Below are 144,179 nucleotides of genomic sequence, written 5' to 3'. Positions count from 1 at the left end.
AAAAAAATTTGAATATATTCAAAGCACAATCTCTGACCACAATGGAATACAAATAGAAGTCAATAATTTTTGATTTGTAACTCCACTATTTACTTCCTACATGATAAAAAATACACAAACTCTAATGACAAATCAGTGGTTTTGGACTCAATGTAAAATATGTAATTTTTGACAAGAACTATATAAAGGTGGGGGAATGGAGGAGTATAGGAACATAGTTTACATGTCCTATTGAAGTTAAGTCAGTATCAAAGAAAAACAAGATTGTTATGGATTTAAGAGGTTAATTTTAAGCCCCACAGTAAACACAAAGAAATTATTAGCAAATACGACCATGGAGATGAAAAGTAGAGCATGGGTTACGAGAAGTGGGGGAAGGGGCAATGGGGAGTTAAGAAATGAGCGTAGGGTTGCTGTTTGAGATGAAGGGAAATTTCTAGTAATGGGTGGTGGGAAAGAGCATTACAACATTCTGAATGTGATTAATCCCACTAATGGAATGCTAGGGAGGGGGTGGAATGGGAAGATTTAGGCTGTATATGTGTTTCCACAAGTGAAAAAAAAAAGTCTAAATTGACAATGACAATTACATGCCAAGGATGATCCTAGATGGAATCTGAGGATGGAGGAGAGGAGGCTCAAAGGGACACAGTTGGGACATAAGAAAAAAAAAGAAAATATAGAATGTAAGCTTTGTATCAGTGTTGAATTTCTTGAACTTCTTAGCTGCGCTTAAAGGGATTGCATAAAACAATGTTCTTGTTCATGGGAATTGTATATGTGAATTATATTGTTTGTTCAAGGAGTGTGCAGCTTGCTCTCATATGTTCAGAAGACAGAGCAATAAATGATGGATGATAGATAGGGAGGGAGGGAGGGAGGGAGGGAGGGAAAGAGAAATGGCAGTGTGACAGCATGTTAAAGTTGGTGGATCGGGGTATTGGGGGAGGGAGGTCAGGGTATGCTGGAGTTCTGTGTGTGGGGTTTGTATTGTTTTTGCAACTGTTCCTATAACTTTGAATTTATTTCAAAATAAAATTTAAAAAAAAACAATGGCTAGAACTTTATCTTCATCTTACTTGATGACTTGGTCACTGTAGTGGTTTGGAGTTGTGTACCCCAGAAAACATGTTCTTAATGGTGAACCATTCCTTTGGGTGTGAACCCACTGCAAATAGGACCTTTTGATGAGGTTTCTTCAGTGAAGGTGAGGCCCTACTGAATCAGGATGGATTTTAATCCTGTTTGAGCAGCCTTATGATGAAGGCCACAGAAAGAAAAGCCACAGAGAGCATCCAGAAACCAGAAGTCAACAGAAACTAGAGGAGAAAAGAGAATCCAATGCCATGTGCATTTCCATGTGATGGAAAAGCCAAGGCACCCCAAAGATTGCCAGCCATCCAAAAGTTACTGGCTCTCAGGAAAGCAAGCCTTCTAGCCTCTGAAAACTGTGAACCGGTAAATTCCTGTGTTAAGGCAACCCATTATATGGCATTTGTTTTAGCAGCCAAGAAAGTAAAACAGCTGCACTTGGCATTTCAGCCATTCCTTATGTGAAACATTCCCCTGATTTGCTTTATATGGTGTCACTCTCTAGTGTTTCTTTTCCTAAATGGGGGGCCAGATCTGCTCCTCTGTCTGACTTCTTCTATATCTTTCTGACTCTTTCAGAATATAATGAACTTATGATGACAAATGTATTTTAGATAGCTACCTTTTAACAGAGAAGCTTATTCTGGTTACATGGTTTTATATAGACTTTTCCACTAAGTGATGTATTGGAAACTTTTTCTGTACCTTTATATATTCATATATGTCATTTTAATGGTGGCTTAGCATGCCAATGTAAAAATACACCATCATTTACCTACCTCATTTGGAGATCTTTAGATTGGATGTTCTTTTTAAAAATGTAGTGATGCTATGACAGTAATAGCAGAAAAAAAAGAAAAGTCATTATTTCCTCTTCTACCACACACGCGCGCACACACACACACACACACACACCTGTGAACTACTTTGGAAAAATATACACCAAGATATTTATAATTAATGTTTTTGGGTGAAAAACTTGGAGATTTTATTTTTAAAGTAAAATAAAAAACTAAGAAGTATTTTATGTTACTGGCTGTCTTTAAAGAACCACAGAAGCAAATCACGCTTATTGAGGGATGGGATAGATACTAGAAAGAGAGAAACTACAGATGTGACAGAATGGGGCAATGTCCCATCAATCAAATGTTCAGGAGTGGCACTGATGGATACTTACACATGTATGCATATTGTAGAAAGTCCATATGCAAAATTGTAGAAAGTCCATATGCAAAATTGATGGACACTTAAACATGCAAGCATATTGTAGAAAGTCTATATGCAAATACATATACAAAATGAATACATAAACACTCTGTTAAGTAAGCCTCATTTTAGCACTAAATATTGAGTTCTTGAAAGATGATATAGTAGGATATTGTTTATTCAGTATCATGGATAACTGAAGGTACATTAGAGGGAATGGGTAAAATGTGATTTAATGATATACTATATTATATATTATAAATATATCATAAGTTCTGCTACTACTACCACTACTACTTCCACTAAGATTGTTGAATCTTAAAATGTGCTGCGCTGAAAATTTTTATATGGATTACCTCCTTCAGTCTACACAATAACCCTATGAGGTGAATACTGGTATTACCCAGTATTATCCACATATTATAAGTGAGGAAACTGGCTCATTAATTTTCCAAAAGTCACACAGCTATTAAGTAGCTAGATTTGAGCCTAATCAATCTGATTCCAGAGCCCATGATCTTAAAATCTATAAATACAACTATATTACTTAATTTATCTTTTGTTATGTAACCAGTATTCAATACTGTCCTACAAAGTACTTTGAAAAATCAGAAAGTTTGGAAGTTTAATCACAAACTTCAATGTCTGGTCACCCTAATACTGATAGTTTAAAGCTCAGGTGATTCTCCTGTAGGCTAGGATTGGGGTTAAATCCTAAGGGGACCCCAGCACCTGAAGATGCAGAGCCTCAATCTGCCCCATCTTGTATAAAATGAGTGCCTGGTTGATGTTCCAACCTGGTTACACAAAATAGGGCTTAATTCTCTCCCTACCTGGAAACACGCAGGCTCCCATGATACATGGTAACTTTAAATCCCAAAGCAATCAAGGTGGAAGGCCTAGGTGAACCAGCCCAAATTTATTTTATAAGAACCAGGAGTTCCCAAATTGTGAAGGGACTTGCCCAGGGTCTCCCTTGAGTCATTGGTAGGATTAGGGGGCAAGAAGGACCCAGTGCCCAAGGCTGCAGTGTCCCCAGTGCAACTTGCTTCCCAGAGAGTAACCTTAGAAGAGCCACATTTCTCTTCTGACAAGACACTCGTCATTAAGCCCAGAGCAAATGCTTTTGCAAAGCTTCTGCTTGTCCCAAATTAAAACCTGACTATGCCCCCTTTGCCTTTCACCTTGATAAAAGACAGAGACTAGGAAATGTGGGGTAAGAAAAATGGCCTGGGGGAAGTATGTTTTTATTTTTAATAACTCTAATTAATTGATTATGATTAGAAAAGTAATTCATATCTAGGGAAGAATGCTTAGAAACTACAGAAGAAAAAAAGGCACTCAGAAGAAATTGAAAGTCAACTATAATCCTACCACAAAATGATAGAAACTTGCCCTTGTAAATCTTTCTGGTTCCTTATGTATTCGTATACAATAACATATAATAATCTTTTCCTAGCTAGCTAACTTTTTCTAGGTGTTTTTTAACAGAATAAATGAGTTTATTATTACAGTTTCATAACTGTATATAGACTTTTTTACTAACTTATTTCTTTGCAACTTTTTCCTATATCTTCAAATATTCATATAAATAATATTAATGATTGTTAGTTACCCCTTGCAGGAATACACCATTATATACTTAACCAATTTTGGAACCTTTAGATTGTTGGCTTTAAAAAATACAAGCAATGCTGCGAAGCATTTCTTAGTAAAATAATTTGTGAGTATATCTATGGTAGTTTCCTGGGAGAAGGCATTAGATTAAATGATAGAGATGTTTTTAAGTCCACTGACACATATTAACAAATTGCTTTCCAAAAAGATTGCACCAATTTACAGTCCTATCAAAAATATATTCCAGAGTTCACAGAGTGTATTATCACTGGGGGGGGGGGGGGGGGGGGGACAACAACAACCCAAAAAACTTGGCTAATACACGAATACATTTTTATCTTTAAATTTTTATATCTTAGGTTCTTAGCAAAGACTGATATTTAAAGCACATTTATTGATCTTATTTCCTCATTGTGGCATATGTACATATATTTCAAACATTTTTTTAATAATTGTTCTTATTGTTATGTAGGAGCTCTTTATATAGTGAGGTTAGTAACTACATCCTCAAATTAAGTTTCAAAATTTTCTCAGTTCATTATTTACTTGTTCTTTGGTTAGAGGCATTGTTTCAGTTTGTGTATTTATTTGGGAGTGGGAAGAGAGAGATGGAAACATTTTTTCCAAAACATATATTTGCAGTATGGAAATTCAAAGTTCCTATGCTGACAGGAAGCATCGTTGTACAGAAAGGGTTTCCACAGAACAGCTCGTCTGGCATTTGGTACCTTCTCTTCACCGCTATCCTTGTCAAGCAGGCACACCTGTTTCACAGCCAGTTCCCACTGCCCAGTATTTAAGGAGGTGGGAGTTCTTGCAGGCAACACAATACATTTACAGGATAGCTGCCCATAAAGTCTCATTCAAGATGCTTAGTGAGAGAGAATTTGGCAGAAATAGAAAATTGCAACTATATTGTCTAAGCTGTTCAAGAAATAGCCAATCAAGTCTTGATTAACAAGCATTTCCCACATCATTTATGTTCCCCTCTCTGCAGTTTACCGCTGAAAACTCTAATACATGGTCCCAGAAGAAATACCACTTTCTCTGGTTGTGAAATCACTTTGTCTTTCGTCCAGCGCTGTCTTCTGGGCCACACAGACAGCAGCCAAGTTGGAAAAGGGAGTAAAAGGAATGTTAGGCTTACAAAGCAAATAAGACAAAGAAAAAAACACAGCTATCTTTAAATTTCTTGGACATTCTTTTTCTTATATCCAGAGCTACCAGTTTGTCCCACTCACAACTCAAGAGTAGCATCAATATGAGCTAGTCAAGAAGAAAGACTGGTGGGAAATTTGCATCTTTAAGGTTAAGATGGAACCCACTCCTTTATAACAGTGTTTCTCAACCTTTTTCATTATCATCCCCCTGAGGAGCCCTTTTAGAACTTTTTCCCTAATTGTCCCTCTAATGAAATTTTAATACCACAGACAACAGTATATACAGACATCAGCATATCAGTATATTGTATGTATATCTGTATTTTATACATTCAAAGAGTAAAATTTTTTCAACCCTCAAGAACCAATTTTCACCTCTGTGAGGACAAAATTATTCCCATGAGAATTACAAGGGGTTCCGGTTTGCTAATGCTACCATTTTGCAAAACACAAGAAATGGATTGGCTTTTATAAAGGGGGGTTATTTGGTTCTAAAGTTACAGTCTTAAGGCCATAAAGTGTCCAAGATAAGGCATCAACAACAGAGTACCTTCACTGAAGGATGGCCAATGGCATCCAGAAAACCTCTGTTAGCTGGGAAGGCACATGACTGGTGTCTGCTTGCTCCCAGGTTGTATTTCAAAATGGCATTCTCCAAAATGTTGCTCTTGGGGCATTTGTCCTTTCTTAGCTTCTCCGGAGCAAGTCTGCTTTCAACGCTGTCTCCAAAATGTCTGTCTCAGCTGCAGCTCTTCTCCAAAATGTCACTCTTAGCTGCTCTCTAAAATGTCACTCACAGCTGCTCTGCATCTGGGTCTGTGTGGCTCTTTTTAAAGTACTCGAGTGATTCAATAAAGACCCACCCTGAATGGGTGGGGCAACACCGCCATAGAATAATCCAATGAAAGGTCTTGCCCATGGTTAATTGAGTCACATCTCCATGGAAACACTGAACCAATAGGTTCCAACCTGATCAACACTAATAAGTCTTCCCCACAAGATTGCATCAAAGATAATGGCATTTTGGGTGACATAATACATCCAAACTGGCACACAAGGCTTTCCCTAAGCAGCTCTTACTCATCTTTAAAAATCACAGAAACAGAAGGGATCTTATGACTCTGTTAATCAAATCATTCTTACTCATGTATGTGCTGTGGAATCATCCAGGAAGATTCTTTCTTTTAAAATGCAAAAGTCAGGGCTGCACCCAAGATGTACTACTAAATCAGACTCTCTGTGCCTAGAGCCTGGGTAAATATTAGTTTAAATGTAGGGTGATTTAAATGCATGAGCTATATTTTGAATCACTTATCGAGTCCAATCTTTAATAATTTTTAAATAGCTTATGTTTCTTGAATGCTAATGATGTTCCAGGCCCTGTCCTAATACTTACTCTCATGGATTTTTCAAAGTAACCCTGTAATTTAGGTGCTACCACTATTATTCTTTTACGGATGAGGAAATTGAGGCACTAGATGAGACACACATCTAGTCCAGACAATCTGAAGTCACAAGCTTCATTCTCCATCATCCAATTCACATGGCTACACAATCATCTTTATACAAGAATCATTTATGGAGGCATGAAATTCTTATTTTTAAAAAAAGCCACAGAAAAAATCTATCCATCTTTTTTTCTGGATAAAATCATGTTTTACAAGAAAAAGTATGGGATTTAGAATCACGTGAAATTCTGGTTGTAATTTTAGATCCTCAAAATCTCCATCTGAAAAGTGGACCTAATGTCACTTTGTATATAAGGCTATTTTGAGGATAAAATGAGATGATAAATAGAAAAGTCCTAGCCTAGTAAGCGTATAGCAGGTGGCCAATAAATAATAGTTATTTTCCCCTTTATTCTTTTTCTTTCTCTGCTTTAACATGTCTAAAGACAATAAGTTCACTATCTGCATAATGATCCAATTAGAGTGGAGTAACTTTCATTTGTGATCAAGGCAGAGTCTACAGTAGTTCCCAAAAATATGTCATTCCCAACTAGTGAGCATTCTTCATAGATGCACAAAGTGTGACCAATGTGTGTAGTTTATTTTTGCAAAAACTGAGCAGTCACATTATTAGGGTGATGATTTGTGCAACTATGAAAATTTAGCAGTGTACAACACACCATGAATAGGAGGTAAGAGATGAGCTTAACATCAAGTTGAAGCAAATAATGTATAGAGAGAGAGAGAGAAAGAAATATAGAAATATATATAATATAATATATATATATAATATATATATATCCTTGAAAGAATGTTGCTCTTTGAGAAAGGAAGATAAGAGAATGCTATCGGGGCAGTCAACAGTTCTTATCAAGAAGTAGCAGATTATAAGAGTGATCTGGCAGGCAAGGCTGTGAAAACTCTGAGATGCTTTCATAGATACTTGGTCACAGGTCGGTTTCCCAAGAATTCTTCAGGTGGAGATGTGTGTGCAGGAAATTGGAGAATGTTCTCAGGCTCACCACCCATGAGGGGAAAAGGGCAGTAGCATTGGGAAGCAGGAGGAACTGAACTGTGATAATCACAACAAAATCTTCAGCTGATTCCCACAGGGCAGGAGCTGAACCTGGGTGAGGCAGCTCAGAGAATTGCTGAGGGCAATTACCAGAGAGTGGCTCAGCTGAGAGCTGACAGCTGCCAACAATTCCAGCTACTGGGAGAAGGAATGCCTCGGTCCTGACGGGGAGAGGGCACCTGGGAAGATGGCGGATGCCCAAAGCTAGCTGTCTTAGACTCCTAGGGCTGCCCTAATGAAGTAGCACAAACCGGGTGGCTGTAAACAGCAGAAACTGCTGTAGCTTCCATGACAGTTCACTTCTTTGGGCTGCTGGGACCCATTTGCTTTGTATAGTAAATTCTGGGAACAGCTCCTTCAGGATTCTGGCTGATCTCTTAGGAAGGAGTCAGGGTCACAAAGTCCATGGTAATGAATAGTTATTTATCCCTAGGACTGTTCTTGTGACTCACGATTTCCTTATTAACATCCTGATTTCATTTTAATCCTGAATATATCCTGTGTACAAAAAAAAAAAAAAAAACTCTAATTTATCTGTACAAGGAGAAGAACAAAGAACAAAAAACATATAAGAATAGGGAGAGATAACAGAAAGAGAAGACAAATAGGGTCCAGAGAGAATGCATCTGCTTTCAAGGTTTCTCTGCCAAATAAAGGAGGTGAGGCACAAGTTCAGGAAAGAACATAGAGAAGGCCAGTGCAGAGGACAAAGGAGGTCTCCGAGGAGGGCAAGGATGGCAGTGGTCCAGGAGGAGCTAATGGGTGTCAAGAGGTATGAAGTAGAGATGGGGAGGGGAGAGGGAGAGGGCACAGGTGTAAGGTCGGGTTTCTTATACATGGGAGATTGTAAATCAAATGACTAGTTATAAATAATTGAATTGTTTCCCCCAGAAGATAAGTTCAAGTCCTTAACCTTGGTCCCATGAATATGTCTTTATTCAGAAAGAGGATATTTGATGAAATTATTAGTTAAGATGAACCAAGTTGGATCAGGGTGGGTCCTTATAAGAAGGGGAAATGTGGATCCAGACAGAGAAAGAAGATGGCCAGTGATGGAGGCAGAGATCCAGTCATGCCACGAGCCACTGCCAGAACCCTACCGACATCGGAGGCTGCATGGCCCTGCCAACATCTGCTCAGACTTCTGCCTCCAGAGCTGTGAGACAGTAAGTGCCTGTTGTTTTAAGCCACCCAGTTCATGCTTCTTTGTTAGGACGGCCCAGGAAACTAAGACAACTAAGTTTGAGCATCTGCACATCTTTTGCCTGTAATCTGAACTGACACAGAGAGAAGAGTTGTTATTAGTAAGGGAAACGGAGTTAGCCCAGTGGATTAACAGAAGGGAGATTTCTCTAGTAGATGGGATGGGAACCTTGTTGGCCTTTATTGTCTGTGATCCCTTCTCTTTCTAGACTAAGTCTTAAGACCAGCACTGGCAAGGTGTTTCCTGATCTGCAATTTTGATCAATCTATACACTGATCATTGATTTTATGCCTACTCTATTGCTCACACATGGACTATTTCTGAGAAGCAGAGGAAAAATTAAAGTCATGGTCTGTAGTCGTTGAAGCTTAACATAGAGATTTCAGTACTTGAAGCAGCAGCAGGACACGATCCACACTGAAGAACAGGTACAGAACAGAAATTCCACTAGCTCAGCATTGGTCAGAACCCCTGGGGAAGGCGTTGGCCGGCAGGTGGGCTATGACGGTTAGGGGGGATGTGGACAGATGAAGAGGAGTGCGGAGATCCTTCTCAAAGCAGGAGAGAGCACGAGTGAAAACTTAGTCTGTGAAGGGAAGTGGAATGTGCAGAGAAGCTTCTGCTCTAATTATCTGAGCCCTTCAGCCATTTCTCTTTTCACTACACTCTGACAGCGCTTAAGCTCTGTTATTTATACTTCTCCTGTTTATATCCTATTTTGGTAACTAGACTGCTAACATTTTAGAGGCATGAGGTAAAGTTTTCACTGATTTGTATCACTAGAGCCTAACCCAATGCCCTTAAAATGATGGACTCCTAGAATTTGGCAGCAGGAGGCTTTAAAAATCTCTTCCAAAGCCGCCGGTAGTTTTTCTCCTTTCCTGATACAGATGAAAAATAACTAATTGCTCTGATGAAACTGGAGCATCCAAACATATCTAGTTTGTAATAAATATACTTGTCACAGTTTATCTTCAATCATTCCCTTCTCCAAGCCCCGCAGAGAAGGGGTAAAGGAAACAGGAAGGCAAGGGTGGTGGGAACTTTTCCTGGGTAGTGTAGTCCTCTTGGCTACAAGTCTGTGCAGTTACTGAGTTCAGGTGGCACTTGGGGCCTCTGCCTCCTGTCTGTGGAGCAGACAGGAGACTTTCTTGAGCAACAGGCTCAAGGTGACTGTACGCGCTGCTTGGAGCAAACATCCCTTCTGTGACAGACTCAGGGAGAAGACAGGGGGCCTCATCTGTCATCCCCAGATGGCAACTCCCCAACATTCATCAGTGAGCAAGTAGCAAATAATCACACCAAATACCTGCTTTTACAAACAAACAATCTGAGTATTTCACACTTCTGGCACACACTTCAAATTCAAGCTCAGCAAACTCATCAACAGAGGTTATAACATCATCTATCTCAGAGGTTGGCAAACTTCTTCTGTAAAGTGCCAGATAGTAAGGATGTCTGCCTCGGGGGGCCATATGGTCTCTCTGTTGCCACTACTCAACTCTGCTGCTGGAGAGCGGAAGCAGCCATAGGCAATGGGTAAGTGAATGGTGACCGTGTTCCATTAAAAGTTATTTACAAAAGCAAGTGGTGGGCTGCATTTGGCCTGAGGACTGTAGTTCGTCAAACCCTTCCTTAGACAGAAAGAAAGTGTAGAAGGAAGGGGCTGAAACAAGCTGGCCACAAGATCCTTGCCAACTTGCTGATGACCCTGTGTCAGAGCTCACAGATGAGCAAAAGAGGCAAAATTCACTGATGACCAGAACCCATGCAAATAACAATGGTTATAAGTGGTGACTTTCTGACCACAAAAAAGAGCTTCCAGTATTCACATATTGAAAATAGAAAATGCCACCTGCCCCCATATCTCTCTCTATCAAATCGGCATGTGGAGGATTCATGCCCATTACATGGGATGCCATCTGTGGGTTAATTGGCATGCCCTAATGAAGCACGGAAAATTAAATCTAACAGCCACTCAGAATGGGTTCGCTCATAAACAGCAAGATACTATTTCTTATGTTCCTGGGGAGGGTCACCTTGGTCAGCCCATATATCATCATGTAAAATTATTATTCCTGTCCCATAATTCAGTAAAATGAATGTCAATATGTTTGAGAAATGCAAGTTGACATTATGCTGAAGAAAAGGTGCCCATTGTCTTACCTGCTGGTATAATCTCAAAAGAAGCAATTGATTACAGACTTCTCCCACTCAAATCTCTGAGCACCCATCTGGTTCTCTATAAATATTAAATGACTAAATGATTTGCTGCTTCAGACTGAAAAGTCTTCCTGTTAAAGGAAAGCACAGTTCCCATTCAACAAGGCAAATCCAACTTCCCATCATCAAGATGGTTCCCCTTTCCTGGCCTTGTAAGGGTCATAAAATGTACAATACAGGCTTTAGCTTGTTTTCATTTGCACTCAGAGAAGCAACCTTGGAAAAATATTTCACCTGAAATTCTGTTTTAAGTCGCTATTAATTAACCCCGAATGGCAATGGAATTCAAGGGAGTGGTGGATTGCCCGGGGGTACCCTGCCACCAAATGGGGCCAATATTATGAACAATATTCTGATGAATGGCTTGGGAAATATCAATGGTCAGATTAGCTGTTCATGTCATGCTGACACATGTACTTCATCTGCAGCCACAGTAGTAACCAAATGTTGGTTGCTGCTATGAAAAGTAAATATAATCATGACCATCAGAGATGTTATTCTTGATGAAATCATATGCTCTAATCAGTGTACTTTTTGCCCTACAGTTGGGTGACATCAGAGAATAATGTGAAAGAGGAAAGGCTGATTTCAGCATCATCCACTCCCACTTTCTTTGGCAGGAAAGGAAAAGAATGGTACTTTAGAAATGAGCTTTCCAGCATACTGCTTCTTCTACTCCCTTCTTTTCCTTTCTCACCAGAGAAAGGGTTCCCTTAGTCCCTTGCTAATGCTACATGTCCTGTGGAGTGGGACAAGAAGCCAACCAGGCTCTTCTTTGGTGCCCTCAATTCAGCACTGGACCAGGCTGGATCAGTAAACCCTGCATCCTCCAGCTTTTCGTCCTGTGACAGAGAAGGACCACCTTGAGCCTCTCTGTTCTAAGCAGTGTCCTCCAACCCAGTTGTGTCCTTGATAAAGCTGGTATTTTGGTTCCTGAAGGACTCATCTACCTATTTCTCAATTTGCATAAACCTAGAAAGAAGAAGGGGTAGGAACAAAGGTTCTCTAAATTTTCCACACTCGTATGTCGGTTACGGAAAACTATAGAGTGTTTGCATTTAAACAGGACTGTGATGCCAGCCGTAGCTCAGTGGCAGCATCTTTAAAGGAGGCATTTTGCATAGCATCGATAGACCAGTGGACAAAGTCCCCAAGACCAGGGGACCTCCTCAATGCACCACAAATCCAGAAAATCAATTATTATCCACCTTTCTCCACTCCAAACCTTTATTTTCACATTGAGCCTACTACCAAGTACCATAGCTGTTTCTTAAGAATACAGGCTTTGGAGCCAGTCTGCCTTGGTATGGAGCACTGTTTGGATGTTTATTAGCCATGCAAACATGGGCAAATTTAATCTTCTGTGCCTCTGTTTCCTCATCCACAAAATGGGGATAATAATTTTACCTACCTCATAGGGATTTTGCAAGGTTTAAATGAACTAGTAACTGGAGAAATGCTTAAAATACTGCCTTTCAGATAATAAATTCATAAAATAATTCTTCAAATAATCAATTTCAGAAAAAATAATTAATAAATAAATAAAATCTTACTATTAATATTATCATCTTTTAATCTTTCCTTAACCCCTCTTATCTTTACTCTATACATTAGTATTTTTCTCCTACTTTCCCTCATGTGTTTCCCTCATGTGTTTCCATTCTTACTACAAATATAAATTGTGTTTTGTTTTCCTTTTTTTTCTCCTTGGATTGTGTCCTGTGGGTTTTGGGCACAGTTGACATACACAATTCAATTCACAGTACACAGTCAGTGATGTAGAGCAGATTAGCTGGACAGTGTACTGAATTTTTGGAAACACTTAGAAAATTAAAGATAATTTCTCCTACTGGAATTCATTCAAAACAGCTAGGGAAACTGCTTCTTGACATCTTTATTGACTGTCAGTGGCCAGGGCCTTGATTTTATGTCTCCTCTAAATGACAACATCTCTTGTTTCCCAGTTGTCTGCAGGCACGAGGAGAAGGAAAGCCAGGCTCCCAGAAAGACAGTTTGGGCCTGAAAAGCTGTATAATTAGACATTTCCATGATTACTGTCAATGAAAAATGTGATTTGGGACGCTGTGCAGTACAGGATTAACTTAGCAGGTGTGGGGTACTCAAACACTGTACAATCCAATGGAAAAACAGGTCCTTGACAGTCTCCTGGGAGACAACCTCTGAGCCTTTGCAACATCTCTCCTGATAAGTGTCTTTGTATATCTGAGATTTGAGCAACACCAGATAGTTTATGCTAACAATGTGCAATAATGCAATTTTTGGTGAATGCTCGTTTCCATATATCTGTGCTTTGGGCCACACTGTATCAATTTGACCTCTGGGGAGCTCGAGGCCAAGGAGCTAAGGTCAGTTACACGGATGCTACAAGTCTGCAAGACTAACCCACAGTAACAACCAGAAACCAAGGCTCGGGCGAGCCTCCCTGGCTGGCCACACTTCACGCATGTTGTCACACATCATTGCTGGGAGAATTAAGTGCTGTCCATGAGACCACTGGGAGAGGACAACTGGAAGCTTGTGCCTGGTCTTCCCAAGCTCTACCCTATGTGCCTTTTTCCTTTGCTGATTTTTAATATCTATTCTTCTCCCACAATAAATCATAACTGTGTGTAAATAAAATCCCTAAAGCTGATCCATATTCAAAAGGTTTCCTTTTCAAGGTCTAGTCCAAGACTCTGGACTTTGCAGTTTCTACTGATGGTGAAACATTGCCATGCTATCCCATCAATAAATGTTTATAAGCACCTGATATGAGCAGACACTGGGAAGCTAGTGGTGAGAAGGACAAACAAGGTCCCCCACACCCAGGGAGCTTACCCTATAATGACAGTGAGACAAAATAAATAAATATTAAATAAATGTTGCATTAACTTCAGATGGTCTTAAAGGTTATAAGGATGATAAGCAAGGGGACGAGTTAGAGAATGTTTAGGTGGAGATTGCATCATATATGCTGTGGTAATGGAAGGTCTCTCTGAGAGGGTGACATTAGGGCTGAGGCTAAATGAAAAGAATCCATCTTCAGAAACTCTGGGGAAGTTGCTTCCAGTTGGAGATTTCTTCACATGCAAAGACCCTGAGGTGAGAATGAACTTGGCATATGAAAGGCACTGAAGGATGGCTGGCTAGGGAAGATCAAAGGGTTCAGCCAGGAAGAGATCCAGAGGACTTGCAGAGCTAGTGGGAAACAATCTCCAAGTTTTAAGCAGGGGAGTAGCCTGATCTGAATCATGATCTTAAAATTTTAACATAATCCCTGTGGTTGATGAGACTAACACCATACTAGATTTGGAAGGGGATTAAGAGATTCATTAGCCCCATATTCCTCATTTTAAGGATGAGAGATTAGAAACACAGAAGGAAGAAGAGACTTGCCCAAAGTCTCCAATGATGTTAAGAAAATTCCCAGATCCTGGGATCTCTTCACCTCTAGGGTCTAAGAGGCTGCCTATTGCACCCAAGTCCTCAACATGGCACGGGTTACAGAGGAAGAGACTAGAACTCATCCTAGGCTGTCAGCTAGCATGTCTGTCCTAATCTTGCTCTTCTACTCCATTTCTCTCCTCCATGTCCTGTGCTCATGAAAACACCCAGATCTGTGCCTAGGATATCATTCTCTAAGACACCAGACTGGAGGTGCTAGAGATGCAGAAATGCAGGAAATAGTCCATTCTCAATTCCACACAGCATTTGGTCTCTCCTGGGTCCCAAAAGGAAACTGCTTGAGTCCAGGGTCCAGAGTGTCCCCCTCCCCCATTAAAACAGTGACTGCACTGTCTCCTCTAACCCAGAGACCAAAGCTAGACCAAGGGAATAGGGGCAGCGGGGAGGAGGGGATGCACCGTTCCTTTCCCTCTGCTACCTACCCTCTCTCTTCCATCCCTCCTAGAGGAGCCCACAATACGCTTTTTATGTGTATTGTGTGTGTGTATGTGTGTATATAACAAACCAAAAGCCATGCATTCCAATTCATGCAAGTAGGTGCCCTGATCCCAGCTGGGTCTCCCTGCTAAATGAGAGCTAAGGGAAGCCAGGCTGCCCAGACTGAAGTTGCTGACCCTTCCCAAAGGCTTCCCTGCTGAAGCTGAAGTGAAAATCGGCTTTATAGGAAGGTGTTATCCCTGCAAAGGGCAGCCATGTATTTCTCTGTGATGTCAGCAACACCATTACTGCCCAGAGAACGTTGAACAAGGGGATTTACTGCTTAAAAGGCTCCTCAATAAGTCATTGACCTCAGTAGAGGTGCATTTCCATAATTTATAGGGGAAGTGATCAATCACTAGAAAATACTAGTCCTGTCTATTAAAGTAAGCTGTTGGCCTCCTGCTGGCCCCTGCCATGCAACTGGAGGGTCTGGGCCAAGGGCATCTGGCACGGCCTCTCTCTGCCATGAAGAGACAGGAGTTTTGTCAACGAGGCCCGAAAAAGAGCTGGGGTTTGGAAAATGCATTCAAATAGGGGGATGTAGAAAGAGGGGAGAGGTCTGTACTTCATCAGGTCTGTCTTAATGGTGATGGGGAAGCATGCATGAATTGATGGTCTTATATCTGTGGCCAGAGTAGGATTTGGAGATTTAAAGCTGTGGTCAAACTATAAAGGTATGTCTCCTTTAGAGATATACAATCAGCACTTTGGTTATCTAATCCTCTTGCAGAATAAGAGGAAGGAGTAGAAGGGATACTGAAGTAAAACAGGAGAGCAAGTGAAGAATAGAAAGTACCAAAGAAGAAAGGAAAGAGTTAAGTATTTACTAATCAAAGAACCAAAAGGTAGATAAAGGAATGTGTAATCTAGAATCACAACGTAGCTGCGATTGCTTTGCAGTCCAGCTTAAATGGCCCAAACCAAATATTCTTATTTTCAAATGATCAGGAGCTCTCAGAGATACCTGTTTTCTGTCTCCTGTAATTACGAAAACGGAAAAGCCCAGATGCTGTCGCAGTCTGTCACACTGGCCTGAGCTCCTGCTGGTTTTTCTGGCCACACACAGGCAGCCTTGGGGCTGCTGCTTCCTGACCCTGGGGTTCCATCAGGAAGCTCCTTGCCCAGGGAGGCTTTGACCAACAGGAGCAATTGGGAGATGTTCTGCTCTCCTGCTCCCTCCAAGCCATTGTTCTGAGGGCCTCTCTGGACCTAAAGTGTGAAGTGGCCCCCCAACATTTTTGTCTCTTTCTTTCACTCCAGACTCTCCTAGGAGAAAGCATCACCCTTTCCCCAATTTGCTCACAAAGACTTCCTTTACACCAAGACAGCAGTGCAATTCCCTTCCCTTTGTGTTTTCACATTTTAATTAGCATCAGTCTAAAAGAGAGAATTGCTAAGAGAGGACTTTGAGTTAATGGCTGGCCTTAAAAGTAGACTGAGTCTTCCGAGATTCTCTGAACCCCAGTGCAATCACTCTTGATCTGCCTATAAGACCCTGAAGGATCTGATCTCTGACTTACATCTTACTACTTGTGACATTCCTCCTTCCCCTCAAACTTGCCATCCTCCCGTCAACCACAGGGCCTTTGCACATGCTCTTCTTTCTATCTGGAACTCTCTTCTGCTGCTCTTCACATAGTTAAAGCCAAGTTAGCCTTTACCTCTCAATGCAAATTTCACACCCTTCAGGGAAGTCTTCCTGGATGCCCTACTAGAGGCTCCCCCAGCACCAGGCACCACTCCTCAACAGCACTTGTTCTAGGACCCTCAGGTCAGCACAAGCTTACCTGTTTCCAGCTACCTAAAGAGGAGCAAGTGGCTGGAATACAGTGGGAAGGAGTGATGAGTAAATCAGAGAGGCAAACAGGCAAGATTAATTGGGGCTCTGAAAGCCTAATTCAGAATTTTAATTTAAGCACAATCAGAAAACACTGGAGAGTTCTAAGTTGGAGCGACATGATCTGATCTATACTGTAAATGATTACTCCAGATACCGTGTGGCTCTGGAAAGAGGTAGGGGCAACCTTAGAAGCAGGGAGACCAGTTGGAAGGCTATTGCGGTACTCGAGTTATCAGTGTACTGAGGCAGGGTTAGAATTAGTGTGCTGGTGGGCTAATGAGCAAAGGGCAAATTCCAGAGAGCACTTAGGCCGCAAGTAGAAAGATATCTCTGAGGAAAATGGCAGTGAACAACCCCTGGTGGCAGTAAACAGCACCTGGCACCTGAGGGAGTTATCTGCAATCAGGCTTCAGCAAAGGAGGAAGAGGGAGAAAGCAATAAAATAACTAGTAAAAAACTACAAAAGAAACAGGAAAACTATAAAAGCACACCCTTCCCACAGTGTTGTGTGCCTCTTGTCTCCTGCCTCTTTCCTCTTGTGAGAGCGTCTGCATGTTCTTCTCACGTGCATACTAAATAAATTTTCTACCTGCTCTCTTAATTTGTGCCGTGCCCTTGAATTCTTTCTCACGCCTAGCCAGAACCTAGAAATTCAAATCCGGCAATAATACTAAGGGTATTTGGGGGAGGTACAGAAGAATAGAAGGATTCAGTGTACTTTGGGGAAGAAGAGACCACATAAAGTACTGATAAATTGAATGTAGTATTTGAGGGAAAGAGAAAAACTGGTTTAGGGCTTGAGTAACTGTAAATGGCAGCATTATTTATTGATATGAAGATTGGGGGAGAAGTAGGTGAGGGAGGGAGGTCAATATTGTTTTGATAAGTTAATTTGAGATCCATCTTAGATATCCAAGTGGAAATGTCAAGAAAGCAGATGGAATTGCTAGGAAAGGTCTGTTTTAATTTGCTAATGCTGCCAGAATGCAAAACAACAGAGACAGATTGGCTTTTATAAAACAGGTTTATTTGGTTACACAGTTACAGTCTTAAGGCCATAAAGTGTCCAAGGTAACACATCAGCAATCGGGTACCTTCACTGGAGGATGGCCAATGGTGTCCGGAAAACCTCTGTTAGCTGGGAAGGCACGTGGTTGGCATCTGCTCCAAGTTCTGGTTTCAAAATGGCTTTCTCTCAGGACATTCCTCTCTAGGCTGCAGTTCCTCAAAAATGTCACTCTTAATTGCACTTGGGTATTTGTCCTCTCTTAGCTTCTCCGGAGCAAGAGTCTGCTTTCAACAGCTGTCTTCAAACTGTCTCTCATCTGCAGCTCCTGTGCTTTCTTCAAAGTGTCGCTTTTGGCTGTAGCTCCTCTTCAAATGTTCACTCTCAGCGGCACTGAGTTCCCTCTGTCTGTCAGCTCATTTATATGGCTCCAGTGACTCAACTTAGACCCCCCCTGAAATGGGTGGAGCAACACCTCCATGGAAATTATCCAATCAGAGTCATCACCCACAACTGGGTGGGGCACATCTGCAAAGAAACACTCAAAGAAATCTAATCAACACTGATAACGTCTGCCCACACAAGATTACATCAAAGATAATGGCGTTTGGGGGACACAATACATTCAAACTGGCACAGGTCAAAGCAGGAAAAAAGATATTGGGCAATTATTGACCTGTGGATAGCGTTAACCAGTGTTGGGGTGCCACATGAGGACAATGGGGGGACGTTTGCAAATGGGGAACATAATGAACCATAGAACCTAACTAGGTAAGAAGGGAAAGAAGGATAAGAGAGAAGTGAGAACTGGGAAAAGTAATAGGGCTTGAAGGTAATGATGATGAGGTTGTGTGATTGCTAAAGTGGAAGGTCTACAGTAAGATGATAGAAGGAGAGGACATAGTGGGTGGAAGTGGATTTAAGGAGGCAAGGACCTCCACTTAAGACCCATCTAGGACCTCCACTTAAGACCCATCTAGTTAGGCTAGATTACATATCCCAAACCCCAATCCTTTGCTATGCTGGAGGTATTTTCCTGATCAAAAATGTCTTCCGTCCTTTTTAGGCACCAATCAATCCATGGATGTTGCCACACCCACAGTGACTTTAAAACAGCTTGAGATGCTTGTGGGCAGCTCAACACCACCATTAAATGGATATTGTGAACATCTTCCCAACTTGCTTCCTGCTTGCTGTTGCTCTGCTTGAATCCTGACCTTGCTAAACTCTACTTAGCTCTTATACTCTTTGCTTGAGTCTAGATTCTTGGCTGCATTCTCCACACACAGTCTTACCTCCCACTCTGGATTCTCTTGGTTGAAAATCACTGCTCCAACCCCCCTGGCCAAGGTGGCATACAGCTGTCTCTGCCTGGTTCCCCATGAAGTGAGAGGATTAGAAAGACACCCACATCTTCCCTCAAGATCCCCTCCTTCACTAACAGACCCATCTCCATGCTGATGAGCCCTCCCATTATCTCTCTATGCTTCATAATATGTGCCCGTCCATTTTGTGAACATGTTCCATCTGGCATGCTTTAATTGTCTGTAGGAATGTTATTGTGCTCCTTCTTCCCTTTTTTATTTTTAATAACTTTGTAAGGATTTGATCTAAATCATTTTGTCACTCATTTTTTATATGGCATTTGGTTATTATTTCGAACTTCATGGCTCTAGAGCTCCCTCTTCTGTCGTTTTTGTGAAGTGTTCACAACATGTCTCCCTTTCTGAAATTCTGACCTCTGTTCCCCTCCCTTTATCTGAACTTTCTTTTTCATTTGTCTCTGTTGACTCCATGCTGCTCACTTGGATCTTATTACCAGAACTTTCTACTCACTGTGGCGCTATGTCTTAGAAGTGAGTTGTGCCTGGTTAATTTTGAGAATTACTTGCACTCAGGACCAGCAGAGTCTGCAAAACTCCTCCCAGTTTCAGCAATGGTTCTCAGGTTGGCCCTCTGAGAACCTCTGAGGCTTCCACTGAATACCTGTCTGCTTGTTTGGCGATCGTGGCATCCCTGGGAGGCTCCACAGCTTTCCTTTGCATCCTCCACCACAGTTGCTGACGCCATTCGGGTCTTGTATTGGTGATTTGTCCTTACCTGGGGTTCCCCAGGGATATCTTGTCAACTAGTTTTGTTTTGTTGTAGATGTTGACCACAGCTTTTTGGGGATTCAGTTTTGTTTGTTTGTTTTCTGTCTAGTTGCTCTGTTTAATTTTATAGAAGTACTTGCAGAGACTTAAAAACTGTGCCACCACCCCTATCTTTTCAGATCCCCAAGGTTATCAATTTAAGCATTTAACAACTCTCTGAGGTACTTATCTTTATTATACCCATTTTATAGATGAGGAAACTAAAACTTAGAGAGGTTAAGCAAATTTCCCATGGTCAAGCATTATAAGTGATAAAAACCAGATACAAAATCCAAGTACTCTGCTGTGAAGTGCACACAGCCATTTGCATGCATGCCTCCGTGGGTCATTATCACTTAGCTGGGTTAATCAGAATGAGGAGTAGAAATTGAACAAATGGAGAATAAGGAGAAACCTGTTCTAGGTTGAGAGAATGGGATAGACAAAGGCCTTGAGGCTTCTTGCTTTTGAGGACTTGAGAGGCCAGTGTGGCTGGAGCCTTAAGATACATGGGGAAATCCCAAGATAAAGAATAAGAAATAGACCCGAGAAGATAATTCAGGACATTGCAGGCCATGGAAGGGATTTTGAATTTTATCCATGAAAGGGATTTAGATTTTTTATATGCAATGTAAAGCCATCAAAAGACTGTAAGATGTATGCAACATTCCAACTTGGAAGAGAGATCGGTTTGCTCTACTTCCAAGGACTAAAGCAGGTATCTTTGGCTCTGAGGAATGACTTGACCACAGAGGGGATGGATGAATGGCATGTACAGTGCATTCGTGGCCCAGGAGACAGTGAACCAAGGGAGGCACAAAGACGGTACCAGGCAGAGAGAGCCAAGAGAACGGAGGCTGGAGAGCTAGACTACTGGGGGCCAGACCAAGAAGGGCCCTGGACAGTCCTTGCTCAGGGGGCTCCTGGGAGCAGGGCCCTTTCTTCACATCAGTTCCTGGGAGAGAGTGGTGATGAAGACAGGGAGCCTGGGGCATAATCAGAAACTAAAGAGAGCGGCTGCCTTAGATTGAATAGAGCAGCATGTTTTTTCAGGCGGCTGCAACCCCTTTTACAGTTTTCCAGGCTCTGCATTAGAAGATCAGCCACATTCAAGACATTTTGGGCAGTAATGACTCCCCTTCCTTACTATTCATATCAATTGCCTTTTGTTATAGTCACTGAAGCTTTGTGAGCTGTCTTTGTGATGTCTTCAATACAATGTAATATTCGGCATTTTTCCTATTCTCAAACTGCAGAAAAAATATCAAGGAAACTGGGGAAAGGATGATGCCTGTGACTCAGGTACTATTTTTATCTACATCACATGGAATGAAGTTCCTTAAGTTCTAGGGAACTATTTTTCTGGGATTTAACATATCCAGTAAATATATAGCAGAGCCAACTTTCCAAACCTTACTGACCGTTTAACTTCTAGAGCTGCTCTAGGTTTCCATTTTAAGCTCTGTCTTCTTATTCTAAGTTTGGAATCATAAGGAATTATATGTGGAAAGGCTACTGGATGACGGAAGGGAGGGCAGGGCGCGCTACTCAGCTAAGGGGCAGCATCCAGGGAGAAGCACAGGTGTGAGCCATTAGCAGCCCCACCTGCAGCCCCTGGGGGGTGAGTCACCGGCCCGGTCAAGGGAGTCTGGCCTGGTCACCAACAGCATCTCCCATATGGGACCACGTCTCTGATATTTCTCACCACAAGACTGTCTGGCTAAATGAATCTACTGCTTTCCCTTGCTTCCTCCATCACAGTTGCTGATGCCTTTCAAAAGCGTCACCCTAATCTTTTCAGAAGTGTTAACGAAGAGTGTGTCTCTTATTTGCTCTGAGACTGTGACTTAATGCAGGTCTCCGGGTTTGCTCTGTCCTAAGGCTGTGGTTTAATGGTCACACCTTTGAAATGGTTAGAAGCAGTTTTGTCTTCCAAACCTAATAGTCTTTTCCATTTTACTTGCCTTGTGGAATAGAATTGCACATGGGAGCCCTATAAGAGGAGACTCCTTTTCATAGAGGAAAACAAAGGATATCACTTCATGACTTTCCAATTTCTAATGACCTTTATATTAGTCATATCCAGATCCTCCACTGGACTAGAACAGTTCCACTCCTCTCCAAGCCTTTGAAGTTTGTGTGTCATGTCTTTGTAGAATTATGCAGGAAAGGGCTTTAGAATGGGTTCATTTAATGTTATCCTTTTATTTTACCTGGAGAAACAGCAACCACAAAAACTAAAATGATGGTGCAAGGTCATTCTGCTAGGTAACAGCAAAGAAAAGATTAAAATATACGCCAGTCTATCATCCACTCTGTTGATCTATCTCACAGCTGAAATTGAAGATAAAACAATTTTCTTTTGTTGCAGGTTGGCTTCCTGCTCAATTTTTAGTTACAGAAAGGGGGAAAGAATCAGACTTATTTTCTCACTTCATCCAAGTGGGATTATGCACCAAAGTTTAATTCAGAAGGTAAAGGAACAGGCATGATTATGAATATATTTCAGAGAGTAACAAAAACACAACAATTCCACAGAGCTGAAATATCCTTAAAAAGCCATAATCTTTGAAGAGTCCACCCAGTTTCCAGTGAGGAAATACAAGAGCCCTCCCAGACTAACCAGAGCCCCCCATGCAAGAACACTTAGCAGCTCACCAACAACATAACCCAGAAGCAAGACTAATGACAGCACAGACACAAATAAAGCTTGGCCACCTGCAGCATCAATATCCAGCGTTTGTGCCAACAACTGAAGCATTCTTTGAGCATCAATAGAAGAAAAAGTAAAGAAAATCCTATCATTCTACTTGATTTCAAGAGAGGCATGTGCTGGTTTCTTTTACGTTCTACCAGAAGATGTCAGCAACAAGCAGTCAGGTACGAAAATTTGCAGCTGTTCAGTTGAGAGTTCAGCATTAGGACCAAACAATATCAGGAAAGATTGACAGCATGGGCCTGGTGATTTCTACATGTGCAACTTGGATGCAGAACAAGGCTATTTTCAAAGGTAGATCAACAGAGTGGGGACTCCATGCACTACGCGTGGAGGTGGCCCAGAGAGTGGCAGAAGATGGAACAGGTCTCCTTGATCTAACTGGAGAGATAAAGCAGCTTCACCCTAAAGATATTGGCCACCAGAAGCATCAAAACCTCAGTGTCATGGAATGCAATAGGCAGTGACAGTAGGAGTCCGTCTGAGGAGAGACCCCTGAGGGGTAGAGGTTGTCTTAGCTCTCCAAGGCTGCTATAACACAGATCACATGGCAGGTTGGCTTATTAAACAACAGGAATTTATTGTCTCATGGTTTTGGAGGCTGGAAGTCCAACATCAAGGTATTAACAGGCCATGCTTTCTCCCACAGTTGGTACCATTCCGGCAATCCTCTGTCACATGGTGATCTCTCTCTCTTTGTGACTGCTCTTCTGATTTCCAATGACTTCTGTCTTCTAATGACTTCTAGCTTCTTTTGACTGCATCCAAATTTCCTCCACCTTATAAATACTCCAGTCATGTGGATTAAGGCCCACCCTGATTCAATTTGGCCTCATTTAAACAGGATTTTCAAAGATCCTCTTCACAAGTGAGTCCACATCTTAACTAAAAATAACATCTTCAAAGGTTCTATTTGAAAGTGACTTCACACTGACAGAAATGCAGATTAAGACTTGAACATGTCTTTGGTGGAGTACATGATTCAATCCCCAACGGGGGGAAGGAGGACTTCCCATAGGAGGTGAGTCTGGATTCTGTTCACCCAGTCTCCATGGGCCCAGTCTGAGCACTCCCCTCCCTCATGATCACCTCCTCTTGGGCCCTTCAATCTTGGCAGTTCAGCTGGGACCATTGTAGTATCATCTGATGCTGACCTATTACAGTTTCTCCTCAGGACTTTTAGAAAAGTTGTGAACCTGAGCTCCTGCTTCTGTTTTGCCTGCTTGGGCCTCCAAGGTGGGCCTAGGCTTTGTGGGGGAAACTCCACCAGCTCAACCTTCACGTGATGAGGATGGCTATCATGGCACTATGTATTCACTTACTAGACCTCTTGTTCTAGTTTGCTAATGCTGCCAGAATGCAAAACACCAGAAATGGATCGGCTTTTATAAAGGGGGTTTATTTGGTTACAAAGTTACAGTCTTAAGGCCATAAAGTGTCCAGGGTAAGTCATTAACAATCAGGTACCTTCACTGGAGGATGGCCAATGGTGTCCAGAAAACTTCTGTTAGCTGGGAAGGCATGTGGCTGGTGTCTGCTCCAAGGTTCTGGTTTCAAAATGGCTTTCTCCCAGGACATTCCTCTCTAGGCTGCAGTTCCTCAAAAATATCACTCTTAGTTGCTCTTGGAGCATTTGTTCCCTCTTACTTTCTCCAGAGCAAAAGTCTGCTTTCAAAGTCCGTCTCCAAAATGTCTCAGTAAGCCAAAGCACCTCTCTCAGTTCCAGTGCATTCTTCAAAGTGTCCCTCTTGGCTGTGGCTCCTCTTCAAAATGTCACTCTCAGCTGCACTGAGTTCCTTCTGTTTGTCAGCTCATTTATATGGCTCCACTGATCAAGGCCCACCCTGAATGGGTTGAGCCATGCCTCCATGGAAATATCTCATCAGAATTATCACCTACAGTTGGGTGGAGCACACTTCCATGCAAACAACCTAATCCAAACGTTCCAACTTAATCCCCACTAATATGTCTGCCCCACAAAATTGCATCAAAGAATATGGCTTTCTCTGGGGGACATAATACATTCAAACTGGCACACCTCTCATGGCCTTAACACTGTCCACTCCCATTTCCCCAAATTTTCATGACCCTTTTCCCTAACAGTGACTCTGGAATGGTCTCCTTTCTCCCAAAATTACAAACTCACTCAAATGTTATACTGATGTCTGCAACCTCTGGACTCTCTGTTTACCAGTTCACTTTATCTTGTCTTTGAATGATACAATAATGTTGGATAATGTTGGATAATTTTGAATGTTTGATAATTTTTGCTAATCATTCACTCTTCTAATACACATTTAACTTAAATTTAACTATCCCAGTGAGCTACCCACTATAAAAGAAATATAAAAAGCTTCTCTAAGAGCCTCTTAGTTTTCCCAAGACATAATGCTATGGCTTTTATCCTTAAGTATTGTTGTAAGCATTATTTAACAGTGCCCTGGCTGCTGTGAAAAAACAAAGATGTGTTCCCTTCTCAGTGAGTTAACAATTTAAATTAGAAATATATATACACATATATAAATATATACATATATATATACACATTCAAATATATGCATGCATATATATTTATATTCTAAGTCAGGGATAGCACAAAAGGAAAGGAGACAAAATGCTCAGGAGATGAGTAATTATTTTGCAGAAATATTTTGGCTGTGTGGAGGGGTTTGTGTTTCTAATCACATGTTTAATAAACCCAGGAACTCATTCAAAGTTACTTGTGAGACCCTTGGAACATTGCTTTGATGCCCTAAATTGGCAGCAAAGCAGCTTCTAGTTAGAAAAAGGCCTCTTTTTACCTAATTTAGGCAGTAGGTATCAGTTGTTCTAATCATTCTGAGCAGCAATTCACAGGTCTCTGGATCCTGGCAGTCACTCTCTGGCCATTCCCAAAGGGGTCACACCTGTCTATTAACTGCTAGCTGTGTCTGCCCCTGGGCCGTAATGCACACAGCCCTTTATCCAACAGAAAGGAGTGAAGGTTCCAGTGTGTACAATGCACTAGCAGGCCTGGGGATACAGTGGTGAGCAGGACAAACAAGGTCTCTGTCCTCATGGCACTTCCAGTCCATGGAGTGGACATATTACATGTGTACCCGTGTGATTACGTGCTCACCCGGAACCCCCTCTTCTTTCCCTATTTAACCCCTACTCACTTCCCATCAACCGTAGCTGAACTGTCACAGCCACAGGGAAACCTCTGACCACCTCCACTCCCAGGCTAGTCAGGTCCCCTGTCCCGACGTTCTCACAGGACTTTGCCTCCAGAGCAGGTGCCACTGAGCACATAATGGTTCTTTCAATATTGCTCCAATTTTGTGGATTTTTTTTTCAAGAAAATCCTAAAAATGTCATCTGATGCTTTTTATCCTTCAAACTTTCATCCAAAATCTCTGCTCTTAGTAACTGACAGATAGAGTGGGGGAGAACCTGGTTCTGTTTTGGCTCTGGAGTCAGTAGAGGCCTCTTGCGTGCTACCTGTGCGCCCTCTTGTGTGTCCTTCAGAAATCCACTGCTTCGCAAACCAGAGTACAAAAATGGAGCAGCAAGAGAGCATGGACTGGGAGGAGGGCGTGGATTGGGTCTGCGGGAAAAGCAACAGACTCGTCACAATGCAGAGGAGAGGAAAATGATCTTCCTCCCCCTCTCTCCCCAATCCTCCCCGGGGCTGATGCTAAAAACTTTAGTTATGCAGGTTAACATGGGTAGCTATGGAGTTCTGAAATGGAATAAATAGCAATTTGAAGTTAACAACCTGAGAATTGGCCAAACCCATAGAGATTACTGAAATCAATGTCTTGAAACGTAACTTCAGCTCAGAGAGAGCACAAAATGAGGACGGAAATTTGCTGTCGATTCAGGGCTGCTGCTGCCCCCTCAGCTCCTGTCAGAGGATGATTTTTCCTCCATCTAGTCTTTTCTTTCAGCCTATTCTGGCATGGTCTCCTTGCTCTTCCTCCTCCAAACAGCCAACAACGACCCCTCCCCTGCCCCAGGCCATCTCCTCATTCCTTTCTTCCCTCTCTCTCTCTCTCTCTCTTTTTTTTTTTTTTTTAATTCTTACTGATTTCTTTATGCAGCTGAAAATGAACAAAGAAAAATGTATGAAGAAATTGTACACAATAACATTATGTCAAGAAGAATATCCTGAAGCTAAGCTGCATTATACGGTGGAATGAGTTCCTAAAAGAAATAGAGGCCAATCGCCAAGTTATTTTAATATCAACTAGACAAGGTCACTGAGGAGGTGCCACCAGGCAGGCCCAGTTTTAGCCATATTGGAATAAAGAAAAGGATCCTAATAGGGTTTTTCTCTCCTCCGCTCTTTTTCCCTAGACTGAATTCTATAACTTGTGCTGAAATCAGCTATATCCATAGAGAGCAAGATTCACTACTTTTGTGTGGCCAAATTCATCAGAAACTAGAACAAAGGCAGGACAGGTAGATATTAGACTCCCTTCCTCAAGTATCAAGAAACACCCTGATCCCATGGGAGAAAACTCAACATATGGCTTAGTTCTTATTCTAAACCCACTCCTGATTCTGTGATCGAAGGAAAAATTATCTAGAAACAGGAAGGTAAATCCTGCTAACACTCCATGGTAAATTGCTGTTATACATTGTCTCCTGCAGTGTCTACATATTATTTTTGTCCACCAACAAGTGAAGCAGTAAAGCTTTCTCTCTCAAACAGCTCCTGCTTTCCTGTTACACGTTTATGGCATTTTCTCTAAGGTCCATTTATTAATTTTTTGTATACAGCTTGCAGAGCTTTGCAGAAATCTTTTCAAACTCGAAATATGTGATATATTAGCACTGCTACATTGGGACAGATCAGTGTCCTTAGTGCCCAGCACTTTAGGGTCCAGGGAAAACTACTGTGGTTTTCTATATTGACCTCATCAGATAAATATACCCCTAGACCTCCTCCAAATTTCAATGAAAAACCCACCACAATTTGATAAACCATTGTATCCCATATACATAGCACTTGTAATTTATAAGCTCTTTCTCAAGCATCTGCTCTTTTACCTTTAATTTGGGTATAGTCTATTTTACAAAGGAATTGTTACTTGGGTATTAACTCTATATTACAAATGAAGCTCAACAAAGGGGGAGTAATTTGCTCAGTGACACCGAGCCAACAAGTGGCAGAGCTGGAATACAATCCCAGACTGACCCCAAAGCCCTGAATTCTTCCCATTCTACGACTCCACCTTTCTCAGGGCTTTGGGGACCTCAGCCCAGGAACATGCAGATGATGAGTTTACATACTGAATACATCCTGTACATACACCTGGTCAAAAACCACACACTCAAAGAGACAGCATAATAATAGAAAAAAGGTTTTTATCACTAGCCCAGATGAACGAGCTGCTTGTCTCTGCTTTCTAGCATTTTTCATTCACAGGGAAACAATTATGCAAATTTCTTTGGACTTTATGCCTCTGAGTTGAAGGAACTCCCCCTTCACCTGATCACCAGAGACTTGGATCCATTCTGCCTCATGTCCTTACCCAACCCCCTCCATTCTACCAGGCTGGGGCACCTGTGGGTGTTTCCCTGGGCTTTGATAAAGCAGCATGTTGGAGTAGCAACAGTTTACTCTTGATTAGGTTTAACAGGACGATCAAGCAACATAAACCCTTAAACTTCATGAGCAGGAGCTTGCTGGCTTCTACAGTTGACTGGTTCTCTGCCAATTCCAGGAACCTCCAAAAACCACAAAATCCTGACTTAAAGCATGATAAAGGGTAGAGAAAGCAACCTTGTGATCAAAGAATTCATGCCCTGCTAAAGAGTATGGACTCAGTTAAGGACTTAGTAAACCCACTCTCAGTCTTCAGTCTTTGTAACCTGCCAAAGGCTTCATTTGCCAATAGCGTCTGTCTCCCTCACCCATCACGTGATCTCCACTAAATGATCCCTGTCTTGCCAGCTTCTACCTTCTGAGCTGAAATCCCAGTTGAGAGAAACTCAGACAAAAGATATAAAAAGAGCTATTGCTCCTATTGTTTGTCTTGTGATCTCCCTGCTCTCAAGGTTCCCAGACAACAGAGCTGCCTTTCTGGGGGAAAAAAAAAAAAAAAAAAAAAAAAATCTGCCTCTGCAGCTACAGCCAACAAAGCTGAGATCCCAGATACCAGGGCCGAGTGAAGCAGCCACACACTTCAGTTCTCTGTGAGGAACTAAGCAATGAAGTGTTTGGACATTGTCCAGTCAATTTGGATCCAGTTCTAGTAGTTGTGGTTGTCCCAAATAATAATAATAAAATAATGATAGCCATTTTCTTTTAGTATTTCATATTCTTAAGCACTGTAATAAAAACACCCACTATCTCGCTCCTCCCAGCAATCCCACCAGACAGTGTGACAGGCAGCCTCCAAGAGCTCTTCACCACCTCCCGGTGTTTGCAGCTTTGTTTAGTTCCCTCCTACGTGGTGCCAGGGTTGGTCTGAGTGACATTCTGCCACTTCCAAGATTAGGTTATAAAAGACTGTGGCTTCCTAATCTGAAATTTTAAACAAATAGAATCCTATGGTATGTACTTTTTTTGTTTGGGGCTTCTTTTGCTCAGCATATGGATTCTGAGATTCACTCATGCTGCTACGTTCATCACTCATTGTTTCCATTTTATTTCTGAGTAGTTGTAGTAGGACGCCTCTAAGATGGTGCAAATGATCCCCACCTCTGGTATGCCATCCTTGTCTGGTTGCTGTTAAAAATCCTATGTGTGATCGTTCAAGCCCTACCATAGGAAATTATCAAAGCTTGACCTGGCGTTCCTCAGTAGGGGGCGCTGTCCTCATCCCACCAGACCTGGTGCACAGCGAGTGCATTGCATTTTCTAAGGAAGTGGCAGTCAAGAACTCAGGATCCCCTAGCTGACTGTGCTCTTACAAGTATCTGCATTCTTATCGGAGGCACCTCTATTTGGAGGCCTTCTTACCTTCCCCAGGTGCCTCTGCTGTGACCTCTTTATGGCGGAGAAGTCTTGAAGATACTTTTCTGTACTCTAACTCATACTCAGTGCTTTTCCACTACTAGCCTTTCCCCTTCTTCTCCCCAGCCCCTGGGTCCATAAAACAGCAGGAGCCTTTTGTTCAGGGCTCCCTACATCTGTGATCTACCCGACCCTCTCCTGGCAACATTCCTGGCGAAAAAAAAATGGAACAATGAATAAGCCTGTTTAGTCTCTTGGTTATAGTATCAGAGTAAGTACTTAAAGGCTTGCCTGTTTATTTCCTTTGGGCTTGTTGTCTTAATAGGCTACTCTGACATCTGAAAGCTCAGCTCTCAGCAGTAACAGACTAGATGATCTAACTGAGGAGATTTCCAACCAGATGTTGAAGATATCTAGTTATTCTTGCTATGTATAGTAAAATGCAAGAGGAGAGAGAGAGAGAGAAGCTAAAAGAGGGAATATTAAACAAAGAGGAACCTGGACTTCCTGGTTTTGAAGATTTCCAGCTTCTCCAGCCAGCGAACAATGTTAAAGTTAAGCGGTGGCCTTTAAATGAAGATCAAATCCAGGGTATTGCCAGGAAAAATGGTCTAGAAATGAAGCCAAGAATGTAACTGGAAAATCCTTTATGAAGTCCTCAGAAGATCAAAGGTGGTGCCTCAGAGTACCTTCAGTCAGAAAAAAGTTCCTCTAAAGAGGTTAAGTGCATTCTTCACAGATCCTCTCAATCAAATAATAGAGCTTCCAGGAAGCTTAAGGGTAAATCCCTCAACAGCGTCAGCAGTGGTGCAGGGTAGAGAAAGACTTATCTGTGAGAGGTTTATGGGTGTGGCATCTATACAATGGAATGAACCCCAGTAAGATTCACAGAAGACTACAAAAGTTTTTTAAAGAATTAAGTTTGGGTTGAAAAAGACACAGAAAGTACAAAAAGAAAAGGGGTCAATTCTACTGGTATATAGCAAGTGGAGAAATCTAATCAGCTAAAAACATGTGCTGCCTTTCATGAAAAAGGAAGGCTGATTCAGATGGTTGAATCAAAAGCTCAGAAGCCAGAGCCATGAGCCAAGTAGAACTATTCCCAAGCATTGAGACTGATGATGCAGGTATGTACTAATATCTCTATTTTCCAGGTGAGCAAATGGACTTAGATGTTGTCAAGATCTCATGACCTTCTCCACTATTTGTGATGTGTTTTGTGACAAAAGGAAACCAATGAGCCATCCATCCAATGCTCAATGCCTATGTTATTTGTATTCTGATTCCCTCACCAGCTCCAGGCTCCAATTGACAAGCTGCTGACTCTCACTGTAATAACACATCTGTCTTCCTAGTGCAGGACAAGGAAAACCAGAAATGCCACCCAGGACTGCTTATCCTCCTCTGGTTCACCAAATAACTCTGTCTCTAGACAATTAGATTCTAGTAGGTTAGAAGTAGGGTAGAATATCAGTTAAAAGATAGGACTTGGAATTAGATAGCCTTGACCTCTAGCCTTCCACCTTGCTTGGGCCTTTAGGAACTACAGGTGTCCTCTAGGAACTGAGAACAGTCTCCAGTCAACAATCATCAAAAATCTGGACCCTCAGTTCTAAAACCACAAGGAAATGAATTCTGCTAACAACCTAAGGGAGCCTTAGAGGGGTCCCAGATGAGCCTCCAGATGAGAGAGCAGCCTGGCTGACATCTTAATTGCAGCCTTGCAAGACTCTAAGCAGAGGATCTGCCTAGGCCATACCCAGACTCCTGACCCACAGAACTGTGAGATAATAAATGCATATTTTTAAGCTTCTAACTTGGTGGCAATTTGTTACACAGCAACAGAAAACTAATACATCATATACATTCACCTAGAGAATTAAATAACCATCAGGTGGGCCAGTTAGACATCAAAAAGGACACATTGAAAGAATAAACAGGGGAAAACCTGATTTGGATAACCAAGGAAACCATGCCTAGACAACAGAAAATTACAACCTACACTAAGAAAAACAAAGTTATGGCCCAGTCAAAGGAACAAACCTACACTTCAACTGAGATACAGGAATTTAAACAACTAATGCTAAATCAATTCAAAAAGTTTAGAGAAGATATCGCAAAAGAGATAGAGGCTGTAAAGGAAGCACTGGACATGTATACGGCAGAAATCAAAAGTTCAAAAAACCTACTAGTAGAATCTTTGGAAATGAAAGGCACAACACAAGAGATGAAAGACACAATGGAAACATACAACAGCAGATCTCAAGAGGCAGAAGAAGACACTCAGGAAATGGAGAACAAAATACCTGAAAGCCTACACGCAAAGGAGCAGATGGAGAAAAGAATGAAAAAATATGAGCAACGTCTCCGGGAAATCAAGGATGAAACAAAGTACAATAATGTACGTATCATTGGTGTCCCAGAAGAAAAGGGAAAGGGGGCAGAAGCAATAATAGAGGAAATAATTAATGAAAATTTCCCATCTCTTATGAAAGACATAAAATTACAGATCCAAGAAGCTCAGCGTACTCCAAACAGAAGAGATCTGAATAGGCCTACGCCAAGACACTTAATAATCAGATTATCAAATGTCAAAGACAAGGAGAGAATCCTGAAAGCAGCAAGAGAAAAGCGATCCATTACATACAAACGAAGCTTAATAAGACTTTGTGCGGATCTCTCAGCAGAAACCATGGAGGCAAGAAGGAAGTGGTGTGATATATTTAAGATACTGAAAGAGAAAAACCACCAACCAAGAATCCTGTATCCAGCAAAGCTGTCCTTCAAATATGAGGGAGAGCTCAAAATATTTTCTGACAAACAGACAATGAGAGACTTTGTGAACAAGACACCTGTCCTACAGGAAATACTAAAGGGAGCACTACAGGGTGATAGAAGACAGGAGTGTGTGGTTTGGAACACAATTTTGGGAGATGGTAGCACAACAATGTAAGTACACTGAACAAAGGTAACTATGAATACGGTTGAGAGAGGAAGATGGGGAGCATGTGAGACACCACAAGAAAGGAGGAAAGATAACAACTGGGACTGTGTAACTTGGTGAAATCTAGAGTATTCAACAATTGTGATAAAATGTACAAGTATGTTCTTTTACGAGGGAGAACAAGCAAATGTCAACCTTGCAAGGTGTTAAAAATGGGGAGGCATTGGGGGAGGGATGCAATCAGCATAAACTAGAGACTGTAACTAATAGAATCATTGTATTATGCTTCCTTTAATGTAACAAAGGTGATATACCAAGGTAAATGCAGATAAGAGGGGGGGATGGGGAGGCATGTTAGACACTTGACATTGGTGGTGGTGTCTGATTCTTTATTCTACTTTGATTTAAGGTTATTTTTCCTTTTGCTGCTTCCTAGCTGTCATTTTTTTGTTTCCTCTTTCTTTTGCCTCTCTACCTTCTTTGACTCTCCCTCCTGCCTTGTGGAAGAAATGTAGATGCTCTTGCTTAGTATGAGCAGAATGTTCGATTAGGATGAACTTAAATGTTTGGAAATGAACAGGGGTGTTGGTAGCAAGATGTGAGAATAACTAACAGCGCCGAATGGTGTGTGAATGAGGTGGAAAGGGGAAGCTCAGAGTCATATATGTCACCAGAAGGAAAGTTGGAGGTCAAAAGATGGAAATGTATAAAACTGAATCCTATGGTGGGCAATGTCCATGATCAACTGTACAAATACTAGAAATCACTTCATGAACCAGAACAAATGTATGACAATACAATTAGAAGTTAATAATAGAGGGGCATATAGGGAAGAACTATATACCTATTACAAACTATATACTACAGTTAGTAGTATTTCAACATTTTTTCATAAACAGTAACAAACGTACTGTATCAATACTAGGAGTCAACAATTGAGGGGGGTTGGTTAGGGATAGGGGAGGTTTAGAGTTTCCTTTTTTTCTTTTTTCATCTTTCACTTTATTTCTTGTCTGGAGTAATGAAAAGTTTCTAAAAATTGAACAAAAATTAAGTGTGATGGATGCACAGCTGTATGAGGGTACCCAGGGGCAAGTGATTGTACACTTTGGATCTTTGGATAATTGTATGGTATCTGAACAATCTCAATAAAAATGAAAAAAAAAATTAAACACACACACGCACACACACACACACACACAAAATTTAATTAAAAAAAAAAAAACAAAGAATGAAAAAAATATGCAGAGCCCCCTTGAGGAGCTGGTGGAGAATGCAGGGGTGTTGGGCTTCCCCACCTCGGTGGTTGCTAATGTGCTCACAGACATAGGGGACTGGTGGTTTGATGGGTTGAGCCCTCTACCACAGGACTTGCCCTTGGGAAGACTGTTGCTGCAAAGGAGAGGCTAGGCCTCCCTATAATTGTGCCTAAGGGCCTCCTCCCGAATACCTCTTTGTTGCTCAGATGTGGCCCTCTCTCTCTAGCTAAGCCAACTTGGCAGGTGAAATCACTGCCCTCCCCCCCTAAGTGGAATCTGACACCCAGAGGAGTGAATCTCCCTGGCAACGTGGAATATGACTCCCGGGGAGGAATGTAGACCCGGCATCATGGGATGGAGAACATCTTCTTGACCAAAAGGGGGATATGAAAGGAAATGAAATAAGCTACAGTGGCAGAGAGATTCTAAAAGGAGCCGAGAGGTCACTCTGGTGGGCACTTTTATGCACAATATAGATAACCCTTTCTAGGTTCTAGTGAATTGGAGTAGCTAGCAGTAGATACCTGAAACTATGTAACTACAACCCAGAACCCATGAATCTTGAAGACGATTATATAAAAATGTAGTCCATGAGGGGTGACAATGGGATTGGGAAAGCCATATGGACCACACTCCCCTTTGTCTAGTTTATGGATGGATGAGTAGAAAAATGGGGAAGGAAAAAAACAAACAAAGGCACCCAGTGTTCTTTTTTACTTTAATTGCTCTTTTTCACTTTAATTATTATTATTGTTATTTTTGTGTGGTAATGAAGGTGTCAGGGATTGATTTTGGTGATGAATGCGCAACTATGTAATGGTACTGTGAACAATCAAATGTATGCTTTGTTTTGTATGACTGCATGGTATGTGAATATATCTCAATAAAATGAATTAAGAAAAAAAAAAAAAAGAATAAACAGCCATGTTTTTAATCATTTTTCTTAACAGCTAAATGGCCCTGGTTAAGTGGCTTTGCCTCTCTATACCTTGGTTACTGCATCTTTAAATGGGGTTAATAATACTTACCTTACAGGGTTGCTGGAAAATTCAATGAGATAGTATGTGTTAATGATGTAGGTACACACCGCAACCTGGTTTTCTTTGCTTCTTTCCTTGGATTGTTAAGCCAATCATGCCCCAAAGGTCAGTATTGATTAGATTTCCAAGTACTACCACTGTTGAACAAGCTTATGCTGAATGGTCTTCTGACTTCTCTGTTCCAGAAACCAGAGATATGAAAATATTGGGAAACACTCACACTATACCCTCCCACCCAACCCAAAATAAAATAACCCATCATTACCACCTCATAAGACATCTTTCTGTGGGGAAGGACCCTGTATTAGCTTTTCTTGCTGTGAAATAAATTATCACAAACATAGAGGCTTAAAACCACACCCATTCATTATCTCAAATTTTCCATGGGTCAAGAATTCCAGGCACAGCTTAGGTGAGTCCTCTGCCCAGGATCTTACAAGACTGCAATCAAGATGTTGGCTGGACTGGGGAAAGATCTGCTTCCAGTCTCCCTGAGGTTGCTGGCAGACGTCCTCTCCTTGTAGCTGTAGAACTCATGACTTGCTTCTTCAACACATTCAGGCAAGGGAATCTCTGAACTCAGGGAGCTCCCCAGTCTCTCTCTTAAGTGCTTCTCCCTGATTAAATCAGGCCCACCCAGAATAATCTCACTTTTGATTAACTCAAAATCAACTGATTTGGGTTCTTAATTTAAAAAAAAAATCCCTCATCTTTGCCATATTCTGTTGGCTACAAGCAAGTCACATGTCCTGCCCACATTCAAGTGGAGAGGATTACATAAGAGCATGACCTATTGGGGGTCACCTTGGGGTATGTCCAGCACAGAAAGGGTGTAATCCAAACTTTTTGATAAATGTTGATAGGTACCTTCATTTTGTCATATTATTTTATTAATTTTCATTATCTTTAAGCACTTTCATTAAGACATTATTATTTTACCAATTTTTATTAACTTTATGGCAAGGATCTATATCTCATCCACATTGCCAAATGATTCTCTATTAAGTATCAATATCCTAATTAGGTTATATTTGGGCACATAATAATTTCTGTCCTTATTTAACACAGAGACCCCAATTTACAGGTGAACTGAAAGGTTCTCAGGGTCCCTGGCTGCTAAATGTCACAGCATTTAAATTTTACTTCATCATGCAAGAGACAAATCTGAGAGTCTGAAACCACTGTACCTAAGATGAGAGTGACTTGAGCCCCCTGTAACACACTACATGGACCCTGGTTCGTGGTAAGAGTGCTTTCCCCACAGTCCCACCTGCCAGGATGTCTCTATTCTTTGGTCCTGAGCACAGGCAAAAGACCCGGTGGTCACCATGGGGTCAGGGACCAAGACTGACCAAGGGACTCTATCTACTTGATCTGCTGTTGCTTTGGTATGTCTTTACTTTTTATCTCTATATTAAATTTGATAATTGAATAGCAGATTTTCCTTTTTTGTAATCAATAGACTAGAAAATTTGAGGACTGATAGTCTAGTTTTCTTCCCCAGCTGAACTCAGATTGATAAGTACAATTTCAGTTACATGGACCAGCAAATAATTCTTTTTGTTTCCTGGTTTCAGACACTCAGAAGAATGGTTCTGCTCTGTGCCAAGGGCTTGGTTAGTGGGTCTTCAAATATTAGTAAGTGCCAATGATTCATGGTAGGATTAATTGTGCAAGAGTTAATTTTAATTTTATGAGATGTTGTTTTTCTTTTTTTGGTTTGAGTATGAACTACTAGATATTAATTATAGAAAACTGGAAAGTACATATAGAAAAAAAGTTAATTACAAATCAATTAGAAGTGGTATTAAGAGCTAATATTTTGATCTACTCCCTAAAAGCTTTTTTCCAAGGAAGTTTTTATATTTAATAATATATAATAATTGATTTATTGATAGTTAATAAATACTAAATCTATTTATAATTTATTATAATGTATCTTGTATAACATGCATTTTTTGTAACCCCAGGATTATAAAGATTTTATAAAACATTATTTTCTTAAATTTATTGAAAATACCCAGATGCCCATCAACAGCAGAATGGAAAAACTGATTTAAAATATTCCTATAATGAATTCTATATGCAATGAGAATGAATTATCTGAAATCACACAATATGGATAAATTCAACAGAAGCATAACATCAAATAAAAGAAGCCAAATATAAAAGAGTCCAACCTATAGGATTCTCTTAATATAAAATACAAACTGGACAAAACCAACTTACGTGGTCAGAAGTGAGGATATTGGTTTCTCTTTGAGGGGTGAGTCCTTTGGGTTATGAATAATAGTCTATTTTTGGATCTGGGTTATGTTTACAAATGTTTCAGTACATGAAAATTCATTTACCTGGCACTTACATGCACTGTTCTGGATATATTTATATTTACATACAAATATAATATTTAATTAAAGTTTATTTTTTTAAAGTTCACATAGGCCAGTATTTCAAAGCCTATCTGGGACATCCACCTGGAGCTTACCACAGTCACTGCTTTCTGATCCCCTTTAAGAAATATTGAACAATTTTTCATCCCCACTTACTCCTTTTCTTCCTTTTGTTTTCCTCAGCCACCATTAGCTCCATTATAATTTAGTGCAGAATATTTTTAACTTAATCAATGAACTTGGTGACAGATCAAGTATAACTGTCAGATTCTGAAAATGTATTTTAATAGAATTGTTTTTAATGGGATTCTAGGAGGCAAGAAACTCCCTTTCTTAACAATAATTTTCAAATCCCTTTATCATATAATAAATAATTTATGAACTATAGACATGAATAAATTAAATTCTCTATCCACATAAGGTAACATTATTTAGAAGTTGCGTTTTTCCTCTGGTCATTTTAAGCATAGAGTTCTACATGGCATGAGAGCCAGAGATAAGTAATTTGGACCTCTTGTTTTACTTTGTCAGATGCCTCCCATCCCACCCCCCAAAAAAAAATTATGTTGACACCAAGAAGTCTTTTTAGTAAGGAACCAATTGAAAGCATTAAGTCAACAATGATGTCCAAATGTGGATTAATGTTACATTTGATACCAGCTGGCTTTAGGGAACTGTTTCAATCTAGTTTAATTATAGCATGTACTATCAAATGTAAATGAAAGAGATTTTGCTTCTGGCCATAATAGAATAACTATACCTTATCGTATTTATCTTATTATATTCTATAGCCTACTTGACCTAATTCAAATTTATAAAACATTCCACCCAAAACTGCAGAATATATATTATTTTCAAGTTCATAGGAAACATTTGTCACAATAAACCATATGCTGAGCCATAAAACAAGTATCAATAAATTTTTAAAAGATTGAAATCAAATATAGATATTCTCTGACCATAATAGAATTATTAGAAATTAATACATAAATATATCTTGAAACACACCGAAGATTTAGAAATTAAGCAGCGTACTTCTAAACAACCTATGCATCAAAGAAGAAATCACAAAAGAAATGAGAAAAATATTGAATAGAATGAAAATGAAAACACAGCATATCAAAATGTGTGTGATATAAGTAAAGCCATGTCTACAGGAAAATTTATAACTTAAATGCTTATATTTTAAAAAATAATAAACTTATAAAAATCAGTGATCTAAGTTTCCATCTTAAGAAGATAAAAAATTGGAGCAACTTAACCCCCAAAGTAAAAAAATTAAAAAAAAAACAAGAGGAGAAATTAATGAATAGAAAAGAGTCAAATAATAGAGAAATGCAAATCAAATTTTGAGTTCATTGAAAAGTTCAATATAACTGGTAAACCTTGAGGTTTATCAAGAAAAAAGAGAGAAGATAATAAATTACCAAAGTCACGGATGAAAAAGGGGACATTACTAAAGATCCTACTGACATTAAACTTGTAAATAGGGAATATGGTGAAAAACTGTATGCCATTAAAGTTAAAACTTTAGATGAAATGAACAAATTCATAGAAAGACAAAAGTTCCTAAAAAGACAAAACTGTCACAAGAAGAAACAGAAATGTGAACAACCCCATGCATATTAGGGCAACTGAACCTATAATTTAAAACATTTCCACAAAGGAAATTCAAGCTACAGATAGCTTCACTGGTGAACTTCATAAAATATTTTAGGAAGATATAATGCAATATTAAACAAACATAAAATTCAGGAGAAAAGTAATGCTTCCCAAATAATTTTATGAGACCAGCATTACTCTGATTCAAAACTAGACAAAGATATAAGAAAAGAAATCTACAAGACACTATCCCTTGTGAACAAAGATTTTTAAAAATTATTGTTAAAAATTAAAAAATTGAATCCAGCAATATGCAAAACCAAGAAGTTATGACCAAGTGAAGGGTTTCCTAGGAATACAATGTTAGCTTAACATTCAAAAATCAATCAATATAATTTATCATATAAGCAGAATAAAGGAGAAAAGCCACATGGTCATTTGCTTAAATGCATTAAAAAGTGTTTGACAAAATTCAACACCGGTCCATAATCATAAATCTCAACAAACTAGAAATAGAGGAGAACTTCCTCAGCCTGATAAAAGGCTTCTGTGAAAAACCTACTGCCAACATCGTACTTAATATTTAAAGATTGAATGCTTTCTCCCTAAAATTGGGAATGAGACAATGTTATCTGCCCTTATCATTGCTATTCAACATTATACTGGAGGTCCTAGCCAATGGAATAAGCCAAGAAAAAGAAATAAAAGATATACAGATTGGAAAAGAAGAAGTAAAACTGTCTTTATTGACAGATAAAATGTACATGTAGAAAATACTAAAGAATACAAAAAAGCTACTAGAACTGACAAATGGCTTTAGTGAGTTTGTAGTAAATAAAGTCAACATACAAAAATCAGTTTTAGATCTATATACAAGTTAAATTAAATTTAAAAAACAATACTACCTACAATAGCATCAAAAACCATGAAATACTTAGAGAGAAATACTTGGAGATAAATACTTAGAGATTAAAGAAAAGAAACTTAAAACATAATGGTAGGAAAACACCCACCATTATGTTTTAAGTTTCTTTAAAACAAACAACAAGACAAAATATAATGGTAGGAAAATAAATGATAAATATTGGCCAAATATCTTGCACAGACATTTCTCAAAAGAAGATAAACAAATGGCCTATAAGCGCATGAAAAGATGCTCAAAATCATTAGTCACAATGAAAATGGAAATTAAAACCATAACGATATACCACAACTCAAACATTAAAATGGCTAAAATTAAAAAGACTAACAATACCATGCATTGGTGAGGACATGGAGCAACTGGAATTCTCATACATTGCTAGTGGAAATGTAAAATGGTACAATCGCTTTAGAGACCATTTGGCAGGTCCTTAAAATTTAAACCTATGGTTATTATATGATCCAGCAGGTCCACTCCTAGGTATTTGTCTAAGAGAAATGAAAACAGAAGGCCACCAAACAAAGGACTTTTATTTAATAAAACTTTATTCATAAAAGTAAAAAATGGAAAACAATTTAATGTTCATCCAACTGCAATGTCAACAAGTAAAGGGATAAACAAATTATGGTATTTTTATACAATGGACTACCACCCAGAAACAAAAAGGAAAGAATTGCTAAGATATAGCACTGCAGATGAATCTCAGGAATCATGTGCTAAGCAAAAGAAGCCAGAAACAGAAAACTATATACCATATTATTCCATTCATTTAAAATTCATGATTAGGCTAAACTAATCTTTACAGAAAGCAGATCAGTGGTTACCTCAACCCGGGAGCAGGGCAAATTGAGTGTAAGGGAGGACAAAAGCATTTTTTGGGTGATAAAATGTTCTATTTCTTGACTGTGTTGATGATTACATGAGTGTACATATTAGTCAAATTTTGTTAAACTGTACACTTAAATTGAAAGCATTTCACTGTATATAAATTAAACCTCAATAAAGTTGATTTTAAAAAAAATAAATGAAGCGTCATCTGCAAGGGAAACAATACTTTTCCCCTTCAGATTAATTCCCACGTCTCATGTAGTATTGATCCTCCTTAAAGACAATGTGCTGAATGTGCTGATGAACTGGTGTTCTAAGCTGGCAAATTCCTGTCAGTGACATGCAGTTGTCACATGTAATGCCTGAGAGACATCCTTGAAAAGGTCCTTCAAATTGGGCTTGGGTCTTTGTGGCTAGTAAGGTCGAGAGTATGGCAGCTACTTCCTTTTTCTCCAAGGGGATGAAGAATGGCATTCCAATTTAAAGGCCTAAGTAATTTTTTAGTTGGCATAACCCAGTGCTCTCCCCAATGGCTGCAGCCAAGGGAGACTTGCCCTTTGGCCCCGAGCAGTGAGGCAGACCTTCGCTGAGTTGGTTAGGATTCTGTGGGAAAAACTGGCAAAAAATGCATAGGAACTCCGAAGGTATTGTGTATGATTGTTGCCACACGATCCTGCACTTGCCAGCATCTATTAATCCTCTACAACCCAAGTAAGCTTCTCAAATGGCAGAATTGTTCACTCTGCCAACTTAGGTCTAGCAATTTTACTACTAAGACCAAAAAAGAAAAAATAGAAATAGTGAATAAGTATTGTCCCTGAGGGTTTTTCACCAACTTATTATCAAGGACAAGTAGTTTAGCTGGCTTCCACTCAAAGCACTGCTGTATGCTTTTACAGAAGAGGGCAACATGTCTGGAGAGGAATTTTCCTGAATGTTTCATACTGAAATTTATAAGGGATATTGAGAAGCAAGGTGGCCACAAAGGAATAAGTCAAATAGTGAAGGATGTTCACAGAATTCAAGGATTTACTAAAGAATTCCGTACACGTTTGCTGTGCCCTCAACTTTCTAATCAAACAACAAGAGTTCAGATCAGAATAATGTGAAACAAGAAAAGGAAATCTGAGTTTGTTTGGAGGGTAAGTTGAAGCAGCCATTTGCTTCAACTTTGTTTAGAAATCATGAGGTTTTAGAGCTAGAGGAAGCCCTGGAGTCGTCCAGCTCTGAGTACCCACCACTCAAGGAATGAGGTGGTTACGCCAGTGCAAAGGAGAAATCATAAGGAAACATGGCTCAGCTTCCAGGATGATTCAGTGCTCTTGAAGGTTTTGTACATAATCATTATTATATATTTAAACAAACACACATATATTATTAAGATGAATGAGCAATTGTCCTGAATTTTAAAAAGTAACATTGTCAAAGAACTTTACTGATTGCCGTAGTTCCTTTGGGTGCTCGTCTACCACCAGGGGTGCCTCAGTAGAGAGATCAGAGAAGCACAGAGTGAGCTGCCCCCTTGCCAATTCTGTGATGATGTAAAGGGGGTCCCAGAAAACTAAGTGGGCTTGTCCAGACCACACAATGTCTACAAGCAGAGTCAGTGGTAGTGGCATCACTGTTATGAGAAGTGAAGGTTTAGTAAACTTTCCAGTATTGATTTGGGTGGGTTGGGTATTCTCTCCTTATGCTGGTTTGGATGTATTATGTCCCCCAAAATTCCATTATCTTTGATGCAGTCTTGTGTGGGCAGGAAACATATTGGTGTTGATTGGGTTAGAGACTTTTGATTGGATGCTTCCGTGGAGATGTGATCACTCAATTGAGGGCGAGATATTTCATTGGATAATTTCCATGGAGGTGTGGCCCCGCCCATTCAGCATGGGCCTTGATTAGTTTTAGAGCACTATATAAGCTCAGACAGAAGAAGCGAGTTTGCTACAGCCAAGAGGGACACTTCAAAGAATGCACAGGAGCTGAGAGAGTAGCTGCAGATGAGAAACAGTTTGAAGATGGCCATTGAAAGCAGACTCTTGCTCCAGAGAAGCTAATAGAAGACAAACACCCCAAGAGCAACTAAGAGTGACATTTTTGAGGAACTGCAGCCTAGAGAGGAACGTCCTGGGAGAAAGCCATTTTGAAACCAGAGCTTTGGAGCAGACGCCAGCCACGTGCCTTCCCAGCTAACAGAGGTTTTCCGGACGCCATTGGCCATCCTCCAGTGAAGCTACCTGATTGCTGATGTGTTACCTTGGACACTTTATGGCCTTAAGACTGTAACTGTGTAACCAAATAAACCCCCTTTTATAAAAGTCAATCTATCTCTGGTGTTTTGCATTCCAGCAGCATTAGCAAACTAGAACACCCCTTGTGGCTTGTTACCGTCCTAGCTGGAGATATAAAATGCACAATCTTGTAGCAGGTTCTATACCAGAACTTTTGTTACTGAACTGACAACTAGACTTTTCCACCTTTAAAAATTGTGCCAAGTTATAATCATATTGAGTGTACACTTGGAAATGGTACTGTTTATAAAACAACAACAACTTGTTTGTGCATTTGTACAGTAACAGCATGTGAATTCATTAAAAAACAGAGCCCCTCCTCCACGGTCCTTCCCCTGACCCACACCCTGGCAGAGAGACTGCACGAGTGGTCAGTGCACAGAACCTGGAGAGAGGAATCTGCCCAACCCTACTTGCCTGGCCCTTCGAGGAAGAAACCAATCTGCAGGATGCTTTTTCTGAGGAGAAAATAGCCCCTAGATTCATGAACCTTGTCTTCCCCTAGGAGCCAGGTCTCCTCCATCCCTACCCCCTGACCTTGTCTAGGAGCCAGGTCTCCTCCCTCCCCACCCCGACCCCCTCCCCACCTCTAAATTAGAGCTGGTGTTCCCATCCATCTGCATGGATAGTTTCTAAGAGGATTCATTCACTCTCTCTTTTATTGATTCATTCACTTTCATTCTGTGCATGTTGGTGGAGATGCAGAGCCAAGTAAGCCAGCCATCACCTCTCCCCTTAGGGAACTTATGGTCTGGTCTAGCAGGAAGGTAGTGTGAATCAGTGTACATTACTTGACACACATTGTACATCTTCCTTCCCAATTCTCACCCCAGACAGGAGTTTTAATGACAAAGAAAACGACCTGCCCTGCCCATTCCTGGATGTTGGGGTTGTTCTGTCCATTCTCCCTCCCCAGAGAAAGTAACAGCTCCTTTCAGGTCATCCCCTCACTCCCATAGAATATATCCAAAACCAATGATGGAACAGAAGTTCTAAAAGTGACTTACTTGGCTAAATATTTGCCTGTCAATGGTGAAGTCTCTGGCAAACTTTGGGAGAACAAGTCCTGGTGCTAAGGCTGAGACTCAGGCACATTTCTGTGACCTGAGGAGACTTTTCCCATTACTGAGCCCTCTCCTTGGTCTCCCACCTGAGGCCATGGGAGGGCAGCAGGGACATCAGAGCCCCATGCCTGGGCAACCGTCCTGACCAGCAGTAACAGTGGGTGATCCTGGGGTGTCCTAGCTAAGGACTTCCTTCCCTGGCTCACCCCATGAGCCAAATCCCTTTCCCTGGTCTTCCTGATGCCTTATGTTCCCCTGTGTCTTCCCTCAGACCTTCTAAGGAAGGGAAAACCTGGAGTTCAGAGGCCAACCTATATAAAGTATAAGCACTTGGCAGAATCAATGTTTTTAAACACGATTTTGAAAGGCGGGTTTTGTTATGAAGCATCGCTCTATCTTGCCATTCACTAGATCTCTCCACACTTTACTTTTTTGAAAATAGCCATACCCTTCCATTTGGGCTCACAGTAAGAAGGGTTTTTTCTTTTCCTGCTGAGCAGCTGAGAGAGGAGACTTGGATTCTCAGAGATCCGGATCACAAGCACCAGCAGTGTTCACAAGGAGCTGCATGACTTCTGACCCAGATTCTCTCTGAACAGTTGGGAGAATATGAAAACTTTTGATATGTGTATAGTTCATTACAAGGCACTTTAATACATATGTCTTCCCTTGATCCTTCCCACAATTCTGTAAGAATTATTCCTATTTTACTGCAGGAAAAACTTATTCAACTAATATTTGCCAGATGTCTACCAAGCGCCATCGCTGTGTTGGGGCTATAACGTTAAGCCAGGCCCACCTCCTGTTTTAAAGACAATTCTGGTCTGATAGGGCAGGCAAGCATAGAGACAAATAATGATAACATGACCCGATAAATGAACCCCCTACCACCATGCTATTTTAGGTGCATGGTATTAATAAGTGTTAATAGTTGTCCTTGTTCTTATTGAGGAAATTTTGGCATTGGTTCTACCTGGAGACACCGGGAGAGATCTAATGAGTAGATGCTTTAAGCAGCAACTTGAAGGAAGACAATTTACCAAGTTGACCTGGGGGATTAAAACAGAGGACACCTTCCACAGAGGAAACAGTGTTTGCAAATGTTTGGCAGCATTAAATAGTTTGCAGTATAGTACATTTACAGAACTCCACAGTGGGGGTGGGGGTGAAGTGATGTGTCCAAGACCATGAACCTGTTCAACAGCAAAGCTTGTGGTCAAGGTCAGTGCTCTTTCTACCCTTTTCCTCTCTTCCCCAGTTGAAAGTGTCCAGGCTCTTTCTAACACATGGAGCTTCCTGAATGTAATGCTGCCCAACCAATTGCCCTCCAAATGGATACTTAGAGCAAATTATCTCTGCTATTCTTGATTTCAAGCTGCATTTCTTTGGACAAGCCATCTCTATACACTGGCAAATTGCAACCGTTGTGATCATAGTAATCACAGCACAAGAATAATCAAATGTTATTGAAACAAAAATGCAGCAATTTAGGCTGGGCTTCAGCTACTGTAATGTGCATTCAAGTTTATGCACGTTTGTGATTTATGAAAAAGATCATGCCCTTTATGAGTCCCTGGAGGCTGTGATAGACTGCCTCTGCACACTGCTTTTGTTTAGCGATTTATCTTCCCTTCTCTCCATACTCAATCTTGAAAAGGAGGGAAGCCAACCTACTTGCTTTAACCTGGAAATAATTATTTTTAAAAAAAGATAAGCTTGTACGTAAAGAAATCCATAGCTTGTTGTATTTTGATGGGGCTCCTTATTTTATTTTATTCTAAACCCCATTACCTGTTATATAAGGGATGAGGGGGTCCTGGCTAGGTTGTTGGTGTGGAAGAGCAAGGAAAACCTTCTGCAAGGAGAGAATGAAGCAGATAGACGGAGGGAAGTAGACACAAGGCCCAAGACGGAAAGAAAGAGGGTGTAACAGCCTCGGTTCCTGAGACTTTCAGATCCTGGTTCAAGTCTCTCATAAGCCCCAGCTGTGTGACTGCCCTTGGGTTTCAAGAGATACCCTTGTGTCCTTCTGGTATATTCCCTTCACATGAGTAAGCTAATTCAAATGGTGTCTACGATTTTTAACCAATGGACACTTTCCTAAGACAAGTTCTTAGGAGCTGCTTGCATTGGGAATTCAGAGAGAGGAGAGGTTTATACAACCTGGAACAGCCAGGGGAGCCTTCACAGAGAGGGGGCTTGAGTTGGACCTTATGAAATCAGAAAAATCTGGAAAGGCAGAGGAGGAAGGAGATCAGAGATAATGGGAACAGCATGATCAAAGGCAAGGAGGCAGGAATAGACATGACGTGCAGGGGACCACAGGACCTACCTGGTTAACAAGGAGTGTGTATGTGATGAGGATGCAGCAGTGTGAGCAGGAGCATCAGAAATCACTATTTGTGGAGGATCGTGGTTATTGCCTCTTGTGTTCACCTGAAAAGGAGACAAAGGCAGCATAAGAGCTTTAACTTTCCACTAATTTTCCATTAAGTTCTTCAAAATGCTGTGACACAGTGAGGCAGTCTGGTATGGACCTAAACACATAACCTTTGGGTCCAACCAGAGTGGGGCCCAAAACCCAGTTCTATCACTCACCAGTAAAACTGAGCAAGACAGATGTGGCCCTCTCCCTCTAGCTGAGCCAACTTGAAAGGTGAATCACTGCCCTCCCCCCTACATGGGATCAGACACCCAGGGGAGTGAATCTCCCTGGCAACATGGAATATGACTCCCGGAGAGGAATGTAGACCTGGCATCGTGGGACGGAGAACATCTTCTTGACCAAAAGGGGGATGTGAAAGGAAATGAAATAAGCTTCAGTGGCAGAGAGATTCCAAAAGGAGCCGAGAGGTCACTCTGGTGGGCACTCTTACACACAATTTAGACAACCCTTTTTAGGTTCTAAAGAATTGGGGTAGCTGGTGGTGGATAACTGAAACTATCAAACTACAACCCAGAACCCATGAATCTCGAAGACAGTTGTATAAAAATGTAGCTTATGAGGGGTGACAATGGGATTGGGAAAGCCATAAGGACCACGCTCCACTTTGTCTAGTTTATGGATGGATGAGTAGAAAAATAGGGGAAGGAAACAAAGAGACAAAGGTACCCAGTGTTCTTTTTTACTTCAATTGCTCTTTTTCACTCTAATTATTATTCTTGTTATTTTTGTGTGTGTGCTAATGAAGGTGTCAGGGATTGATTTAGGTGATGAATGTACAACTATGTAATGGTACCGTGAACAATCGAAAGTACGATTTGTTTTGTATGACTGCATGGTATGTGAATATATCTCAATAAAATGAAGATAAAAAAAATAAAAAAAGAAAAATAGGGGAAGGAAACAAACAAACAGACAAAGGTACCCAGTGTTCTTTTTTACTTCAATTGCTCTTTTTTCACTCTAATTATTATTCTTGTTATTTTTGTGTGTGTGCTAATGAAGGTGTCAGGGATTGATTTAGGTGATGAATGTACAACTATGTAATGGTACTGTGAACAATCGAATGTACGATTTGTTTTGTACGACTGCGTTGTATGTGAATATATCTCAATAAAATGAAGATAAAAAAAACTGAGCAAGATACTTAGACGCTCTGAGCCTCAGTTTACTGATCTGTAAACTAAGGATAATAATGCCTACATTAAAGGCTAGATGAAGGCACCCGATTGTTGATGCCTTACCTTGGACACCTTATGGCCTTAAGACTTTAACTGTGTAACCAAATATACCCCCTTTTATAAAAGCCAATCCATTTCTGGTGTTTTGCATAACGGCAGCATTAGCAAAGTGGAACAGATGAAAACAGAACAAAGAACAGATGGCCCAAATAGAAAACAAATAGCAAAATGGTAGACTTAAACCCAATTAAAGGGAGATGGACTAAAACGCTCCAGAGGTCTTCAAACTGGATTTTAAAAATCATAATAATAATCTCATGAGAAATGGCAAGTGCCCAGTTTGACAAACTCATCAAGTTTAGAAAGTAATGGGAGATAAAACTAGAACGCTTGACTCAAGACAAATTATGTTGAGTCATAGATGTCAAATCCTGTAGTTGCCTGAGGCACATTTGACTTTTGTGTGCAAACAGCTTAGTATGTGAATGAGGTGAGCTTCCAGAAGAATAGGCATAAAGTTAACTTAATGTTCCAGATGTTTTATTTCATAAGAAAAGCAAATCTTTCTCCCATCTCCTGATTTTTACCTTCCTCATAAGGAACAGCTAGACCAAGCTCCCAATGCTTAAATAAGCCAGGTGCCAATTAAACAAAAATGTTAACCTTTAAACTATATACTATGAAGCTTTCTTTAAAAAGTGAAAATGTACTTATAAACTGAAGAAATTAGGAAGTATAATCTTCCCTTGTTAAATCAATAAAGAAATTAAAGATGACATTACTCAAAAACTGTGGCTCTTGGAAGGTATCTTTTTTATTATTATCATCATTATTATTTCATTTTTCAGGGGCCTCCAAATATGAAGGTTCCTTGAGTTAAAGGCATAGAAAGATATGGAAAAGATATTGCTTTTGCCTGAATTTCATGAAACTGATATCAATCTTTCATTTCATAAACTTCAGTCTGGTTATTGTTCTAAACACAGGCTTTGGTGCATTAAATGTGGCACTGACAGGAATATAAATAAGAGAATCACCAATGATACTAACCAGTGGGTCTAGGGGTGGTCTGACTTCCCTCCCACCCCTGAAGAATGGATACAGGAAAGGTCACAAAGCAAGCAAGACTTTGGAGATATATCTGAGTTCGAATGACCCAGAGGTACATTTTTTGCTGCTGTTTTTTTCCAACTGAGAGGAAGAAAGGACAAAGGATTTGCATGAGTCTGGGGATGAGGGATGGCTGTGGTGAGATTGAAAGGGCCTGGACCTCAGAGTGAGAAGGTCTGGGGTTTACTCCTAATTCAGCTCCTAAATAGTCAACCCCTCTGGGCCTTAGATCTGTAAGAAGGCAGAATTTTGCAACAATCTCTCAAAGTCCTTTCTGGTTTGAAAATTATAAGGACCTAGTACATACACATACAGAGCATTTGTCATTCTTCAGGAAATACTTTCCAAAACACCAGTTGTCTTGATGTTAATCACAACGTGGTGAGGAATGAAGGGTACAGTTGAGTAAAATGAGGTTTAACTAAGCTGAAGGACATACAACTAGTTAACTGGCTCTAGGTTGCAGCTCTTCAGGCTTTCTAATCTTGTGTCCTTTATTCTACCCTACACTGCTTTTCAACAAAAAAGAATAAAAGCCTTATTTAAAAAAGAATACTCACCTTAAATGAAGCTTTATTCAAATTGAAACTGAGAAATGGTGCCTTTGAGTATTCAGGGAGAATTTGGATTTGGGACCAAAAATTGTGAAAGAGGAATGTGCTTGCCCATAAATTCAAGATCAAAAATGAAACTTTCCCTTTCCTAGGTATACACCCAAAAGAACTGAAAGCAGGTTTTCAAACAAATCCATGTACATGAATGTTCATAGAAGCACTATTCACAATAGCAATAGTCAAAAGGTGGAAACAACCCAAATGTCCATCAGTGGATGAATGAATAAACAATTGTGATATGTGAATACAATGGAATGTTATTCAGCCATAAAAAAGAATGAAATAGTGATCATGCTATAACCTAGATCAACCTCAAAGACATTATTATAAGTGAAAGAAGCCAGGCACAAAAGATCACATATGGAGGGATAACTGCTTAATGGGTATAGGAATGTTTTAGAAAATGTTTTAGAACTAGATAGAGGTATTGGCTGCACAACATTGTGAATGTACATTATGCCACTGAATTGTTCACTTTAAAATAATTTCATGTTATGTAAATTTCACCTCAAAAAGTGAAGCTTAAAAAAAAGATAAACATTAGAATGTCTGCTTTCATTTTCTTCCTAACATTTCCATATTCTGTTATACTTTCCAAAGCCAAACACATCCAAAGGCTCTATTTGTGTTTTCATGATCATTGTTACATGAAGGAATCCATCATTCCAGGTCTTGTGAATTTTCTAAGTACTAGAAACATATGCTTGGAAGATGATTTTTAGGAAGCTCTCCTTGCACAGAATCTTTGAGGATGGACCTGAGATGTGATCTAGTCCAAAGTTCCACCTGGGGCTGGAATCCCTTCCACATCATTCCTGATGTTGGCCCCTCCATCTCTGCTCTCACATTCCCAAGAACCAGACATTCCATGCTGACATAGCCTGTTTTGAAACCTATAACAAGTAGAATGCAAAGATACTAAACTTGATATGTTTGTTTCACACTAGAGATCCTGCTTTCAAATTTTGGAAACAAAAGTATTTTCTTAAAAACTGGTCATAGAATGACAGAGTATTAAAGCTGGACAAGGCCTCAGAAATCATCAAATTCAAATCTCTCTTTTCTTTATAGAAAACAGAGGTCCTAGACATGGCAGTTGGAAGCATTTTTTCACACAGGTAACCCTTCCCTAATGAGGATGGGCCAAGTGTTCATAAGGAATCTTTCCCATCTGCAAGTAGATGGAGGTAGAAGATAACTTTTAGTGGCTCCTTGAGACTCTTTTTCTTCGCTAGATTGCCACTAATGATGACGATGAGCCCTTATCCTTTGAACATAAGGAAAACACTGAGCAAGACTACAGCTGAACTGTTATTTCTGCAAGAAAGCAATGCCAGTTTGCCCTCTCCATGCATTTTCATCCAACCCTCTGATGGAGAAGAAGACAAATGCATTACTGACCACATACTATGTACAAGCACTGAATTAAGCAGTTGTTCAATCTTATTTTCACAATAGCCTGTAGTGAAGGTAATAGTCCCTATGTTTGTCACAGCAATGTCTTCCTATACAAAGGATTCATTAATTGAAATAGAATAACTTCTTGGCCATTCTTAGCCTCCTTTTTTTTTTTCTTTTAATAATTCAATTTTATTGAGATATATTCACATACCATACAATCATATAAAGCATACAATTAATTGTTCTCAGTACCACCATATAGTTGTGCGTCCATCACCAAAATTAATTTTTGAACATTTTCATTTTTTAAAAAAATGCCCCCATTTTTCTACTCATCCATCCATACACTGGACAAAGGGGAGTGTGATCCACATGGCTTTCCCAATGACATTGACACCCGTCATAAGCTACATTTTTATACAATCATCTTCAAGATTCAAGGGTACTGGGTTGTAGTTTGATAGTTTCAGGTATTTACTGCTAGCTATTCCAATTCATTAGAACCTAAAAAGGGTTGTCTATATTGTGCGTAAGAGTACCCACCAGAGTGACCTCTCGGCTCCTTTTGGAATCTCTCAGCCACTTAAACTTATTTCATTTCATTTCACAACCCCCTTTTGGTCAAGAAGATGTTCTCTATCCAATGAAGCCGGGTCCAGATTCCTCCCCGGGGGTCATATTCCACGTTGCCAGGGGTATTTACCCCTCTGGGTGTCAGATCACACATAAGGGGGAGGGCAGTGATTTCATCTGCCAAGTTGCTTAGCCTCCTTTCATGTAGTCAATGTCAGTCCCAGAAGTGTTAACGGCAGAGCCCTGTGCAAGGCACTCGGGAGAGTCACGAGCAAAATAAAGCAGTGTCTGGTTCTGGGTGCACAGAAGGGGTGGTCAGAGTTCCACAAGTAAAACAGCCAAAGACAACTCAGCCAACATCAGCACAACCCTCCTCAGTATCTCACTCCAAGCAACTCTGAGATAAATAAGTAACCTCTGAACTCAAGAAACTGACAGCCTCATAGGAGAGGCTACAAGACACACACACACAAAACAATATAGCATAAAGTTTGAGTATCATAATAAACCCATAAAGAGACAAAGAAACACATATCAACTATATTGGGGTGATCTGGGAAGCTTCCCGGGAGGATGGGCATTTTTTTTGAGAACAGCCTTGAAAGAAGAGCAGATTTCAACAGAAGGAGACCAGGCATAGGGCACGCCAGAGAACAGGTAGCACAGGAACAAGTAGAAAGCACCATAGTTAGGGCCAGCTCAGGAAGTGGTGAGCAGTTTGATGTGTACATCACACCAGGAGATAGGAATAAAACAGCCAAAGGGTTGGAGAGGGCTTGGGAGAGCAAGAAAATTGTTGAAGTCTTCAAAGATTAAATAAAGGAATTTGGATCTTTTTGGTGTGATATAGGGTATGTATTCATTTAGAGTACAGGTTATGCTTCTGTAACAAAGAAGGTAGAAGTTAAATTTGCTCTCACCTTAGAGTCCAGCCGTGAGCAGTCCAGGACAGAAGGGAGCCTCTGCCATCCTCAGTATGTGCTGGGACCCGGGAAGGATGCCCGATCCTTTAACTCCAAGACAAGAAAACAGCACGCATCACTTTGGCTCACCTTCACATTGGCAAGAACACAGCCTCATGGCCTTGCTTAGCTCAAGACAAGCAGTGAGATGAGTATTTAGCTGAGCGATCAGACTGAAAAGCCACTAATATGGAAGGGGAGAATGAAAGATGCGAGGCAGATAACAGTCTCCCGTGGGAACCATCAAAAGCTTCTGAGCAGAGACCTAATGTGACAACATCCACATTTCAGAAAAAATAATTCTGGCCATGTCAAACAGTTCAAAAACTTTGACTATTTAAATTCACCTTGTTTCAAAAAGGACAGAAATGAGCAATCATAATAATCTGAGATAAGAAATTGCTAAATTGAGCTTATTGTTCAGGCCACAAGGCAGTGAGGAGGCAGTAGGATATACATGGTCAAGGGGCCCAAGTGAAGCCCTGGTCAGGGAGGAGGGAAAACTGAGATGGGTCTTGAATAATGGGCAGGATTTAGAGAGGTGGAGAAGGGTTGTTGAGGGCCCCTTAGGTGAGGAGCCGCTCGCTTTTCCATTGGTAAAAAATGATAACCATAACGGTACCACATACCAGGGTTCCTTCATACTACATACTTGGTTAGCATTTGCAACGGACAATTTGTTATGAGTTGCAGATGGCAAATAAGTCCCCATAAATCAGGTGTTCTTCAACAGATGGGAAGAATGTCGTACTTGGAGTGACTGCTATAGTCTGTTCCAATTGTGAGACACTGTTCTAAGTTTCCGAGGCCCTAGGCAGCAAGTACAGAGAGCAAACGCTGAGACATTGCTCTCTCTGACTAAAACAAGATTCTGACATGATTCCTGTTCCCATGAAAATAGTCTTTCCTTTTCTAATAATAGTTATCATTTATTGAGTGTCTACTATGGGCCAGGCACTGGATAGGCATTTACGTAGCTCATTTATTTACCATGACGATTCTATTTCGGTGGCACACTAAACCACGGGCTCAGAAAGGTGAGGCGAACTGTCCTGGTCACACGGCTGGTGAGTGAATCACTCCCAGTCCTCTCTGGCTGTTCGGGTCCCTGTATCCAGCGTGGAGGAAGAACTTTGGGAAAAGGCAACTGTTTCCTTAGGTCCCGTGTCAGAGACAAATCCATGTTCTTGTCTTCCTGAGTGCACAGATAGACAACACTTCCCAATATCCTCTGCAGTTAGGTGTGGCCATGTGCCTGAGTGCTAGCCAATAGAATGTGAGCAAAGCAATGTGACCCACCTCTAGGCCTGGCCCAAGGAGGAGCCATACACCACAATACTCCACATTATTTCCTCCATTATGATTGTACTGGAGCCAACTATTATGGCTATCTTGAAAACCACAAGATGCAGATGCCAGGGTTTGCATCAGCCTGAGTCCCAGAGAAATTGCATAATGGAGGGCCACAATGATGATGTGATCACTTGCCCAGTATTGTTACGTGAGCAAAAGATCAAATTCTATGTGGGAACCACTGTACATGCTGGCTCTGTTTGTTATAGCAGTTGGCCTGCCCCAACTATGCATTTAGCTATTTAGAATTCTAACTGTGACAGTTCACTGACCTCATGTGTCAAGGCCTCATTTGCCTGACTGGAGTATCTGCGGTGTGCTTCCCTTTTCTCCATGTGAGAGGCTATTGGAGTGACTCTGGTTTAGCCCTGGAGATGGCACAGTGTGACTTGGGCACATCCCAGGGAAGGCCAGCTGCAAACAATGTTTCAGCTGCAAACCGAAATAAAATAGTCTATGTTGGTTGGCTGAGAAACTTTAGATGCATTTCAAGGAGAGAGCTTGTTTTAACTCTTTTCAAAGGGTTTCTTTTCCAATGGAGGTAGGATTTCCAGAGTTAGCAAATAAAAATATGGAATGCCCAGTTAAATTTGAACAAAACAACTACTTCTGAGACTAATTGGACTGACACTGACTACATAAAAATATGCTAAGAACAGCTAAGAAATTATTTTCTCTACTTCACTAATGAATGCATTCTCTGTGTAGGAAGCTTTGCTGTGACAAACATGAAGGGAAATTACTTTCGCCACGGGATATTTTTGTGAGAATATATGATTTGCAAATATTTTTGCCCATTCTGTGGGTTGTGTTCTCACATTCTATATGATATTATTTATAGCATAAAAGTTTTTAATTTTGAAATAGTCCAATTGATCTATTGTTTTTCTTTTGTTGCTTGTGCTTTTGGTGTCATATCTAAGGCTTTGCTAATTCAAGATCATGATGATTTACTCCTATGTTTCCTTTTAAGAGTTTTATACTTTAAGCTGTACATTTAGGTCTTTGATCCATTTTGAGTTAATTTTTGTAAAAGGTGTAAGGAAGGGATCCAACTTCATTCTTTTGCATGTGGATATCCACTTGCCCCAGCACCGTTTGTCTAAAAGACTATGCTTTCCTCTTTGCATAGGCCTCAGAATGCTTGTTGGAAATCAAGTGAGGATAAACATAAGGGTTTATTTCTAGACTCTATTTCACTGATCTATATGTCTGTACTTATGCCAGTTATCTTTATCCTTATCCAGTTATTCTTATGCCAACACTGTCTTCATTATTACAAGTATGCAGTAAGTTTGAAATCAGAAAGTATGAGTCCTCTATTTTGTTACACTTTTCCAGAATTGTTTGTACTATTCTGGGTCCCTTGCATTTCCACATGAATTTCAGGATCACTTTGTCAGTTTCTAATGAACAGCAAGCTGTGATTTTGTTAGGGTTGTGTTGAATCTGTATTTGAAAATTGGGAGAATTGCCATCTTAACAATATTTCTGATCCATGAACTTGGGATATATTTCCATTTATTTAGATCTTTAATTTCTGTCAACAATATTTTATAGTTTTCGGGGTACAAATCTTGCACTTCTTTTGTTAAATTTATTCCTAAGTATTTTGTTCTTCTTGATGCCATTGTAAATAGAATTGTTTTCTTAATTTCATTTTTGGTGCTCAAGATGCTGGATCAAGGTCACTTTATCCCCCAGCTAGGCTAAAAGCCCAGTGAGAGCAAGAGCCACATCATAATTATTTCTGTAATCCTTGCATTGCCTGGTACTCTGCATTGCATTGCTGCATGCAGTAAGTGCTCAATAAACACTGATGAATGAAGCTGTGAGCCACTCTTTAGGATTGTAGGCTCTCATCTCTTCCCCCTGCTACTTTTCTGTTTTGTCTCTCTTTTCTCCATAGAACTTAACCTCAGGAAACACCTCCCCTCCAAGGATCTAATTAGGGTTTGACATTAATTAGACAAGTTGACAGCAAAACACACAATTCACATTCTAATGGAAAGCACCTTCTTAAAGGCAAAGTTATTCTCCTTTCCCCTCCCACACACACACACATATATACATACATATATATATGTTTTTTTTTTTTTTTTCAACCTGTACAGGAGAAATTAAGACCTATGGGAGAAAACCAGACCAATCAATGCAATGAAAGTGGAGACTATGGGGCAAGAGCATGGAGTCCCTCATTCATAATGAATTCAATGAAATCTTTGAACACATTCATTTTGTGTTTGTGTGAAAGTCACAATTTTATCTTTTTATAAAACAATTATCCTTGAACACTCTCTAGAAGGATAGAATGACAATTAATTAAATACAGTAGTATCAAGTATTTTTAATTAACCCCAGACGTATCTTGCTTTGGGATTTTCTTTAACTTGTCTTGTAATTAAGTGCCATGTGCCCACCACTGACAGAGACTAGCTTACACCATCCCTTGGAGAAGGCTGTTAGTTGTCTCTATTTTATCAACAAAGAGCTGGGGGCTCTGGATGCACCCACAGCTGTATTGAGCATTTATGATCTGCCAGTCACTTGGGGATGCTATGTCATTCTACTGCATGCAAACCTGTGAGGATGAAAAAAACTGAAGCTCAGCTGACTCCCAAGGTCCCAAGCAATTAGGAGATCCAGATTTAAACCCAAGTCACTCTGATGCAAAGCCCATGTTCTTGGCCACTAGATCATGCTGAAGACAGATTAGGAGACAAGACTTACAGAGGTCCCAAAACAGGGACAAGAACTCTCCCCCAGGCAGACAAGGAAGCAGACTGCACTCTGCCCAGGTATCCCCCACCTCCACCGGCAGCCAATCCTTGTGCCTCCCTGCCTTCAAGTCTCTGTGCAAAACTCCCCCATGCTGAGCCTTCCCCATCATTCCATGGGCTGAGAGCTAGCTCCCTGCTCTGCATCCTCTCAGCAGTGATGATTCCCCAGTGTCTTCATCCACACCAGCTCATGCGCTGCACTGAGAATGTTCTTCATTTTCTTGTGTGTGCTTGTATGCATGCATGCACGTGCATACACACACTCTTTCCTCAACTTAGCTGTATGTTCTCTCATGGCAGCAAAAGAGCATTGTATGGTTTTCATGGCTCCTGGCTCAGACTGATTTGGGCCCTGCACACAGTGGCATTAAAGAGCTCGTGACAACCCTCCTGTCCTGGACATGCTGAGGGAGATTGCCATGGCTAATAGCAGTGGACAGGAGACAAGCAGAGGCAAGAACAGTGACAGGTGACATGCTTGTGAATAAATTATCTTCAGACAAAATGCAAGGTAGAAAGTGAAGCAGCCATTGGAGAGATTCATGCAAAGTTTAGAGAATCCTTCCAAGCTGAGGTGCAGGGAAAATCAGGTCATGCGACAAGGAGAAGGTGACATTTCTTCTGGGCTTTGAAGGATGGGGGAATTTGGGTATGTGGAGAGGACTGGTGTTCCAGAACAGCAGGGACAAAAGCCCTGAGGTGGATAATTACAGGGAGGACATGAGGGAGAAGGAACGGGTCATTAGCTAGAATATCAGATACAGGGAGGAGCAGAGCAGGAAAATGAAGTTGGTTAGGTAGGTGAGATCCAGATGGGGGAGAGCATGAATGGCAGAGGGATTGGGAATCTAGTATACAGACAATAGGGAGCCACAGGAGGTTTTAGAGCAAGGGAGGGGCACAATCAGAAATGTGCTTCAGAAAAATTCACCTGTTGACTTGGAAAATGTATTGGAGAGGAAATAGACTTGTATCAGGGATAAAAATATAAGATTATTTCAGAAGGTCAGAAAGAAGGAACAAATATGAAACAACTAGGGCAGCAGCAGTGGGAAGAGAGAGGAGTAGTTGTGAGAGTCCTGCACAGAAAGAATGAACCAGATCCACTACAGATTCCACAAGGTGGGTGTGAGAGAAGAAGGGATCAATGCAGGATCAGTACTATAACCAGAGAAGCTGGGAATAGTAACAACATTTATAGGGTGCTTACTGGCACTGTGCTGAGCCTGGACCCACATCTTAGCTCATGGACTCCTCATAGCCACCCTATGAAGTAGGCATTGTTTGAATCCCCATTTTACAGATATAGTCACTGAGGCACCACGAGGATAAACAACTTGCCCAAGTAGACTCAGCTGGTGACAGTGCTGGGATTTGAGCCTAGGGCATGTGTCACCACAGCCCACACTCTTAATCACAAGGCTAGTCTGCTGTGCCAGCCACAGAACCCAGGAATCCAAGAATTCCTGCAGGTTTAGGTGGGAAAAGCCTGAAGAATGAGGCCGGGGGTCAAGGGAAGAGGAGCATCGTGAAGGAGCATCAGTGGGAAGCAGCGCCACTTCCTAAGCTCACTCCATGCCCTGAAGCCTTCCCTCCTCCTCCAACCCTCCAGCCTCATGAGATCAGACCCATTCATTTTATTTCATGATTTACTGATAAAGAAACTAAAGTTCAGAGCTTGTGCATAAATGAGGTGCTGGGATTTGAACTCAGGTCTCTGTTGTTAAAGTCTAAGCTCTTGGCCAATACCTTGCCAAAATTGACACGTGTTGACACAAATGAGAAAAAGTAAAGATCACTGTATATGGCAAGTAAGAGGAAGGGCAACTATATGGGTTAACATCCAAACCAGAACAACTGTGAGTGCTAAACAGGGTGCTATTAATAATTATGTTGGGAAAACAGCAGTAAGCCGGGACTGTCCCAGGCAACCTAAGACCTGTGGTTATCCTACTAAAAGGACACTGGCAATCTTAAAAAAAAAAATAAAAATTTAAAAAACCAGTGAGGGTAGGAGCCAGATAACAGTGGATGGAAGAGAGATGGGAGATGAGGAGCAGGAGAAAATGAGGATGGACCCGGCTTCCTCAAAATGTTTGAAGCCATTGAAAATTAACTTAAGGAGGCAAGACCTGCTCAACGGTGAGCTGGGACAGTGTCCATCTAGCACCTTGCACAGTGCCCGGCAGAGGCTCTTCTTAAATACCTGCTGACCCATTAATCAGGCCCAGGGAACAGACTGAGTTTTTAGGAGAGGAAAATACTCAGCATGTTCATAGACAGAAGAGGATCCTAAAGGAAAGAAAGGATAAAAGATGCAAATGCAAGAGGGATTAATGAAATAAAGAGGGTTGGATAGCCTCGGGGGTACAAATGGGAGAAGAGTTTGCTTTGAAGAGGATGAGGGGAAATTTCTTAAAGAAGAAATAAAGTGAAGCAATCATGAGCAAAGGACTTACAGGTAGGAAGTAGACAGCTATTCAGCAGAGGGAATTGAAGAGCCTCAGGGTGATGACAAGATATCAACAATTTCCATTCCACATCTCTCCCAAAAAATATGTACTGAGAGGCTTCCCCGTAACAGCCTCCTAAGGCAGCCCGGGTCCTTCCTGCTGGGGATGCCTCCAGCTCCACGGTTCCCCGAGGACAGGAGGCCTGAAGCAGCACAGAGTCCCTGAACTGAGCCTCCGAGTGGGATCTCTTCCCAGTTTGGCCATGGACTTGCTCTGTGACCTCGAACCAGGCACTTGAGAGTTTCCTCCTCTGTCAGATGGAGAGGGTAAACTTTATCAGTGGGTCCCGAAGCACCGAAGCCCACATTAGACAATGATAAAGTGCATGTGTGTGTGTGTGTGTGTGTGTGTGTGTGTGTGTGTGTGTGTGTGTGTGTGTATAAGCACGCTGAACATTTAATTCAACTATAATACATAGGTAAAAATGCATATTTCATAGGCATACAGCTCACTGAATTTTCACAAACTTTTGAACACACCATGAAACCAGCACTCAGATCAAAAGCAAAAATTTACTCAGAAGCCCCCTTACGCTCCCTTCCAGTCACTAAACCCCACCCAGGATAACCACTACCTGACCTCTAGCCACACAGATGAGCTTCACTTGCGTTTGTCCTGTCTCTAAGTGGACTCCTAGTGGGCTCTATTTTTTGTCTGGTTTCCTTCATTCAACATTATCCCTGATGCAGCGTGTAATGATAAAGTTTATAACAATACATTCCCAAAAAAATGCAAAAAATGAGGACAATACAGTATTTTTTCCACCAACTTAAATGTATTTAAATTAAATGACTGTCCTTTATACTGAGATGATGTTCTTCCATCTGTTTTGTAATAAAAATGCTCTTTTTAAAAATCATCCTAAATGAAACCAAATATACAACGAGATATTATCTCACACCTACTAGAATGGCCATTATTAAAAGAACAGAAAACGACAAGTGCTGGAGAGGATGTGGGGAAACAGGGACTTATTCACTGTTGGGGGAATGGAGAACGGTGCAGCCACTGGGGGAAACAGTTTGGCGGTTCCTCAGGAAGCTGAGTATAGAATTGCCATACAATCCAGCAATCTCATTACTAGGTATATACCCAGAAGAATTGAAAGCAGGGACACGAACAGACATGTGCACACCAATGTTTATAGTGGCATTATTCACCATTGCCAATAGATGGAAACAGTCCAAATGTCCATCAACTAACGAGTAGATAAACAAATTGTGGTACATACATACAATGGAATATTATGCAAATGCAAGACAGAATAAAGTCACGACGCATGCAACGTGGATGCTTTGTTTGAGGACACTTTGTTGAGAGAAACAAGCCAGAAACAAAAGGACAAATACTGAATGGTCTCACTAATACGAACTAACTACAATGAGCAAATTCTGGGAGTTAAATTAAAGAGCACAGGTCATCAGGAGATACAAAGAGGGCAGAGATTGTAGAATCAATACTTACAGAGTACAGAATATTAAATAAGGTTGATTATAAAGGTTCAGAAATGGATAGCACAATACTGTGCAATGGTAGCACAATACTGTAAGTGTAATTAACAAACTTGAATATGAGTATGGTTGAAAGAGGAAGGCTAGAGTCATGTATGTCACCAGAAGGAAAGCTAGAGGATAAAAACTGGACTGTGTAACTTAGCGAAATCTAGAGTGGACAATGATGGTGGTTAAGTCTATAAATATAAGGAAGTTCTTACATGAACTAGAACGTATGCCACTATTACAAGGTGTTAATAATAGGGTGGTATATGGGGAAAAATACAATTAATGTAAACTAAGGTCTGTAGTTAACAGTAACATTGTAATATTCTTGTATTAATTGTAACAAAGGTAATATACCAAAGCTGAATGTCAATAATAGGGAGATATATAGGGTATGGGATTATTTTCTTTAGAAGAAATGAGAATGTTCTCATATTAACTGTAGCAATGAATGCATAACTATGTGATTATACCAAAAGCCATTGATTGTACACTTAGGATGGACTTATGGTATGTGAATAAAACTGTTAAAAAACAATAATAATAGAGGGGCATAAAGGGTATGGGATATTTTGGGTTTTCTATTTTTATTTCTTTTTTTGAAGTAATGAAAATGTTCTAAAATTCATTGTGGTAATGAATGCTATATTATGATACTGTGGGCCATTGATTGTACTTTGGATGGATTATATGGTATATGGATATATCTCAATAAAATTGCATTAAAAATCATCCTACAGTACTAGAAATTTTGTTTGGTTTTTCATTTTGTTTTGCTTTTGACATTTTTTGTTTTGTCCCTATTTAGCAAATTCAATCTCTAAATTACATTGTCTTGAAATTTGGGCCCATTGGTCTAAATGGCCTGTAGGCTTCAAGGTGCTGAGATTTACTGGGCCTACCTCAAGTCTCCAAGCTTCCTGGTTGGAGCACCCACTGATGGCTGATAAAGGAAGAGGAGAGGACCACAGACCCTGAGTGGCCCACAAAAACCACCAAAATAATACTCTTTACTTTTCTTGAGAGGAGAAAGGGAGGGGTGGAGTATGATGAACAATTGTCTCAACTTCCCTCTAAAACAGACCACATGAGGTTTTGTTAAGCAGCCAGGAAGTCTGGACTTGAGAGTAGGGGGTTATGTAACCTACTTACAGGACAGAGCAAGGCAACAAGAACTCAAGCCCGAGGTTGTGTCTCCAACACGACAGTGGGATCCTGGAAAGAGAATGAGCCAAAAGCTGTGGGTCTTTAAGCAGACCCTCAGAGCCTGAAGAAGACCTTAAAGAGAATGCAGGGGCTCGTGGCAGGCACTCAATTTTTTTAAAATGCTTGTTGCACTGACTTCTCTGGCAGAAGGATAGGGAGAGTTAGTCCTGGAAAGAGGCAAAAACAGCATATGCTGTTGGAAAAGTACTGGTTGTAATGAGTTTTGAGTCTGTTTGCAACAGGATCCATCCAACTAGAGCACCATGTGGAGAAACCTTAAAAGAAAAATCACATACAGGCTCATTCCCTGTCCTGAAGGCATGAAATAAAGAAAGAAAGGGGATCCCTGCATAGCCAGTTCTTGAGGAAGAATTGTCTGCTGAGATAATGGAGTCTGTGATGAAATCTTCCATCAAAATCTACTCAAGAAGAGGAGCCTCATCTGTCTGGGAGAACTCAGAACTCCCTTCCCCAGATGTGCTCAATTATATATGCAGCGAATCTCCTTTGGAGCAATCCATTATAGGACAATTCTACCTAAAACAAAATCAATCTGAGGCTATTAATAGGTAGTGTCCTGGTGGTGTCCATCAGACATAGGATTCCTTGTAAACATAACTTTCAAAAAAAACTTTATTATATATTGCATAAAGCAAAATACATACCAGAATCTCTCTATAGTTGGTTGTTTTTGCCATTGTCTCCACAGGGGGCAAATTTGTTTTGTATGGTAATGTTTGGTTTATGGCTTTCCAGAATTCAACACCTACCATTCTATTTCTGTTAGCAACTCCATCTCCTGTTTGGGAGAATTCCCCACCTTGTGAACACGTGGCAGAAGGTAGTCCCAGCCACAGTCACCCTTCACTGCCTCCTCTGCTGGTGGAAGTCAGGCCCCCTTGCTTCTCCACCACCCCTGGTAACACTAGGGGCATGTCTGACCAGTCAGAAGCTCATTCCCGAGACTTTGAACTTTGACCAAGTGATGCTATGTCAGAGGGAACTGTCTAAAGAATGGATTCAGCATAGTGAGAGGCAGCCTTTGGAGGCCAACTGTTCCTGATGCCCCAACACCAAGAACACAAATAATTTCCCATAAATCCCTCCCCTTCCATCTTTTTATTGCCCTAAACATAGGCAATACTTGTAAATGAGAATCTAGCTGGCACCATTTCTATCATGTGTATAATGGGACCATCTATCTCCCCAATAAACTCTACCTCCAATACATTGTAGGTTCTTCAGTGGTAGAGATCACATCTTCTGTTATCTCTTTCCTTTCCACCAATGAAAGTAGATACTTAACAAAAGTGATGGGTGACACGGATGATATAGACAAAAGGTAGGGAAAAAGATTCCATGACATCGCAAGTCATCAAAGCTTAGTATGACATTCACTGAGAAGAGGCCAAAGAGAAGCATCTTAAAATCTCCAGAGTAGATTTGGTTTTAAATAATACAAGAAGTCAACTTACTAAAGTGCAAGAATATAAATAACTACACTACATGTCTGCCTCATGAAATATTATGTCTTAGATATTTAATTTTAAAGTCACACTGAACATTATGTTTTAATTAATGAACCTTGCTTCACAAGGCAATGAGGAGCATTTCTGCTAATTAGCGACAGGTTTCTCCCTTATACATATGTCCTCTAATTCCATGGGGCAGGAGGTGGACAGAGATGACCTCTTACTTTATGCACATGGGGTTTTTTACCCACTAGTACCTCACCCTTTGTCCTCTCCGTGCCAAAGGACTGCTGGAACATCTTCATCTGCAACAGTAGGTGCTATTCCTTGACCCATGATCACAGCAAATGCACTTTCCTTCCTAACAGAATCACCAATAGCTCCCCAAGCTCTCCCACCACATCCAGCATATGCGACAAGTGTGTCCAAATCTGCAAAGGGCAGCTCCTAGCTGTTATTGACCTGTACTGGGAGGAAGCAATAGGGCCTCTCCAACACGAGCACAGGCTCCAGAGTCAGGCTGCTTGGGTGAAATTCCTGGCCCCATCACTTATTCACTTTAGTTTCTTTAAATATAAAATTACACTATTAATAGCATCCACCTCATAGGGTTCTCAGGAGGATTAAATGGAATGATGAATGTGTAGCACTTAGAAGAGGACCTGGCACTTAGGAAGCGCTCAGTAAAATAAGTGTTTGTCATTACTCTGCCTTCAATCCCATGGACCCAAATGCTCCGAATCATCAGAGCTGTCACCGGGTTTTTCCTGCAAGTGACCTCGATGGAGGTTCCCAGGATGGTTCCCTGCACTGACTTGTCCACACATGCTAGCGGGTTTGGTGCTTCAGAGGGGTGGGCAGTATGTCTCGTGATTCCTCTGAGAAGAAAAGGGTAGAACACAGCAGGAATGGACTGGCAGGATCAGGGGTTTGAATCTAAACACGATCACAGAGAAAGCAGCAACACAAAATCACAGTGGCAAAGCTGTGGTGCTGTTAAGTGGGGTGAGAGGTGGTGGTCCAGGCTGACATATCCTCTGGGGAGTCCAGTAGAAAAGAGGAACACCCCCATCAGGTAGGAAGGAATATGGAGTTCTGCAGTCTGGGGTGAGAAAAACAAACATGCAGGCAAACAGTTGGCAGCTATCAAGCTGGGGCATTCAGGCCTCAGGAAAGCAAAGCCAGCAGAAGGTGGAACGGCGGGAGTTAACATTGACTGAACATCTATTTTGTACAAGATCTTTTCATATCATACTGCTTTTAGTCTTCACTGTACCTACAAGGCAGCATTATTAACAATTCCAATCCATTTTAAGGAAGGAAGAAGTTGTGGTTCAGAGAAGCCAGGGAACAAAGCCAAGGTCACACAGCAGGTAAGTGGCAGGTATGCTGCACTTCACCAGGTCAGCTCCTCTGCCCTCTCAGAGTCCAGGAGCCACCGGGGAACTGTGCAGGAAACCAAAACTGGCTCTCAGGCAGAAGGAGGATAATTCAGAAGCCCAGGCCCTTTCTTAGACCTGGGCACAAAGGAGATACAGGACAGCAGAAAGAGTACTCTGAGTCAGCTCCCCACTCAGCTGGATAGAGGATGCGAACAGTCCTGGAGTCTGGGGTGGGCTGGCCCTAAGCTGGGCCTAAAGGAGTTCAATTTGGGATTGAAGGGATGGGCTAGGGGGAAGAGAAGCCAGGACACTATGACCACAGGTATTAGGTATTGGTTAAAGGTATTGGCTGTGATCATGGAACAAAGGAAATCCACTAGCTCGCCTGGAGAATCAACAAAGGATTTTTAATCTCATTGATGTTGAATCTGAACCCCTGAACTATCCTGACTATGTGAAGCTGAAGAGTACAAAACCCAACAGGACAGGGCAGAAAGGATTCTGGGGTCAGAGAGAATGTAAACCTCTAGTGATGTAACAGCACAAAGCCTTTGTTTAAATAGGAAACAGCACAATCAGAGGAAAGCCTTAGACCTCTCCTTTCTATCACAGAGAATGGAGTCCAAGTCAGGTTTCCATATGATACAATATGGGAAGGGGTGATAGCTAAAGGGTTTCTTCTTGAGGTGTGGAAATTGTTTTAAAATTGACTGTGGTGGTGGTTTATGCATATCTGAGACTATACTATAAACCAATGAATGGTATACTTAAAGGAGTGAATTGTATGGTATGTGAATTGTGCCTCAATAAAGCTGTTTTTTCAAAAAAACACAAAAGGGGACATAGTAAAGAAAATGTCACAAACGGCTGCAAAGGAAGTATCGCAGAGGGAGAGGAGAGGGAGGTGAGACTGCTGGGCAGAAGGGTGAAAGGCTGGGCAGCGAGGCCAGCCTTTCCAGCATGATGAGAGCTCTTATACAGAGGTCAGAGGAGGGCTGTCCTCCTACCTGAGTGAACCCACAGAGCAGCCCAGGGAGCTCTGAGTCAGGCAAAAAGGGGGTGTCAAGAGCATAGCTCTAACCAGGAGACCCTAGAGAGGTTTCCATAGATGTCACCTGCCTGCTCCACTTAAATCAGAACTCCCAAGTGCTGCAGTCCCATTTGTATGTGTCATGTCTTCTTTAAAGTGCCCTCTATAAGGGGTCCCATGGAGTGCATCTTTCTGTTCCCACAATACTGAGCTGAGGGTCCTATCAGAACTGGCATTTCAGTCCATATTTGTTAAATGAACTTTACCTACATTCCTACCTATAGTCATAGGCCAGGTACAATGACCTCTGGAAGGACAGCTGAGTGGCAGCCAAGTGAAAACCTCTATATCAGTGGGAGAACTAGTGAGATACCTCCCCAGGTCTTACTTAACACCATCCGGCAAGCTGACCAGGTGTAACTCAACTCACCTCCTCCCCTGGTTGGCAGTCTCTGCTCTCTCCAAGGAACCACACGGCCCCTTTATCACCAAATACACAGAAGGACCTCAGATGCCACTGCGCCCACTCTGCAGGGGTTTTCTGGGAATTTCCAATCCCTGACTCCCAGGGTAAAAAAAAATGCCCTCCTAACCATTGGTAAACAACAATGGAAGCTAGGGACAACTACAGGTTCTACTCTTTGTGGTTTTCCAAGCATCTCCCTGTACTCATCATCCTTTTAAAAATCTTTCTCTGTTCAGAAACATGTGCCCTCTACTACCTGGACATTTTTCAGACTTCCCCAACCTCTAGGCAAAAGGAAAGACCATAGGGTAGTAGAGAGTCAGACAGGCATCCATTTTGGATTACCAGCTTTAAGATATACAACAGAGGACCTGAGAATGGGAGAAAGTCTATTTCATAGAGAGTAGAGGGGACATTTGGACTCCTGTAAACAGAGGAATCCCTAAGGCCACAAGTAATCACAAGCCCAGGACAAGATACAGGTTCAGAAAAGACAGACAGGACCTTACACTTCACTTTCACCTTGGGTTGATCTTCTTGATAGGAAGGCTAAAGTGTGAAGGAGAGACCAGTCAATGTGGAGCCAGTATGCAAAGATTGTGAAAGGAGTTTTTTTGCATTGGTTTCTTTGTTGTTATTAGCTCCTGGCACTCAAGGAAATTTCTCTCATATCACTAGCCAGATACAAACTTAAGGAACAGACAGTTCAGGGACTAAACCCCAGAGTTAACACATTAATATACTAAATGTACAGTGTGCAAAAAAAAATATTACAAGATAAACAAATAGGAAGTGATGGCCCACCTAAAGGAACAAGTTAAAAATACAAAAACCATCAGAAAAGTAGACCAGGCATTAGAAATACCAGATATTTTAAAAATGATCCTGAATATGCTCAAGGAGATAAAGAGACACATGGAGAAAAAATTAAAGGATATCAAGAAAATAATGAATGAACAACATGAGAATCTCAATAGAGACGAATTTTAAAAGGAACCAAACAGAAATACTGGAATTGAAGACCATAATAACTGAAAACAAAAATTCTCTAGAGAGTTTTGATTGTAGATTGGAGCTGGCAAAAAAGGAACTGGTGAACTCAAAAACAATTGAAATGACTCAGAATGAGGAGTAGAAAGAAAAAAAGAATGAAAAAAAAGTGAATAGAGGCTAAGAAACCTGTGGGACACTATCAAGCATACACATTATGGGAGTCTCAGAAGGAGAATGAGAAAAAGGGACTGAAGGAAGACTGAAAGAAATAACAGCAGAAAACTTCCCAAATGAAAGACATGCATAAACACATTCAAGAAGTCCAAACAGAATAAACTCAAAAAGAACCATGCTCAGACACATAGTAGTCAAACCGTGGAATGCCAAGGACAAGCAGAGAGTTCTGAAAGCTACAAGAGAAAAGCAACATGTTATGTCCAAGGGAACCCCAATGAAATTAAGTGCCAATTTCTCACCAGAAACCATAGAGGCAAGGAGGTAGTGGGACAATATTTAAAGTGCTGAAAGAAAACAATTGCCAACCATGAATATATGTCAAGCAAGATGGTCTTTCAAAAATGAGGGAGAGATCAAGACATTCCAAGATAAACAAAAGCTGAGAGTTTGTCACCACTAGACCTGCCCTACAAGAAATGCTAAAGGTAGTTCTTCAGACTAAAAGGAAAGGATACTAAAGAGTGGAACAAAGGGACATAAAGAAATAAAGACCTCCGGTATAGCTAAATGCCTGTACTATTGTATTTGTATTTTTTTTTTGTATTAAACTCCACTTTTTACTTCTTACAGCTTCTAAAATGCAAATGCTTTAAAAATAAAGATAAATCTATACTTCATGACAGAAAATGTATAAAGATATAAGTTGTAACAAATACAAGAAAAAGTGAGGGGAAGGAGTGATAAAGGAACACCGCGTATGCTATTTAAGATAAGTTGGTATCAAGTCAAACATGATTGTTATAGATTTAGGATGTTAAATTTACATCCCATAGTAATCACAGAGAAAATATCTAAAAAATATATACAGAAGGAAATGAGAAGGGACTCAAAATGGTGCCCTATAAAAACTCAAATAAATACGAAAGCAGGCATTAATGGAAGAATTAAGGGACAAAAAAGTATAAGACTTACAAAGACCAAATATCAAAAACGGCAGAAGAAAGCCTTGTATTATCAGTAGTTACTTTAAATGTAAATGGATTAAACTCTCCAATCAAAAGGCAGAGACTGGCAGAATGAATAAAAAAAGCATGACCCAACTATATACTATTTACAAGCGACTCACCTTAAATTCAAAGACACAACTAGGTTGAAAGTGAAAGGATGGAAAAAATTATACCAAGCAAATAGTAACCAAAACAGAAGTTGCGGTAGCTATAATAATATCAGATAAAATTGAGTTTAAGGCAAAACTGTTAAGAGGGACAAAGAAGGACACTATAATACTTAACAATACACTCTTAAACAACCAATGGGTCAAAGAAGAAAATCACAAGGGAAATTAGGAAATATTTTGAGGGTAATGAAAACAAAAACACAACACACCAAATCTTATGGGATGCAGCAAATGCAGTGCTGAGAGGGAAATTTACAGCACTAAGTGTTTACATTAAAAAAGGAGAAAGATCTCTAATCAAAGACCTAACCTCACAACTGGAGGACTAGAAAAAGAAGAGCAAAATAAACCCAAAGTGAGCAGAAGGAAGGCAATAACAAAGATTATAGTGGAGATAAATGAAACAGACAATAAAAACAACAAAACCAAAAGTTGGTTCTTTGAAAATAACAATAAAACCAACAAACTTTTAGTTAGATTGACAAAAGAGAGGATGCAATAATGAAAATTAGAAATGAGTAGGATTATAAGAGGATTGTATGAGGTTACATTACACCAACAAATTAGATAACTTAGATGAAATGGACAAATTCCTAGTAACACACAAACTACCTACACTGACTCAAGAAGAAATAGAAGACCTAAACAGACAAATAACAAGTAAAGAGATTGAATCAGTGTTGTGACTTGCAATTATGTACCCCAGAAAAACATATTCTTATTCTCAATTCAGTCCTGTGGATGTGAACCCCACTGTAAATAAGACCTTTTGTTGAGATTACTCCAGTTAAGGTGACGCCCAACTGAATCAGGATGTGTCTTAATCCTATTACTGGAGGGCTTATTGAGAAGGCCACAGAAAGAAGCCAAGAGAGCATCCAGAAGTTGGAAGTCAATGGAACCTGGAAGAGAAAAGAGAAGACACTGCAATGTGCATTGCTGTATGATGGAAAAGCTAAGGAACCCCAAAGATTGCTGGCCAGCTGGAAGATAAAGACCCCAAGAGGAAGAAAGCCTTCCAGTTTCTGAAACTGTGAATCAATAAATTCCTGTTGGTAAGCCAACCTATTATTTGGTGTTTGTTTTAGCAGCTGGGAAACTATAGCAATCAGTAATCAAAAACCTCCCAAAATAGAACACCTCCCAGGACCAGATGGCTTCACTGTGAATTTTACCAAATATTCCAGAAAAAAAATTAGCACCAATCCTGTTCAAACTCTTCCCAAAAAATGAAGAGGAGGGAATACTTCCTAAGTCATTCTACAAGAACAAGAAAAGGATACCCACTCTCACCATTCTTATTCAGTGTTGTACTGGAAGTTCTAGCCAGAGTAATCAGGCAAGAAAAAGAAATAAAAGGCACCAAATTGGAAAAGAAGAAGTAAAATTTTCCCTATTTGCAGATGACATGATCATATGTATAGAAAATCTTGAAAAATCCACCAACAAAGCTACTAGAGTTAATAGGCAAATTCAGCAAAGTGGCAGGGTACAAGATCAACACATAAAGATCAGTAGTGTTTCTATGTATCAGTAATGAACAATCTGAAGAGGAAATCAAGAAAAAAATTCACTTAGAATAGCAACTAAAAGAATCAAATATCTAGGAATAAATTTAATGAAGGATATAAAGGAAAAGAACTATACAACAGAAAACTATAAAACATTGATAAAAGAAATCAAAGAAGACCTAAATAAATGGAATGACATTCCATGTTCATGAACTGGAAGACTATTACGATACCAGTTCTACCCAAAGCAATTTACAGATTCAACGCAATCCCAATCAACATTCCAAAAGCCTTCTTTGCAGAAATGGAAAAGCCAATCATCTAATTTATATGGAAGGTAAGAGACCCCCAATAGGCAAAACAACCTTGAAAATAAGAAAAAGTTGGAGAACTCACACTTCCTGACACTAAAACTTATTTCAAAGCTACAGTAATCAAAACAGCATGGTACTGGCACAAGGATAGGCATATAAACCAAGAGAATCAAACTGAGAGTTCAGAAATAAACCTTCACATCTATGGCCAATGGATTTTTGACAAGGGTGCAAGTCAACTCAATGGGGTAAAAATAGTCTTTTCAACAAATGGTGCTCGGAAAACTGGACATCCATATGCAAAAGAATGAAGGTAGAGCCCTACTTCACACCATATACAAAATTTAATTCAAAATGGATCAAAGACCTAATAAAAAAAACAAAACTTTAAAACTCCCAGAAGAAAACATAGAGTAGTATTTTCAGGACCTTGTATTACGCAATGGTGTTTTAGACTTACACCAAAGCATAAGCAACAAAAGAAAAATAGATCAATGTGACTTCACCAAAATTAAAAACTTTTGTGCATCAAAGGATTTCATAATGAAAGTTAAAAAGACAACCTACAGAACAGGAGAAATATATGGACACCACATATTCAATAGGGATTTAATACCCAGAATATACAAAGAAGTCCTACAACTCAATAATAAAAAGACTAACAATCCAATTAAAAAGATTTAAAGAGCTATTTCTCCAAAAAAAAGATATACAAATGGCTAAAACATACATGAAAATAGATTCAACATCATTAGTCATGAGGGAAATGCAAATCAAAACCACAGTGAGATAACATTTCACACCCACTAGAGTGGCTACTAGTCAAAAAATGGAAACTAATGATGTGGAAAAACAGGAACACTCATTCATTGTTGATGAGAATGTAAAATGGTGCAGCTGCTGTGGAAAAGTTTGTCAGTTCCACAGAAAGTTAAGTATAGAATTACTGTATGACCCAGCACTCCCACTTCTAGCTATATATCCAAAAGAATCAAAAGCAGGGACTCAAACAGATATTTGCACAGATTCTCACAGCAGCACTATTCATAACTGTCAAAAGACAGAAGCAACCCAAGTACCCATCAGCCAATGAAGGGATAAACAAAACATGGTATATATACAATGGGCTATTATCCAGCATTAAAAAGGAATGAAGTTCTGATAAATGCAACAACTTGGATAAACCTTGAAGACATCATATTGAGTGAAATAAGCCAGACACTTTTAAAAGGACAAATATTGTATGATCTCACTGATATGAAATACTTAGAATACACAAATTCATAGTCAGAAACTAAAATCCAGGTTACCAGGGGCTGGGGTGGGGGTAGGGAAAGGGAAGCTAATGCTTAATTGGTATCGAGTTTCTGTTTGGAGTGACAGAAAATTTTTGGTAATGGATGGTGGTGATGGTAACGCAACATTGTGAATGTAATTAACACCACTGAATTATATATTTGAACGTGTTTAAAGGAGAAATTTTAGATTATATATATGTAACTAGAGTAAAAATTTTTTAAAAACCATAGGATTGTACAACACAGTGAACCCTAATGTAAAATTTAGATTATAGCTAATGCTATAATTATAATAATGCTGTTGTATCAATTGCAACAAAAGTACTACAAAGTGTTAAATGGAAAATTGTGAGGTTGGTATATGGGAACTCTGTTATTTTCTGCATGATTTTTCTGTAAACCTTCAACTTCTCTAATAAAAAATAATTTTTTAAAAAAAGAGAATATCAATTATGGTTTATGAAGGAAGTAAATGCAAAAGAAATTCAGAGCAGGTAGTTCCAGCTAGTGAATTGGCAAACACTTATAAGGAGACAAGCAATACTTGAACTAGCCTCCAAAGAAGAGGATTTAGAAGAACGAATGGCAGTAGGCATCCTCCAGGCAGGGAGGCTGGAGCCATGGCTGTACCAGCTTGCAGGGTTGGAAAAGAAGCACTGCTGGGTAGAAAGAGCCTGGGCCTGAGAGCCAGGAGAACAGGAACTGAGGTGACGTCAGTCTGGGCCTTCAACCTGAACCTGTTTCTTCAGATGGTCCCTTTCCACACACACACAAAATAAAAATGACATTTAGAGTCACCCCAACCGTGAGAACACAGAACATTCTGGCTTGAGAGAGGCTTCCTTGACCCCATGATCCTGCATTGACCCTCCTGTCTCACCCCTAGAAGCAAACAGTACTAGGGCTGTTGAAAGGTGTCACACAGTGCCTCCAGTTGAGTCTTCATGTCACTACTGGTACAAATCCTCCAGCCATGGGTAAACCTCAAGTTCAAAGCCTCATGGCTTGTTAGCGTAGCATGTATTCCTTTCACAATTGTCCACTTCTACTCCCAAATTCATCTGATGAGAAGCAAACTGATCATCGTTGCCAGGCAGCTGGAGGCCAGGCTCTGGCCCTTCGGCTGGATAAGTGCTAAGAGCCAGGACACTGGGGAAGGCCACTCTCACTGGCCCCAAGTATCATGGGTGGACTTTTTATAGAGTGAACAAGCTTCCCTGAAGTCTGTTTTCCTGGGGTGTTCGAGGCCCGAACCCCACATCTATACCTTTCCTTGAATCCTCATTACCTTGTACCTAAAACTTCATGAGGGGATAAAGTGAGACAAAGAAACAAGGTCAGCTGCCCTAGAGTTATTCTATAAGTTTAGCATAATACCTGTTTTCCCACCCAACATTTTTTTTTATCATTTATTTAAAAGTGAGGAAGGGGGATTCTTTTACCTCCCCATCTTCTACACTTTTATCTCCCCATCTTCCCTCCGAGCTCTTGCACCTTTGTTTTATTCTGGTCCTCAGTCTTTATGGGGCCATCTTACCTAGTTTATGACTCTTGGACTTACCTCAACATAATGCAGGTCCAAGCACGAAGCTTCAGGCATCAAGCACCTGGAAACTTTGCTTTCAGGCATGAGCCAATTAAATCCAACTCTGCTCTGAGGCTGCCTTGGGAAGAGACAGGCTTAACAGCCTGATGAACAAACAGAAGAGCAGCCTCACTCTTGAGTTATGTACGGTCTGTTTAAACTCCAGATCAGCTGCAATTCACCACTCCCATTTCCCAAGACAGGGAAGAATTTCAGAGGAATGATAGATGAAAAAAAAATTAATAAGTTCTGTCATTTGAGGAAAATTTCTCTTTTAAGTCCAATCTTATGGAACATATTAGAAATATGAGCAAGTGTGAACCAAAGATATTCAAGAATTGATCTTTGTTGGATCAAAACGTAACCTGCTATTGTAAGGTACTGTTTATATGCTTTCCACCCACATAGTAAGTTGGCATCAATGATCCTTAAGAGGGAAAAAAAAACAAAAAGCCAAGCTGATTTTGGGCACTCCGCTCATCCTATTGGTTTTCTTTACTGCCACCCTGATTGGAGAGCACAGACTGGTTCATTTCATTTTCTGCTCTCCAAGTAGGAGAAGCAATGCATAATGCCAACTGTGCTTTGGTGACTGGCCAAAGTATGCTTATACTTATCCATCCTTCAAAGCACTCAAATTAAAGATATGGTTTAAGATTTAATGAGACTACTTTGAAAAAAGAACATAGCCACACAATGGAATAGTCTAGTCATTAAAAATAACTAGATCTCAATGTGTCAATATGGACAGACAACTCAGACATATTACCAAGTTAAAAAAGCAAGTTGGATAATACATGTAGAATAATCCAGTCTGTGCATATATGTGCATGTGCATGTGTGTGTGTATATATATATCTTTTTTCATACATACTTATTCTGTTACTGAATTCAAAGAAAGAAATTGGCAAAAATATATCATTGATAATAGTGTTTATATCTAAGAGGTATGTTTTAATTTGGGTTCCCAAAGAACCAGACCCTAAGACAAGGATTAGCATGCAAATACTTGATTGGGAGATGGCCGCTGTAAGGGAAGGAAGAAAAGAAAGCACATTATTATTGAGCAGTTACCACAGTGGGCAGCTGGGCCCAAGCTCACTGGGAAACCTAGGAGATGGTGTAGAATATGCCTCAGATATCCCAGCCCAGTCTATTTTGAGGAAGTCTATTTTCCCATCGCCAACCATCATGGTCTGAGGTCACAGGGACATTACCTCTCCTGGCCCTTCAGGTTTGTCCCACACTTTGCAAGTCAAGAGAGAACCTGCGGATGGTGGTTGCAGGCAGCTGCCATAGAATGCTGTCTACAAGAATGGGACAGTGAAAGTGGTGGCAAATGGGTGAGATGCCTACAGCGTCTCCTAAAGGATGGACTATGGAAGACTGTCACTTTCAACAATGTAAATTTTTATTGTTGTTTCTCGTATGTTACTTTTAAAATCAGAAAAAACAAAGATAATAAGGAAAGTAACAAAATAATAGGTTTTCTAAAGAAAAGAAAAAAAGAAGTTCACAACCCAAAAAAATGTGCAAGGAAGCCAGGTTTCTCTCCTCAAAGGGGACCTTCCACCCAGGAAATGCCTGCCACCAAGGCCGCCAGCAAGGAAGCTCGGCTAGCCTGACACGCAGGTACAGCACAATGAAGAGAGAGACAACCAGACAAAGCAGTTTTGACGTTTTTATTCACTGATCATAAATACAGTCTCATGAGCATGAAGGTGATCAGGAATGCTGTTCTAGCACCAGGAACGGGACCACCGCAGAGCGCTCACTGTTTCACCCTCACTGGCCAGAGGACACCCTGCAGCTGCTCAGGGCATCTCCCCGATCCACTGACCAGCTTTGTGGGGCCCCTCCTTCTGGTGCAGCAATTTTATTCTTGGCTCATTCTCAACAATTAAAAAATCATAAAACTGAGTGTTTGCAAGAAAATATCAGAGAGAATAAGAAGATTTTTGATTCTTCTTAGAGTCTAAAAATAAAAAGAAGAGGTAGGGAGGAAAGAGAGGAAAGGGGAAAGATGTCAGGGGTCTGCCATGTTTCTTTTCTTCCTTTCCCCAGAACATTTTACAAAACCAAGAAACACGGAGGTATTAATGCTTGGAGATGGGCTGCGTCTCTCTGATGAGCCACTCGAGAGCTTCCTGGCGGCCCTGTTTCTGCAGCTCCTTCCCGATCACTTCCCTACAGGTCAGGTGGTAATTGTTGAGCCATTCACACTGCAGGGGAAGAAGGGCAGACACAATAGTCACCATCATCACTTTACCAGAAAACCACACAGGCAAACAGCAAGGGGCCCCACATGCCAAGGATACCAGTTGACAATAAAGGTACACAAGATCCTTTCTCCTTCTTCATGGACAAGGGATTTCCTTTTGTTCTATTTCCTGTCAGCAGGGTGAGCAGACCACAACATTTACAGTGAAATGCTCCCTGAGAAGTCTACACGTGTGGACTGGAAAAGACTGCAAGGGAACCACTGACACCTGGAGGCAAGCCATGCCTTTGGGCTTCCCTAAGTGCAGAGTAACTGGTAACCAGGCATTCGCTTTGACAGGACCCTAGAAACCACACCCACGGACCATTTCAAGAGTCCGGTTCCTACTGATCAGTGGGTCTCTAAGCCAGTATGTCCTGTACCCACTCATGTGACCTCATTCCCTTATACATAAGGCATCTCTTGGGGGTGGCAGAGGGGAAGAGGAATCCTGAAAAATAGCCCTGGATTGCTAGGAAGACTCCTGCTAAGAGACACTCCTGAAGCTGTCTTGCCAATGCATGGAGTTTCCTGTCCTGTATCTGCTGGCAAAGTTGAATCAAGTAGGATAAGCCAAGACCGTGGTCTGCAGATTGGTGTTGGAAATAAGCTTGACTTTCAACCAAATTTGACCACCCCATCAAGAGACAAGAAGGATGGGAAAGGAGGTGCTAACAAGGCTTGCTGCCTGGGTGGGAGCTGATCCTTCCAAAGAGCTAATGGCAAAAGCTGGTAAAAGGCTTAAATCTCCCCCTCAAGGGGGAGTGGGTGGCAGGGATGAAGGCTGGAGTGAAGCAAGTTTTACCAAAAGGAAAACAAACTGCTTTCTTCACTGTCCATGAAGCAGTACTGACCAGACACCCAGCTGCAGTGAGGCTGGCGAGAATGATACCATCATTGGTGTGACTGCTGCATAGAAGCCAAATGCCATTTGGGGAGGCAGTGACGTTACAGAAGGGCTGGCTTCAGGGACTACGGTCCAGACCAGGCTCCAAAGCCCAGCAGAGAGGTCAAGATGAGCACACAAACCCATAGGTATTGAGGGCAGACAGATGGGGCGGTGCTGCCAGTCAGCTCCGACCCAGACAGGGCTCCAATCCCTACTGAGGAGAGCCTAATGGGCCCTGCTAGAAATTAGGAAGGTAGCAGGTGGGGGTGGTAGCTGAAGCAGGCAAATTGTACTGTGTCAGCAGCAAGGCCAGGCAGGGAGACAAGGCAGCAGCTTGGTGCCACCCTAGAGCCAAGGGGAAACTCCCAAGGCCCTTCTGGTTGACTGAGAAACATTCCAAGGACTCTCACGGTCCACTGGCTGCCCATGTTCATGTCGGACCACAGTCCTCTGCTGCCATCTGGTGACAAATGATGGGAATGCAGCCCAAAACCTCCCTAAAGTAATTGCTCAAGACAGACTGGGAGATAATGGCACTGACCTGCCCAATGGACAGAACCTTGTGAGGTATGACTGCACCTTCTAACAAAACGAAGTCCCGGACTTTTTAAGTGGTATATGATAAAGGGACCCCTTTGCGAAAAAGAAATAATAAATGAAACCGTATTCTTGGTGTAAAGCTTCATGTGTTAAATATTCTTCTACTATTATTTGACAAAAACTTGCTTGTAATCCCCCAAATAAGAAGATATGATGGGCCCTATAAAAATTAAACACCCAAAAGAATAGCCCAAGGGAGAAATGCTTCCTTTCCTAGAATTACTGTGTAGGAAGCTATAGCCTTGAGTTTCCCTGAGCACAGAGTGACTATAACTGGAGGGTCCCCTTCACCTAAGCCATCACTTACAGGGGCTGCAGAAAAGCCCCTGGACCACTGGAAGGACTCTTTTCCCACCAAAGGGACACACTGGAAACTGCTACTGTGCTGTGTTTCCTGTCCTGTGTTTGCCTACAAAGCTGAAGGAACTCGTACCAGCAGGGCCCCTTTGGGTCCTGTGGGTGGGAACGTGAGGCTGAACCAAGGGCACTGATGGTCAAATGGAGCTGCACAAGCACAGAGGAAAGCTCGGCATGAGCCTGCGGGAAGAAAATGACCTCCCTGTCACCATCTGTGAGCTGGATAAGGCGGAAGAGGCTTCTAGCAGGGAGAATCCCCTGCCACAGTTTCTGCAGAAGGGGGCAGAGGCATTCCTCCTGCTCCTCCGTCCTTGGAGGCACTTTCCTCTAGTGCCACGTGCAAGGCCCAGGCGGACCCCACTGAGGACAATTTCTTGCCTCTAGAAGCAAAGGCCCCTGGGATGAGGCCAATGACAGCCTAGAGGTAAAAATCTTTTATTCCTAGAGTAACCCCAGCCGCTTGGCCCTGTCTTTGGCTCCTGCCAGTCATGTGCTTTTTGCCAGGACTTCTGACCACCTGCCTTGCTCTGCCCTCTGGAATTGGGGTCCTTCTGGCTTCAGTCTTCCTGGATTCTGCCCACTTTTGACCTTAGTTTCTGCTCTGACCTTGATCACCTGGTGATCCCTCAAGCCTTACTCCAAGGTCCCCAGTCAGCCACCTCACCTGTTTCTGAGAGCCTTGGGGCCCACCTACAAAATAAAGGGGTTTCAGGCCCTGTAACTCTCCAGCCTGGACTGGCCCCCAGCCTCTGGACTTGATAAGTAAGCAGAGCCACGCTCCTGGCTTTGTAAAGGGTTTCACCGCCCCGGAGGAAACAGAGTAGCAAAAGAAAGAGGTCGGTACCACCCGTCTCTTCATCTGTGCAGAAACCGAACATACAATAATGGATTTTGTTTTTCATTTCCTTAATGTTTTATGCAACAGAGGAAAACAATCTGGTATATGTAGTGGCCAAGATCCCCTGCCATCTACCTGGCTTTTCGGAGGGAAGACACATGGGGCCATGTTTGCTAAATACGCCTCAGTATAGCTATGGCTCCTACCCTCCTGGAAAGCAATCACATACTACTGTCACCCACAAAACCCTACAGCTCCATAACAGCGGGGGAGCACAACTAGCTCTACCCTACAGTCCAACAAATAAGGAAGAGCTATTATGGTCCTCAGGAGACCTAGGATTTTCAGACTTAGTTGACCTAGACCTGAAATGAGAATGGGGTAGAGAACTTAGGGTGGCTCTTCCCCAACCCCTCACACTTCTGCTCCCCCAAGTCTTCCCATTACCTCTTTGTCTGTAAGAGAATCCACATCTATCATTTTGGTCTGTATAGGAACCAAAGTTAGAGGTTCAAAGGTCAGGCTTCCCCGGTTATTGAAGTTATACTGTAGGAAAAGGAAGAAAGAAGCTTTTAATCCTCTTTACCATGGAGACAGACCCACCATGAGGCCATACCCACCAAACATGCCACCCCGCAAAGCCAGGTGTAATGGGATAGAGTAGCTTAGCTGGTCACCATTTCTAATAGGCAAGCGAGGAGCACGATGAAGAGAGCCGATGCCACTTTCCAAGGAGCTGCCCCACTGCGCAAATGCAAGCCTGTGCCATCAGGAAAACCCAAACAAAGGGTGTTGAGGGTTCACAAGGCTGTCTACTGCAATGGACAGGAAGCAAGGGCAGGGCGTGGGAGAGCCTGGCCTCAGACACATCTTTGGTTTTGATTCTCAAGACTTGTGGGGATAAGTCCTCCAAATTTTTATAATAGTCAACTGTGTGGACTGCCTTGACCCCTCCACGTGGTGTGGAATCAGCTGAGGGCACATAAGAGCACTCTGGTTCGCTGGGGCAATGCTCATTGAAGAATCTTTGGGAGGGAAGCCGGAGGCCTCTTTCAAGAACAGTGACTTCAGCTTGGAAACAGAGAGCAGATTTTTGCAGTCAGCTTCCTTGCAGGTTTACAAAGTGACTTCCCTTTGAATATTTGATTTCCATAATCACCGACAATGGAGGAGCAGATCTTTTAAATAAAGTCTAGTTACCTAAGACCCTGGGGCTTCACTTGCCTTTCAGACCAGGCAGCCTAACCATCTCTTATTGCCTATGGGGCCTGACATATGGTGTAACAAGGTTTCTCAAATTTGCCTGATAAAAAAAATCACCTGGGGAGTGTGCTGAAATACAGCTTCCCAAGCCCCTGCCCTAGAACTGATTCAAGAGCCTGGGAGGGACCTGAGAATAGGCCCCTTTAACAAGCTTCCTGTCCATTGCAGGGGAGACTTCAGGACTACAAGCTACCTCTAACAAACACAGATCCCCAAATCATGTCAAGCACAGGCCTGCCTGGGGCTCCATGAATTCCAGTTCTGAGTCCCAGTTCATTAAAGATTTTCTTTCTGGCTTTGCAGGGGAGGAGAGTGAGTTTTAGGAAAATCCCCAGTATCAGGGGAAGGATGCAGCTCTGCTACTCAATAGCTCCTCTTTGACCCCAGAAGGGCATGCTCTTGGCCTCAAAGACAAAAGCTGTCATCTTCCCCAAGTGAGGAAGGAAGGAAATGAAAAGTAAACCCTCACCTTGGTCTTCACAGGAACCACCAGGACAACATTCTCAATACGAATTCCAAAAGCTCCATCTTCATAATACCCCGGCTCTAAAACAAGCCAAACCCCCAAATGAGACATAGGCAATGATGAAAATGTACAAACAGAGAAGAGCTTTCACTCCTGAGATGACAGCCTGATGTAGTCTGGTCCCAACCCTGGCCCTGAAGGACAAAGAAACAGGTGAAGGGCCCGCTCAATCCAGGTGTGAGAGCCCGGAGATGCCTGCTTCTGCCAGGTGGCCACTTTTAATAGGCACTTGAGGTACAGAAAGAAAGGCCCCCAAGTTCCTGAAAACTGGCTATAAGGTAGGGAGCACAATAACAGGGGATCCATTAAATAAATTATGGTGCATATCCAAAAGAAACAATGATGCCAACTTTTAAATATATTTACAAAGATTTGAGAATAACATGAAAAAGGCAATATATTAAGAAATCAGAATATAGACCATATGTTCACTATGATCTCAAAGATACATATACATGCATAAAAGGCAAAAGCTAACACATCAAAACATTGTCATGTTTCCCCTGGATGGTTTGATTGTGAATGATTTTTATTTTCTTCTTCATACTGCTCCATAGTCTTACTTTTCCTAAAATGAACACATGCCACTTTTATGAGAAAAGCCTGTTGTTTAATTCAAGGTGACAAGAGGGGGAAATTACTTCCAAATTACCTTAAAATAATTTTAAAACAAAGAACAACAAAGAGCCTTCCAGTGAAGGCTTGAGGACCCAACACACCCTCTCTGTGAGGGACACCTACCGTCAGTGACAACCATGCCTGCCTCCAAGGGCTCATCAGAAAATGTTTTATAACTGATGCCACAAGGACCCTCGTGAACGTTCAGAAAAGACCCAACACCATGTCCTGTTCCATGCAGGTAATCCAGGCCAGAATCCCATAAGGCTGAGCGGGCAAAGGAGTCAAGAAGGTGGCCTAAAAAACACGGAAAGAATCACTTGATATTTGTACAATACTTCTCACTTACACTCTGGAGATTAGATTTATTATACTTGGCTCCGGAAGGTAAAACAGAAACCAATGGACAAAAGTTATTGGAGAGTTCAGATTTCAGCCCAACACAAGGCAAGAATTCTAATGACCCGCACTCCTGTGGAGGACAGCTCCCCAGTCAACATCAGCGTTCACTCTGAAGGTGAGGGGCATCTGTGCAGGACGCTGATGAGAGGATGGATGCCTGCAGCAGACAAGGGCTGCATTAGATGGCATGTAAGCTCCCTTCCCAGCTCTGAGAGCCAGAGGTTTCAGAATTAGAGTCTGAAGATGAAATTCTGAGCAGACTGCAAGCAGGCAGACTGGTATGACATATGAGGAAACCAAGACTCAAGAGAGATGAATGTGTGCCTCATCTAACCAGATTCAAGGCCAAGGTCTTGACTCCCAATCCAATGCCCTCGCCATCAGTCCTCAAGCAAAGGGGTGTGTGTATGTATGTATGTATGTGTACATATATATATAAAGCCAGGATGCCTGTAAAATAAATCCCAACAGGATCCTGGGAGGAGGCAGTGGCCAGCACCAAAGGGCAAACAGGAGGCTCCACCAACTTCCACTCAGGCCCAAAGGCCTTCATGCCTGGTTTCCATCCAACACCACAAGTGGTCAGGAGAGAGAGGTACACAGCTGACCAGATAGCTGAGTCCTAAGCCTGGCTCCTTGGGAGGCCCACTGAGTTCAGTCAGCAGGCCTGGGAGACTTGCTCCATTCAACACTCCACTTGCTCTGGCTGGGCCTGAAACGGGTGGAGGCTGACACAGCAAGGAAAAGGACTAGTTCTTCCATTCAAACTTAGACACACTGACAGAAGGAACCACCTACCTTTGGTTCCAGTTGGGAAAACAGCTGCACTCACAGCTATGTGGCCCTTGAGGACATATGTGAAGCATTCCTGCCAAAGAAAAATCAAGGGGCATGTTACGGAAGGGGAACAGATGTTTTAACCCTATTTTCTGGCCTGGCCATGAGATTAATTTTCCAGAAAATCCTGAAAGTAAATTTAGTGTAAGGCAACTGTCTGAGAGATGACCCCACAGCACTTTACCTTGTAGGGAACATTCTGACACACTCTATGTCATATGAGCCTTAGAAAGCCTGGGAAGAGTAATAAAAAATACCAATGGCACTAGCTATCACTTCACTGGGCAATTCCCCTATGCCAGGTACTGTGCCAGGCACTTTAATTTTAATCCCATACTTCAGAACATAGACACCACTGCTAGCCTCACTGCAATTAAGCAGCTTGCCCCACTCCTGCAGTTCAAAAGAGGCAGCATCTGGCCTCATAACCAGGCAGTCTTGCTTTAGTGCCTGTGCTCCTTCCCACCCAGCTGTACTGAAGGGGATCTCCTACTGCCCACATCAGAAAATGACTGTCCGGAAGGTTGCATGGCTTGACAACAACATACATACTCCTCAATCCAGTCTCTTTCCACAACACAAATGAGTCACATCAAAGGTATTCTGGACCCAAGGTCCAAACTCCTCTAACATGCCAGTACCCACAAACAGACAAGGCAGGCAGCAAAAACTCTGAAATCTGCCCTCACTGCATCTCACAAAACCTTCTTCCTTGGAAGAACCACCTAAAGGTGCTCCCTTGGGAAAAAAGATTCACTCAGAGACCCAATCAACATTCACTGAGCAGTGACTATGAGCTAGGAACTCACTGGGCCCTTGGACTCTTCAGTATCAGCCTGGGAGGTGAGTACTTTTGTTCCCATTTTCATAAATAGTAAGTGACTCATTTAAGGTCATGGAGAAGACCTGAAGCCAGGTCTCAGGACTCCTGGTAATGATCTCTCTACCTCACAGCTGTTTCCTGATTTCTATGCCAGACATACCAGAACCTCAACCGTGTCTGTCACTTCAGAGGATTCCTAGAGAGTTCAGCCTGTAAATAGGAACACTGAACTGAAAAGAGTAGGGGGTGCTTTCAGAATCATGGAATGACTCTGTTTGTAAAGCTTATGGTGCACTACCCCACCCCATCCCCAAAAAGATTTCCTGACTCAAGAGAAAGACCAAAGCTGTTTAAACTTGAATCTGAGTGGCCATGATCTAAACAAAATGCTTTTAACATTTCTCCAAATGCTTACCCTCCAATAATTAAATGGACCTCATAAAGCAGAGAAGCCTGACTCCACAGTAATGAGCTATTTTACTATGCACCTAATAAATTTTCTTTTTCATACAATCCCTTTTCATAAAAGCAGTGCTTTTCTTAAGAAAGCAGAGGCCCTCTCAGGCTTTTTGCGTCCACCTTACCTTCTCATAGGCCCTAGGGGTCCCAAAATGCATGGTCCGGGTCACATCTGTTGTTCCATCCCTTCCCAAAAGAAAAGACAAGTCAGTTTTCAGTCAAAATAAGTTTCTGCTAAAAAATGAGACAAAGTGTGAATACAAGGAAAGCCTAGTGTGGTGGAAATGGACTTGGTCAGCCCCTGACACACAGTCTCTCAGTCTACAATGCAAGGGCTGTTTCACAGGAGACACCATCACTGGGGTTATGAACCAGTGGGAGGAAGAGAAAGTAAATAGGGGACTAACAAAAGAAGGCTGAAATCCAATTCCTTCTGTTAGGATGGCAAGGCAGTTTACTAGACAGAGGCCCTGAAAATACTGAGGTGCATCTCTTAGAAAATCCTCATAGAAAGGATAACTTCCAGAATTCTGCCAAAACCCAGAATTCCATTACCCAAGTGATCCCAAATTTGCTCTAGGCTGTTAGTATTAACACCAACCCACATGTACCAAGGCTAAATTATGGTTTTCATGTAACTGGCTGAGCTCATTTCTTAATCAGGTTCTACATCAGTGACAGTCCCAAGTGCAGTGGGGAATGGACCATTAAAAGGCACTGCTCTGGGTCATCTATTAAAGCACTTATACATCCCATGTGCTCTCTTATTGCAGACACCTATTCTCACTCCTTCTGATGGATCCCAAATCAAGACTCAACCAAATCATAGGTTCTTCTCTGAGAAGCTATACTAGAGGATGACTGTAGGGCAGCAAGATATGACGAAGGAAATTCAGGAATTCAGAAGCAGCCCTCTCTTCTCATTCATTCATTCATTCAAAATTGATCCCTTATTTCACAAAGCCCTGGGGCAGCTGCAAGTACAGGGAACTGGTGAGCAGTTTTATGGGCTGAGGCAGAAGACTTTCCAATGGTTCCACGAGTTTGCATTATTTCACAGTTATTAATTAATATTTAACAACTCCCTGCTGGAAACTAAACATTTTAGTCCTTTATGGGGACAGAGACATAACTGGGCTATTTCAGCTAGGAGTGACAAAAGGGACAAGACACAGGAACAATTCCCTCAGTGGCTGGTACAGAATGAGATCACCAGCTAAGCTTTCTTGGCTGGAGTGTGGCTTGACCACCCACTCAACTGCCTCAAGTCAACTCAGTCAAGTGCTAAGGCAATTCCTGTTCACTTACTTGTACTGAGCGCCCGAATCAACGAGGTACACCTCATCCATGGACAAGGTCCTATTCGTCTCAGGGACTGGCCTAAGAAAGTTAATTAAAAATTATTCCACACATGCAAACACCTGGTGAATCTGGGAAGCGGGAACCCAAGAGTTCCTTGTATTATTTTTACAACTTTTTTATAAGTGTGAAATTCTGTCAAAACTTTAAGTTACCCCATAAATTAATTATTTTAACTAATATTATCTTTTACTGTTCAAAGACTTAGTCAACCTATCCCCCCAAATAGATAAAGAACTCAAGGGAAGGAAGAAGAACTTATATTTCTTTATATTTTCCTATATTTGTGACTGGAACAAAATAAGGTATCTCAGAGAAAATTGTAGGAGCCACTAAAACAGGAATGGTTAGAATCAATAGGATCGAGCTAGAGTCCTGGGGCCTGAGCCAAGAGCAGCGTGGAGTCATCACTGTGCTCACTTGTCTCTGGGGCTCCCAGACCCCTGCCTCAACCTCCTGCTCCCTCCTTCAGTCCTGACCCCACCAGGTGCTCCCCACTGGTCTCCCAGACCACCAGACAAGCAGGGGCGGATGTCTCAATTTGAAAGAAAAACAAAGGGCATTTTCTGAAAAAGAGTATGGACCATGATGATCTTAGGCTGGAGCCCTTTTTTTCAAATGAAAGTGAGATATTTTTAAAAAGCAATCCACTCTCCCCAGACGCAGGCCCGCCCTCCAGGGCACCACGTCTAAGCAGGCTTCCAGCAGACCACAATGAAGAATCTCCAAAGGAGAAGCAAATTTTGCCTCTTTGGATCAATCATATGAAAACTTCTATAACAGCCAGAAAATTCATCATCTAAGTTAAACATGAGCCAAAAACTGAAGTCCCTCTGATAATGTTGGAACAGAGGCATTCATGTGAGAGATCTGTTACATCGGGTCTGTCTCCTACATGTGGCTTCAAAATCTGCCCCAAGGCTAAAAACAATTATTAAAGGGGGGAGGAGGATCTGTACCCAAGTACAGCACACAGACAGACAAAATGTTCTTTCACTGACTCTGCACATCACGGATGGGAAGCACTGGACTCAAAATGCCCAAGGCAAATGGTTTAAGCTGGGCGAAGATGAAGCTAGAATCCAATGGCCAAGCCTAATTACATTTCCCATCATCTCCACAGGCAGATTCATCAGTCCTAAACATACCAGTGCCCTCTTGTCTCATGGTTCTGGGATACTCAGTTTTTGGGGTCCAAGCGCTCTTTTAGATTATCTGATAAAATCCCCATAGACTGGGAGGTCAGACTTCCAGCCCAGGGAAAGTGGAGAGAGGAGGTCTGATTATCTCCCTACCCATACAAACCCACAGAGAGCACCACACAAACCTCGAGATAAAAGTTTTTTTGTTATGGAGATGATGGAGCTCATAAGATGTTTGGACTAGTCCATCAAGAAGGCTGCTGTCATCAGGAAAGAAAAACACTAAAAAAATTCTGATCCTCAAGATTCAAGGGCTATGAATACAAGTCCTGCAATCTCAGAAACGAAAAAGAAACAACCTGTTTTAACTGCATTTGGGGTATCATGGAGAATGCCAGCATCATACATCTGAGCCTAAAGGGAAGCTCCCAAAAGGCAGAGACTTGGGAACCTAGAGAATTAGAAAAAGACAACTTCAAAGAAATAACAAATCGGGGCTGGCAAATTTCCCCTAATTGTATAGTCTTAACAGACACACAGAGGTGGGCAAGGGGGGCCTCTGGCAAATAATGTCTCTCCCCTGCTCAGGCTTCTCTGCAGAAGCAGCGGCAAAGCAAGGCAGCGTGCTCCTCCGCATGCCTTACGCGTAATGAATGATGGCGCCGTTGGGTCCCGTACTGGAAATCGTTGGGAAGCTCAGGTCCACAAAGTCAGCCTGTTGTCTGCAACAGAAAGCCCAAGGTTGAGGGGTGGGGTGGTGATTGCCCGGTGAGAGCCCAGATACACACAGCACAGCAGCTGAGAATCAAGGCCCTACCAGCCTCATTTAAACCCACCATGGAAATCAGCCAAGGTTCATGGGTCCCCCAAACCAATCCTTACCTGCGAAATTCCTCAGCTTTGTCAGCAGCTGAGATCTCTGTCACACCTCCTTTGGGAACCTACAAGGAAGTTGCTTATGTATCATCTGGTGAGATAAATTAAATGCATGTACATGCTTATGCATGGTGAAAGGCGCAAGTTAAAAGCTTACTTTTTCCTCAATTCCCATATCCTGTTCAATCTACAGTTCAGAACTGTTCAGTCTACAGAACATAGTTTATGTTTTATCTTTAGCAGGGAGGGATTTTCCAAAGGCTCTCCCCAAAATGATCTAAACTAGGAGAGTTTCTATCTATTTAATTTTTCACTCAACTATTATGGCTCAGTATTCATATCCTAAAACCTCCCAAAACTTAATACATCTAAGTTTAAAAATTCAAAAACATCCCCTCCTAGGAAATCATTCTAAGAAAATCACTCTAAAGAAATAAAAAAGACAATTGCAAAGATATTATTGCAGGGTTACTGATAATAGTAAAAAATTAGAAAGAAGCTAAACATTGAAAATAGAAAAGAAGTAAACCAGTCTAGCCACTAGACACAGTCTCCATTCAGATCACCTTCTAAATATTCTAAATGTTCATGCTATGATACTACCAAGAGAAAAAAATAAAACACAGAATCATATCTGTACGCTGAGAGATGTATAAAAAGATACATAAACAATAACCAGAAGGAAATATGGTGAAACTAAGGGCAACATTTTCTCCATTTCCAATGTAAGCTACTTTTAAAGTGTTGCTTATATAATAAAATATTTAAAGGGAACATGATATAATTTAATAACAGCACAAAGAAATCACTCTTCTGCCAAATACATGGAGTGAAACAGCAAGAAACTAATGGCCAAGAGTCAATTTAATATAAAAAGTTTCATGGCTTAACATGAAGCTCAAAATATACACAAAGATCTTTTTCTCCTAAAACAATCCACTTGTCCAAAATATTATCATAAGGGTCATTTTCACACAATGAAATTCCAGTTAGCTACGAGACAATTCTCTAACCCAAAAAAGATCCACTGTGTTAAGAATTTCTTTCCTTATCCTTACTACTGTTTTCTACAATTAAAACAGAATTTTTAATTGTACATACACCAAATTTCCAGAAAGAACTTTTAAAAGAGCACAAAATTAGATCAAGATCCTAGACCTCATGGTCAACAGAGTGTGGAGTTAAGAGACACATGTAGATGTTTCTGGGGTAATTTATATCCATATAATTAAAAAGAACCAACCTCCTTCTCCAGCCAGTTAAAGAGTTCACAGAGGGCCACAGCATCTTTAATCTGTGCAAACAATGGAGACATTTTTCAAGTTATTACTGAAATGAGACAGCCAGATTCAGAGTTCAGCCCTGCAGAGCCCTGATGATAAATGCGACACTGAGAGGGTCACAAACCATCAGAAATCAGGGCTTTACACATGGGCATTTCCTGCATGCCGTCTGGCAGTGCTCCCCATTGCCAGGGGGAAGGGTTCCTCCACGATTCCACAGTAAAGACACAATCAGGAAGGGGCCCGTCTTAGAGCACAGTTATTTTCTGAGAGGGCTGGAGTGAACCAGGAAAATAGGCCACTGTCAAAAGCCATCTCTGGCTCCCAGATCTTTCTAGACCCACCTTTGGCCTTGAAACACAATCTAGGCCCTTTAAAAGAGGTTCATCATCATCATTATTACCATCAGCTACACTATCATCATCAGTATCTCTTGTGTTGTGCATTATACTTTGTATCAATCTGGCCCATCAAGAATCTCAATTCTTTCTCTCACAAACTCTGGAAGGCCAGGAGGACCAGGAGACTGAGCCCAGGTGAGGGCACTAGGCCTTCTGCCCACCAACACCCCTTCTTCTGCAGAGGCTGCTTTACTCACGTGGGCTTGCCTCATGCCTCCTAACTCGGCTGAATTCTTCACAGCTTTGGAGATGCAGATGGGGGTGTAAGGCATACAGCAGCGATGATCCTAAGGGCAAAGAACAGTGGTGCAGAAAAGCAAGTCTGGCTCCAGTCATCCAAGATCAAAGCAACCACTTCAACACCCAGCGCATCACACTTAAAGCAACTCATTTGAAGAGCGCCTGTGCAGAACCAACCAGCTGTCCTCTGGGGCAGAAGATCTCAGGGAAGGGGCTTGAGTGCATCAAAATGGATAAAGTACATCAGACATGATATTCTTTTTCTACCTGCCCCAGCACCAAGCTCTTTAAGACTGCTGGCTGCCAGCCATCAGCAAGATATGGCTCCATGGATGGTGGTCAGAGTTCATTAACCAAAGGAGGCTTTTCCTGCTGTCTGGAGACATGCATGGCCTAATGAGGGTGGTCTCCTGCTCCCTCCCTCTACATGCTCAGTGATCATACCTCAGCTACTATTCATGGTCTGAGAAGACCCTTCCCAATTTCAGAATAAGGTAGAATCCAGCCCTGTGTTAGAGGGAGGGGATCTTTTCCTTGCACTTGCTTCTTAAAGGACTGTTACTCTCTTCACTCTGATTATTCTCTCCCTCTCACAGACACAAACTAGAGAAGGCAGGTGTTGTTCCATACACAGTGTGACAGTGGCAGCAGTGCACTGGCAAGGCAGGTCTCCAGGCCAGTATGGGCTCTTCCCAGGATGGACCACTGGTTGATGGAGAAGAGCATTGCTGGGCTTGCTGAAGGCCATGCACAAGGCAACCAGAGGCCCAGGGGCCCAGGGAAGGACAGTAGAAAGGGCTACATCTAAAGAGGCCCTAGATTCTAGTCCTGCTCCAGGCCCTAATTAAAATGAGGGGACAGGTGTCAGCTGCTTCGCACCATACAACAGGGTTCAGTAAAGGGTGAAATTATCACTACCATTTGAACTTGGACAAATCCTCCACTCACCAAGCCTCTCGGAACCTCAGGTCTCCTTAGCTATAAAATGCAGTGTGAGAAGGAGTAAAGAAGTGATTCCCAAACTGAGGCACTGTCATACCACATGAACGACTTTGCCTTAGCTGCCTATTCCCTGTAAGCACTTAAGACTTTCCTTTAGACCATCCTTCAATCAACTTAGTTTATTAAATTCAACTTTGTCTTAAGAAATAACTGTTATAACAGCATGGTCTCCTCTGCTTGTTACATTTTTTTTTTTCTGGCACACACTAAACTGCTGTTAAAGAAGACACATTTTTTAAAACATCCTGAGTATGAATGTATATCACCCAAAAGCATCACTTGTGCCACTCTCTGGAAAGGCTAGGACCAGAGGAGTTCTCAGGGCCCTCAGACTCTCAGACTGGCTCCAGCCCAAAGGGCTCAGCCAAGGAGACAACTGTGCTGATCCGACAGCCAGTTCTGGGATCTGTCAGAACAGCCTCTGCCTCAAAGACAAGGCTGCAAGATGCCCGAGTTGGGAGGGAGCTGACAGCTGGAGCATGGCAGGGTTTAGCAAGGCCACTAACCTTGGGGATGGCCTCGCTCACGGCATAGCTGGCCTTGTCGCTGACCCACACCTTCTCCCTTGGAGAGAGGTCAGCACATAGGGCCTTGAGCTCGCTCAGGATTGATTTGTATGGAACCACCTGGATTCTGTACTCGGCTTCCAGGCCCGAGTCGAGAAGCAGGTGCTCCTTCACATTAGGGGCGTCTATGCGGTCACCGTCAATGAAGAGCCTGTGGAGGGGCCAGAGCAGGACAACAGAAAAAGAGGTGATCAGGTGAGGACATGGCACGTGCGCGGGCACACACACACACACACACACACACACACACAGCTCTATCCCCTGGCACTCAAAGCCAAGTAGCTTTTCCTTCCTCCCTTTCCTTTCCTAAATCCTACTCCCCAATCCATGTTCCCTGTCCCTGTGCATATTGTTACCATCCACCCAATTCCCCAAACTAAGAACCTGGGCATTGTTTTCCTAAATGGTCCCCTTCCTCCCTTCATTAAGATCTTTGGCTCTGCAGCCTAAATCTGCATCCAACCTGTCCACCTTTATCTCTATCCACCCCCCAGGCTGAGGCCATCACCATCTCTCATCTGGATTAGTGCCACAGCCTCCTAAGGGTCTCCCTGCCTCCAGCCTTGCCCATCCACCCTATTTTTCACAACCCTAATATACTTTATGATTTTTAACTCTGATCATATAGCTCCCTCTCAAAATTCCTTCAATGGCCCTCACTGCCCTTCTTGATGTGGCCCCACTCACCTTCCGGCCTCACATTCTGGTAACGACCATGCTGAAACACTCAAGGCTTCCATACGAATTGTGCTCTTTCCTGCCCAGAGCCTAGGAAATGCTGTTCCCTCTGCCTGGATCACTGTTTTCCCACACACACATATCCTACTCCCAACCCCACACCCCACTAACTCATATTCTTCCTAGTTTCTGCTTCAATATCACTTTCCCAAAAAATTTTCTCTGGCCCCCAAGTATAGGTTAAGCCCCTCTTATAACACCTGCACCCATCCCACCAACAAGTCAGTGCCTGCTATGTGTCTGAATTCCCAAGGAGACTGTCACCTCCCCAACCCTAACCCGAGACCCATCTGTCTGGTTCACCACTATATCACCCAGCATCTGCTAGAGACCCCTGGCATACAGCAGGCACTCAACAAATGTGTAGTCGGAATGAAGAAAGCCATCCAAATAGAAGAGCAATGATGGGAAGGCCACAAGCAGTGCTCTGGAGACATAAATTGCCAATTTGACAAGGCTCGGCTCAGAAGTTTTTCCTGTGTAGGGTATTGTGAACCCATAACTGTATAACTAAGCCTATATACCCCTTTATTCTGGCTGCTACAAAGCTTAGAATCAAACTTGTGGTCTGAACAACATCTTACATCAGGAATTTGTGAACAACCTTACTCTGGCTGTCCTGATACCCTCACCTATTAAATTTTTTTTTTAATCTCATAGTACTATAGATTCTTTCAGAGAAGATTTCAATTTTGGGGGGAGGGAGGGGTGTTGCTAAAAGAGAGGCAGATATAAATAAGTGCCTACTGTTAAGGAATAAGTGCCTACTTTTAAGGAAGACAAGAAGGGAAAGGAAAAACAGGCAGGAAAAAAGCGCATCAGTGAATGTCAGACGGGTCCTGGCTAGAAAGGGGGTGCTGGGTCTCCGAGAGGCTGTGGGGACACACTCACATGATCGTCTCTAGTCCTATGATTGCATAGGAAAAAAATACTGGGTTGTGCTCCACATCTGATCCTCGGAGATTGAACAGCCCTAAAAAATAAAAAAAATAAAAAATAAAAGTCCCTGTCACCTGCCTGACTTGGGATTTTAAAGGGCATGTGGGAGGGGGAGAGAAGAGCATCTGCTTGGAGTTCAGCTGCCATGGAAGGATTTGAAAGATTCTGTGGCATCTCTCAGAAAGGTGGGGACCTTGGTCCTGGTTCCACCACTGAGCTGCAGTTGCTCATGTTCACCACATGATGGCACCAGAACTGTTTCTCATGCCACCACATCACTGTCCCGAGGAGAAGGAAAAGTCAGTAGTCAGAAAGCAGGAGAAATGCCCACCAAAGAGTTGAAGTGGCTGGCCTGGTGGTGACGTGCCACCCTGGCCTTGCAGCAGAAAAACCTCTAGGGCTCCCAAATAAAGGGGAAGGAGCAGAGCATGGGAAATACAACACAATTATTTCTTTTCCCTTCAGAGTCAAACGACCTAGCGTAGAAAAACTGAGACCCACCCACAAGAGTGGCCAAATGAGGCCCTCTCTATAAGGGTCAAGTTAGCCCCATAGAGGCGGGGCTTCCCGTCAGAGGCAGAAAGAAAAGCAGTGAGTCAGCAGGGCTGGGGGCCAGGAATGAAACCAGAGCCCGCGGCCCGCCCATGGTCCAGTCCCCTGGGTGAAGAACCGGCCTTGAGCCAGCAAAACCAGGGGAACTAGCAGAGTATAGCTCTCTTCTCAGAGCTGCCAGCCCCCTACAACTTGCTCTATTGAGGATCAGAGTACAAAAAAAGACCCTATGTAAAAAGTACTATTTTTAGTACTATTTTAAAATAATGGCTCTCAAAGTGAAGCAATGAAGCAACATTTTTTAACTTAACACTGTCACATTTTTTAAAATGATAGTACATGAGGCTGGTGAGTGGGCATTTCACTCATACAATCTTTCTGGCAGGTAAACGGCAAGATGGGTCAAAAGTCTTAATACGCACATACTCTCTAACCCATAACACTACCCCGAAAAGCCATCAGATATAGGAAGAAGAAAATGATCGGAAACAAAGACATAGACTTATACATCAACATTTTGATGGCAGCATATGAATAAAATTGTGGGAAATTGGAAATAACCCAAAAGGCCACCTTTAGGGGAATGGCTAAGTAAATTACGGTAACTACATAATGGAGTATTTAAATATTTGAAGTTACGCTTGTATATACTTATAGTATAATGATACATTGAAAACCCAAGCTAAGAAATGATATATGCATAGTATTAACACGGAGTGTCTCTGGGTAGCAGGATTATGGATGTTTTTTTCCTCTTTTCTTCTCCCTACTTTCTTTCTTTTTTCTGCTTCCTCTATATTTTCCACCTTTATGGGGATAGAAAAGATGGGCCTTTTTCTCTAGTGGGAAAGTAAAAAGATAAGGCAGTGCCTCTTTCAGCTGCCCTGGGCCAAGTCCAGTCAGAAAACAGCAGACAGGACAGGAAGGCTGAACCTGATTTCTTCAGGTTCTAAATGATGATAGAAAGGACTGAACAGTTGCAGGAGGGCAGTTCAAAGTCTGAAGATTGAGAAACTGCTAATGTGTCAGAAGGCTTGGTCAGCAACTTTCAGTTTTCTGAGACAAAAAAAAAAAAATGCTTCTAGAACATTTTCACTGTAAAGATTTTGGGAAACTACAGGAAAAGTATACAGAAAAAAATATCTCCTATGTTCCCACTTCTATGTCTACAGAAAGGCTGACAGACATGAAATGTTTAGAGAAAACGCCCCTCCTCAGAGGTGCCACAGACACTGGCCAGAGGTGGACATCAGCTGCTGGCTGCAATACAGCTCCTGGGCAATGTTATATTCTCCCACATCCCCACACCCCACCCCTGCTCCCTGAATTCTTTCTCCTTCATCCAAATTGGCATCCCTTGTACCCATTGGTCAACACAATCTTTTGCATATTCCTTGGCCACTCAGAAAGCTGAACAGCATGAACACAAGATTCCCAGAGAACCAAAGGAGAGATCAGGTAACATGCCCAGACTGTGAAACCAGAGCACTCACATGCAATCTCATCCAGGGCAGTGACCACAAACCATACGACGTTCCTCTCAGCCATTTTCAACCGAAGGTCTGCAACTTTGTCCTTCCAGGAGATGCCTGCAAGAAACAAACTTGCTTGCAACCCCAGCCCTGGTCGTGAAGACCTTTGGGAACCAGATGGAAGAAACCATCCCATGTGTTGTTAATTAACACCACATCTTATAGAGTGGGTGTTGCCTGAGCAGGCAGGAGACCTGGATTCAAGCCCTACACAGGAGGTATTGCCTCTGTCCAAGAACTTGGCTGTTGCAAGCCCTGATTGCCTCACCAGCAAAATTAATTCATTTGTTCTTCTAACAAATGTCTACGCAACATCTAGACTTGCCAGGCATAGATGTCTGCCAGGCCTTAAGCTAGCCACTGCAGTTACCCAGTCCCTGCCCTCATGGGGCCTACATCCTGAAAGGGAAAATGGACAATCAGTTCAGCAATTAATTTCACTACTATATAAAGATGTATGCAGTAGGGGAAACTCAGGGACCTACAAGAAAACACCACCCCAGCAGAGAGCACTCGCCCAGTCTTAGAGGGTAGGGAAATATCACCCACCACTTTATCTTCCTGGAGTTGAGAGACTCACCGTGCAGTGCTAGGACCTGAGTATTCCCTGCAGTCTGACTAGCCACAACTACCACTTCCAAGTTACCCTTGCCCTGGCAGATGGCCACAGCCTCCATGATGCTCCTCAGGGTGAATCCATGGTCCTCGAGGAGCTCATCCCATTACCACCACCACCCCATCATGAAATGTGCATTTGAAATCAGGCTCCAGCCACCTGTGACATCTGTTGTATTCATCCAGCACTTCGCATAGTGCCCTTCACATAGGAGGCACTAAATGTTTGTTGAGCAAAAGTTTTGCCAGCAACATTCGCTCTCATTCTCTGACAAGCAACAGATCAGAACCTCTGCTTCAGGAAAAAAAAAAAAAAAAATCAAAATACATGACTGGGAAATGTTTACATGATCCTGAGCCACTCACTGGACTCATCCTCCCCAACGTATGATACACTCCGAGTGTCACCCAGGAAAGCAAGCTGGGGACTACCCCCACAACCAAAGACGGCTCTGTAGCTCAGCTTGGGAAGGTCATGTAAGGCTGAAAGGCTTCCTTCCTAGGACCCCTTTGGGCAATCTGCCTATATTCCATAGACATCCTCACCCACCTCTCCTTTCTGTCTCTAGAGCAAGGCTCTCTCCCCTGCAGCCCCACCCCCTAGGCCTCTCCCTCTGCACCCTTCACTGTTTTCTAAATCCACACTTTCAAGTCCCACAAAAGGTTCACAGAACTTGCTCCTTCCCCATCACTATCACACTGGCTAAAGAAAGCCAGAAGGCACAAGATGGGAGTGGGTAGGAAGGTAAACATACAAATAGTGGCCTAAGAAAAGAAAACGGAAACTAGAAACCTCTGGCTCTGAGTCAAATATCAGACACAATAGCATGGCAGTGAGCAACCAGGTGGTAAAGAACTCACCATACCCTCAGCACCCACAGAGCTGCCAGAAGAGCTTGGCAAGAATAAACTAAGCCAATAATAATGTGGATGAAACTTGAGGACATTATGTTGAGCAAAGTTAGCCAGAAACAAAAAGACAAATACTGTGTGGTCTCACTAACATGAACTAACATTAATAAGCAAACTTTGAGAGTTAAAAGCTCTGAACATGGGGCTGGGAGAACCGGACAGCCATAACAAAAAGAATGAAAGAGGACCCCTACCTCATACCCTATACAAAAATTAACTCAAAGTGGATCAAAGACCTCAATATAAGAGACAGTACCATAAAACCCCTAGAAGATAATGTAGGGAAACATCTTCAAGACCTAGTATTAGGAGGTCACTTCTTAGACCTTACACCCAAAGCACAAGCAACAAAAGAAAAAGTAAATGGGAACTCCTCAAACTCCAAAGTTTCTGTACCTCAAAGGAATCTGTTAAAAAGATGAAGAGGCAGCCAACTCAATGGGAGAAAATATTTGGAAACCATGTATCAGGTAAGAGACTAATATCTAGCAAATACAAAGAAATCCTACAAGTCAGTGACAATAGTACAAACAGCCCAGTTATAAAATGGGCAAAATATCTGAAAAGACATTTCTCTGAAGAGGAAATACAAATGGCTAAAAATCACATAAAAAAAATGGTCATCTTCACTAGCTATTAGGGAGATGCAAATTAAGACCATAATGAGATATCATCTCACACCAATAAGAATGGCTGCCATCCAACAAATAAGAAACTACAAATGCTGGAGAAGAGGTGGAGAAATTGGAACTCTTATTCATTGCTGGTAGGACTGTATAATGGTACAGCCACTCTGGAAGACAGTTTGGCGGCTTCTCAGAAAACTAGAGATTGAATTACCCTATGATCTGGCAATTCCACTTCTCAGTATATACCCAGAAGATTTGAAAGCAGTGACACGAACAGATATTTGTACACTGATGTTCATAGCAGCATTGTTCACAATTGCCAAGAGATGGAAACAAGTCAAGTATCCTTCAACAGAAGAGTGGATAAACAAAATGTGGTATATACATCTGATGGAATACTATGCAGCAGTAAGAAGCAACAAGGTCTTGAAACATATGGCAACATGGATGAGTCTTGAAGATGTAATTCTAAGTGAAATAATTCAGACGCAAAAGGGAAGATATCATATGTTACCACTTCTATAACTATCTGAACAATGTAAAATCAATGTCTTATAATATAAGAATATTGGGGACCTAGTGATGGAAAGTAGCTAATGAGGGGGAATGATAGTCTAATATGTTCAGATACGTTAATGATGGTGAGTTAAAAAGTATGGTAATGGATAGGGGTGACAATTGTTTGTTAAGGGGAAATATAAGCACCAGAGTTGTACTGAAGGCAAATAGGAATGAAAGGGATTGTTTAAAGTCATATTTTCCACAGATCAGCACCACAAATACAGATAGGTACTTGCATGATATACTTTTAAGATATGATACTGGCACAGAGAGTTGACAACAGAAGGGTACATGGGAAAAATCTATACATTGTGTACCAGGGACTATAATTAATAGGAATACCATACACAATAAAAGTTTCACTCACTAGGTTTATTTGTCAGAAACTTAAATCCTTCAGAGTGCCCTTATGCCAACTAAGTTCCAAAACCTAGAGGCAACAGCCTCTTCAAGAACATCAACTAGATATGTCCCCCTTGCTTATAAAGTTGACACCCCTTTTCAACATGAACAGGTTAGGCTGGTCACTGCCTAGACATCCCTGAAGATAGGTAAAGTGATTAAACTAGAGAACAGGGTAGCAATAGTCAAGATGGAATTTAAAAAAGGATTATGAATACTGAATCTTTATATAATTCTTTTCCTTAGTTCCTAGGATATTAGAATAGTTAGAAAGAAAAAATTGAAATGGTGGAACTGTAACCCATAACATCCTTTGAAATTTGATATATACTACTTGTTAAACTGTAATTTGAAAGCTATACCTTTTTGTATTTATGTCTGATTTCACAATAAGGAAATGACTGAAACTATGGTACTATAACTCATAATAACTTTGGAAATTTCCTATATATCTACTAGTTAAATTATGTTTTAGAAGATAGTACCTTTTTGCATACATCTTATGTTGCATAATAAGGAAATAACTGGAACTGTGTCATCTTCTTTGAAATTTGCTCTCAACTACTTGTTAAATTGCACTTGGGAAGTTATCACTTTTATGTATATATGTTATATTCTACAATAAACAAATATGATTAAAAAAGCTGAGAACACAGGCTATCAGGAGATAGAAAGAAGGTAGAGATTGGGCATTTGATGATGAAGGAGTATAGAATGTTCAACAGGATTGATTGTATAGATCCAGAAATGGATAGCATAATACTGTGCAGTGGTAGCACAATACTGTAAGTACATTGAACAAAGATGTCTGTGAGTAAAGCTGAAAGAGGAGAGCTAGGGGCAAGTATGACACCAGAAGGAAAGATAAACCATAAAGACTGGGATGGTATAACTTAGTGAAACCTAGAGTAGTCAGTGATGGTGATTAAATGCACAAATATAAAAATGTTTTTACATGTGGGAGTACAAATGAATGCTTGCAAGGTGTTGAAAAAAGGATGGCAATGAGGAAAAGTATAATTAAAGCAAACTGGAGTCTATGGTTATCGGTAACATTGCAATATGCTTCTACTAAATGTAACAAAGGCAATATACCAAAGCTGAATGTCTTGTGAGAAGTGGATATAAGGGAGGGGTATGGGATTCTTGGTAGTGGTGTTATCTGACCTTATTATTATATTGTACTGTAAGGTACTTCATTTTATTTTTATCTTTTTTATTATTCTTTTTAAAAATTTTTTTGGAGTAACGAATATGTTCAAGTGCCATTTGTGGTGATGAATGCACAACTATATGATGATACTATGAACAACTGTACACAGTGGATGATTACATGGTATGTGAATATGTCTCTATAAAACTGCAGGGAAAAATATAAACAGAGGGATACAAGTGCTGGAGAAAACATGGAAAGAGCGATGTATCTATATACTGTTGACAGGGAAGTAGAATGGTATAGCCTATCTGGAGGAAGGTATGGTGGTTCCACAAGAAGCTAAGTAGGTGGGTGCCATAAGGCCCTGCAACCTCATTATGGGGTATATACTTGGAAGATCTGATAGCAGGGACACAAATGGACACCTGCACATTGGTGTTTATGGCAGCAGTAGTCACAATTTGCAATGGATGGAGGTGGCCTAAGGGTACATCAACTGATAAATAGAATGGTGAACTGTGGTGTATGCATACAATAGAATACCGAGCAGCTGCAAGAAGGAATAAAGCTGTGAGACACGCAACTAGGTGAATGGATCTTGAGGATAGCATTTTGAATGAAGTATGCCAGAAACAAAAAGACAAACATTATAATGCCTCACTAATATGGTGTATAAACGCTGAGATTTGAATCTTTGAGCACAGCATATCAGGGGAACACTTATTGTAGTGGTCCCTGGATTGTGAGCTCTTGCAGCAGTCACATCTATTCCTGAGTTGTAATGGCTATCTCTAAATTCTGAGATGCTGAGCTCTTTGTGTATAACCTGGTCAGTCTCTGGAACTTTGGGTATCTGTGTGATACCCGAATCTCAGAGCTAGAGGTCAGCAGCTATGAATGTCAGTATTATCTCATGCAGCAACTGTTAAAAAAGCTGAAAAAGAGTTCAGACTTCAATTAGAGATATGAATGAAGCAGATCTAGTTAGGAACAAGGCAAATCAGGCCAAAGGGTAAAGGACGATATTGACTGTGCTTTAAAACTTCTACTTCTGTGTGAGACCAAGGAAAGAGATGTTTACTTGGTGCAGGATCTATATTTTCTGCAGCACATTAAATAATTTAACTTGTACAGTCAGTTTATTCCGACACCATAATTACATGGAACTTAGAATAGGAAGTGAGATCTGGTAGGGTTTTACAGGTTAGTGTGAAATCCCAATACATTCCAAAGTAACTTGGGCAGAAAATAAAAATATATTTGCAAGGACCCCTGGGGAACTGGGAAAAAATGCAGAAATGTTGGACTTCCCCAACTGGGTTATTTACTGATATTCTCAAAAACATTGAGGACTAACAATTTAGTAGGAGTAGGACGAGCCCTCGATCTTAGGGTGTGCCCTTATGAAGCTTGTTGCTGCAAAGGAGAGGCTAAGCCTGCTTATTGTTGTGCCTAAGAGTCTCCCCTAGGGAACCTCTTTATTGCTCAGGTATGGCCCTCTCTTTCTAAGCCCACTCAGCAGATGAACTCACTGCCCTCCCCCCTTCATGGGAGATGACTTCCAGGGGTGTAAATCTCCCTGGCAACACGGGACATGACTCCCGAGGATGAGCCTGGACCTGGCATTGCGGGATTGAGAAAATCTTCTTGACCAAAAGGGGGAAGTAAAATGAAACAAAATAAAGTTTCAGTGGCTGAGAGATTTCAAATGGAGTCGAGAGGTCACTCTGGGAGGCATTCTTATGAACTATATAGATATCCCTTTTCAGTTTTTAATATACTGGAATAGCTGGAAGGAAATACCTGAAACTGTCGAACTACAACCCAGAAGCCTTGATTCTTGAAGACAATTGCATAACTATGTAGCTTACACTGTGTGATTGTGTGATTGTGGAAACCTTGTTGCTCACACTCCCTTTATCCACTGTATGGACAGAGCAGTAGGAAAATGGTGACAAAAACTAAATGAAAAATAGGGTGGGATCGGGGGGACAGAATGCTTTGGGTATACTTTTATACTTTTATTTTTATTCTAATTTTTACTCTTTTTGGAGTAAGGAAAATGTTCAAAAATTTAATGGCGTAATGAATGCACAACTATATGATGGTACTGTGAACAGCTGACTGCACCATGGATGACTGTATGGTATCTGAATACATCTCCATAAAACTGAATTAAAAAAAAAATAATAACTCAAAATGGATCAAAATGGATCATAACTCTAGTAAATTAAAACTATTAAACTTTTAAAAGAAAAAAATATATATGCAATTAAGTTCCTGCCAGATGGACGCCAACATTTCACAGTATCTTCTGTTTAATAATGAAAAAAAGACATTTGCCAGATGAATATCTGAATAGTACAAACCAGAATATTTATTTCCTCCATTAAAGAATGCCAAATATGGAATAGTCCCTGCAAATGGATTAAAATCCATCCATATTTTCTTCTGACCAAAACACAATTAACAGTGCCATGAGAGGAATCGAGATCCTGTGCTTTTCCAGTGTTTTCTCTAACCCAATTTATGATTTTACCCAAGAGGAAAAAAATGCTCTGGAGGAATCCCAATTGGTTCTTACTTTGGTAATAGCTCTCAATCCACAAGACTTTGTCATTGTTTTGGGACCTTTACTCCAACTATACACTCAGGAAACAGCTATATCAACTACGTTTGTTCATCTATGATTTTATGTCAAAATTCCATTTATTTTCTGATTCTCTTCCACACCCAACAATAAAGCCTTTTCTATAAATAAATAAATAAATAAATAAAAATTTTAAAAAATAAACTAAGCCAAAGGGAGCGGCAATCCCGCTCTCATCAAATGCTCCCCTGTACCAGGGTGGAGCAAAAGCCTCCCATCAGCTCAAGCTCAACTTTGGTTCAGAGGCCTTGGGAGGGACACAGTGGCAGGGGTGGGTGAACAGTGGCCAGGGGCCCTGCTGGGCACAGCCATGGTTCTGACCTGTGTAATCCAGACCCAGTGTGAGGAGGGGCTTGCATGGGCGCTCAGGACGGTTTGTCCAGATTTTGTCCACAAGGTTCTCCTTGACAGGAATGAGGTGGTGGCTGGCGCCTCTAAGGACTTTGGCCATTTTCTTCCAGTAATCTGGGAAGACATATGTGACAGCCATGAACTGATGCCCACTGCAGCCAAGGCAGGGAGCAGGGCCTTGAGAGCCTGGCACCTACACCTGGCCCACTGCTAGATGTGCAGGAAGAAAAAATGCAAAAGGGTGTCTACCCCATCGTGGCCCTCCCCTACCTCCCTCCCAGAACTCTTTCTCCTCACTGTGACCTTTATCATGACACCGCGTTATACTGAGCCCCCAAATTGTTCCACACATCCCACAAATAAACAAAGAGGGGGGAAAGGTGTCTAGAACCCACTTCCTTACCCAAGCTGCAAGGGATCAAGGTCACTCACCTGTAGGAATAATCAGTGGGTCCACACCAACCCTGGATCCTTCAGGAAGCACACTCACCAGCCAATCTTCCTGAGTTGGTGTGTCCTTCAGTCCTAAGGAAGGAAGGACTCATAAGAAACAATTTCCAGTGGGCCCAAGCACTGCCATCACGTTAGCAGGGTCTTTATTAAGCACCTTCTTTAAGGTGGATTAGCAGGACTTAGAAAATCTGAACCTCCCTTAATCCTGGAAGGCTGCAGAAAAAGGGGGAAGAGAAGTGTAAGACGGTGTGTAAGGGAGGCAAAAGAGAAGGGTGAGACAAAAACAACAGCAACAAAAAAGCATGCTTTTCATTCCACCCTGTGTAAAAATGTCACCCTGGGGATTAATTCCAACATAGGAACCTGGCATCATCACGAAGGTCACCTCATTGGCCTTCGGTCACTCGGCCACTACTGGTCACCTGTTGAGAACTTGGACGGTGATTTGGTGAAGTCTGGGAGCTGGGAGCCTCCCTCACATCACACACCAGGTAAGTGGAACAACGTGCACCTAGATACCCTCATCTAGAAAGGGCAGGCTCACAGGGAGAAGGTCCCTGCTCCCAACACCAGCCTCTGACTGGAGGACAGAGTACATGTCTTAGCAGCAGAATAATTTTTTCACAGATTGCATGAGGGACACACAGGACCCACTCCATCCCCATCCCCCACCCCCACCCCTTTAGTGCCTTGGATGTGACTCCATGGGCTTTCCAACTCCCGGGATTAAATGGCCCCTTCTGTCTCTGAGAAACTAGTCATAGGAAACTAAGTAACCATCAAGAAAGGAACCGAAATTATTTTTATATTCCAGTTTTCCTCTAATCCAAGCCAATATTTTCTGTGTTTCGAATACATACTTTGTTTAACTAATCAGATTTTTATCAAACAATTAACATCTTGGTAAAAATATATGTATATTTATGATTAAAGTTAATATAGTCTAAACACAGTACATACCTTTACTATTTTTCTACTGACTACTGATAACCACATAACCATAGAAGGGAAGGTCAAAAGTTTATAAAGAAATGAGCTCATGAATTCCAGTTCTAAAAAATTGCCTAGAAGTTGGCACTGCGTTTTTATTTTGCTACCTGATTCTTCCCTTTTTATTTTCAAGCTGCCAAACAAACCATTATTAACGAAGTTTCTTTTAGCGCCCCCAAATTGCCACAACTGTGGCAACAATCAATCATCCTGTATAATTTCACAGGATGAAGTCATGTCATTTCCTAGCAGGCAGATCTTTGGCAAAACCCCAGGGATGAATCACTCACTGGCCACCAGCATCACCTACACCAGAGTCATCGCAGGGAAGGTGGGTTTAGGGAAAGAGACAGCAAACCAGAGAGGGCTTGGAAGGGAGAAGGACTTGTACTCACCCCAACCCCACCCCTGCCCCCCACTCCCAGGCCACCACATGCCTACTTTAGGGAGTAAACGGGCAGCATTGGCTCCTCTGAAACTCTTGGCTCCCCAAAGTGCTAACAGAACTAAGAGCTTGAGTCTGGGTCCCAGACAGGGGTCCCCCACACCCCAGGGGCACACAAGATGATCCACTGGGTTACAAGATGAAACTATCAGAACTTCTGTTTGTATATATTCTCTAAAACAAAACAAGAAAAAAAAAACAAGAAATCAATTTTTACTAATATTTTAAATACAGATGGACACATATATAATGCATAAACACACATATATTGAGGGTACATGCTCCATTAAAGGAGGGGTGCAGTCAAAAAGATATAAAGGCCACTTGTCTATCCCTTTATAACTGCCCCGAATGCCTGCACGTTTGTGTGTGTGCATGAGAGAAAGACAGAAAAAGACAGAGACAGAGAGAGATTAAGAGAAAACAACTGTGGCAACAATCAGTCAGTAGCTTTGGTGTTTTTATACTTCTGAAAAATCTAAGAAGATTTTTAACAAACAGAAATTTAAAATAAATTCATTGCCAGGCCAAAATGTTCACAATTCCTCTCTAAGACAAACAACACAACTCTGTGTATGTGGAGAATGTGTGTGACACACAAACATCCATGAGTGAACACACACACTCTTCATCTGCTGGTCGCTTGGATCCCAGTAACATGGTCCAGCCCTCTGTTCCCTGAATTGTGAGTCTGCCAACAACTTACTTTCCCCATTACTTACTACAACAAACCAGACATATTAGGTATTTTGCCTTATCCTCTTATCTTCAACTGGCCCTGGCAGTGCAGCCCTTATTTTTCCTTCCTTATCTTCTATTCCCCACGTTCAAAATTTGGCCTTTGTATAACCTCTAAAACCATGTTTCTAAAGTCTATTCTAATAACATTGAAAAATATGCACAGTACAAAGTTAAATGAGAAAGCAAAGTACACACATGCACATACACACACACACACACTCAATCACACACTTATTAAAGAAGACATTGAGCTATATGCTTTCCATACATTATTTCATTTAATCCTCACAACTTTATGTAATACTTACTATTATTTTCCCATTTTACAGATGAGAAAACTGAAGCACTAAAAAGTAACTTGCCCAAGAAAGTTCCAAACCCACACTCTTGCCTTCCACACTGCTTTCTCCAACGCTGAGCTACCAGAAGCGAGTCCAGAATCCCTCAGAGAGATCCTCAAGGGAGGACTCCCTAGCTTCTGTCACTGATGGCCCCTTGCCTTTAGCTCACTCAAATCATGAGGCAACAAAGAGTTGTAGAAAGGCCCCCAGTGCACATGACAAATGCATGGCAAGCCATGTGATCTGCAGTTAATCAATTGTCCTCTCTGGCCCTTACTTTCTCCTCAATAAAATGAGTATCCTGGACCGGGACCCTCCAAACTGAATACACAGTTGTATGTATGTATAAGCCTGCCACTTTCTTGTCTTTCTCTGCATTCTCAAAAAGGTCCGTGATCCCAAAAAAAAGGGTTAAGATTGAGGAACCCTGAGGAGCTCTGAGGTCTCACAGCTGGCCGTCTAAGGCTGGGCTGGTTATGCCTCCACCCACCCATCTTCATGAGCGTCCAGTTGCTATCCATCTGCTTGGCAGCCTGGAGAAAGTAGCGCCCGTCGGTCCACATGGCTGCGTGCTCTTCCGTGATGATCGCTGTGCCTGGGGCAGGGAAGCAAGGAAAAGAGAAAGGTTTCTGACAACTATCCAGAAGCTGCACAGAATGGCAGCAAGTGGGCACTCTGTTTTATGGAACAGATGGGCCCTGGACTCCAGAGAAACTTCCAAACCACAGCTGGTTCTGTGGATCAAGCTCTGAAGGAAAACAGTCCTCAGCACCATGCTGCCTGGACACTTGCCCCTGCACAGAAAGGACCCAACTTGTGCCATGCAAGTTAAAGCCAACAGAACAGAGAACTATGGATCTATGGCCCATGTGGGCTCAAGATCAGCAAGGCTGAGTGAGAACAGCTCCTGCTCAGTGCTCACCACCACTCTTCTGCTCCACCAGGCACCCCAAGGGAGCTGTTTCATCTTTCCCAGAAAGAGACTAAACAGACCCTATGGGAGTTCACAGTGACTCAGCAGTCACCAGCAGGGAGTCTGTGCCTCCCACCTCCAGCTGCCCTCAGTTCCCACAGGCCTGGCAGAATTTGGGGCTTTCAGCAGAGGCATCAGCCACCAACACAAGCACTTACACCAAAAGAAGCAGTATGCTAACTGCAAAGAGAGAGAGGCCTCTGCCAAGTCTCACTAGCTTCAGTGATGGAAGCCTAGGGGGGTGGGGAAAATCCATCCTAAAACTAAAAGGCACAAAAGTTTTGGAAAAGTAAGGGCAAGGAACCAATATGGTGAAACATTAAACTCTGTTATGTAAGCCTAAAGTGAAAATAGGGAAACCAAAAACTAACGCCTTAGAGAATTATACAGGATGAATTTAAAAGCTAAAGAAGGGAGTTGTGCAGTGCTAAAATGTCCTGTTTCTTATTTGGGGTGCTAGTTACTCAAGTATATTCAGTTTGATACACTTTTCTGTAACTATGTCATGTTCAATAAAAAGTTTATTAAACATTTTACATAAATTTGTTTTTAATTTAAAAGCAAAAGCATAGACAGGGCCCCCCTGAGGAGCTGGGGGGAAATGTGGAAGTGTTGGGCTTCCTCACCTGGATTGTTGCTGATGTTCTCACAAACATTGAGGACTGATAGTTTGGTATGCTGAGCCCTCTATCTTGGGGCTTGTCCTTATGAAGCTCGTTAATGTAAAGGAGAGGCTAAACCTGCTTATAATTGTGCCTAGGAGTCACCCCCTGAGTGCCTCTGTGTTGCTCAGATGTGGCCCTCTCTCTCTAGCTAAGCCACCATGGCAGGTGAACTCACTGCCGTCCCCTCTACGTGGGACCTGACTACCAGGGGTAGAAATCTCCCTAGCAATGCAGGATATGACTTCCAGGGATGAGAATGAACCCAGCATCGTGGGATTGAGAACATCTTCGTAACCAAAACGGGGATGCGAGATAAACAAAGTGAAGCTTCAGTGGCTGAGAGATTTCAAATGAAGTCGAGAGGTCACTCCAGTGGACATTCTTACACACTATATAGATAATCCTCTTTAGGTTTTAATGTATTGGAATAGCTAGAAGTAAATACCTGAAACTATCAAACTCCAACCCAGTAGCCTTGACTCTTGAAGACAAGTGTATAACAATGTAGATTACAAGGGTTAACAGTGTGATCGTGAAAACCTTGTGAGTTGTACTCCCTTTATCCTGTGTATGAATGGATGAGTAGAAAATGGGGACAAAAACTAAATGAAAAATAGGGTGGGATGGGGCAGATGATTTGGGCGAACTTTTTTACTTAGATTTTTTATTTTGATTCTGATTCTTTCTGGTATAAGGAAAATGTTCAAAAATAGATTGGGGTGATGAATGCAAACTATATGATGGTACCGTGAACAGCTGATTGTACACCATGGATGACTGTATGGTATGTGAATATATCTTAATGAAACTGAGTTAAAAAAAAAAAAAAGCAAAAGCATAGAGAGGAGAACGGGGTCATAAAAGGTGATCTTAGGAAGCTGGGGGATTTGGGAACTCATACCCTTTCTGCAGAGGCCCAATGCAGAACATCTGGTTTGCATTTTCTTTTTGGTTCTGTATCACAGGCTGAAACTCAGTTATTTTTGGGAGGTGAACAAAGGTACAGCAAGAACAGAGACAGAATTTGGTGACTCACCCGCAGAGCCATCAAATCCAGAGACGAAGGCCCGCCGGCAGTCACATGGAGCAATGTACTCACTCTGGAAAACAAAGACGACAACGAATTGACCTCAATCAGATGTGTGCAGACTGCTTTCCATGTGCTCAGCTCTGGGCTCAGCCCAGCAAGGACTACAAAAGTCAGGGAATCCTTGTTACCTGTCCTCAAGAAGCCAACAGTCTAGCTGAAAAGGCAACAATGTTTTTTTTATAAATGAGTGCACACTACAGGAGACTCTAATTAATTAAGAGCTGAAAGAGCTGTTCCCTTTATTTCCTCATTTGAAGAATGAAGCAAGTCAAGGGAAAGAAATAAAACCTGCTCTTTCCTCCACTGAGATCTTACTCAAAAAATAAACCAATAGCCTTCTCCCTTCCTTGCCACTGACATTTAAGCATCTGTTATTTTTTATGAAAAGTAGGGCTGGATTTCTGTTTTAAGCTCCAATAACTCTAACTTAATGTAGACATTAGCTTGTTTCCAAATTTCCTGTTTGTGTCCCCTTCCAAGGTAGCATCACTAATCTCTCCCACACAGACCCTGTCTTTTCCTGTTAGGGACTGAGCAGAAACACTTCCTCCAACCCAAGAGACTTCAGAAAAATAAAGCATTATATCCAAAACCACACCACGTCTTTCCCACCTGATAATATCAACCCCCTTGCCTCTAAATGGAAGAGGGTTGGGCCTGAAGAAAATAAGAGGTTCTTGTTCCTGGTCAGAGAGGACAAGGTCGGGTGTGCAACCTCTGGTAATAGCCAGTGAGGCACAGAGAGTTTAAGGAATTTGCCCAAAGTCACACAGGTGGAAAGTAATAGAGGCAGGATTTGAACCCAGCAGTCAATTCCAGAGCCTCAACTCTGAAGCCCTATGGCATTTTGCCCCTATATGACACTATCTCTCATCCCCATAACAACTCTCCAGGATAAGACCAATAGCAAATGAGAAAACTGAGGTTCAAAGAGAATTTTAAAATTGGCCAATGGCAGGCTAACAGCAGGACCAGGATCTGAAGCCAGGTCTGCTTGAGTCCAGAGTCATGTTCCTTCCATGGTCACCAGATTTTTACCAAGCCAAAGGACCACACAGGGTTAAGTGTGCTTAGGATGGGGAGGGAACTACTGGCCAGAACGGCAAGGCATTTTCAGGACAGTCAAGCTGATGAAGAAGAACACAGGTGGGCAGAGGTCAGGGCATCTGGATTCTAGCCCCAACTCTGCCTCTGTCCTGCTGGTTCCTACAGAACAAGACCTGGCCCTCTGTGCATCTCAATTTGCTCATCATTTCAAGGAGAGGCCTGGGCTGGAGGAGCTGGGCCCCCCACCCACCCACCCTCAACACTGAGTGGATAATGAGGCGGCAACTCCCACCATACCCTGCAGCCATACAAAAAAATAAAAAATAAAAAAATAAGAATTATGTTTTACAGAATCTATGGATTTAGAAGGTCAGAAGGTAAAAAAAAGAAGAAACGTTGAAAAGGAGGAACAGCTTAAGATATTTTCCAAGCCTGACTGGTGTCATTGACCAAATTTATCCTCCCTCCCTCACACTGTCTCAATCTTTTTCCCTAACTCCATTTCTCTACCTGAAATTCACCAAATAGAAGGGTTCACGGGTTTTTGTTTTAATTCTCACCTCTTTGGGAGGCTTCTAGATAGCAGTTTTTGATCAAATAAATTACTTGTTGTGAGGTCACTCTGGAGGGGGCTGGGGGACGAGGGCAGGGTGGGACTCTCCCAACATTAGCAGACAATGCCCAGGGGTCAAGTCACCCGGATGGGACTGGAACCATGAGAAACAGGAGTCCTTGAAGAGAGAAACACTCAGGGAGCCTTTTGGAAACCATGGTCTGCGTCCAGATTTGGCCCAGGGCCAGTTCTGCACCCTGAAAGAGATGAGAAAACTCCGGCCCTTCTCGAGTCTCCCTCTTGTCCTGGGACCCAGAGTGAAGGCCAAGGCCACCAACACTGTAATAAAGCTGCCCTGTGGTTGGTGTGAGGGCTTTTTGTGGACAAGACAAGGGAAAACATGTCCCATCTTCCTAAGGCAGAAGCAATGTGAGAGTTGAAAAGTTCATCTACAACACAACTTCCAACCCAGTGAAAAACTGCCAACTCCCTAAACACTTTAATTCTATTCAGAGCCTCTCTTCTATTTCTAGAATATTTTATATAAAGCACTTTGCCTCAAGGAACACAAAAGATTCTTAATTCTAATATGATGGGTAATAGGATAAGCAATCCATAGATCAAGAGAGACTCAGTTCTATTCGAGGCAGGGCAACACCGGAGTTATTCCTTTAAGGCTACAAATCCTGGCCCTACTTCTAGAGGAATATTTTTCCTGCTCCAAAAATCACCTTTCTAAACAGACTCAAAATTTCTACTTGCTTCTAAATTCATCTCTCATCTTCCTGACCTCTCAACCACCTTTTTTAGCCCCCAACATGCTAACACTCATCCACACCATCACGCATTGTTGCACTGCACTATACAGCTGCAGCCTCCCTTCCCCACTGTGGACTCCAGAAGGACAGGGACTAGGTTACCGTGCTGAGATTAAACAGCTGATGAACCAAGACTGGAGTCTCAGGGATTGGGCAAATCTAAGGTTTACATTTAATTGTCATGTATTTAAAGAAAAAGAAAAAAAAGAATCCAATTGCAGGGGATGGTAGGACTTGGGGCTCCCACTATCCTGGCTTAGGCTGGGGAGGACCCCAATGAGTCCATGTTCCATAAACAAGAACTGCCCCTTTCACCAAGGCAGCCACAATCACAGCTTCAGCTCTAACCCTCAAAGCAGCCACAGACCCATTGCCAGGAGATGCCAGAAGGGCCAGCAGAGAGCACCACGGGAAGAATGAAGGAGCTCTGGGGCCACACCTGCCTTTCAGCACAGGCCCAGCTGTGTGGTCTGTAGTAAGTCATTTTGCCTCTCTCTACCTCAAGTTCCTCATATCTAAAAATCGGTGGTTTCAGATTACTTAATGCAATGTTTAAACCCCTAAAAATAAAGGAATATTTAGTAGATAGCACTAGAGAAATTGAAAGAAATGGCAACCAGCATCATTTATGAACTGCAGAATCCTCATGTTATTAATTCCATAACCACTAGGTGCAGAACTTAAAAATAAAATAAAAAGCAGAAAAATTTAAAAGCCACACTCCTATGGCTGTTATAAGGAACAAGTGAGTTCATGTTTTTAAAAACTCACCAGAAACTTGAGTGCTGCACATACATAATGGAAGAGATATTATCAAGCTCTTCTTTCTAAATGGCAAAAAGGCATCTAACGGCTGGGAAAACTAAGCTAACAAAAATAATTCTTGTGCTACAAATCACTGTGCATGACACATGGAGGGACCCACTCTTAACCAACAAAGTGGTTCCACTGGCTCAGGGCTCCCCTCCCTGAACGACGGTGCCGGAAGAAGGCAGTGCAGATATGGGACTCCTCCACTTGGGGACACAGCTCCCTAGGAGTGCCCCACCCCTAGCTGGGCAAGCCTGAGAGGAGAGACAGGGGACCGTAGAGTTAACCTAGAGTCGTCCATCAGTGAAGGCTGGAGGAGGGTTTCTCCAAAGGGAGGTAGGATTAACTGCAGGTGGACATGTTTGGTTTGGGATTGAGACAAGGTCTGGGACAAGAACGTCCAGACATGACCTCAGTGTTCAACACTCCAGAAAGACATTGCTGACCAAAGCTGGCCTTGGCCTCACCTCCACACTGACAGGCTATACAGAGACCAGACAACCACTGGGTCTGAGCCTCCCACTCTTCTTCCCCCAACCATGAAGCTGGCAGAGCCCAGGAACATTCTCCCCAGAGAACAGCAAAGGGCCTGAAATAAGCCAGAGCCATCACACACTAGGAAAAAGGCACAAAGACATCCAGCTGTCAGCTCTCCAAAACCATCCACTCCCCTCTCATCTCTACTGTAAGCGCTCAGTTTGGGCCTCCATCATCTCTCACCTGGACCACTGCCTCCGTTGCCTCCATTCCTGCCCCTACAAACCACTCTTCGCACGGACCAGAGTGAGCTTTTCAAAATGTATGTATATTAGACCACATTAGCATCCTCCTTAAAACACTCCAACTACTTCCCATCATATTTAGAATAAATTCCAAACCCCTATCTCAGTTCCACAAGGTGCCTAATCGGCCTCTGGCACCCTCACAGAACTCTCTCCCACTCTCCCTTCCCACTCACAACATTCCAGGACACCAGCCTCCTTTCTTCTCTTTGTATATCCTGGGCCCATTCCTGCTCAGCGCCTTTGTATATGTTCTTTCTTGTACCTATAAAACTTTCTCTGAATGTGGCTAGTTCCTTCTCATCATTAGATTTCAGATTACATTTCACTTCCACAGAGAAGCATGTCCCAGCTTTCCAGGTTAAGTAGCTACCCAGACACTTTTTTTTTTTTTTTAATTTTTATTTTGAAATAAATTCAAACTTACAGTAACAGGTGCAGAAATAATACAAACCCCATACACAGAACTCCAGCATACCCCAACCCCCCTCCACCGATACCCCAATCTACCAACTTTAAGATTTTGTCACTTTACCATTTCTTTCTTTCCCTCCCTATTATCCATCATCTAGTGCTCTGTCTTCTGAATACACGAGAGCAAGTTGCACACATCCTTGAACAAATAATATAATTCACATATATATTTCCTAGGAACAAGAATATTCATTTATGTAATCAAACTAAGTGTAGTTAAGAAGTTAAAGAAATTTAACATTGATAAAAAGCTTACATTCTATATTTCATTTTTTTCTTACGTCCCAACTGTGTCCTTTTGAGCCTTTTCTCCTCTATTCTTAGAGCTCATCCAGGATCATCTATGGCATTTAATTGTCATTATCTATTTAGACTGTCTTTTTTTTTTTCAATTGTAGAAACATATATACAGCATAAATTTTCCCATTCCAATCCCTCTCACACACTCCATTTAGTGGGATTAATCACATTCACAATGTCGCAATGCCATCACCTTCCCACCAGCCATTACTAGAAATTTCCGTTCACCCCAAACAGAAACCCTATACTTATTTCTTATTAACTCCCCATTGCCCCTTCCCCCATACTCTACTTTTCATCTCTATGATCATATTCTCTGATACTTCCTTTGTGTTTACCATGGGGTTTAAATTTAACATCTTAAGTATATAATAATCTTGTTTTCTTTGATACCAACTTAACTTCAATAGGACAAATAAACTATGTTCCTATGCTCCTCCATTCCCCCAATTTTATGTAGTTCTTGTCAAAAATTACATATTTTACATGGAGTCCAAAACCGCTGATTTATCATTACACTTTATGTATTTTAGATCCTGTAGGAAGTAAATAGTGGAGTTACAAATCAAAAATACAGTAGTATTGGTATTTATATTTACCGTGTGCTCTTTACTGGAAATCTTTATTTCTTCATGTGGTTTCAGTCAATTATTTAGTGTCCCTTCCTTTCAGCCTGCACAATTCCCTTTAGAATTTCTTATAGGGCTGATCTACTGGTGATGAAGTCCCTCAGCTTTTGATTATTCAGGAATGTTTTCATTGCCCCCTCATTTTTAACCTCCAGGTATTTGTGAATTTTCTAAGTCTCTGATGGTTATTGACTTCTATTTGTATTCCACTGTGGTCAGAGAACGTGCTTTGAATAATTTCAATTTTTTTTTTAAATTTATTGAGGCTTCTTTTACGTCCCAGCATATGGTCTATTCTGGAGAAAGTTCTGTGATCACTACAGAAGAATGTGTATCCTGGTGACTTGGGAAGTAATGTTCTATATATGTCTGTTAAATTTCTCTATATCTCTCTCTTCTTTCTTTGTTTCTCTGTCAGTAGAGCTCCCTTTAGTATCTGAAGTAGGGCCGGTCTTTTATTAGCAAAATCTCTCAGCATTTGTTTGTGAAAAATTTAAGTTCTCCCTCAAATTTGAAGGAGAACTTTGCTGGATAAAGTATTCTTGGTTGGAAATTTTTCTCTATCAGAATTTTAAATATGTCATGCCACTGCCTTCTCACCTCCATGGTGGCCGCTGAGTAGTCACTACTTAGTCTTATGTCATTACCTTTGTATGTGGTGAATTGCTTTTCTCTTGTGCTCTCAGAACTTGCTTCTTCTCTTCAGTATTTGACATTCTGATCAGAATATGTCTTGGAGTGGGTTCATTTGGATTTATTCTGTTTGGAGTTCGCTGGGCATTTATGCTTTGTGTATTTATATTGTGTAGAAGGTTTGGGAAGTTTCCCCCAACAATTTCTTTGAATACTCTTTCTAGACCTTTACCCTTCTCTTCCCCTTCTGGGACACCAATGAGTCTTATATTTGGACGTTTTATTTTATCTATCATATCCCTGAGGTCCATTTCAATTTTTTCGATTTTTTCCCCATTCTTTCTTTTGTTCTTTCATTTTCCATTCTGTGGTTCTCGAGGTCACTGAGTCATTGTTCAGCTTCCTCTAGTCTTGTACTACAAGTATCCAGAATCTTTTTAATTAGGTCAACAGTTTCTTTTATTTCCATAAAATCATCTATTTTTTTATTTACTCTTGCAATTTCTTCTTTATGCTCTTCTGGGGTCTTCTTCATGTCCTTTATATCCTATGCCATGCTCTCGTTGTTTGTCTTTAGTTCTTTGATTAATTGCTCCAAGTACTGCGTCTCCTCTGATCTTTTGATTTGGGTGTCTGGGTTTGGGCTATCCATATCACCTGGTTTTTTCATGTGCTTTAAAATTTTCTGTTGTTTTTGGGCTCCTGGCATTTGCTTTACTTGACAGGGTTCTTTAGGATATAAAAGATTATTCAGACACCAATCTGTAATTTGTCAGATCTACATCTTGTTGGTGTACACTTTCTCTAATTAACCAGCAGATGGCATCTGTGAGTCACCTATTCCCCTCAAGTCAGTTCTCCCCAACTTTGTCTTTGTGGTGTGTGGGGGTCTGGTTCTTGTGGGGTCCAATTGGTGCACCAAGTTTGGGTGTGTTGTTAGTGCTGTCCACCCTGAATGTGGGGCATGTGTCTGAGTGGTTAGGGAGGCAGGGCAGGTTTAATAATCAAACCTCCCAGGTGTTCCTGAAGATTTAAGGCTGTTGCAAGAGTCTAAACCTTCATTTCAGTCTCGCCACAGATTGTCTCTGCCACTGACCCACAAGTCCATGGTATTGATGTAGGGTCCCTGGGATTTCTGGGTGGGTTCCTCTTACCAGCTGTGCCCTTCTAGAGCCTCCGCTGAGGGAAGGCTGTGCTACGTCACAAGTGCACGCCGTCCCTCAAAGGAAGCACTGGGCCACCAGGCCATGCAGGGGCATTCCCAGCCTGCTGTAAAGATGGCTGAATGGGCGTGTTAGTTTCCCCTTTTCCACACAGCTCCACCTTCCCAGCTCCAGGACAGTTAGCTGTGGGTGCACGAAAGGCTATTGTCCACACCCAATATTGTGGCGTGTGCACGGTGCTGCTGGAAACACTTCCCTTTTGACTGGGTCCCTTGGCGCGGCTCTGGTCTGTGTCTCTGGCGCCAGGCAGGAGCGTTCCCAGCCCACCGGGAAGATAGCTGCAAGGCGCATAGTTTTTTCCCCCTTTTGGCTCCACTCTGCCCTCCTCGCTCCAAGACAACTAGCAGTTGGTGCGTGAAAAGCTATCTTCCATGCCAGATACTGAGGCATTCGCACAGCCCTTTCCTGCTGCACTTTACTGTGTGGTTCTCACTGCCATATCTGCAGCTGCTTTTGGGTTTTTTTAAAACAGAACTAGTCCACCTCCAAACGCCAACCCACGGTTTCCCCACACTGCAGCATAGCTGCCGGACATTCAGCAGGCTCACTCACTCATTTCAGAACACAGACTCCCGGTTTCACCAAGTGCACGGTCCCTGTGGATTCAGCAGACCTTGCCCAGCTGGTGCATCGCTGGAACTGGTGTTCTGAGTCACTTTCTGGCCTCCATCTAGTATTTTTCATGGAAGTGTTTTTTTGCCCTGTCTCTCCTAGCCGCCATCTTAGGTTCACCATACCCAGCCATTTTTAATTCCCTGGATAGTATGGTTTTCGAGATGTTTCTTGTTAATGAACTTTTTACATTTTGTTGTAATCTAGAATATAAGTTCCATGACATCAAAGTGTTTGTCTGTCTTGTTTGTCACTGTCTCTGTACAGAGCACAGGTGACACACACAGGTCCTCAGCCAATGTTTGCTGCACAAATAAACAAAAGGAGAGATGAACCTTTTCCCCACTGCCTAGTTAAAACCTTAGCCATCTCTTTGAAGATGGAAGATGGGGCCAGGAGCTAAAGAAAGCAGGTGATCTCTAGAAATCAGAAAAGGTAAGGAAACAAATTCTCCCTTACAGCTTCCAGAAGAAACAGTCCTGCCAACCCATTTTAGACTTTTGACCTCCAGAACTGTAAGATAATAAATTTGCATTAAGTTACTAAATTTGTGGCAATCTGTTGTAACAGCAATAGGAAACTAACACATTATCCAATAGAAAAGAAACAGAAGGGGTTATAACTGGGGTTTTAAACTCAAATAACCAAGGTATAGGCAGGTAAACTAGATGAGAAAAGCAGGGCAAGTGGATGTCTTTTTCAAAGACAGCAGCTCCTACTCAGCCTGATTCCTATCATGCTGGAATGTGGGCTCCACGTTACCAATCTCCACTTTTTCAGAAGCTAGACATTTTTCTTCTTGGCATGTAATTTTTTAAAAATGTAAATATTATACAGCCAAATAAGGTACAACTGTAAACTACAAGGAAAAAAACAGCCATCTCTCAAAATTCAGCTCAAAAGCTCCCTCTTCCATGAAGCTTTCTGACCCACTCCAGCTCTAAGAGGTTGTTTTAGTTTGCTAATGCTGCAGAATGCAAAACACCAGAGATGGATTGGCTTTTATAAAAAGGGGGTTTATTTGGCTATACAGTTACAGTCTTAAGGCCATAAAGTGTCCAAGGTAACACATCAGTAATCAGGTACCTTCACTGGAGGATGGCAAATGGCATCCGGAAAACCTCTGTTAGCTGGGAAGGCACATGGCTGGCGTCTGCTCCAAAGTTCTGGTTTCAAAATGGCTTTCTCCCAGGACATTCCTCTCTAGCAAGCTTGCTCCTCTTCAAATAACATCACTCACAGCTGCACTCCATTCAGTCTCTTTGAGTCAGCATGTTTTATATGGCTCCACTGATCAAGGCCCACCCCGAATGGGTGGGGCCACACCTCCATGGGAGTATCCCACTAGAGTCACCTCCCACAGCTGGGTGGGGCACATCTCCATGCAAACAACCTAATCCAAACATTCCAACTTAATCCCCACTATTCTGTCTGCCCCACAAGATTGCACCAAAGAATACGGCTTTTTCTGGGGGATATAATACATTCAAACCGGCACAGAGGTCTTCCCCATCTCTGAATTTTATAGGACCATCCACGTTGGCATTTATCCACACCCTCCCTGGGGTGATGATAATGGGCTAATATTTACTGAACACCAACTACATGACAACCACTGTAGTCATTCCCTCTAACTCTAATCCTGACAGCAGCACTAGAAGAGCCGAGATCCAAACCCAGGTCTGACTTTCAAAAGCCCATGTCCCTTGACACCCGGGGATGACTCTGGCCCCCGCATTGTGGGACTGAGAAAGGGGAAAGCGAAATGAAACAAAATAAAGCTTCAATGGCTGAGAGATTTCAAATGGAGTTGAGAGGTCACTCTGGAAGGCATTCTTATGTGCTATATAGATATCCCTCTTTAGTTTTTAGTGTACTGGAATAGCTAGAAGGAAATACCTGAAACTGTCAAATTGCAATCCAGTAGCCTTGATTCTTGAAGGTGATCGCATCATACGTAGCTTACATAGTGTGACTGCGTGATTGTGAAAACCTGGTGGCTCACACTCCCTTTATCCAGTATATGGACAGATGAGTAAAAAAATAGAGACAAAAAATAGATGAAAATAGGGTAGAATGGGGGGAGGGTGTTCTGGATGTTCTTTTATTTATTTATTTGTTTGTTTGTTTATTGGAGTAAGAAAAATGTTCAAAAGTTGATTGTGGTGATGAATGCATACCTATATGATGGTACTGTGAATAACTAATTGTACACCGTGGATGATTGTAGGGTATGTGAATATATCTCAATAAAACCGTATTAAAACAAACAACCCATGTCCCTGCCACACTGAAAAGAACCTCTTATAATTTGTACACAGACTGTGTAATCTGTACCTCTAGTCTGCACACTCGGATTATAAATTCTGAGGTAACAAGGAACACAGGTATGCCCTACCTTTACTTCTACCTTCAGCAACAATTTAATAGGTTCCTCCTACCCCCAGGAGTCAGACCTATTTGCAAGTCTGGCTCCCCTACCTACTAGTTGAGTAACTTGGGGTTCAACTTCCTCGTCTTTAAAGTGGGAATGACAACAATGCTTACCCAGGAGGGCTGAGATGTGACATGAAGCAGTCAGCACATGCTAAGCAGTCAATGAACTGCAGCCCTCATCACTGCTCACCTGGCACTGAGCTGGAAGTAAGTAACTTACGTGCTTTCTCAGAGTGGACAATCTAGGCAGCAAAATAAAACAGATATCTATGAAATATTAGCTCTAGTAAAGAGCCACATAAATTACACTGAATAGGCAGTATGGTGTTCACTGTAGTTTCAAAGAAGCTCAAATCAGCCTTGAATCCATCTGGCCAAGTTCAGTGGTTTGACCTAGGGTACCATGGATAGATGAGGAGTGCGAGGCCCATCCAGTAATGGGAAGAGGTGTGAAAAGGCCCAGAAGCAGGAGGCAAGAGGCCTGTGGGGCGGCAGCAAGCTGAAGAGCCTGAGTGCAGGGGCAGGATGTTCAAGAGAACAGCAACAAACATGCTTGGAAAGGGAGCCTGAAGCACTATGCTCAAGGATGTCAAACATCACACAAACAAGCTTGAACTCATCCTGTAGGCTCTAGAAAGACAATGAAAGTTCAACAGAAGGATGGTAACATGACCAGAGTCATCACCATGACCATGTGCAGGATGGAGCAGGGCAAGTAGGGCTGATGACCAAGTGTTGAGACAAGGGTGACTAAAGTTATCAGGGCCCATGCTGGGTGACGCTCTTCCCCTCCAACCCCATAAGATGAACCTAGCACAGTGCCTCAGATATATTAGGTTGTCAACAAAAATGGAATCAAATGAGTAAATGGTGCCAGAGGTCCCAGAGGTTACAGTTGTCAATGGGAACAGGGTTCCCATATTCCCAAAAGCTAAGGTAACTAACTCCCAGCCTTAGACATTTTTCTTCTCTTTTAAATGAAAACAAGTCAAGGTATATTCTTAACTTAGAATAGTCACTAGAAAGTGCTGCCCAGCCAGAACTTCATTTCCTAGTCCCCTTTGCATCTAGGAAGGGTCACATGATCAGTACTCACACATAAACATGGATGGGAAGTGATGTCAGGGCCAGGACAGTTAAAAATGGGTGTGCCCTCTCCATCCTCCTTCCCCTTCCACCAGCTGGAATGGTGGCACCAGAAGATGGAAAGGGCCTGGATCCCTGAATCACTTTTCCTTCTCATGGAGGAAAGCCCTCCGTCAATCAGGCACACCCACTCTAGACCGCTACATGCACGAGAAATAAAACTCCACAGTACAGGCCACTGAAGCCTTGAGATTTGTCTGCACAGCTAGCGTAATTCTAACACAGTGATAAAAGTACTGTACGATAAAATCATTCACCCCACTCCAGGAGAGAGCCTGCCTAAGAAATACAAAACAAAACAGGAATCCAACTCCAGGAGGAGTGGGAGTAGGGTCCAAAGAGTTTAGGAAAATCTGATTCATTTCTTCCAGAAAGAGGAACCATAAACACAGCCAAAAATTCTAGTTGGCAGAGTCATCCCTGACAGAACATGACCCTTTGACTAAGCCAAGCCCAAAAGCAGAATATGGTGCCGTAGAGATGGAGAAAATGGGGCACTGGGACTTCTAAAAGACAGAGCTGGCATGGCTCTAGTTGCAACCAATGATTCTCTTGGTTTGGTGTCCGGCGCCTTCTCGCTCGGTCCCACGCGTCCTGTCCTCGGCCGGCAAGGAGAACAGAGGGAAAGAGGGAGAGACACAGACAAACTGACACTTGAGGCACACAATGGCAGTGAATGCAAGCCCTTTACTGGAGCCAGGAAGAAAACTTTCTCTGTTACATATTCCACACGAGGCCCTATGCCCCGTGGGAGAACAACCTCTATGCGGCCGTCAGGCACGGCTCCCTGTGGGCTGTCTCCCCGAGGCTAGCCCGGGCAATTTCTTATATACAATAGTTACAGCCAATGTGCTGGCACTACGTAAGCGTGTACAATAGGCTAGCAGCAACCGCTGCCTCATGCGTCATATGCGGAAGCAGGATACAGGCGCCATCTTGGCTCAAACGATGGGCGGGGGCTACTCTAGAGCAGGTCGCGGCGTGTCCACCAGGCCCTAACCCGGAAAGCGGCTCCCCACAGTTTGGGGCAAGCAGTATCCCACACCTCCCAACGTTTGGCTTAGAAGGTACATAAAAGCATCCAGATTACCAGAGAGAATAGACAACTAGTCACTGTGAAAGTCCCCCTTGGCCCAAACTCATTAACAACACGACCCCTGTTTAAGTTTAAGAAAAGACCCTTGGAGTTACAGAAGACAGAAAGAAGCAGACCACTGGAGTGCCAAGACCTTGCATAATTATGCATTTGGGGAACATTTTCTCTCCAACAGGGAACAGTGTGTGGGTGTATTTGTGTTTTGCAAAGTACACAAAGGACAGAATTCAAGATTCTCTTTCACTTCTCCAAAATTCTCCTTCCCCCACGCATAGAAGCAATTCAGTCAACCCTGAAGCTACCCTGAAAATGAAACAATTAGGAGCAAGAGTCTCAGAGAACAGCAGCCTCTATTACTGGAGAGGTTGCTGTGGCAGGTCACACCCAAAACCAACCCTTCCTCATTTTTCTTGGCAATCGCAGCAAAGACCCAGAGTACCACTTACTAATAGCATCGCCCCAACCACACCCCTCTTCTCCATACAGGAAACAAAACAAGGAAGGCAGGATTTCTGATCTCTTTCTGCTGTTGATGGCACCACAAACACGCCTAGGTTCTAAACTTCCCAATCCCCTCTCCACCTCCTCAAAGTCCACACTGGATCCAGGTTTTACTGCTTCTCCTCTGTCTTTTCTCTGTGCTAACGCCAGCCCCCAAGTTGAGGTTCTCTTTACCCCAATTCCGGGATTCTGCAATGGCCTGCTAGCAGGTTTCCCAGTTCCCAGGGTCTCCCTTCTTCAATCCATACCAAAAACTGCTCTCTCTGATCCAGGACACTCAACAGCTCCCTGTTATCTAAGACATACCTACGCTCTTGATTCTGGCAGTCCAGGCTCCCCCCAAGACCAGTACCCTACTTTTTCTTTCCTCTAAAAGCTTATTCACATTTTCCTACTTCCATAGATTTGGTCGTGGCATTTCTTATACCTCCTCTCTTACTTCCAAGAATCTAAATTCTACCTATTCACATTCCAATCTAGATGCCACTTCCTCCAAGAAGCCGTCCTTGATCCTGCACATTAAAATACTCCCTCTCTTGCATGAATTCAGTCCACATTTCATCTAAATCTATGCTGTCCATTACAGGCAGCCACTAGCCACAGGTGGTTACTGAGCACTTGAAACATGGCTAATGTAAGTGATTGAGGAACTGAATTTTGTTTCCATTTTAATTAATTTAAATATAAATTGTAAAACTGATATTTAAGATTCAGTTATTGGAAAATTTTTTAGTATGTTTGGAACAACCTTAGTGAGTCAACTTTTTTTTAACTATACAGTCTATGAAATCCAAAAACAGAACAAGTATTTCCAATGAAAATTTCACATCCAAATTGAGATGTTCCAAAAGTATAAAATACACATAAGCTTTTGAAAACTTAGTACAAAAAAACGGAATGCAAAATATCTCACTAATAATTTTTTATATTGATGTGTTGAAATATTTTGGACAGAGGGTAAATAAAATACATTATCAAAATTAATTTCATCTGTTTCTTGTCATCTTTTTTAATGTGGTTATGAGAATATTTAAAATTACATATGTGGCTCACATTATATTTCCACTGGATGGTGCTGACTGAGTATTTTCCTATGACATTTACTACTTTCCATTTTGCATTAGCATTTGTGAGTGTAACTTAACTATTCTTTAATCTCTTTAAGAGAATGTCTACCCTCATCTCTATAATAGCAATAAAACAACAACAAGAGCAACCAATATGATGAGCCTTAATAGGTGCTAGACACACTTTAAGCCCTTTACATCTTCTAACTCATTTAGTAGAAAACAGCCCTATGAGATAGGTAGTCAATATTCCCCTTTTGCAGATGGGGAAATGGACACCTAGAGAGTTTAACACTTAGGAATTTGAGATCACATGCCTAAGGTCAAGCAGTTAGTAAGCAGTGAATCTGGCTTTGACTTCAGTCTCTTATCATCTGTGAGTTTACTTACATGCAAACCTCTGCCCTCTGTGTTTGCCTCAGTATCTAGCCCTGAGCATATAATTGGGAAGCATGCACCAAACTGACAAAACACAACTTCCCCCACAGATGTAGGGCAGACAGCTAAGCTCCAGCAACAGGAATGACAGTTAAAGATTATACAAGAAAAATGGTGAGGGGGAGTAGAATGGAAGGACAGCAAGAGAATAGGAGAGAAAGTTTGCAAAGTAGAAACAAACGGTGACTTCTACACAAGTGACAACTAATGTCCAGCACACCCAACCTTTTTGTTCTCAGAATATTGCTGGAAAACACATTTGACAGGGATTATGGCCTGTGTCCTCATCTAAGGGGAAGCCACCCAATTCCGATATTCCAAGAGCCAAGGGAAAGCCTGGAACATCACCTGTGGTTTGGCCAGCCCCACTACCACTCCCAAAATTTAACAAGGAATTGCTCTGGATGTATTAGGAGACACCTAATGTCAAACAGAATTTTTAAAAATCAATCAGGGTATTGAACTGAAATACAGCGTTAGGTTTATCAAAAAAAAAAGGTTTGGTTTAGGAACAGCACCCAGGACCAAGACTACCAAGATGAACTTGGCTTGGCTACAAGAATAACCCCTATTAGGTAAACATACAGATTGTATCCTAACTCCAGGCAAAAGAAAACCAAAACACAAACACTACAAGCTTCCAATACACCCTTAACTAGAAACCTTCAACTTTTAATCCAAGTAACACTCACAGGTCAAAGATCTTTCTGTACAGAGGCCTCCACTGGAGGTCAAGGTTCACAAAGAAGAACTATTAGGAGTCTGTAACTGGGTGTTCTCGTTTGCTAATGCTGCCAGAATGCAAAACACCAGAAATGGATTGGCTTTTATAAAAGTGGGTTTATTGGGTTATGCAGTTACAGTCTTAAGGCCATAAAGTGTCCAAGGTAACACATCAGCAATTGGGTACCTTCACTGGAGGATGGCCAATGGTATCCGGAAAACCTCTGTTAGCTGGGAAGGCATGTGGTTGGCGTCTGCTCCCAAGTTCTGGTTTCAAAATGGCTTTCTCCCAGGACATTCCTCTCTAGGCTGCAGTTCCTCAAAAATGTCACTCTTAGTTGCACTTGGGGTATTTGTCCTCTCTTAGCTTCTCCAGGGCAAGATTCTGCTTTCAAAGGCCATCTTCAAAATGTCTCTGTAAGCTGAAGCTCCTCTCTCGGTTCCAGTGCGTTCTTCAAAGTGTCTCTCTTGGCTGTAGCTCCTGCTTTCAACGGCTGTCTTCAAACTGTCTCTCATCTGCAGTTCCTGTGCTTTCTTCAAAGTGTCCCTCTTGGCTGTAGCTCCTCTTCAAAATATCACTCTCAGCTGCACTGAATTCCTTCTGTTATGTCAGCTCATTTATATGGCTCCACTGATCAACTTAGACCTACCCCGAATGGGCAGAGCAACACCTCCATGGAAATTATCCAGAGTCATCACCCACAGCTGGGTGGGGTGCATTGCAAAGAAACACTCAAAGAATTACAATCTAATCAACACTGATAACACCTGCCCACACAAGATTACATCAAAGATAATGGTGTTTGGGGGACACAATATATTCAAACTGGCACACTGGGCTTCCATGATTACCTGTGAGATTCCTCTCAGAACAGACCCAATTTTAGACAATAGGGCCAGGGACTTACAAAAGCTGCCAAACTAACTGCTACGAAACTGTGCCCCAGCCACACAAACCACCATCCTGCCCAAGTCTGAGACAAGACACTGCAATCAGATCAGCCCAGGGCAACTGCACCACGCTTGAATGGAGATAAAGGAAAAACACCACTGGTGAATCTGGGACAGACTGCATGTTACATGAAACCCAAATTCAAAAGCTGAGGCCTGAGACCAAAAAGAGAAGAGAAAAAGTCCACCAGAGGGGCCTGAGTAGGAAAAGAAAAAAGGAGCTCCCCTACCTACGGCTCCCACCATGACTTGGGCCCAAGTCATGTTGGCCGATCTACTTACTCATTCTGCCCTCAGTCAAGCTGAAACATTGGTTCCCTTGAAGTTGGAGAACTCTGTTTGCCAGTTCTAGAGAAAAGACTTGAGTGGAAGAATTCAGGTATCAAACCCCTCTAAACCTCACCATCTAGCCACTAAATCTAACATTAATGTACTCTGACTCCACAGCTTCCTCATGTGCCATCAACCCCTCTTCTAGCTTTACTGCCTACTTCTTCCATACTCAGCCAGGCTGAACCCACTGGTTGTTCCCCGAACACACCTCATGTTCCCACTGTTCCCCTTCATCCACCTCAACATGCAAGACCCTCATCAGCAGCAGCCTCTCCTCTCCATACACGGATCTCCCCCGCCTCTAGCCTCTTGGACGAGTGAGTTCTAACTGATTGTGGCATGAAAAGTGCTGTTGTGATTAACAAAGTTCTCCCATGGAACACTAGAAGTCCCCCACCCACTCCTGAGATGATTGTGGGGATTCCATGAACATTTAAGTTTAGAAAATGATGAGTTCCACAGTACACATCAGCAGATTAAAGCCTCTGAGAAGTCCTGCAGTAAGACACAGTTTAGCTAATTTCACTATTTTCTTGACCACTGAATACATTTTTTTTTTTTTTTGCAGAATATCCAGGAAATGCAACATAAATTCTATAGAACACAGTTTGAGGAATGCTATTCCAGACATTAAAATATCCTAAACTTCACATCAATATCTCAAATCATCCAATCCTTTTGGTTATTCATTTCAGTCCTTCATTTGCTTTTGAGGCCAGGAGATCCCATGTTTCCAAGCAGGAGTCCAAGCTTTAAGGATGTCCTCAGGTTAACACCAGCCTGACATTAAGTCATGATGATATGGCCACCTTTTGAGATCTTTGCTCAGCTTACAGTAATGTCCTTACCTGCTACTCCCTCCATCATGATGCCCTTAGTCACGTCTGTACCACATAATGCCCCAAAACACATACACAGTAACCCAGATCAAGGTAAACATCAAGATACTACCCAATCAAGTTCTCACCCAGGACTCTGCACTTGGAATTAAAGTTCAGGTTCAATCTGCTGTCTTGAAAGTAAGATAAAGAGAGGGCATAAATGTGGGAGTTGTTGGGTAGCCACCTACTACCTATCCAGTTGCCCGAGAAAGGGAGAAACTGATCTGCAACAGGAGCTGAAAACCCTCCCTTCCTGAGGGCCAGCTGCATTCCTGCCCTCAGATTCCACATCTAGGGCTCCAACATTGCATAACTCCAGAGAGCATCACTTACAACCTGGAGTTGTGCCAATGCAGTGGCTCTGCCCCTAGTCCCATATAAAGCATGCTTATTCCACAAGTCACCTCAAGGCTGTTTCTATTACTGGCAACTTAAAAATCCTAGAACACCAGCCTCATTTCCCACTATTGCTTTTTACTTCCTTAGGCTCTTGCCTGGGAAACTTGCCAGGTTGTTTCTGAAAAGCTCACCAAGATTCTCTGCTTCTCTGCCTTTGCTTCTACTAATCACCATCCCCTCTCCAACCTGGAATCCCTTCCTTTCCTTCACCCATTCACCCACTCCCACCCTCTCTATTTATCAAAACTCTTCAAGGTCCAACTCAAATGCCTCCTATAACCCATAAAGCTCTCCCTCATCATCCCCTCTCATCTTCAAACTTTTATAGTCCTCACTCCAGATTTTGTTGATTGCACTTATCACATTCTACCATGGAATACAGGGACATGTATATATGTTATAACTCTATCACTAAACTGTATGCATCTTGAGACCAGAGACAATTCTCATCCATGTATCCTGTACAATACCTAAGGAAATGCCTTGCTCATAGCAAAGGCTGGGAAAAAAATAAATGTAGAGATGGCTATATGGAAGAATAGCACTTTGTATTTTGCTCATCTCCTCAAATAAACCATAAGCACAGTGAGGGCAGGAACTCAATCTCAAATTCATCTTTGTAATCCCTATAGTACCCCAGTACTGTGCCCACTGCATGGGAATTCAGTTACTTGCTCACTCAACAGCCTAAAAGAATGAATCCTGGAATCCATTCACCCTCCTGCCCTTCAGCCCCATCAAATGAGGTATCTGCCTCTCCAAACCCAACTCTCCCCTCTTTAGATCACTAGTGTTCTCAGAGAGAAATGGCATAGAAGATGGAAAGGGGTGGGGAGAGGAAGAGGGTGAGATAAAGAATCATCTCTAACACTTATTAAGGTGGACATCCTCGATGGCCTTTCTGGATCAGGATGTCTCAGTTTGGTTGCTCTCTCAGCCATGCCCGAACACTGAGAAAAGGGGAAGTCTGGACAAGCAGAAAGGAGGCAAGACAGACCATCAATTCCACTGGGGATAGAAGTGATAGGGAGAAGGGATGAAGGCTGTCAGCAAACAGAAAGGTCCAGGACTTGTACACTTAATTCAACCATTAGTTCTTACAAAACTTATTGAAAACTGGCTATATTCGCTGGAAACAAGGAAGCCTGGGCCAAATCAACAAGCTCTGGGTGAGACCTTACTGGCTCTGGAGGAAATGTCTGGTTGTGGGGTTGACAACTAGAAGTTCTGCAAACACAAGGGACTGAGGGTTGGTGAGGGATGAAAAGGAGAGTGAAGGGCTCCATCGCCAGGCCCATCTCTGCTCAGTACCTGGTGTGCGTCTCCCGATGGGATGATGTAAGCCTGGATCGGTTCTGTCACGTACTCGGAGTTCTTCATGGCTTGTCTCAGCTGCCGAAGCAGCTCTGAAGTCACCTTTGGAGCCATTCTGCAGTCTGTAACAACAGAAAAGTTTGTTCCAAAACCAGCCTGGCCCATGTAATTCAATGACTGGTTCAAAGGGAGCCCTAAAGAGAAAAGCCTTCCACTTCCTGCTCCACATCCAGCTGACCAGCCCACCACCAGACAAGCCCAAAGCTGCCAGAAACACCGTTTACAGTTCCTAAATACCACTTCCATATAGCTATTATGTGGGAAGAATATTCATATTAACACTTATTTCCAAATTGCTCATCTACTTCTTTCACTTCTAGGACTTTATCCCAAGGAGATAATCAAACAAGTATATATAAGACACAGGTTTAAATCTTTGTCTATAATGTGATTGGGAAAGCCATATGGACAACACTCCCCTTTGTCCAGTATATGGATGGATAAGTAGAAAAATGGGGAGCAAAAAAAAAAGAGGCACCTGGTGTTCTTTTTTACTTTAGTTGTTCTTTTTCATTTTAATTTTTATTCTTATTATTTTTGTGTGTGGGGTAATAAAAATGTTCAAAAATTAATTTTGGTGATGAATGCACAACTATATGATGGTACTGTGAACAACTGAATGTACACTTTGTATGACTGCATGGTAAGTGAATATATCTCAATAAAACTGAATTTTAAAAAAAAACTTTGTCTATAGTAGCAAAAAAGGAGACAGAGAGAAAAAAATACATGTCCAACAACAAGGAATTGGTTAAATAAACTATAATATATATAATAGTATACAAGCATTAAAAATTATGGGAAGCCCTGGCAGGGAGCTAGAAGCTGGAAATCAATAGAACCTGGAAGAGAAAGAAGATGTTGCCATGTGCACTGCCATGTGTGCTGGTTTGACTCTATTATGTATCCCATAAAAGCCATGTTCTTTTGATCCAGTCTTTTGGGTGCAGGCTTACTGTGGGTGGGATCTTTTGATTGTGTTGTTTCCATGGAGATATAACCTACCCAACTGTGAGTGGGACCTTTTGCTTAGATTATTTCCATGGAGATGTGACCTCACGCATTAGAGGAGGGACTTAATTAGTTTACTGGCATCCTCTATGAGAGGATAAAAGGCAGAGACATTTTGAAGAGAGCTCAGAGATACTGAGAGAGAAAGTGCTCAGAAACATTTTGGAGAAAGTCATTTTGAAACCAGAGCCTGGGGAGAGAACGACCAGCAGATATTGCCACGTGACAGAGGAACCCCAGAAGCCACTGGCCTTTCTTCAGTGAAGGTATCCTCTTATTGATGCCTTAGTTTGGACACTTTTATGGCCTTAGAAATTTGTAACCTAATAAACCCCCTTTATAAAAGCCAATCCATTTCTGGTATTTTGCATTCCTGCAGCTTTAGCAAACTGGAACACCATGTGATGGAAAAATCAAGGACCAAGGATCATTAGCAGTCAATGCCCGAATGCCACAGTCTTTGGGGAGAAAACATTGCCTTGCTGATGCCCTGGTTTTGGACTTCTCCTAGCCTCGAAACCAGTATACGAAGAAAAAGCTACACCAGATTATTTCTCAGTAATGGGCAATGCCGTATGTGCTACGATGGATGCAAGATCAGAGCACTCAGCCAGCAAAAGTCATCAGATTTTAGAACAGCAGGATTCGATGATGGGTCAATTGTGATCATGTCTGCAATTCAAAAGAAAAATCAGCAAGAAGATTTCTTTAGAACTGAACAATGCTAAAACATTCAACACTACAATAAAAAGACCAAGACTCCAGAGCACACACCACTCAGCCCCAGTAGACATGCTGTGATTCTCAGCTCAATTCCTGCCCTCACGTTTCATTAAAATTTATGAAAAGGAACAAAGTAACCCTTGCCAAGCAGGAACTCGCCTGGTACCTCAGCTAGGTGATGGTGTTCTTCTGGTGAACATAATTTCACAGAACATCAGCATCAGACAAGCCCTCTAAATGACTATGATGGATCAAGATGCAAACAAGTTCACTCATTAATCCAGTTTGAATACAGACAAAACATGAACATATGCCAACATTTCCTCCCACCTTCATAAAATATCTACTCTCCGCCTCTCCCAGCCTATATAAGCAACTGCTGCTTCTTTACCAAGTAGTCTTGCTCTGGTCTGACCTCCCTAGATATAAATTTTATTAAGATACCAATCATAGAATTTCTCCCAATTTCTGATGGCAAACAATCCTGAGCAAACCCACAATAATTTTACAAGTCAACTAACACAAGTGCAAATCCTGTAATAAAGTCTTTCTAATGCCCTCTCACTTAAATGCCCCAACATTCCAAACTCAACTTTCTTTCTTGCTGAAAGAAGTAATCTCATTTTTGTTCAACATCAACAATGAAAAATTGTGCAGACATATATTTGACTTGAAAAGAGGCCCAGACAACACTGGTGGGTGATTAAAAACAGATTACAGCAATATACCAAAGCTAGATGTCATCATGAGGGGGATATAAGGGAGGGATATGGGATTTTTGTTGTTGTTTCTCCTTTTTCCTTCCTTTCTTCTTCTTTCTCTTCTTCTTTGCAGAAGAAATGGAAACATTCACATACATATCGATTGTGGTGGTGAATGCAAAACTGTATGATTACACCAGGAGTCACTGATCATATACTTAGGATGGATTCTATGATGTGTGAATAAAAGTGTTTAAAAAATAAACAGAAAGACACAAGTGCTGGAGACGATGTGGAGAGAAAGATATACCTATTCACTGTGAGTAGAGAAGTAGAATGGTGCAGACCCTCAGGAGGACAGTGTGATGGTTCCACAGGAGGCTAAGTATAGGGTTGCCATACGATCCTGTAACTCCATTATTAGGTATATTACTTGGAAGAACTGAAAGGAGGGACATGAATAGACATTTACACACTGGTATTTACAGCTGCACTATTCATGACTGCCAGTGGATGGAGGAGGCCTAGGGGTACACTGACTGATGAATGGAAGGGAGAACTGTGGTATATACATACGACGGCATATTGTACAACTGTAGAAATAAATGAAGTCAAGAGGCATGCAATTAGGTGAATGAACCTTGAGGACATGCTGTTGAGTGAAATAAGCCAGAAGCAAAAGGACAAATGTTGTATGGTCTCACTAATATAAGCTAACTGAATTTAAGAGCATAGGTTAACAGGAGATATAAAGTGGGCAGGAATTGGGCAACTGGTGATTAAGGAGTACAGATGTTCAATAAGACTCACTATAAAGGTTCCTGGATTGTAAGCTCTTACAGCAGTCACATTTATTCCTGAGTTTTAACTATTATTTCTAAATTCTGAGATGCTATGCTATTTGTGTATAACCTGGTAGTTCCCTGGAACTTTAGGTAGCTGTGGACACCTGAGACTCAGAGTTAGAGTTCTACAGCTCTGAAAGTTAGCATACTCCATACAGTAACTGTTAGAGAAACTGAAAAAGAGATCAGACTTCAATTAGAGATATGGATGAAGCGGATCTGGTTAAGACTAAGGTAAATCAGAATACAGGGTAAAGGATGATATTGTCTATATTTTTAAAACTCCAACATCTATACAAGATGAAAGGAAGAGATGTTTATTTTGTCCAAAATTTAATTTTCTGTAGTACACTATCTAATTTAACCTCTCTGGTCAGTGTATTTAAACAACGGAATTACATGGAACATAGAATATGGAATGAGATCTTGTTACTCTGTATAGGTTAATTCAATACCTTCATACATTCCTGAATATTTTGGGCAGAAAATTAAAAAAGTATTTGCAAAGAACCCATGAGGGACTGGAGAAAAAAAATGTGGAACTATTAAACTTCCCCACCAGGGGAATTCCTGATATTCTCTCAAGCATTAGGGACTCCCAATTTAATAAGCCGAACCCTCGATCTTGAGGCTTGCTCATATGAAATTTATTTCTGCAATGGCAAAGCTAAGCCTACTTACACTTATGCCTAAGAGTCACCCTCAGAGAATCCCTTTGGTTGCTCAGATGTGGCCTCTTTCTCTAAGCCAACTCTGCAATAAACTCACTATCCACCCCTCCTACATGGGACATGACCCCCAGGGATGAGCCTGGTCCTGGCATCATGGGATTGAGACTGCCTCTTGACCAAAAAGGGGAAAGAAATTAAACAAAATAAAGTTTCTGTGGCTAAGAGATTTCAAATAGAGTTGAGAGGTCATTCTGGAGGTTACTCTTACGCAAGCTTCAGCCAGATATTGCAAATTGCCACAGTATGCCAAGCCCCAACCAACAGTATTCCTAAAAACCCTACAGAATACCCTGGGCTCTATCTAAGACTCTATAAATATATTATTTAGTAAGCTTATTTTTTTAGAAACTTAAGGCCTCCAGATAGTTCCTATGCCAGATAAGCCCTGAAACCCAGATGTATCAGTCTCTCCCAGAACATTAACAGTTCCATTCCTCTATCCCATAAGGTCGACACCCCTTTCCAGTATTAAGAACCCTGAAGATTGAGAGAATGATCAAATGAGAGGGAAGAGGTGTAACCGAGAAATTAGAATTTGACAAATGATTATGACTACTGACTCACTATATAATTTCTTTTTAGTTTCTAGTATATCAGAACAGCCAGAAGGAAATACCTGAAATTGTTGAACTGTAATCCAGAAGCCTTGATCTTTGATAATGACTGCATAACTATATAGCTTTTATCATGTGACCCTGTGATTGTAAAAACCCTGTGACTGACACTCCCTTTATCCAGTGTATGGGTAGATGAGTAAGAAAATAAAGACACACATGAAAAAATAAATAAATAAAAATTTAAAAAAATAATAATAATTAATAAAAGGTCAGGAATACAGGGAAAAAATACCCTTATGTAAACTATGGGCAATAGTAATAGTACTACTTCAATAATCTTTCATCAATTATAACAAATGTAACCACTGTTAAAAAAAATAGAATTGCAAAAAAAAGTGTTATCATCAATTCTAACAATTTTCCACACCAGTGCAAGTGTTAATAGTGTGGTAATGTATGGGAATCCTGTATTTGTTGCATGATTGTTCTGTAAACCCATAACTTCTCTAAAATTTAAAAAAAAAAATTTACAAAAAAATAGATTACAAAAGAACACGTATAAATTGTTCTTACCTACTTAAAATTGTGCATGTGTATATGCAGAGAGAATTCTACAGGACAGTCACCCAAATAATAACATTGGGTACTGACAGTTGGAGTGATTATTTTCTTGCATTTTTCTGCTTTATAAATTTGACCGTTTCATGCATTTTATAAACATTTTTTAAATAGCCAACCACAGATCTGGCATAGAAAGGTCAGTCCATGAGCAACTGAGCCTTAGTCTTGTGCTTTAGAGAATACCTACTACCAACTAACCGTGCAACCTCAGGGAGAAGGGTATTGGACCTCAGTGCTCTCATCTCTAAAATACAGTGAGTGGGGATTTAGACCCAGAGTTTTCAAACTGTGCCCCAAGGTGTCCCAGGGAACCTGAAGAGCCTCACATCTCCAATAAAATTAGAGCAGGAGTCACTTGAATATTAGCCTCTGACTATCCAAGAGAAGTGGCCCATTTATCTGTTTTACCTATTGGATTGTTCCCTGTAAGCATCCTCTTGAACAAAGTTGAAGGAAGCTCACCCTTCTCTTCACCCTGACGAAGGATTAGCTGAAAATTATCCTCTGGAGACAATTATCCTCTGGAGAAACTGCAGGCAGAATGGCTCCATGACACCTCCCCAAACCTTTCCTTATCCTTCCTGGCAAAATTAATCATTTCTTCACCATGCATCCATAATTATGACACAGCAAAATGGTTCAAAGCACAGACTTCAGAGTCTAGAAAACCTAGACTAAGGGCCAAGTGAGCATGGGCAAGTTCCTTATCTTCCCTGTGCCTCGTTTTTTCTTCTTTTTTGTTTTAAACCAGCAAAACAAGGATAATTAATACTTACCACCAATAACAAGAATCTATTGTACTTCCTTTCAAGATCATTAATTTCCTCATAGAATGTGGCTTCTATTTGGACACATGCTGCCTGAAGGATTTTGATGGCACTGACTGGGTGTTTATCCACATAAGGCAAGTGCAGACTGTAGTATGTATCAACATTATCAGTCATTAACTTTATCAATAAAGTCATCATAATCAGTGGCAAGTGCAAAATCCTCGGTTACAAACTGAAAACCATCAAAGGCAAAATGGAGCTGGTCAAAGACATACTATGCTTCCTGGTCACCGTAACATGCCTCCTCACCACCAAACTCCGACATTCATCACCGTCTTCTGCCTCATCATCACATTCCTCCTCTTGACCAGCATATTTGGCTCCTCAGAGTCATCAGCTTCACTCTACTACTGCAACATCTTCATACTTCCCTCCACCATGCCACCCACTCCCATCTCAAAACTTCTTCTCCTCCTTCCTCCTTATCCTTTATGTCCAACACATTTGGTTGGTCTCCTTGGTCTATGTAACCATTTCTTTGTCAACTACATCACACGTGTTGAAAGTATTCTCAATACTGCAACCAACAGTTAGGATGTGGTGAGGGACAGTGTCAATAACAGTCAGCAAAGGCAACGGCTGAGACAATGGACTGTGACCATGGTTGCAGCTGCTACTGCAATGAATATGGGGTAAAAGTGGCTGAGGCAGCTATAGCCAGCCACAAGGACAACAGGTCTTAGAAAATGACTGCAGCTGAGAAGTAAGAGACATAGCTGATGCAATTACAAGACCTGACCACTGAGGAAACAGCAGATGAAAAGGCAGCCAAGGTGAAGGAGGTGAAAGCCAAGGCTGGTGACCCGCTGAGGGTGACTTATGAGTATTAAATGAGTTCCTATATGTAGGAACATAGTAAATGCTATTTAAGTATTTGCAATTATTAGTAGATTATTACACAATTAACCATAAGTGCAATCTGATAAATGGTGCAACAGGTGTGTGTATACTGCTTCTTAAGGCAAGGGCCATGTCATCTTCATCTCTGCAACCATGTATCTAGCCCAGCACCTAACATGGAATACAGACTCAGTCAAACACAGCTGAATGCATGTTACCACTTTGTGATCTTTTCAGACCCAGCATAATGAACAGTAAATAATCTTCAGTGAAAGAAAGAAGTCAGGATCTTAGATCTGTATTGCAGCATCTGCTCATTCCACATCCCATTACTCTTCAGAAATGTTAGAAGCAGCCAAGTGCTAAGCAGGATGTGCAGGGAAGTGGGAAGCCAAGAGCAACAGGCTAGTGCATGATGTAACATTAGCCATAGACTGCCAGGTATTTTTAAATCATGCCTTAAAGAGAATGACTCATTTAAAAGTCTCTTGCATTTGCGAGTCTGCTTTTAGAAATACGTTCCCAAACCTTCAGCCTTTAATCACGAACAAGACATTTCAGCGCTTGTGAATACATGAAAAGCACACCATACTGACTTCACTGGGTAGCCAAGAGGATTAAACAAGACTACCCGTGTCGAAAGCACCAAGCACAGTGTCTGGTGAATTCCAGGTGTTCAAGAAATATTATCTGAATCTGGATCTGATTGAAGCATCAGCTGGGATTCCTACATGCCTTGCTATAAGAATAGAAGGGGCTGGCTTATTCCGATTTCAGCATCTTAACACATGCACAGATGCCAAGCTGTTCTTCCAGGGTCAACAGCGAAGGCCTGAGGCTTTACATACATTAGTGATTAACTGTCACAATATCTCTCCAAGGGAAGAAGTGTCACTATCCCATTTAACAGATAAAGGAACAAGAATTAAGAGGAGTTAAAAACTTGCCGAAGTCAGCTGGATCATGAGGAGTAAGAACCCAAGGTCTATCCAATTCCCAGGTCCGTGCTCTATCACACCACTTTAACTAAGGCAGATAACACGTTTAAAGCATTCTAAGCCCAACCAAATCAAAACAAGTGGGTTCCAGTTTCCAGCTGGGATCTACAACCACAGACAACTGAAACTCCCTGAACTTCTATTTCCTTATGTATAATAAGTGGGAGAACTAGAAAGAAAACTTCTCTTTGAACTCTAAATTTGATGATTCTATCACTTTTTCCCTTTCCTTCTTTCCCCTTTTGCCCGTTCCTTCGGCAGCCTTCTTCCCCTGCCCCCTAATATGGCCCAAAATATGTTGGCTACATCTACATTTTTAAAGAAAAAGAAGGTAATTTTGCATGCAATTACAGCCCTCATCTTCTGAAGAGATTAAATAGTCATGATTTCCTATGTACTTCAAGGGGTCAATTTTTCACTCAACTGAAAGGAACTGCTATGATTCTCCCGGGTAATCCATAGAAAAGCACTGGCTTACATGGGATAGAAATGTAGTAATAAGCAACTGACTCAGAATTCAGGTTTCTGGCTACCCAACAGACAAATAACCAGTTCTGGAATAAAAAGATGGTCCCAGAAATGTTTCCCCATAAAGATTTTCCCAAATGTGTTCTCAGTTTAAAAAAATACAAAAATATAAACTTTTCTCATTTAATAATCTTGGTGATAAGATTGAAAGTTTATTTCTAAGGCAGTCAACAAAGAACTATATTAGATACTAGAAAAACTAAAATAGTACTTTTTCAATAATAATCTATTCCCTCCACCCCACCACTTCCAGAATAGGAAATACAAAAAAAAAAAAAAAACTAATCCTCTAATTTAGTACCTTAAAAAGGTGGCAAAGATACAGAAACAGTAACCAACCACCCAGTCAAAGAACAAAACAGTTTTTAATTTCCAGATACACATCTCCCCGACTCAGAGCCTTGATCAATAACTAGTTCCTTAGCCTCTTCTCTCTCCCAACTTGGGGAAGGGGGAGGACCTGAAATCCTTTTGAGATGTCCCATCTAATTTATAGGCAAAATTATTACCTGTTTTCAACCCAGGGTCTCCTGAGTCTGTCACCTCGTTAGGTTCAACTATTCTTAAATTTCTCAGCTGAAAATCCTGGTGATTCACCCTTAAGAAGAGAAAGAACAGGATGTTGCAGACTTTGACCACAGTAAATGTGACAAAGCTAACTTACAGAGGAAATCAACTTGACTTAGCAGTTTTCTTTCCCAAATCAGAAGAATCCTTACCCCAATATCAGTGACAGAATAAATAAGTTTCAGATAAGCATGTGCAGGTAAAACTTCACCATGGTAGGCAAACTTTTTCAGATCTAGCTTCCAGTTCATGAATTTTCTTTAGCTATGTCTAATCTCCTGTTTAGTCTACAAAGATTTTCTTTTCAATGACTCTATTTTTCACTTACACACTTTCTATTTGGTTCTTTTTCAAATCTACCTCTTCTTTCTTCACAATGTTTTTTTTTTTTTCCACTATAGTTTCTACTCCTTTTAGCTCTTTATTTTAAGCACTTATTTCATAATTTATTTCAGACTGTTCCATTAGATAGTCTTGGGATGGTAATCCTTAGGTTTGCTGTATCTGCTGCCTTTCTTTCTTGGTGGATCTTTTCTTGCGTGCTTTGGAATCTTTTACTAAGAGCTTACTTAGGTAAAGACTATTTTATTTATTATAATGTCACATGGCCTGGATTGTACAAGCATTACTGTCACTGCTGTTTGCTTCTAAAACTAATTTTCACATTAATCTCCTACCTAAAAAATTTGTACAAAAGTCTTGGAGGCCCTGGATGCCAGACAGGAGGAGGGCTTCCATCTGCATCCGAGAACCTCTGTAGGCTCAGCGGATCAGTTGAACCACTCAGGCTTGAAGTTACCTCTAAATTTCTGGCACCTGAGAATCTCTTTTTCTTTCAAGTCCATTCAGTCAATAAATACTTATTGGCAATCTGCTATAAGCCAGGTCCTCTTCTGGACATAGCAGTGAACAAAACAGACAACATCCTTGACCTCAAGAAGTTAACATGGAGGGGAGAGGAGGGATAAGGGAAGAGAGGCAAATAACAAGAAACAAATACATGTTCAGTATGTCAGGTAGTAAGCACATGTTCCATAAAAAAAGGAAAATAGGAAAGCAGGACAAGGGGGAGATAGCATCAGGGAGGTGAGGGGAGAGGTTATTTTATATGGGATCAACAGGGACCTAAAAAAAAAAAAAATGAGGGAGCAAGCCATTTGGATGTCTAGGGAAAGAACATTTCAGACAGAGGGAACAGCAAGTGCAAAGGCCATGAGACAGGAGTATGCCTGGTATAGCTGGTATAGCCAGGCCAGCATGGTGTCCTTGTGGGTATTGGAATGAGGAGGTGAGTGGTTAGGAGATAAGGCTGGAGAGCTGCCAGGGGCCTACTATAGGCCACAGAAAGGGCTTTGGATTTTACTTGGCCATGAACTTAAAGGCAATTTTGTTATAATTTAATCACGTTTCTATGTGTTGGTAGAGGGAGAGGGGTCCTCATTAGCTCAGTCAACCACATGACCAGAACCAGGAGACCAGACATTTCTGTCAGTCAGTCCAGGTCTGCTCTCAGGTGGCTGCTGCTTTAGTTTTGCTGGACAGAATAAATGTTCTTTACCAGGGAAACCATATACTCTTTCATAAACAAGTAAGACACCCCAATATCTCTTATAAATATAGATACAAATATCCTCAACAAATTATTAGCAATCCAAATCCAGCAACATATAAAAAAGATCAGACACCATGACCAAGTGAAATTTATCCCTTGGAAGACAAGCTTGATTCAACGTATGAAAATCAATTAATAGTTTACAACATATGAATAAAATAAAACAACAAAAATAAACCATGATTATGTCAACAATGAAAAAGCTTTTGACAAAATCCAACAGCCCTTCATGATAAAGTACTCCACAAACTAAAAGGAAAGACCTTCCTCAAATTGATAAAGAACATCTATGTAATCCACAGCTAATTTCATCCTTAGTGCTGAAAGACTGAATGTTTTTCCCCTAATATTAGAAGCAAGATAAGGATATCTGCTCTCCCTACTTCTATTCAACATTGTACTAGAGGTTCCAGGTAGGGCAATTATGCAAGAAAATGAAATAAAAGGCATCCAGATAAGAAAAGAAGTAAAACTATCATTATTTACAAATGATATTGTCTTGAATGTAGAAATCCTAAGGAATCCACCCCCCAAAATTAGAACTAATATAAGTTAAGCAGAATACAAAAACAATATGCAAAAATAAAAAATATCAAATGTAAAAAAATCAACTGTATTTCTATACACTTGCAATGAACAATCCAAAAATGAAATTAGAAAAATTCCATTTATAATAGCATAAAAAAGAATAAAATATTTATGAATAAATTTAATAAAGACATAAAAAACTTATGCTCTGAAAACTACAAAATACTATTTAAAGCAATTAAAGAAGACCTAAATAAAAGGAAAGACATTCAATGTTCATGAATCAGAAGACTTAATATTGTTAAATCGCAATATTCCCCAAATTGACCTATAGATTTAATGCAATCTCTACCAAAAGTCCAGCTTGCTTCTAAGCAGAAATTAACAAGCAGATACTAAAATTTATAGGAACAAAAATTTATAGACCCAGAATAGTTACCATATGCAGCAATTCCATTCCTAGGCATATACCCAAGAATACTGAAAACATATGTCCACACAAAAACCTATGCATGTATGTTCACAGCAGCAATATTCAAAATATCCAAAAAAACATTAACAGCCCAAATGTCCCTCAACTAATGAATGGATAACTAAATGTGGTCTATTTATACAATGGAATATTACTTGGCAATAAAAAGGAATCAAATACTGATACATGCTACAATATAGATGAGCCTTGAAAACATTATGCTAAGTGAAAGAAGCCAGTCACACAAAAAAAAAAACCCACTTGTATGATTCCACTTATATGAAATGTCCAGAATAGGCAAATCCCCAGAGACAGAAAGTAGATTAGTAGTTGCCTAGGGCTAGAATGGAGTTAGGGAAAATGAGGTGTGACTGCAAAAGGGTATGAGATTCCTTTTGGGAATGATGAAAATATTCTAAAATTTGTTGAGATGATGGTTGCACAACTTTGTGAATATACTAAAAACCACTGAATTGCATACTTCAATAGGTAAATTTTACAGTATGTGAATTATATCTCAGTAAAGCTGTTATAAATTTTTAAAAGTAAGACTTCTGTTTTTCTTCAACAAGCAAACAAGTCATATTCTCACTTGATTTCCCCTTGAGTTTATATATAAGTTTACAAGATGGTGAGCCTAGAAAGTCAGTTTCTCTATATTTTAAAGTTAACTTGTCCTAATGACTGATCCAGACAAAGCACTGAAGAACTGAAGGGAGGTTATAGAGATAATCCTATTCATTCATTTTTACAGGAGAGGAAACAAAGATAACTTGCCACAGGCCAAACACCTCAGTAGCTGTAAAGCCAAGACCAGAAACCAGGTCTCTTGATAGGTAAGTTCCAGCTTTCCAAATGAGCATCACCTCTATCCTTCCCTTCCTGTGGGATCCAAGGAGCCATCAAGGAGCCAAACACCACAGTTACCCTGCTGTTGTCATACCCTGGTCTCTGTAGAGTCCAAGATCCATTCATCTGTCTTTTACTTTGACAGATACATTATCAAGCTTTCAGTCAAAGCAGGGCTATCACTGAATACAAGAACTAGAAAAATGGACCTCAAGGACAATCCAACTCAACTGCCTCCTCTAGACAATGAAACTAAGAAACAGAGAGATCAAGTGACTTACTCAAGGCCTCACAGTTGTTTGGTGACAGCTAGAACCAGATCCAAGGCCTCCCAACATCCAGCACAGGGCTCTTCCCTTTCCCAGACCTTCATCAGCCTACACAGTTTTAAGGTCATGATGGGCAACAAGGTAGGTAAGAGGAAAGAGGACTTCCTGTTCAGTCTTTGCACAAGATGGCTATCCAATTTTCTCCCTCTTTCTTTTTTTTTTAGATGTCCCATCAAGGTGCTGGATGACCTACTCACCCCTAACTCCCTCCCAGTCCATGATGAGACTCATACATGCCTAGCACACAGGACAGGGCAAAACAAGGACCAGTCATGCCTAGTGAGGTGAGATAAGGGTAGAACGGAACAAGTTCTAGGCCAGGACAGGGGGCAAATGTTGTCTTTGATTACCCAGGCAAGACATCCCTCTTTGCACTTTGGTTTTTCTTTTGAGAACACCCCTTCTCCATTTTCAGTCCACAGGGTTGGTGTGAAGCTCACCTGCTCACCCACTACAGTCTGGGACCAGACCTGGTCAATCCATCTCTCTGGCTACGATTGATTCAGGAATGGACATAAGACTCAAGTTAGGCCAGTGAGGATCAGATCTGCGACTTCTGTTTCAGCCATTAGGAAATGGAGGCTCTATTTCTCCTTCTCCTCTATGACTCCTGCCATAAGGAGACAGTCTGCCTGAAAAGAAAATTAATACTGAAGAAATCAGAGCCATGAGATGTAAAAGAGAGGCCAAGTCTGATGATACTGTTGTGTTCCTGGACCCAGCTGTACTAGAAGCCAACTCAATAACTTTTTGCCTACATCAATTTTTGTTTCAATTTTTATTTTTCCAAACAAAGTCCATTTGAGTTGTGTTTCCATCACCTAAACTGAAAGAGTCCTCACTTTTATTCTGGAAGGCACTCAAAGTCTTCTACTAGGAGAAGTTCTTAGGGCAAATCATGTGAAATAAGGAGTCTCTACCATCTGGTGTCAAAAGATCCTTACGTGCATAAAATGTTGCGATTCTATGAATCTAGCAAGGACCACCTTGGTCCTCAAGGGCTGCCTCTCCACCTACAGCCTAACACATCATTATCCATTTGCCTGAACCTACCGCCAATACTTAAGGTACAAGCAGCTCCTTCCTCACAGAGGTTTGTCACACCTCACCACACCATACCGCAGCGCAGGTCTAGTTATCTGCTCACCCCTAACATGCTGTGGCAAGACCAAGTACAGGTCAGGTCTGCTTGGGATCTGTCCACTCACAAACACAAGCACAAGTCAAGGCTTGTGTTTAGCTAGTGAGCCTGGCCTTGCCATCAAGTGTGTTCATACAGCTCTCAACTTGTCAGAAGTTGGATGATCCCGTGTGGATTGCCTAGGAGTTAAGCCTTTGTGAACTCGGATCTCATCTCTTGGTCTCCAGCTTTGTTAGTAGCTCTGAGAAGTACACCCTTCTGGGGGAATGGGGTGGGGAGCTGAAATGTGTTTAAAGTAAGGCCTGGGGTGGGTGTGTGGGATGGGGTAAAGCCAAATTTCCTTCTTACCAGGGCAGGCTACTGGTAAGATTTTCCTGGAGATAATGTCAAAGTACAGTATTCCCTTACAGAGCCTCTGAAACCATGTGTGTGGGGAGGGTCTCGCGGCTGCCTAGCTTTACGGCGGTGACAGATCAGTAAGGCGAAGAGCAGGTGTCAGTACTGCCAGGGTTGTAACTTGAGGAATAGATTCTCAAAGAGGCGACGAGAGGGGCTCGCCTATTCCCCCGATCGGAGGAGGAGCCCGGAGGGGCCAACTTCCTGCAACAGCGGGGCCTTACTGAGGGGCCGGGGGACGGGTGAAGACCACTGTTTCCTCGGGCCGCGCGCGGCAGCACGGAAGACACACTCCGCCGAGGACCGGGCTCGGGCTGCCCGGGGGTGCCGGTGGCCCCGCCGGAAACGTACCGAAGCTTGCCGGGCTGCATGGCTCCCTCCCCCAGCTCCCGCTCCGGGGGCTCCCGCGCGCCCGGGCGGTCGCCCGACTCCGGCCAGCCCGTTGCTCCTCACGGGCTAGTCCCTGCCCCGCGGGATGCAACCCGCTCGTCTGGGCCCGGCGGGCCGCACGCTGCCCGGACGCCGGCTCCCCGGCGCATTGCCCTCACCTTCCTCGCGGTGGCTTTCTGGAGGCTGCCATTCGGCGGTGACGTGCCCCGGCCCACGTCAGGGGAGCGTAGACCAGCTGATCACCCGCCCGCGGGCGGGAGGGAGCGAAGCCCGCGCACCGCGCACAACCAGGCCGCGGCGCAGAGGCCGGCCCGCCGGCGGCCACGCCCCGCTCTGTGACGTGCACGCGCGCCGCGGCCCCGCCCACCGGCCGCTGGCTCCGGGTTCCAGCGAAAGCTCGCCGCGCGGCGGCGCGTCATGGTTTCTGCACTTTTTTTCCCGCCATGCACCGAAAAGCTAAAAGAAGGGTTTTGCCGGCTGAAGAGGCTACGGCAGGCTGAACTGCTGGCCCAGGGATGTCCCGGCCTTTAGGAGACCGTAGAGGAGTGCGATGTAGCCAGTTCTGGAAGGATTTCGGCAAGGTCTCCCGGACTTGGAGCAGGGTCTCTCTTCCAAAGTTGTCCCCAGAATTCTTTCTGCAGACAGGCTCAAAATCCAGCCGTCCCACGCCACTCGGATAGCTACTAGGCAGTACAGACTTAATGCCAGATGGAGCCCCTGGCCCAGCGCACCAAAGCAAAACAAAAACCTGCTCCACCAAAGTCTTCTCCATCTCAGTCAGTGGCAACTTCATTTTTACAGAGGTTCATGCCAAAAATCTTAGAGTCATCCCCAACTCTTCTTTCATACCCCACATGCAGTCTGCGAGAAAATCTTGTTGGCCGTGTGTTCAAAATAGATCCGTAATACACCACTTCTCACCACCTCCACCTTTCACCCTCTCAGGTCTGCTTCCCTCACCGCCTCGCCCATGTGACTGGCCTCCCTGCTGCCACCTGTACCTGCACAGACTTGCTCAAACACAGCAGCCAGAGAGATCTTTTGAAGTTTTAGATCGTGTCACTTCTCTGCTCAGCACCTCTTCTGTGGTTCCTCATTTCACTCAGGGTTAAAGCTCTACGTGATCTGTATCCTCATTTCCTGCCGCTTTCAATCTTGCTCGCTCTGCTCCAGCTAAACTGGCCTCCTTGCTAGTCTTTGGAAAAGCTGTACACCTTCGTGCCCCTGGACCTTTAGGCTTGCTCTTTCCTCTGTCTGGAAAGTTCTTCCCCCAGATATTGGGACTCATTTCCTCACCTTGCCCTCACCTTCCTTCAAGTCTTTGCTCCAGTATCACCTCAGTGAGGCCCTGCCTTGACTACCATATTTAAACCTAAAAGCAAACAAATAAAACAACATTCCTAATCCTCCTTACCCTGCTCTTTTTTATCCCATAGCACTTATCATCTTTTAACGTGCTAAAAATTTATTTATGTTTATTGTATTCTGTCCCGCATGACCATCAGTGCAGGGACTGTGCCTGTTTTGTTTAATGACAAACAATGAGTAGTATGTTCTCGATATACATTTCTGCATCAATGAATGTCCCCAGAATGTGCACTCATCAAGGGCAGGGATGGTGGCTCTCCTGTTCATCGTTAGGTGCTTAGAACAGCACCTGGCACAGAATCAGCACTTAAGAAATATTTGCTAAATTAAAGTAACCACATTTTTAAAAATGTGATCCATACTAAAATCAAATAGTTTCTGCTGCCTAAAGTAATTCAAAGTTCTAGGTGTTATTCAATTTGGAAAAGCTAAATTAGACCCTATAGCACATTTTGACAAGCCAAATTAAACCCTGTAGGAAAAATATGAAAGAACTAAAAAGTGTGGCATCTTGGAAAGCAGCAAACCTCTGTTCCTTGTTCCCCAAAATTATGGAGCCAAAAAGAAAAAGATGGTAAATGAAATGACTGGTTCTAGATCTAACCTGAGAGATAGTAGTCTTAAATAAAACTAAAATGGTCGCCTGCATTGGGAGTTGCCAGGAGTGGCCCCTTTTCAGGACATGGTAGGGGCTTTTTAAAAGATAAAAACTGACCAAGGACAGGACTTCCTCAGAAAGTGGAGCAGTCCCAAAAAAGTTGCAATTTTTGCAACATTTACTGATTAGCTGGTCTTGGTCTGGTAGAGATAGCCTATTAGGAAGGGACAAATATGCCATACTAAGCAATATCTCTCTGCTCCCCACTTTAGAAGAATCCCTTTTTTGTAAACCCCTCAGAACATTTCCTCACTTACTTCTACTTTTGCCCCATATAAGTGCTCCCTTTCCATCCTCTAGGCAAAGCTCCCTTCTACTTTCTGGATGGGATCCTGCATGATTCATGAATCGCTCAATGAAGCTGTGAGCTCCTAATTTTCATGTTGTTAAAAAGTTTTTATTTTAACAGTAAGAAATATCAAGTTGTAAGAGAGTAAAGGAAAGGCCAGAGTGATAGATGGGTGGGACTAGAAGGGAACAGGCATTTTGTAATCATGTTGTCTAAGAGAAGAGGCATGGCTCAGAATTTACAGCATCTGGACTTTAGGGGAGAAAGAGAAATACTTTGTGTTCCCTGAAGCTTATTTTAATTTCTATCTTCAGGATAACCAAGCTTCCCTCCCCTTTCTGAGAAGTTGAGCTGAATTATCACCAGAGGGTGAGAACACTGCTGAGGCCAGGTTCTTCTCCCAGCTCTGGCGGTCCACATATCTAATAAGAGGTGGGGCCCTGACATCCATTAAGGGGTGGAGTAGTCATACTTACTAACATTTACTGAGCACTTTGTGCCTGGCCCACAACAACCCAATGACCAAAGTTCTCATTTTACTGATAGAGGAGACTGATGCCTACAGAGGTTGAATACTTGCCCAAGATTTTGGAGTTAGTAATTGGTGGCACTGCCATGTACATTTGGGCAGTGGGATGGATTCCTAGCTCCCACATATTTAATCACTAATTCTATATTGAAGGGACCCTAGAGGTCACCTCATCCAACTTTATAGTCCATGCAGTGGAAAAAAGGACAAAGCTGGTTTCATCATTCAAACTCAGACTGGATGGACCTTAGATGTAGCCAGAAACATGAAGAGTGTAAAAAGTTCTAAATGTCCAAGTGTATAAACTGGGAACTTGTTATTTTGACCATCCAACATCCGTCATGCTCCTTGTAACCATCTTCTTACTTCCCTCTGTGGATCTGCCATTTCTTCCCACCTTGCTTTCCTCCCTCTCTCATTTGCAGTTTACGGTCTGTGTTATGCTGCTAAAACACTCAGATTCCAGGAGTGTATCATATGACCACTCACCAATTTTACTGATAGAGGAGACTGATGCCTACAGAGGTTGAGTGATTATTATAGAACCAATGCAATGCAGTGAGATTTTCACTGTGAGAGCTGGAACAGAGCTTTGTTCTCCTCTGCCAGGCAAGTACCTGGATACAAATACTCTGGAACTGCTGCCTCTGCATTCAACATCAGTATGTCACCAAAGCACCAGAAGAAAGAGCAGAAGGAGGGAAAAAAGCAGCAACCTCATAACATTATTTGAGCCCTAAATCCAGCCACACCTTAAGTGAGATCTCCCACTAGACTTTTCAGATGTCAGCCAAAAAATTCCCTTTTGTGTTTAAGTCAGTTTGACATGGGTTTGCATTTGTTTGCAATCAAAAGATTCCTCACTGAATTGATTATGCTCCATCTGTACAATTGAATTTTATGCATGAAGAAGACAGAAGTTTATTAATATAGACAATTATGAAACAATAAATGGAAAAATTAGATTACAAAACAAT

At 41.8% G+C, this 144,179-nt stretch overlaps 1 protein-coding gene across 3 annotated transcripts; it reads right to left on the bottom strand.

The window, feature by feature from the left end:
* Nucleotides 1-74,655: 74,655 nt before the first annotated feature.
* On the bottom strand, nucleotides 74,656-140,683 carry XPNPEP1 (X-prolyl aminopeptidase 1). Of its 3 annotated transcripts, none has more exons than XM_037804623.1 (21): nucleotides 140,517-140,683; nucleotides 134,584-134,672; nucleotides 125,627-125,751; nucleotides 106,410-106,473; nucleotides 104,226-104,330; nucleotides 101,198-101,290; nucleotides 100,736-100,879; nucleotides 93,451-93,546; nucleotides 91,358-91,439; nucleotides 89,669-89,879; nucleotides 88,118-88,207; nucleotides 87,480-87,530; nucleotides 86,243-86,301; nucleotides 86,005-86,082; nucleotides 84,168-84,239; nucleotides 82,985-83,045; nucleotides 81,539-81,608; nucleotides 80,462-80,635; nucleotides 79,664-79,740; nucleotides 78,379-78,477; nucleotides 74,656-75,209 (listed from the first exon to the last, which is right to left on the bottom strand). In XM_037804623.1, the coding sequence occupies exons 1-21, from the start codon at nucleotides 140,546-140,548 to the stop codon at nucleotides 75,084-75,086; spliced, it is 1,998 nt and encodes a 665-aa protein (XP_037660551.1). In that variant the 5' UTR covers nucleotides 140,549-140,683; the 3' UTR covers nucleotides 74,656-75,083. The 3 variants fall into 3 exon arrangements, with proteins under 3 accessions (XP_037660551.1, XP_037660552.1, XP_037660553.1); XM_037804624.1 differs by lacking the exon at nucleotides 140,517-140,683 and adding an exon at nucleotides 138,872-139,063; XM_037804625.1 differs by lacking the exon at nucleotides 134,584-134,672 and having other exon boundaries at nucleotides 140,517-140,670.
* Between the last annotated feature and the right edge of the window lie 3,496 nt (nucleotides 140,684-144,179).

Source organism: Choloepus didactylus, chromosome 15 (assembly GCF_015220235.1).
Source record: "Choloepus didactylus isolate mChoDid1 chromosome 15, mChoDid1.pri, whole genome shotgun sequence".
In the NCBI taxonomy this organism is placed as follows: domain Eukaryota; kingdom Metazoa; phylum Chordata; class Mammalia; order Pilosa; family Megalonychidae; genus Choloepus; species Choloepus didactylus.
The sequence above is the reverse complement of the archived record's forward strand: the minus strand, read 5'-3'. Positions and strand labels throughout refer to the sequence as shown.

Bases quoted from the DNA above. Each gene is read 5' to 3' on its own strand.
- XPNPEP1 (XM_037804623.1), bottom strand. From the start codon at position 140,548: ATGGCAGCCTCCAGAAAGCCACCGCGAGGAAG. The intron at 100,880-101,197 runs GTGAGTGACCTT...ATGTCTTCCCAG, and splicing joins CCCACTGATTATTCCTACAG to ATTACTGGAAGAAAATGGCC. The intron at 93,547-100,735 runs GTCAGAACCATG...TGTTTCTTGCAG, and splicing joins ACTGGGTCTGGATTACACAG to GCATCTCCTGGAAGGACAAA.